Genomic DNA, 144179 nt, shown 5'->3' with positions numbered 1-144179 from the left:
CAAGTCTAGTAACAAGAACAAGAAAGATTCTTCCTCTAGCAGTAACAATGATCATGTTAAATCCAATATTGTTACTTCTAGTAGTTCTCTTGATTCCACTAATGATTCTCTTAGCCAAGTTACACTTGAGCAAGAAAATAGTTTATTGAAGGGAATTATAGAGAAAGGAGTGTACAAAAGCCTTGCCGGGAGTAAGCAATTCGAGGAAATTGTGCGCAAGCAAGGAATGCACCGGAAGAATCAAGGTGTTGGTTTTGAACGAAAGTTCAATGCCAATGGAGTTGAGTGGGAAGAAGATCAATACCCCAAGACAAAGTTTGTTCCTCAACAAGAGAAGTATGATACTTCTTTCAAGGGGACACAAGCTCAAGATGATCTTCCACCACAAGACTACAAGCAAAAAGGCAAGGACAAGCTTCAAGAGGAAATTGATGCATTTGAAGAAGCTCATAAGACCTTAGTCAAGTGGATTCCCAAGACTACTTCAAGTTCCACTTCATCAAGTACGACTACAACTCCAAGGATTCCCATCAAGATGATGTGGATCCAAAAGAAGAAGAACTAGAGAGTTCTTGAGGGTGACTCCGCCAACACACTTCACTCTCATCATTTTGGCAAGAACAAGTGCAATCAACTTCCACATCTTGCACTAGTTCAAGGAGTCACAAACCCTCTTGTTGGTAAGACAAGGGACAAGGTAATCTAAAAGTTTTCATGGACATCATCTTGTGTGTGCATCACTCTATGTCTATGGATATCCTTGTTTGTTCCTTGTGGGACTAACCCATGTAGGTATTGAAAGTGCAATTCACTCAAATGGATAGCTCCAAGAGATCTACATCAACATTGAGCATCCACATCTTCAATATCTACATGAAGTCATCATCGACAAAACCCAAGGTTAGTTCATCCCTCTTAGGGGGGATATCACATCTAGGGGGAGCTTTACTCTAAGACTTGAGCTAAAGCAACTCTAAAGATGTGAACACAACAATGTTTATGTAAAAGTTGTAACCCCACTTGAGCTTAAACGATGAGTATGACCTATGATCAAGTGTTCTCACTTGACTCCTAAGTCAATATACTCATATATAGATGACCTAGTCATCGCAAATTGCTTGATAGATGCTAGAATTGGTTGTGCATGCCTTGTCACATATTTCATTTGCCATCTTATTGTGTGAGCATGCTGGTTGCATATTTTACTCATTCAAGGACATCCACTTGTTGTTTTGATTGTTTGGTTTTACTTTCTTTTGCAAGTGGATGGACAAGAATGCCTAAGTACCTCCTCTAGCTATCTATGCTTTTCTCGTCTCAAACTCTATTCATGCTGCATCACAAAATTTGATCAAGTCAGATTCGAACCACTCTGTGTGAGGAGCGCTCGGAGTCCCCGATTCGTCATAGACTTAAACTTCCAAAACCTCTTTATGATTCTCGGTCTGACCAATACCCCACTTTCGGTCCTACCGAGATCATTAAGTTGATATAGGTTTTCGATCTCGGTGCAACCGATTTGAACATTTCGGTCACACCGAGTTTCAGTAACTGCACACAGTTATGAATCTCGGTGCCACCGAGTTGTTCCACTCGGTCACACCGATAGGGTCGGGCTATATATAGTCACGGGCAAAATTTTGGAAATTTCTCCGAACCCCTTCGCCCGCGCGATAGCCTGCTCTGCCCTCGTGGTCTCCGGATCGTCTTCTCGCCGCCAGCCGCCTCCATTCGCTGGTCTCCGTTGCCGTCAACGGGAATTCTGCCCCGCCGTTGCCGCCGTAGCAAGTCCCCGCCGAACTAGGGTATGGACTTGATCTTTGTGCTATTCCTCAATCTAATTCCTAGCACATTGTGATCATATTGATTCTTGCCACGATTGAGACACTCCTATCCAGTCAATACGATCATAGATTAGGTTTGATTCGAAAATTCTAGGTTTAGGTTTCCGCCGAAACCATCTCGGACCCACCGAGTTGAAAAACTCGGTCCCACCGATTTGGCTTATGCCATTGCACAAGTGAGACTCGGTCTGACCAAGAATTACTTATCGGTGTGACCGATTTTGGAACTCAGTGAAACCCTAGCAGTCTCGGTGCCACCGAACTGTGACTCGGTCCTACCGAGTTCACTAGTTTAGGTTCCAAAACTGCTTCAGTATCACCGAGTTTGAAAATCGGTAGATCCGAGATGATTTCAGTGGGAAACTAAAACTAAGTTTTTTGATCATTCTTTTTGCAAAAATCTCTGCATTTTGTGATGCTCATCCTTTCTACCTCATCTATAATCTGTTCACAGGGTCAGCAGTCAGTTTGCAGCATGTCTGATCAAAGTGATAGCCAAAACATGTCAGAGCAGCAGGTGCACATGAGTGAGGGCACTAGTCCCTCCAGTTCTTCTGATGAAGGCAGCAGGAGCACTCCTAGCAACTTGCCAAAGGCTGCCACGAGACAGAGGAAGAAGAGGACTTCAGATTCCGAAGATGAGGACTATGTGGCAGAGGAAGAGGCCACTTCCAATAGAGTTGATCCAGCTCAAGGCACAAAGCCAGGGCTGAAAATCAAAAGGCCAGCAGGCAGGCAGCCAATGTCAAAGGCCAGAATGTCAACTGAGAAGCCCATAGAGCCAGTTGCAGCTGAGAGCAAGAAAAGAAAGGAAAGGGTGAAGAAGACTGTGGCTAGAGTGCTTGGCAAAGCTTCCATCATGGAAGAGGAGGAAGAAGAAGAGGTAGCTGCACCAGCGCCCAAGGCACCCAAGCTAATGGGAGATGCCATAAAATCAGGGGGAGCTGCCTCCAAGGCCAAGCCAGCTCCAAAGCCAAAGCCAAAGAGGAACACAAGAAGCATTCCTGCAGCTGAGAAGAACAAGGCCCCAGTGCCTGAGACTGTTGCTGAAGAAGAGGAAGAGAATGTCCTGAGAAAGCTCAAGCCCAAGATCCCAGACCACAACGATGCCTATCCTGTGGCTGAGGACATGAAGCTCAGGAGAGATTCAGGGCTAAGGAAATGGAGAGAAGCAGATCCGACTGCCGTGGACTACAGATTTCACACCAAGGAGCAGCAAGATTTCTATGAGACTGTGCTGCTAGATAAGAAGCCCATTGTATGTGATATGAGATGGGTTGACTGGGAATATATCAAGGAAAACGAAGAGCACTATCCTGGAGTGCAAGACAGCTTTATAGCTTGTGGAGTAGCTGACTTTGTTGGGCAGAAGCTCACAAAGTGGAACAGGAGCTTATCATGCAGTTCTACTCCACGGCACACTTTTATCCAGATGGGAGGATCACATGGATGTCTGAGGGTACGAGGTACCAATCCACCGTTGAGGAATGGGCAAAGTTGATTAATGCCCCAGAGGAGCATGATGATGACATGGACATATATGCCAAGAAGAAGATGGACCACAACTCAATGTCAAATATGTACAAGGAGATCCCAAATGAAGCACTTGATACCTTCAAGTTTGGCTCAGTACATTATCTTCTGTCAGGGCTCCCGACTATCAATTGGATCTTGAGGCACACCTTATTGCCTAAGTCTGGAGATCACAAGATGATCAGAGGACATGCTATCAACTTGCTACATGTGTTTGATGTGCCCCAGAAGTTCAAAGTGATGAGCCTCATAGTGGAAACAATCAAGAGGACTGCAACAGACCAGAAGAGGAGCTGCGGATATGCCCCTCAAATTCAGGAGCTCATCAACTCCAAGATGGGCACGGGCATATACTTATTGGACAAGGAACACCTGCCCATCCATCCAGATTTTGAGAACAATGAAGTTGTGATGACAGAGAACGAGCCATCGTCTGCACAAGCTTACGCAAAGAAGGAGAAGGCGAGGAAGGAGAAAGCTGCCAAGATGCCAACTCAAGAGGAGGCATCTGAGTACTTCTTGAAGACCAAACAAGAGCAGCTTGGTTACTTGATTGCATCCATGCTGAGGATTGAGCAAAGTCTAGCCACCCTCACTCAAAATCAGCAGAGCCTAGAGAGAATCATGGAACAGAAGTCCTATGACTTGGATGTCAAAGTAACGGAAGTTCAGTCTGCAGTGGAGCAGCTCCAGGAGGACATGCAGGAGAGGAGAGGCAGGACTACCACTCATGCCTTTGCCAGAGTGCCACGAGGCCCGAGGTCATCCGCCGTGCCAGTTGCTGACACCAGAGCCACCACTTCAGCACCAGCTACAGCCTCAGTTCCACCAGCTCCAGCATCTACTTCAGCTCCAACTCCAGCGTCTACTTCAGCGTCTACCGAAGCCTTCGTCCTTGGAGTGATCCGACTCCACCACCAACTGAAGATCAAGCCTGAGCGTCGATCTAGTGCTATGCATTTTCTAGGAACTTTTTGGTAACTTGTTGCCAAAGGGGGAGAAGATGTATAGATCATAGGCTTCGAGAGAGAGAGTGTTGCTTTTCTCTCTTGCTTTATTTGGTGGTTTTTCGAACTTGTTTGCTTTTGAGTGCTTGAGATACTACGTCATTATTTGTGAGACATTGATGATCATGTGTTTGATCATAAGCTACACTTAATGCTTGCTTAATGCTATTATCTTATCTATCTTATGTGATCATTCATTATTCTTGGTGATGAGTGCATGTATTTCATTCTTATCATTTTAAGCGCTCCACAAGATGTATGTGACATGGAAGAGTAACCCATGACTCTAACTCCTTGTGCATTTGCAGTCTAAAGCAACTTTTAAATATGCACAAATTTAGGGGGAGCTCTTACTTATCACATACTTCTCAAAGCGACGATATATTTCATGCTTATTATCATTTGTCGAAGCTTTGATCTATATGTTGTCATGAATTACCAAAAAGGGGGAGATTGAAAGTGCAACTATCCCTAGGTGGTTTTGGTAATTCATAACAACATATAGCTCATTGAGCTAATGCTATTCCAAGATGATTGTTTCAGGAAAGCTCAATGATTGGCATGGCATGGATGTGAAAGTGGAACCCTCAAAATGCTAAGGACAAAGGATTGGCTCAAGCTCAAAAGCTCAAGACTCTTCATTTTATATTTTAGTGATCCAGGATCACATTGAGTCTTTAGTAAAAGCCAATACTATCAAGGAGGGATGAGGTGTTGCTTAATGAGCCTCTTGCTTCATGTGCTTAGTGATATGCTCCAAAACCCTCAACTACGTTCCCATATCCACATATGACCTAAACCCTAAGCCAAACTCGGTCCTACAGATTCTTCCTATCCGGCGCCACCGAGTTTTCACTTGTCATTAGCCACTGCCAAACCCTAGCAATTCGGTCCTACCGATAGGGATCTCGGTCTCATCGAGATCGGGTTGCAAACTCTCTGTTTCCCTTTCGTAACTTTTAGGTCTCACCGAAAGAGCGAATCGGTCCCACCGAGATTGCAATGTAAACTCAGTGTTTCCCCTTTGTAACTTTTCGGTCTCACCGAGTTCCACTCGGTCTCACCGAAAGAGCAAATCGGTCCCACCGAGTTTGCCTGACCAACTCTCTGGTTAGCTAATTACCAAATTCAGTCTCACCGAGTTTGTGTAATCGGTCTCACCGAGATTACGTTATGCCCAAACCCTAACCATATCGGTCCTACCGAGTTGCATGTCAGTCCCACCGAAAATATCTAACGGTCACTAGGTTTACATTTTCGGTCCGACCAAGTTTATTGATTCGGTCCCACCGAGATTGGAAAACTGTGTGTAATGGTTGGATTTTGTGTGGAGGCTATATATACCCCTCCACCTCCTTCTCATTCGATGAGAGAGCCATCAGAACACATACACCATTCCAACTCATATGTTCTGCGAGAGAACCACCTACTCATGTGTTGAGACCAAGACATTCCATTCCTACCATATGAATCTTGATCTCTAGCCTTCCCAAGTTGCTTTCCACTCAAATCTTCTTTCCACCAAATCCAAATCCTATGAGAGAGAGTTGAGTGTTGGGGAGACTATCATTTGAAGCACAAGAGCAAGGAGTTCATTACCTACACACCATTTGTTACTTCTTGGAGAGTGGTGTCTCCTAGATTGGCTAGGTGTCACTTGGGAGCCTCCGACAAGATTGTGGAGTTGAACCAAGGAGTTTGTAAGGGCAAGGAGATCGCCTACTTCGTGAAGATCTACCGCTAGTGAGGCAAGTCCTGTGTGGGCGATGGCCATGGTGGGATAGACTAGGTTGCTTCTTCGTGGACCCTTTGTGGGTGGTTGCTTCTTCGTGGACCCTTCGTGGGTGGAGCCCTGTGTGGACTCGCGCAACCGTTACCCTTGGGTGGAGCCCTGTGTGGACTCGCGCAACTGTTACCCTTCATGGGTTGAAGTCTCCATCAACGTGGATGTAGGATAGCACCACCTATCCGAACCATGGGAAAAACATCCGTGTCTCCAATAGCGTTTGAATTCTCCAAACCCTTCCCTTTACATTCTTGCAAGTTGCATGCTTTACTTTCCGCTGCCTATATACTCTTTGCATGCTTGCTTGAATTATGTGATGATTGCTTGACTTGTCCTAAAATAGCTAAAATCTGCCAAGAACTAAAATTGGGAAAAGGTTAAGTTTTTATTTGGTCAAGTAGTCTAATCACCCCCCCTCTAGACATACTTTCGATCCTACACCATCGGAAGAGTACTGTACATGGAGAGGCTGATAGCTGGGTCCACAGCCACAGCTGGGTCCACGGCCACAACCCAGTTTTTTGTGATTTCCCAAGTAAGTCGCTTTGTTAGGCATGTTGGGCTACAAATCTTTCAAGACAAGGAGAGCTTCATTCGGCTGGCCGAGAAAATGGCCTATCAGTAATGAGAAATGGGTTGTACATTTTTAAAACACATCAAACCGGCAATTAGTTTCAAATTTCTTTTTTTCCTTTCGAGATTTTAAATTGCATTGATTTTCATGTGTGGACAATTTGTTGGATTTTATATTGATATATACATTTATTTTTAAAATCAGTTTGAATGTGACTCGAAATTTCGGGATTAAAAATAGTTCGGATCGCACCGAAATATGCAAAATTTCGTATAATTTTTTAACCGTGGCCACAATATGGGCTGTAATGCTAACAAAAAGAATATGGGCTCCAAAAAAAACCTTAAGAATTAGCAAATGGGCTGTAAATTATTAGAAATAATGGCAGATGGGTTGTATGATGTTTTCCACAGATTTGAGGCTTTTCTAAAAAAGGTTGATGCACAAGTAGTGATTGTTGGATGTCCACCCGACGGCCGTCGTGCTTCTTCAATCTCTGCTCTTCCTGCTCCAGCTGCTCAAACAAGCGCCGGTGGGACTGCCTGCTCTCTCCTCCCTGCGGCCGGCTGTGCTGCCGGGCAGGCCTCACCGCCCCACCGTACGCCCATCGCTGGCCTAGCCATCCCCTAGTCACCCACACCTGCTGTTATTCTCCGGCGACGGCAAACGAACCAGTAAACCCTCGTAAAGTCGTACTCCCCTCCGCATGGGAAACAACTGACGAGTCTTCCCTGCCTCCGTGTCGTTCCCTTCCTAGGCCTCGCTGTTGTCCACCGCCCTGGTGCTCTCGGCGCGGCCTGGTTAATGTGGTCAACGACCGACATGCATCTAAAGTGGACTGTACGTGGAGAGGCTGACAATTGGGTCCACCGCTACATGCAAGTAAATTCCTCCTTATTACGCGGAAAATAATGATTTCTCCACCTGACATCTGGGACCCACCGAAAGGGCCTCTATATTTCACGAAAAAACGTTACCGCCGCTGACAGCTTGGACCCTCCAGCTATATCTTCGCACGCAAGGAAGTGCCTCATTATTATGCACAAAAAAATGAATACTCCGCCTGCTAGTTGGGACCCAGTATAGTGGCAGGCTGACTTGTGGGCCTACTAAGTTGATGGGGATGGAGGGCTTTGTCAACTTAGTCAATATGCACGATTCTAGCTCCAGTGAACGTACGATGTCCATCCAACGGCCGTAGTGCTTCTTCAACCTCTTGTCTTCTTGCTCCAGCCGCCCAAACCAGCGCCGGTCGTGCCTCATGCTCATGCCTCCCGTGGCCGGCTGTGACGCGGTGGAGGCCTCACCGCCCCCTACTACTCCCACCGCTGGCCAGGCCACCCCTCTACGCACGCACACCCCTGTTTTTCCGCGGCGACGGTAGCCTCACACCGTAGCAAACCAGTGAACCCTCGTACTCCTCTCCGCGTGGGCATCCACTGCTGCGTCTTCCCCGGCTCCGCATTGTCCCCTTCCTAGGCCTCGCCGTCGTCCACCGCCCTGGTGCTATCGGTGCGGCGTGGTCAACGTGGTCAAGGAACGTCTTCTATTAGAAGAGTAACGTATGTGGAGAGGATGACAGTTGGGTCCATGGCAGCCTCAAGGAAGTGCCTCCTTATTACGCGGAAAATAATTATTCCTCCACCTGACAGCAGGGACCCACCGGACGGGCCACCGTATTTGGCAAAAAAAATGTTTCCCCCTGACTATTGGGACCCACTGGACGGGCCAACGTATTTCACGAAAAAACGACCCCCCCGCTGTCAGCTCAGACCCACCGGAGGTGCCTCCTTATTACGCACAAAAAATGAACACTCCCCCTGCTAGTAGGGACCCACCTTGGTGGGAGGCTGACTTCTCGGCCTACTAAGTTGACGGGGATGGAGTGCTTTGTAAACTTAGTCAATATGAACAATTCTATCTCTAGTGACCGTACGATGTCCATCCAACGGCCGTAGTGCTTCATCAACCTCTGGTCTTCTTGCTCCAGCCGCCCAAACCAGTGCCGGTCGTGCCTCGTGCTCCTGCCTCCCGTTGCCGGCTGCGATGCGGCGGAGGCCTCACCGCCCCCTACTACTCCCGCCGCTGGCCAGGCCATCCCTCTACTCACCCACACCCCCTGTTATTCTGTGGTGACGGCAGCCTCACACCACAGTGAACCAGTGAACCCTCATACTCCTCTACGCGTGGGCATCCATTGTCGCGTCTTCCCCGGCTCCGTGTCGTCCCCTTCCTAGGTCTCGCGGTCGTCCACCGCCCTGGTGCTCTCGGCGCTGCGTGGTCAACGTGGTCAAGGAACGGCTTCCATCGGACGTGGATTGTACATGGAGAGGCTGACAGCTGGGTCCACGGCCGCAGCAAGGAAGTGCCTCCTTATTACGCGCAAAATAATTATTCCTCCACCTGACAGTGGGAACCCACCGGACGGGCCACCGTATTTTGTGAAAAAATGTTTCCCCCTGACTGCTGGGACCCACCAGCTACATCTTCGCACGCAAGGAAGTGCCTGACAGTCGGGACCCACCTGGTCGAAGCGTACGTAGCATTGTCATTCTGGTCGCGAACGTGTACGTACATACTGGTCGATGTAGAGGTGCGCACGTGTCGTAGTAGAGGCGCACACGTAGCATATACACGTACGAACAGCGGCCAGTGTGCAAGAAAGAAAATATGGCGACACACGTACATATGGGAAGGGTCTCGAACGCCTACTCGTGCATACGTACGACCAGGGCTTGTGTACATGGCTGGGACGGAACGGAGAAACATCATCGTCGTCGTGTTCATGGGGAGCCAACCGACTGGGTCGGAACGAAATGCGTCGTCATGTTCATCGGGAGGGATTGGATAGAACAGCCGATGGAAACGAGGCCTGGCGTACCGCAGAACATAGGAAACGGCCTTGTGTTCGAACGGCCACGTTCGTAACGGGATCCTGTTCATCGGGAGGGGTCTGGCATACCGCAAAACGGAGGAAACGGACCTCCAATGGTCGAAACGGGGGTCCTGTTGGTCGGGAGGGGTGTGGCGTACCGCAAAACGGAGGAAACAGACTTCTGTTGGAGCGCTACGGTCAAAACGGGGGTCCTGTTCATCGGGAGGGGTGTGGCGTACCAAAAAACAGGACTCCACGGGATACTGTTCATCTCCACCGTCGACCCCCTCTAGCCTCCACGGGCTACTGTTCATCCACCATCGACCTCCTCCATCCTCCACCTGCGATTGTTCATCCACGGGCTCCTGTTCATCCAGCCTCCACCGCGCTCTACTCCACCGGCTACTGTTCAACCAGCCCTCTCCACGGGCTCGTGTTCAACCACCCCTCCATGGGCTACTGTTCATCTAGCCCTCCACCGTCTACTGTTCATCCTGCCCTCCGCGGGGTGGTCCTGTTCATCCTGCCCTCCACGGGGTCCTGTTCATCCAGCCCCAACCGGCTCGATCGATCGGGGTACTGTTCATCCAAAGGCAACACCATGGGGTCCTGTTCATCCACCCCCACCGGGAACTGTTCATCCAACCCCCGGGCAACGCTCACTGTTCATCCAGATGCAGCATCGATCGGCTTCAGTTAGCAGCAGTAGCGAAGGAATCGCTCGATCGGGTTCAGTTAAAAGCCATCGATTGATCGCTCGGGTTCAGTAATGCATAGCCTGCAGTGCAATCACTCGGGTTCAGTTAGAGCCCAACGCCTCGCACCCACGCGCGTGCGTGTATGAGAGAAACGCGCATCGCTCGGCCCCGACCACCCACCGTAACCGGGAACACCCCGATATTTTCCTCGCCCTCGCTTCTACCACGGTTTTATCCGTCATGGACGGCCCAAAGAATGTCATGCAGCTGCGTCTCCGGCCCGCCTAGGATGAAAAGCCCATTTTCTATCATGATTTTTTGTCATAGAAGTAGGACCCCACCACATTTATGATGATACCGGGTTTTGTCACAATTATAGTCATAGAAGTGTCATAAGTATGACATAATTTATTTCGTTCGGCCAAAAAATGTCACGGATGTGTCTTTTTTTTGTAGTGGATGTACATTACCGAGAGGGCCCAGAGATACCTCTCCGACAATCGGAGTGACAAATCCTAATCTTGATTCATGCCAACCCAACAAACACCATCAGAGACACCTGTAGAGCACCTTTATAATCACCCGGTTACGTTGTGATGTTTGGCAGCACACAAAGTGTTCCTCTGGTATTCGGGAGTTGCATGATCTCATAGTCATAGGAACATGTATAGTTATGGAGAAAGCAATAGCAACAAACTAAATGATCATCGTGCTAAGCTAACGGATGGGTCAAGTCAGTCACATCATTCTCTAATGATGTGATCTTGTTAATCAAATGACAACTCATGTCTATGGTTAGGAAACATAACCATCATTGATTCCATGAGCTAGTTAAGTAGAGGCAAACTAGTGACACTCTGTTTGTCTATGTATTCACACATGTAAAAAGTTTCCGGTTAATACAATTCTAGCATGAATAATAAACATTTATCATGATATAAGGAAATATAAATAACAACTTTATTATTGCCTCTAGGGCATATTTCGTTGAGTCTCCCACTTGCACTAGAGTCAATAATCTAGATTACACGGTAATGATTCTAACACCCATGGAGTCTTGGTGCTGATCATGTTTTGCTCGTGAGAGAGGCATAGTCAATGAGTCCGCAACATTCAGATCCGTATGTATCTTGCAAATCTCTATGTCTCCCTCCTTGACTTGATCGCGGATGGAATTGAAGCATCTCTTGATGTGCTTGGTTCTCTGGTGAAATTTGGATTCCTTTGCCAAGGCAATTGCAGCAGTATTATCACAAAAGATTTTCATTGGACCCGATGCAATAGGTATGACACATAGATCGAATATGAACTCCTTCATTCGCTGCTTCCGAAGCAGCTATGTATTCCGCTTCACAGGTAGATCCCGCCATGATGCTTTGCTTGGAACTGCACCAACTTACAGCTCCACCATTTAATAAAAACACGTATCCGGTTTGTGACTTAGAGTCATCCGGATCTGTGTCAAAGCTTGCATCGACGTAACTGTTTACGACGAGCTCTTTGTCACCTCCATATACGAGAAACATATCCTTAGTCCTTTTCAGGTATTTCAGGATGTTCTTGACCGTTTTCCAGTGATCCACTCCTGGATTACTTTGGTACCTCCCTGCTAAACTTATAGCAAGGCACACATCAGGTCTAGTAGACAACATTGCATACATGATAGAGCCTATGGCTGAAGCATAGGGAACACCTTTCATTTTCTCTCTATCTTCTGCAGTGGTCAGGCATTGAGTCTGACTCAACTTCACACCTTGTAACACAGGCAAGAACCCTTTCTTTGCTTGATCCATTTTGAACTTTTTCAAAACTTTATCAAGGTATGTGCTTTGTGAAAGTCCAATTAAGCATCTTGATCTATCTCTATAGATCTTGATGCCCAATATATATGCAGCTTCACCGAGGTCTTTCATTGAAAAACTCTTATTCAAATATCCTTTTATGCTATCCAGAAATTCTATATCATTTCCAATCAACAATATGTCATCCACATATAATATTAGAAATGCTACAGAGCTCCCAGTCACTTTCTTGTAAATACAGGCTTCTCCAAAAGTCTGTACAAAACCATATGCTTTGATCACACTATCAAAATGTTTATTCCAACTCTGAGATGCTTGCACTAGTCCATAGATGGATCGTTGGAGCTTACACACATTTTTAGCATCCTTTGGATCGATAAAACCTTCAGGTTGCATCATATACAACTCCTCTTCCAGAAATCCGTTCAGGAATGCAATATTTACATCCATTTGCCAAATTTCATAATCATAAAATGCAGCAATTGCTAACATGATTCGGACGGACTTAAGCATCGCTGCGGGTGAGAAAGTCTCATCGTAGTCAACTCCTTGAACTTGCCGAAAACCTTTCGCAAAAAGTCCAGCTTTGTAGACAGTAACATTACCGTCAGCGTCAGTCTTCTTCTTGAAGATCCATTTATCCTCGATGGCTTGCCGATCATCGGGCAAGTCAACCAAAGTCCACACTTTGTTCTCATACATGGATCCCATCTCAGATTTCATGGCCTCAAGCCATTTTGCGAAATCTGGGCTCATCATCACTTCCTCATAGTTCGTAGGTTCGTCATGGTCAAATAACATGACCTCCAGAACAGGTTTACCGTTCCACTCTGGTGCGGATCTTACTCTGGTTGACCTACAAGGTTCGGTAGTAACTTGATCTGAAGTTACATGATCTTCATCATTAGCTTCCTCACTAATTGGTGTAGGAGTCACAGGAACAGATTTCTGTGATGAACTACTTTCCAATAAGGGAGCAGGTACAGTTACCTCCTCAAGTTCTACTTTCCTCGCACTCACTTATTTCGAGAGAAACTCCTTCTCTAGAAAGGATCCATTCTTAGCAATGAATGTCTTGCCTTTGGATCTGTGATAGAAGGTGTACCCAACAGTCTCCTTTGGGTATCCTATGAAGAAAAATTTCTCTAATTTGGGTTCGAGCTTATCAAGTTGAAGATTTTTCACATAAGCATCGTAGCCCCAAACTTTAAGAAATGACAACTTTGGTTTCTTGTCAAACCATAGTTCATAAGGCATCGTCCCAACGGATTTAGATGGTGTCCTATTTAACATGAATGCAGCCGTCTCTAAAGCATAACCCAAAAACGATAGCGGTAAATCAGTAAGAGACATCATAGATCGCACCATATCTAGTAAAGTACGATTATGACGTTCGGACACACCACCACGCTGTGGTTTTCCGGGTGGCGTGAGTTGTGAAACTATTCCGCATTGTTTCAAATAAAGAACAAACTAAAATATTCTCCTCCTCGATCAGATCGTAGAAACTTCATTTTCTTGTTACAATGATTTTCCACTTCACTCTGAAATTCTTTGAACTTTTCAAATGTTTCAGACTTATGTTTCATCAAGTAGATATACCCATATCTGCTCAAATCATCTGTGAAGGTGATAAAATAACGATACCCGCCGCGAGCCTCTATATTCATCGGACCACATACATCAGTGTGTATGATTTCCAACAAATCCTTTGCTCACTCCATTGTTCCGTATAACGGCATTTTAGTCATCTTGCCCATGAGGCATGGTTCACAAGTACCAAGTGATTCATAATCAAGTGATTCCAAAAGTCCATCAGAATGAAGTTTCTTCATGCGCTTTACACCAATATGACCTAAACGGTAGTGCCACAAATAAGTTGCACTATCATTATCAACTCTGCATCTTTTGGCTTCAATATTACGAATATGTGTATCACTACTATCGAGATTAATCAAGAATAGGCCACTCTTAAAGGGTGCATGACCATAAAAGATATTACTCATATAAATAGAACAACCATTATTCTCAGTTTTAAATAAATAACTGTCTCGCATCAAACAAGATCCAGATATAATGTTCATGCTCAACGCTGGCACCAAATAACAATTATTTAGGTCTAAAACTAATCCCGAAGGTAGATGTAGAGGTAGCGTGCCGATCGCGATCACAACGACTTTGGAACCATTTCCCACGTGCATCATCACCTCGTCCTTACCCAATCTTCGCTTAATCCGTAGTCCCTGTTTTGATTTGCAAATATTAGCAACAGAACCAGTATCAAATACCCAGGTACTACTGCGAGCATTAGTAAGGTACACATCAATAACATGTATATCATATATACCATTGTTCACCTTGTCATCCTTCTTATCCGCCAAATACTTGGGGCAGTTCCACTTCAAGTGACCAGTCCCTTTGCAGTAGAAGCACTCAGTCTCAGGCTTAGGTCCAGACTTGGGCTTCTTCACTTGAGCAGCAACTTGCTTGCCGTTCTTCTTGAAGTTCCCCTTCTTCCCTTTACCCTTTTTCTTGAAACCGGTGGTGTTGTTAACCATCAACAGTTGATGCTCCTTCTTGATTTCTACCTCCCCAGCCTTTAGCATCGCGAAGAGCTCGGGAGTAGTCTTATCCATCCCTTGCATATTATAGTTCATCATGAAGCTCTTGTAGTTTGGTGGCAGTGATTGAAGAATTCTGTCAATGACACTATTATCCGGAAGATTAACTCCCAGTTGAATCAAGTGATTATTTTACCCAGACATTTCGAGTATACGTTCACTGCCAGAACTATTCCCCTCCATCTTGCAGTTGTAGATCTTATTGGAGACTTCATATCTCTCAATCCGGGCATTTGCTTCAAATATCAACTTCAACTCCTGGAACATCTCATATGCTCCATGACGTTCAAAATGTCGTTGAAGTCCCGGTTCTAAGCCGTAAAGCATGGCACACTGAACTATCGAGTAGCCATTAGCTTTGCTCTACCAGACGTTCATAACATCTGGTGTTGCTCCTGCAGCGGGTTTGGCACCTAGAGGTGCCTCTAGGACGTAATTCTTTTGTGCAGCAATGCTGATAATCATCAAGTTACGGACCCAGTCCGTGTAGTTGCTACCATCATCTTTCAACTTAGCTTTCTCTAGGAACACATTAAAATTCAATGGAATAACATCACGGGCCATCTATCTACAACAACATAGACATGCAAAATACTATCAGGTACTAAGTTCATGATAAATTAAAGCTCAATTAATCAAATTACTTAAGAACTCCCACTAAGATAGACATCCCTATAATCATCTAAGTGATCACATGATCCACATCAACTAGACCATATCCAATCTTTACGTGAGATGGAGTAGTTTTCAATGGTGAACATCACTATGTTGATCATATCTACTATATGATTCACGCTCTACCTTTCGGTCTCAGTGTTCCGAGGCCATATCTGCATATGCTAGGCTCGTCAAGTTTAACCCGAGTATTCTGCGTGTGCAAAACTGGCTTGCACCCATTGTATGTGAACGTAAAGCTTATCACACACGATCATCACGTGTTGTCTCGGCACGACGAACTTTTGCAACGGTGCATACTCAGGGAGAACACTTATACCTTGAAATTTAGTGAGAGATCATCTTATAATGCTACCGTTGATCTAAGCAAAATAAGAAGCATAAAAGATAAACATCACATGCAATCAAAATGTGATATGATATGGCCAATCATCTTGTGCATGTGATCTCCATCTCCAAAGCACCGTCATGATCACCATCGTCACCGGCTTGACACCTTGATCTCCATCGAAGCATCGTTGTCGTCACGCCAACTATTGCCTCCACGACTATCGCTACCGCTTAGTGATAAAGTAAAGCAATTACATGGTGATTGCATTTCATACAATTAAGCGACAACCATATGGCTCCTGCCAGTTGCCGATAACTGTGTTACAAAACATGATCATCTCATACAATAAAATTTAGCATCATGTCTTGACCATATCACATCACAACATACCCTGCAAAAACAAGTAGACATCCTCTACTTTGTTGTTGCAAGTTTTACGTGGCTGCTACGGGCTGAGCAAGAACCGTTCTTACCTACGAATCCAAAACCACAACACGGTATAGTGTGTCGACGTTCTGGGAACGGGGGTCCCCAAACTTGCCTGCCTGCGGCCTGCGACGTGGCTCAAAGGGGGGCCCAGCACGACCCATGTTCACCAACACAAACCCAAGACCCTCGCGAGGGGCCAAGCCTCGTGGGGCGGATGACGCGAAGCTTCCTCAGGCACGACCTCGTCAGGCTGGCTCACGAGGAGGCGGAGAGATCGAGGCGGGGTACCTCACGAGGTGCCCATGACGCAAGCCGTGACAACTCAGGGCGCCAGGCGGGTGCCAGCCCGCGCAGCATCCTCCTTTCCTCTTTGGTGCAAAGGGGGCAATCGCAGCCGCGGAGTACCGAGGCATCATGCAAAGGTTGCCATTTCGGTGCAACGAGACCAAGACCAGGAGGACTACGAGATGGAGGTCACCATGGAGCCCAAGACGGCATCACCACCAGAGCTTTGCGCAGGCGAAGACTACTTTTGTCAGGATAGCTGATACTTGTTGGCCCCCTTCAAATTAGCCCGCCATTGTTGGCTCCCTTCCCGCTCAATATTTGGGAAGAGGACCAGGGCCTCTATAAATAGGACCAGCCACCCACACAGCAAAGGGGTCGGCCAAAGGAGAGCAGAGAGAGAGAGAAAGGTGGCTGAACTCGTCCCAGCAGTTCATCGCCTCAGCCAAGAACAGACCCTCGCGAGGCTGTTCTTCCTTGTATTGTTCATCATCATCAGCCCAAGAGGCAATCCACACACCACACAATGGAGTAGGGTATTACACCACAACGGTGGCCCGAACCAGTATAAACCCTGTATCTCTTGTGTTGATCTTTCCTTAATTTAGATCCTAGCATGGCGGAGGGGTGCAGGTAGGTAGGAGGCGAAATCTCCACGCGCACCCCAGTGTTCGAACCTCAAGGGTCTGCCGGAACCCGAAATCCGACATTTGGCATGCCAGGTAGGGGTGCGCCGGAATTCGTCTTCCACCGCCCCGTTCTCCTCCGACCGTCACACCCATGTCTGACACTCGTCGGGCCCGCTCCGAGCACCGGGCCGCACTCGCTTCCCGCATCACCCAGACGGCCCCTGTCGGCGGGCATCCACGCCGTTCCCCGTCACCTGCCGTCAACGCCGCCACCGGCCCGGCGGGGGACGAGCGGCAAGCATCATCCCAGCATCCGTCCGTGCGGCAAGACGGCCGCACCGCAACTCCCTCGCTCGCCCCAGCTGGATCTTCGTCCCGCGCGCTCCGCGCGCCCATGGAGGCTCGGGCTGCACTCATCACGGCAAACGAGCTCCTGCGCTACCATCCCATCGACGATGTCTACGAAGAATGGCTCGACCGCGTCGCCGAGCTCATCCGCGCTGCAGGGGGCTCTTTCGCGCCGTCCGTTCCGCTGCACCGCACCCCGCCCCGCGCGGGCGAAGAGGCTCCGGCGGCGCCCCGGCCGCCTCCTCCTCAAGAAGACGCCATGGCTCCAAGGCGCATGGCCCCTGGGCAGAACCCGCTCCGTCAGGTGCCAGTGCAGCAAGAACAGAGCTGCCAAGAAGTCCATCGCCCGCCAGAAGCTGCCCGAGCACTCCCTGCTCCAGCACGTCGCGACCATCCCCCTGCTCCAGCGCGTGGGGACATGCAAGACCAGGCTCTCCATCACCTGAGGCCTCCCTTGGCCACAGCAGGCTGCCGCGCCTACACCACCGAACTACGCAGCGTCGCGTGGCCCGGCAAGTTCAAACCAGACCTGCCTCCTCGCTACGACGGCACGGCCGACCCCGTGGAGTTCCTCCAGCTCTACGAGCTGGGTATCGAAGCTGCCAACGGAGACGAGAAGGTCATGGCGAACTAGTTTCCCATGGAGCTCAAGGACGGGGCCCGCACCGGGCTCCTGAACCTGGCTCCAGGCACAATCTCCTCCTGGGAAGAGATGCGCACCCGCTTCATCGCCAACTTCCAAGGTACTCGCGACCGGCCACCAGCCGTGAGCGACATGCGCTGCATCAAGCAACAACCCGGGGAGACCCTGCAGAAGTACATCCAGCGGTTGAACAATGCACGCCTCAAGATCCCCAAGGTGACTGAGGAGGCCATCATCTCAGCTTTCTCCGACGGAGTGCGCGACGTCAAGATGAAGGAGGAGCTGGCGATGCATGAAGACCTGTGCACTTCCTTGGAGCTGTTCAACCTGGCAAACAAGTGCGCCAGGGCTGAGGAGGGGCGTCTCTCCCTCCACGAGCTGCCTGCCGCAGACCCAGAAGAGAAGAAGCTCAAGGCCAAGGATGTGAAGCGCAAGGGGGCTGCAGTGCTCGCGGTAGAACCAGACACCAAGCGGGGCAGAGATCAGCCCGAACCTCCCAAGGGCAGCCGGTACTGCGTGTATCACGACCTCCACACCCACAACACCAACGAATGCCAAGAACTCCGAGCCGTGCGTGAAGGAAGGATCGGCCGTCGCCCCGACCGCGGTGACCGGGGCTACGATCGAGGAGGAGGAAGAAACGCAGGACGCTAGGAAGACCGTGGGCCGCGCCAAGGGTGGCGCGACCAACCTCGCGAGGATCGCTCGCAAGACCTGCCTCGCGAGAGAGGCTGGAGGGATCAGCCTCACGAGGATCGCCCGCTAGGCAACGCAGGCCTCCCACCGCTGCCGCCGCAGCCAAGGAGAAACGAGGACCGCCATCAGGACGAGGAGGCTGGGGGCTTTCAGGAGCCGCGCGCGATCGCCTGCATCTTGGGCGGAGCACAAGCCCCAGCCTCTCAGCGCATCTTCAAGCAGTTCGCCCGCGAAGTGAACGCTGTACTCCCCAGACTCGAAGCCACACGCCCTCTCAGGTGGTCGGCGTGCGCCATCACGTTCAGCTCAGCAGATCAGCTCAAGTTTGCGGCACCCGGAGTCCTCCCGATGCTTTGTTCCCCAATCATCAGCAACGTGGTGGTCACCAAGACCATCATCGATGGCGGGGCAGGGCTCAACGTCCTGTCCGTGGAGACGTTCAACAACCTCCAAGTGCCCTACAGCCAGCTTCAGCCAACCAAGCCCTCCTCCGGTATCACTGACGGCGCCACGGTCCCGATTGGGCAGGTCCGCCTCCCTGTCACCTTCGGGGCACACGACAACTACCGCACCGAGCTCATCGACTTCGACGTCGCTCACATTCGCCTACCGTACAACGCCATCCTTGGGTACCCAGTGCTGGCCAAGTTCATGGCCGTAACTCACCACGGCTACAACGTCCTCAAGATGCCAGGAAGCGGCGGAGTCATCACGGTGCCCTGTGAAGAGAAGGACGCGGTGTGTTCCCTGGAACGAGCCTTTCAGGCCGCGTCACTAGAAGACCCGGGTCATGGAAGTAGGAGGCCTCCCGAGACCACCCCCAAGAAGAAGAAGACATCGTCCGGCTCGACCACTCAGGAGGCAGGCCCCTCTGGGCCCGCGCCTGCCCAGGGGGAGCCTCCCTCCATCGCATAGGAAAGCGCACCCGGCGCCCTCCTCAGGCAGGGCTCGGGGGCTCTCCCCTGGGGGGCCACCGACCTAGCTAGGGTCACGAGGGAGGCTCTTGGGCACCACATGGAGGCGTGTTTTGAAGCACATTTCCCTCAAGAAGGAGCAAGGCAAGGAGATCCAGACCCACAGGAGTTCGTAAGCAAGGCCATTCAGGAGCTACAGGAGTCAAGAGTCATGAGAGGCGCCCGCCGCCTACCAGCAGTGGCCCCCCATCCAGGCGAGGATGGTGTGCTGCGCGTCTGCATCGACATACCAGGGCTCAACCGAGTCGTCTCTCTGGAGCGCCTCTGGCTCTCGCAAGTGGGGCGCTGCGGAGGTCCACCCCACAGCTACGTTCGCATGCCTTACGGCTTGCCGAACGCGGCTAATGCGTAATAGCGCCTCATGAGGGGCATCACGGAGGTACGAGAGGCCAGGCGTTCCGCAGCCCTGGCAGAGATGGAGATGGCCCGCGAGGAGCCGCCAGTGCCTCCGGAGCCTCCCGAGGCCCCTGGGCCTGGGGGCTCGTGAGGATCGGCTCCCGCAGCCCCCCGAGCCTGCTACACCAACACCCCTTCGTGCTCAACATCATCAGGTGACATCTTTCGAGTTTTACTTCCATCTGGGAGCGCCCCCAGGGCTGCATTATTCCCAGGCTGCGTGGGTCCGTCCCTGCGGCATGTATCCCTTTGTTCCATGTTGTTAGCTTACCTTGTTGGGGGCGCCCCTCAGGCTGCATGATCCCCAAGCCGCTCGGGCCAGGCCCAGTGGCATGTATCCCGTTTGCGTTTATTTCTGATCATGCGTTAGGCCCACCATGCTTGATTATTTGACGCCGGTCCACGGCACCTCTTCTCCTCCATGCCGACCGCTTGCACGTTAAAGGGGGGGCACCTGAGCATCGCGACTTAGGGCTCTTACTGGCTCTCCAGCCCTCACCCTCTGGCCTTGTCCATGGCATCGCGACCTGGCATACCAGTGACGACTGAGACCAGCTCGAGGGCCGGGACCCGAGGACGTAGAGTGCCGACATCTAACCAAATTTGCAGGGACACATCACAAGATAAGGCCTAGTGCCAGGCGCAACCCGCCTAGAGGTAGGGCCCCGTGAGTCCCTCGCTGGCTCACGGGTGCCCAGATACACCTTGCCAGGCCCTACCGTGCCAGCCACGTGTCAGGGCGGGGCTGTACAAACCCCCGGGGCTCCTCCCGGAGGGGGCCCCCCTCCCACGTACCAGTGGAAGCACCATGCTCTGTGCTAGCTGACGACACTGCCGAGGAGCGGCTATGCCCGTACACATACAGTAGCACTATGCTCCGCGCTGGTGATAAACAACTGAGGGTGGCCCCCAGGCCGCATCAACCTCAGGGAGCCCAGAGCTCAGTGTCTAGCCTCATCGTAACGCCTCCCCTCGGGAGTGCCGCGCGAGGGGGCTAGGCACGGGGGCTGCGCCTGGGTCACACCCAGACGCACGCCGCCCGGCCAGGTCCCCCCGGGCCTGGTTCGTCGCACGTCTCTCCCCGAGCAGAGCCAAGGTACGAAGGTCGTTTGAGCGTCAAGGGGGACTCCTGAGCATCGCGACTCAGGAGCCTAACTGGTCACGTAGCCCCTCACTCCGTGGCCCCGTCCTGGTTTCTGGTCGGGACCATCGCTGGGTGAGGCACGCGCGCGGCCGGGCCCTGCAGACGTAGAACGGTGGATCCACCCGCATCACACCTCCCTAAATGTTGTTCGTGTGCCAAGGGGGACTCCTGAGCATCGCGACTCAGGAGCCTAACTTGTCACGTAGCCCCTCACTCCTTGGTCCCGTCCTGGTTTCCGGTCGGGACTATTGCTGGGTGAGGTACGTGCGGGGCCGGGCTCTGCTGGCGTAGAGCATAAGCAAGTAGGAAGGAAAAGCGCTAATTTCAAGGAATTCAAAAGCAAATATTACAGTCCCCACTGCTATTTCAATGCCAAACGCAAGTTTAAATGCCTCCCTGAGGCATGATACGTGTGCAGGAATTAAAAGCAGGACAGGAGCCACGACGGAGTCACTTAGCGGCGGGGGAGCAGCGCGGAGCGGGTTCGCCTCACGGAGCAGCGGGGTCGGCAGCGCCTTGCTCTGGCTTGGTGCTGAAGGCCCAGAACTTCCCCAGCAGAACCTCCGCACGACCCTTCACGGCCTCGGCATCGGCAGCGGCACGCTCACCGCTCACTGGCTCCAGCAGGCTGTCGAGGTCGACATCGGGATCGCGAAGGTAGATGTGGGTGAGGACCCGCGTCAGTGCTGCAGAAGACAGGACACGCGCCTCGGCCTCGGCCATGGGGCCAAGGCCAAGGGCGACATCTTCAAGAGCGTGAACCAGGAAGGGAAGCATCTTGGTGGGGCCGTCCTCGGCGCCAGCCAGCGGGCTCTCCAGGCCGCTGTCGTAAAGCATCCTCAGCGAGGAGCGAGCCTTCGCCTCCAACTCCGTGAAGGCCGCGCGGTCCTCGGCAAGAACCAGGGCCTTGTCGTCCAGCTCGGCCTTCCTCGCCCCCAACTCCTTCTCCAGCGCGCCTAGGCGGTCGCGGCACTTCCTGAGCTTGGCCTCCCGGCCCTCGACGGCTGCCTCGCGAGCCTTCACGCCTTCTTCCTGTTCTTGGCGAAGGCGGACCTCTTCCGCGAGCCGATCCCGCAGGCCTTGCAGCTCGTCCTCCAGCGCCTTGCAGCGACCGCAGACGTCGACCACCTCCCCCAAGGCTGCATCATGGGCAGCCTTCACCTCCAGGACGGCCTGCTTCTCCTCGTCGCATGCCGTCGAGGCCTGGACCAGCGCCGCCCGAATCAAGGCGTTGGAGCGAACCCATCTAGAAGCCAGCTCCAAACGCCCGGCCACCAAGCGTGGGTCGGCACCAAGAAGATCCTGCCGCAGTCGGTCCAGCTCAGCAACAGCACGATCCAGAACGGCAGAAGGAGTTGGAGGGACAGCAGCCGGTGGAGTAGGAGGAGAAGGCGACAGCGCAGCCGCAGCATCCTCAGGCGGAGTCTGCCGCGCCCCGACAGCTGTAGTGGTGGCGGCAGGCAAGAGCACCTCGGGAGCCACTTGGGCCGTGGGGGCTGAGCTCGCCCCAGCCAGCTCAGCCAAACCTCACGAGGACGACCGGGCAGGAGAAGCCTGTGCATCGCGGTCACCTTCCTTCGTGGGCAGAAGCACCGCCACGGATGGAACCTCAGGAGCCCCCTTCGGCTTCTTTGCTGCGGGCGCCAACCTATCCAAAGATGCGGACGTCAAGCCTCAGAAGCAGAGCAAGAGATAAAGACAAGAATCGAATGCTTACGAGTCGTCGCCAGTGAGCTCAAGTGGCCTCCGGCCAAATTTGAAGCCTGAAAGTCGGCTGGAAGGGTCGACCTCGGGAAGCTTGGAGGCAGAAGGTGCGTCTGCGGTTCGCCCCGGGGCCGGGGGAGACCCGCGGGAGATCAGCCCGGTCCTGTCCTTCTTCGGGATCGATCGATCCTAGTACCGAACGTCATCCTCGTCGTCATCCTCGTCGTCATCATTCGGAGAGAGGCGGAGAACGCGGGACCTACGCCGAGGGAGGGGAGCCCTCGACTCTCCGTCAGTCGCCTCAGAGTCAGGCCCTTTTCCGCGCTCCCCTCCCTCTTGCTCTTTGCTGGAGTCGCTGGAGGGCACGTCCACCGGTTCCTTGGGAGCTTCCAGGGGCACTGGCCCATCCCCGTTGAAGACGGGCATGGACTTCACCACCCGCTCCCAGTCGTTGCGGAGGAACAAGGGCGTAGGAGCGCCCTCCAGCCTTGCCACCAGAGATTGGAGAACCGCAGCCAGGTCTCCATCGGCCAAGGCCGCGGGGTTCGGACGGGGCCTCCACATTGGAAGCGAGTACTGCCGAAGCGGAGCAGGCCGGTGCTCCAGGAACTCCCTCAGCAGCGACGCGCCGGTCAGCTTCGCCGCCGCCATGTCGGTTGGCCTCAGAGCCGCGTCCATCTTCTCCAACACCATCTTCGCGCGGGGATCCATGAGCTCCACTCGACCCCAGTCGCTGGAGCTCGTGGGCTGCTCTGTGGGCAGGATTGGCCGAGGGTGGATGCGCCCAGCATCCACCAAGATCCACTTGCTCCTGAAGTCCCCAATCCTCTTCCGAGAGTTCGAGATGGCAATGGCGCCGCCAGACGCGACGAAGCTCGCGCACGCGGAAGCGGTCCCACGAGAGGTCCGGAGGTAGAAGTAGTGGCGCAGCAAGGCCACTGAGGGGTGCACCCCAACATGTGCTTCGCAATAATAAGAAAAGATTGCCAGGAGAAGGACGGAGTTGGGATGGAGATGCAGAGCCTGTAGCTTGTAATTGCGGAGGACAGAGAAGAAGAACTCGGAGAAGGGAGGCACCAGGCCAGCAACAATGGCACTTACGAAGAGCGGATAGAAGGCGCTCCTTTGACCCTCAGGAGTGGCGGAGCCGGCCTTGAACACCTTCTCCCCGTCGATGCCCCACGCCGTCGCCATCCGGCGCAACCGGGCAAGGCCCGCCTCCGACACGTTCGGCGAGTCCAGGGCAGACGAGTACCAAGCTGCGGCCGGGGGCTGACGAGGCGCCATGGCTCCCTAGGCCGCGCGGTGAGAGCAGATATGGAAATCTCGAAGGAAGGAAGGAGAGGCGCAAGAAAGGGGATCTGAGCAGCAACCGGAGAAAGCAAGAAGCAGGGCCTAGGCGGATGCCACTCCTTTATCAACTCGCACGGTTGCTGAGGCGCCCACGTCCAGTCAACCGCCACGCGGCGCCCAAGGCCGCAGGCTGTTAGGGTCCGCGGCGCTTCGCTCTTGCCCTTCCGCCTCCCTGCACGGCCAAGTCCGGGCGAGCCTTGGGCCCGGGGGCTACTGTCGGCGTTCTGGGAACAGGGGTCCCCAGACTTGCCTGCCTGCGGCGTGGCTCAAAGGGGGGCCCAGCACGGGCCATCTTCACCAACACAAACCCAAGACCCTCGCGAGGGGCCAAGCCTCGCGGGGCGGACGACGCGAAGCTTCCTCAGGCACGACCTCGTCAGGCTGGCTCACGAGGAGGCGGAGAGATCGAGGCGGGGTACCTCACGAGGTGCCCATGACGCAAGCCGTGACAACTCAGGGCGCCAGGCGGGTGCCAGCCCGCGTGGCGTCCGCCTTTCCTCTTTGGTGCAAAGGGGGCAAGCGCAGCCGCGGAGTACCGAGGCATCAGGCAAAGGTTGCCATTTCGGTGCAACGAGACCAAGACCAGGAGGACTACGAGACGGAGGTCACCATGGAGCCCAAGACGGTGTCACCACCAGAGCTTTGTGCAGGCGAAGACTACTTTTGTCAGGATAGCTGATACTTGCTGTCCCCCTTCAAATTAGCCCGCCATTGTTGGCTCCCTTCCCGCTCAATATTTGGGAAGAGGACCAAGGCCTCTATAAATAGGACCAGCCACCCACACAGCAAAGGGGGTCGGCCAAAGGAGAGCAGAGAGAGAGAGAGAGAGAGAAAGGTGGCTGAACTCCTCCCAGCAGTTCATCGCCTCAGCCAAGAACAGACCCTCGCGAGGCTGTTCTTCCTTGTATTGTTCATCATCATTAGCCCAAGAGGCAATCCACACACCACACACTGGAGTAGGGTATTACACCACAATGGTGGCCCGAACCAGTATAAACCCTGTGTCTCTTGTGTTGATCTTTCCTTAGTTTAGATCCTAGCATGGCGGAGGGTTGCAGGTAGGTAGGAGGCGAAATCTCCGCGCGCACCCCAGTGTTCGAACCTCAAGGGTCCGCCGGATCCCGAAATCCGACATAGTGATTGCTTTTTGATCTTCAGAAAGAACCATGTTCATTGAATCCGATTCAACTAAAGCTGGAGAAATAGACACCCACTAGCCACCTGTGTGCGAAGCACGTCAGTAGAACCAGTCTCACGTAACTGTACGCGTAATCTCGGTCTAGGACGCTTCATCCAACAATGCCGCTGAATCAAGAATCAACTAGTGACGGCAAGCAATATGTATATACCCACGCCCACAACTCCTTTGTGCTCTACTCGTGCATATAACATCTACGCATAAACCTGGCTCGGATGCCACTGTAGGGGAACGCAATAATTTCAAAAAAATTCCTACGCACACGCAAGATCATGGTGATGCATAGCATTGAGAGGGGAGAGTGTCATCCACGTACCCTCGTAGACCGTAAGAGGAAGCGTTATGACAACGCGGTTGATGTAGTCGTACGTCTTCACGATCGATCGATCCTAGTACCGAACGTACGGCACCTCCGCGATCTGCACACGTTCAGCTCGGTGACATCCCACGAACTCACGATCCAATAGAGCTCCGAGGGAGAGTTCGTCAGCATGACGGTGTGATGATGGTGTTGATGAAGCTACCAATGCAGGGTTTCGCCTAATCACTGCTACGATATGACCAAGGTGGATTATGGTGGAGGGGGGCACCGCACATGGCTAAAAGATCAATGATCAACTTGTGTGTCTAGGGGTGCCTCCTAGACACGTATATAAAGGAGTGGAGGAGGGGGGAGGGCCGGCCCACCTATGGCGCGCACTGGAGGAGTCCTACTCCCACCGCGAGTAGGATTTCCCCCCTTCCCTAGTTGGACTAGGAGAGAAGGAAGGGGGAGAGAGGGAGGAAGGAAAGGGGGGCGCCGCCCCCCTCCTAGTCCAATTCAGACTAGAGGGAGAGGGGGCGCGCGGCCTGGCCTGGTCTCCTCTCTCTCTCTCTCCACTATGGCCCAATAAGGCCCATACATTTACCGGGGGGTTCCGGTAACCTCCCGGTACTCCGGTAAAATCCCGATTTCACCCGGAACTATTCCGATGTCCAAATATAGGCTTCCAACATATCGATCTTTATGTCTCGACCATTTCGAGACTCCTCTTCATGTCCATGATCATATCCGGGACTCCGAACTACCTTGGGTAAATCAAAACACATAAACTCATAATACCGATCGTCATCGAACGTTAAGCGTGCGGACCCTACGGGTTCGAGAACTATGTAGACATGACCAAGACATGTCTTCGGTCAATAACTAATAGCGGAACCTGGATGCTTATATTGGCTCCTACATATTCTACGAAGATCTTTATCGGTCAAACCACATAACTGTATACGTTGTTCCCTTTGTCATTGGTATGTTACTTGCCCGAGATTCGATCGTCGGTATCTCAATACCTAGTTCAATCTCATTACCGGCAAGTCTCTTTACTCATTCCGTAATGCTACATCACGTAACTAACTCTTTAGCTACATTTCTTGCAAGGATTATTGTGATGTACATTACCGAGAGGGCCCAGAGATACCTCTCCGGCAATCGGAGTGACAAATCCTAATATTGATTCATGCCAACTCAAAAAACACCATCGGAGACACCTGTAGTGCACCTTTATAATCACCCAGTTACTTGTGATGTTTGGTAGCACACAAAGTGTTCCTCCGGTATTCGAGAGTTGCATGATCTCATAGTCATAGGAACATGTATAGTTATGGAGAAAGCAATAGCAACAAACTAAATGATCATCGTGCTAAGCTAACAGATGGGTCAAGTCAATCACATCATTCTCTAATGATGTGATCCCGTTAATCAAATGACAACTCATGTCTATGGTTAGGAAACATAACCATCATTGATTCAACGAGCTAGTCAAGTAGAGGCAAACTAGTGACACTCTGTTTGTCAATGTATTCACACATGTACTAACTTTCCGATTAATACAGTTCTAGCATGAATAATAAACATTTATCATGATATAAGGAAATATAAATAACAACTTTATTATTGCCTCTAGGGCATATTTCCTTCAAATTGTGCTTGCCATGTTCGACTTGATAGCCATCGTCGAGCATCGGGGCACGCCCCCGTGATTCGTAGATCGATCTGGTCGGACCTGCTTTATTCTTCAGGCCTTGCCAAAGATCATACATGTATGCCCGAGCTGTTTTATCCCTGCCTTTACCGCGAGGTAGTATGGGCTGGTGTTCGGCTTGAGTTGCAGTTTTGTCCCGATTGCGTGGTGGTCGATCAGTCGCATTATGCGCAGATGGTGTGGGCTCAAGTGCCTCGTGATCGAATTGGGGTAGCAGTTTACGCTTTAGAGTACTTTTGGTTGGGCGCTCGAGGGCATATTCTTCTGCTGCCAGGACATCAGTCCATCTATCGTTGAGCAGATCTTGATCAGCTTGAAGCTGCTACTGCTTCTTTTTCAGGCTCCTTGTAGTGGCTGTTAGCTATTGCTTAAAGCGCTCCTTCTCGAGAGGTTCCTCAGACATGATATAGTCTTCGTCGCCGAGGCTCACGTCATCCTCGGAGAGTGGAAATTAATTGCTGTCCTCCGAGTCTTCATGCACGACTTGTTCATCAGGGCCGACTTGCCCATCTTCCTGTTCGTCCTGTCCGGAAGTTGGCTCGACAGGGTCTTCATTTTCTTCGGCATCGTCTAGAGTATTATTTTCTCCTGTGCCGGTATTGCTGTCTTTCTCACGGCGTGACGTAGAACGACGCCGCTGTCATCGGTGCTTTGTCTGTGTCTCAGGAGGTTTATCTTCCACTAGGTCTTCTTTGTCATCGTCGTTAACTTCTTTGGGTGTGTCCACCACGTATACATCATAGCAGGAGGTGGCCGTCCAGCGCCCAGTAAATGGCAGGTCTTGGGCCTGCTCCTCTTCGGCATCGTCGTCCATACCGTCGATGTCTCCGGAGTTGTAGTCGTGCATGTCGGTTAGATCTTCAACAGTGGCTATTAAGTGGGAGGTGGGTGGGAAGCGAAAATCCCTGTCATCAGCCCCCAGTTCAAACCGGATATAATTCGACTATGAGTCCCCTGCTAAAGAGAGGGTTTTTAATGAGTTTAACACATCGCCTAAAGGTGAGCGCCGGAAGATGTCCGCGGAACTGAATTCGACGATTGGTGCTAGGTAAGGCTCGGCGGACGCGGATGCACATAGTTCGGAACCGGTGGCCGGAGATGGATCCCGGGGTCCGGTGACACAGACCCCACTCGAAGTTCAATCTGTGTGCGGCTCCAATGCCACTGAATCTATAGCTTCTGTGGCGGGGTTAAGCTTCCCGTCTTCGGATGGCGCAAGCTGCTCCGGATCTAGGGTCAGAGCACTTACAGGCGCGATCTCCTGGGTATGATCTGATGATAGATTTAGGTCATGCTCATCGCGGTGGCAGGGAGCGGCTGCCATGGGCTCGAATCCATCGAGGATCAAGTCTCTGCGGATATCAGCGATGTAGTTCAAGCTTCCAAACCTGACCCGACGGCCAGGGGCGTAGGTGTCGATCTGCTCTAGATGGCAAAGTGAGTTGGCCCGTAGTGCAAAGCCGCCGAATATGAAGATCTGGCCAGGGAGAAAGACACCCACCCAGGCAGCGTTGTTGTAGATGATGGATGGAGCCATCGAACCTTCTGATGATGGTACAACGGAACTCTCAATGAAATTACCAATGTCGGCGTCAAAACCAGCGGATCTCGGGTAGGGGGTCCCGAACTGTGCGTCTAAGGTTGATGGTAACAGGAGACAGGGGACACAATGTTTACCCAGGTTCGGGCCCTCTCTATGGAGGTAATACCCTACTTCCTGCTTGATTGATCTTGATGAATATGAGCATTACAAGAGTTGATCTACCTCGAGATCGTAAAATCTAAAACCCTAGAAGTCTAGCCTATATGATTATGATTGTCTCCATGGACTAAACCCTCCGAATTATATAGACACCGGAGGGGACTAGAGTTATAGAAAGTCGGTAACAAAGAAAGGAATCTTCATATCCGAATATCAAACTTGCCATCCACGCCAAGGAGAGTCCCATCTGGACATGGGTGTGATTCTTCGGTGTTGTATCTTCATGGCCCAACAGTTCGACCCATGTCCAACAGGCCCGACGCCGAGGACCCCTTAGTCCAGGACTCCCTCAGCCGCCTATGAAGAAGAGAAGACAACAATGCTGAAACATGTAGAAGAGGCTGATGGCAAACTTGAGCCGATGAATCAAGAGTTGAACACGCTGAAGCGTCATACAACCAATATGATAGTGGCCATCTTTGGTAAGTGTTAATATTATTGTAGTCGAAATCCGGGTTAAGTGTTGGCCGGCTTATTCACATGCTTCTCCTCTTGTGCAGGTAGGAGAAATGAGAATGTTGTGCGATACATCTCCAATGTATCTATAATATATGAAGTATTCATGCCATGTTTATAAAAACTTTATATGATGTTTTTATAATCTGATTATAACTAACCTGGACTGACGCTGTTTTCAGCAGAACTACCATGGTGTCTTTTTTGTGCAGAAATAGAAGTTCTCGGAATGGGCTGAAAATTTATGATGATTTTTTATGGACCAAAAGAGACACCCGAAGCACAATAGTTGGGCCAGAAGAGTCCCGAGGAAACGACTAGGGTGGAGGGCACGCCCACCCCCAGGGCGCGCTCCCTGGCTTGCCGCCGCCTCGTGGACCCCCTTGACGTGAGACTGACGCCAAAAATTCTATAAATACCAAAACCCCCAGAAAGAAACCTAGATCGGGAGTTCTGTCGCCGCAAGCCTCTGTAGCCATGAAAAACCAATCGGGAGCCCGTTCCGGCACCCTGCCGGAGGGGGAAACCATCACGGGTGGCCATCTTCATCATCCTAGCGGTCTCCATGACGAGGATGGGGTAGTTCACCCTCGGGGCTGAGGGTATGTACTAGTAGCTATGTGTTTGATCTCCCTCTCTCTCTCTCTCCCTTGTGTTCTTGATTTGGCACGATCTTGATGTACCACGAGCTTTATTATTATAGTTGGATCATATGGTGTTTCTCCGCCTCTACCTTCTTGTGATGAATTGAGTTTTACGTTTGGGGTTTCACTATTATCGGATTGAATACTATTATGGATTTGAGAACACTTGATGTATGTCTTGCGTGGGATACCCATGGTGACAATGGGGTGTTCTATTAATTCGCTTGATGTATGTTTTGGCACTCAAATTGCGGATTTCCGAGGTGACATTGGGTAATCTATGCATAGGGGTTGATGCAAGTTTTCATCCTTGTTTCTCCGGTAGGAATCTTGGGGCACTCTTTGAGGTTCTTTGTGTTGGATTGAATATTATGAATCTGAATTTGTTTGATGCATATCGTATAATCGACCCACAGATACTTGTGGTGACATTGGAGTATCTTGGTGACATTAGGGTTGATTGATGTGTATCATATGGTGCTATTTTACTACAGACTCTAAGGCTGTTTGTGACAGTTATAGGAATAGCTCAATGGATTGATTGGAATGAATAACTTTGAGGTGGTTTTGTACCCTATAAGCAATTTCATCTTATGTTCTTCGCGATAGGAACTTTGGAGTGACTTTTGCCGCACGTTGAGGGATTGTCATATGATCTAAATATGTTATCATTGTTGAGAGAACTTGCACTAGTGAAAGTATGTACCCTAGGCCTTGTTTCCAAGCATTCCAATACCGTTTTCTCTCACTTTTGTTACTTGCTACCTTACTGTTTTTATATTTTCAGATTAAAAAAACATTTATCTACTATCCATATTACACTTGTATCACCATCTCTTCGCCGAACTAGTGCACCTATACAGTTTACCATTGTATTGGGTGTCTTGGTGACACAAGAGACTCTTTGTTATTTGGTTGCTGGGTTGTTTGAGAGAGGCCATCTTCATCCTACGCCTCCCACAGATTGATAGGTCATCCACTTGAGGGAAAATTGCTACTGTCCTACAAAACTCTATGCTTGGAGGCACAACACGAGTCTACAAGAAGAAGGTTGTGTAGTAGACATCAAGCTCTTTTGCTGGCGGCGTTGCCGGGGAGGTGAGTGCTTGAAGGTATATCTTTAGATCTTGCAATTGACTATTTTAGTTTCTAAAATAAAACTCCAAAAAATGGAATTGAGGTTGCCTCATATGCTTCATCTTTTTAATGTCTTTCGTGAAAATGATGGAAAGGAAATTTGTGCTCAAGTGTTAGAAGAAGATATACCTTCAAGAAACATAAGATGTTTGGCACTAAATCTTTTGAATGATCACCATGATTGCAATGTTGTTAGTATGAATTCTTTGAATATCCATGATACTAATGATATGCAAAGCCATAAGCTTGGGGATGCTATGTTTAATGAAGATGATATTTTTGTCCCCCAAGTTTTGATTGAGAAATTTATTATGATGATAGCATGCCTCCTATATATGATGATTATGTTGATGAAAGTGGTTTCGGAGAGGTCATGACTATATTTAGTGATGATTCCACTATTTTGGAAGAGGATTAAATTAATTATGAGAACAAAGTTGCTATCTATGATGATTATTGTGATGACATGTATGCTATAAATAATAATGATAACCATGAAACTTGTCATCATGATTTTAATTTTCAATTGGATTATGCATCACATGATAGTTATTTTGTTGAGTTTGCTCCCACTACTATGAATGAGAAGAATTTTGCTTATGTGGAGAGTAATAAAATTTCTATACCTATGAATCATGAAGAGAATGCTTTATGTGATGGTTATATTGTTGAATTCATTCATGATGCTACTAGAAATTATTATGAGAGAGGAACTTATGTTTCTACGTATCTCAATAATATCAAGTTTCCTCTCTACGTGTTGAAAACCTTGAAGTTTTTCTTGTTTGCCTTCCTATGCTAGTTGATTCTTGCTCCCATAAATTGTTTGCTCAAAAAATCCATATGCATAGGAAGTGGTTTAGGCATAAATATGCTAGTCATATTCTTAATGATACTCCCATTATGTTTCAATTCTTATCCTTTATGTGAGCATCGTTGAAAATCATCATGCCTAGCTAGAAAGGCATTAAAGAAAAACGCTTGTTGGGAGATAACCCAATATTTACCCCTAATGTTTTTGTGTGTTCACATGATTAGGCTATTGTATTAATCATGTTTATTGTTTCAATCAAGTTCCAAGTAAGACCTTTGGGATGGTCAATGATGATAGTTGATTTGAACTTGCTAAAAAACAAAAAGTTTTGCGCTTAGTAAAATAATTTTGGTTTATTACAGAAGCATGATAATATCCTGATTCGTTTTGCACAAGATTGATATACAAATTGCCTAGGTTTTCCTAATTTTTCAGAATTTTTGGAGTTACAAAAGTATATGAAGTTTCCAGAATACTACAGAGTGTTCTGTTTTGACAGATTCTGTTTTCATTGTGTTGTTTGCTTATTTTGATGAATCTATGGGTAGTATCAGAGGGTAAGAACCATGGAAAAGTTGGAATACATTATATATAATACCAATATAAATTTATAATGAGTTAACAACGATACCTAAGTCGTGATTTGCTTTATTATATTAACAGAGCTTACAAGTTTTCTCTTAAGTTTTGTGTTGTGAAGTTTTCAAGTTTTGGGTGAAGTTTCGATGGACTAGGGAATAAGAAGTGGCAAGAGCCTAATCTTGGGGATGCCCAAGGCACCCCAAGGTAATATTAAAGGAATACCCAAGCAACTAAGCTTGGGGATGCCCCAGATGACATCCCCTGTTTCGTCTTTAATCCATCGGTAAAAGTACTTGAAGCTATATTTTTATTCACCACATGATATGAGTTTTGCTTGGAGCATCATTTTATTTTATAAGAATTAACTTGTTGTTATTTATAGTAATGTTTTGCATCTTTTATTTCAATAAAAAGGTCAAGTATAGCCTTTACCATGCTTATTTCACAAGTCTATATGCTGTTGTTTTGAAAACAGAAAGTTTTCTATCATTGTCTGAATTCTTCTGGAAAGTCAGAACTTGATAAAATCTTGAAATTTTTACATAGTGAGTAACAACAAATTTTCTATAGTGTGGTAATTTTTTAGAAGTTTTGGAGTTAAAGAAGTATGATTCCTCTTGCATTCTTTACAGACTATTCTGTTTAGACATATTGCTGTTACATTTGCATTGTTTGCATATGTTTGCTTGTTTAATGATTCTGTTTGAGGATAGGACTCTTAAATATGCAGAGGCATTTAGTATGAAATGTTAAATGATAATTTTAGTGATTTTCTACAGTTGATAACGATAAAGTTTTGCGTTGATTTATACTAACTTATCTCATGAGTTCTTGTTGAGTTTTGTGTGGATGAAGTTTTTAAGATTTAGGGAAAATGTGATATAAAAGGAATTAAAAAGACACAAGAGCTCAAGATTGGGGATGCCCAAGGCACCCCAAAATATTTTTTCAAAAGGTCTCAAGCATCTAAGCTTGGGGATGCCCCGGTTGGCATCCCACCTTTCTTCTTCAACAATGATCGGTCAGTTTTAGTTGAGACTAAGTTTTTGCTTCTTCACATGATATGTGGTATCCTTAGAATGCCATTTTATTTTGTTTTTCTTGATGTTCGAATAAAGTACTTAAGATCAAATTTTTCTTTATGAGAGAGAGTCCTCACATAGCTAAATAATTATTTGACTACTCATTGATCGTCACTTATACCTTTTTGGAGTAGTTTGTCATTTACTCTCGTGCTTCACTTATATCCTATGAGTAAATGGTTGAATTAATTTAATATCATAAATCTGAAATTATATATGTTTCATATGCTTATCTCATGGGGAGTAATAACATCACATATAAGAAGTATAGGTAGTAAATTTATTGAAAGTTAGGAAACATAGTATCGGTCACTTGAACAATTCATGAAAGAATATTGAAGGAAGAGAGATTTCACATATAAATATACTATCTTGGACATATTCTATTATTTTGAGCCCCATTAATTATTCTCAAACTTGATCAAATTAGTTGAAGTTGAACAAGGAAGACAACATAATGAGTTATGTTTGGGTATATTTGTATAGAAGTTATAATGTTATGGATCCTCCAACATGTGGTGCTTGTTTTTTAGAATATTTTGCTAGCCAAAATTTCTGTACTAAGCGGGAATACTGCTTGTGCGTCCAAAATCCTTGAACCAAGTTTGTTCCATGAGTGTCCACCATATCTACCTATATGCGGTATTTACTTGCCGTTCCAAGTAAATTTGCATGTGCCAAACTCTAAACCTTCAAATAATAATCTGTTTTGTATGCCCGGATCGCTCACGTGGCAACTAGGGGCTGTCAGTATCTTCCATGCTAGGTGGGTTTTCTCATGATGAGTGTTTATTCACTTGTCGTTCACGAGAGAATGGCTAGTAACTGGGATGCCCAGTCCTATGATCAAAAGATAAAAAACAAAATTTCAAATAATAAAAAAAACTACCCCAGGAGTGTTGTTGGTATGGACGGTACTCATTGTTTCGGATTAGCCGTGGAGTGAATTGTTGGTGGAGGGGGAGTAAAAACTTTACCATTCTGTTTGGGAACTGCCTATAATGTGTCTAGCATGGAATATAATGAAAACTCTCGGTCGTTACATTGACAATGAAAGCATACTTCTCAAAATTATAGCCATCTCTGTTTTAAAAGCTTCGAGCTCTGGCACCTCTTCAAATCTCTGCTTCCCTTTGCGAAGGGCCTATCTTTTACTTTTATGCAAGAGTCAGTAGTATTCCTTCTTGTTCCAACCTACTCTTTAGTTGGCAAGAATCATGTGATGGGGAAAGATCTAAGCATATATGGCCATTCAAATATATTTGATCATGAATTATTATTGTTGACAATTATCTATATGATTAATAAGTTGGGAGGCGAAACATTAAGCCCCTATCTTTCTCTGTGTTCAATGGACGCTATTTTGTTATAAAAATATGCTTTGAGTGGTAGCAATCATGGAAGGCTATATGATACTTCAGTATGTGGAATTTGCTAAATCAAAGCTCTTAACCCTTCCTGAAAGTAAGATGAATTGCAATTGTTTGGTGACTGAGTACATAGTTTGCTAGTTTCCAAGAAACTTTATGATCTATACTTTAACATGTGAATAGCTTGTTACTTGATCATGAAAAGTTTTATGAGATGAACAACTGTTTACGATATATAATGATGCTAGAAAAGGTGATTGGAATAGTCATTGATCAAACTTGTGCACTTTCTAGCATTCACACTTCATAAATTATTTCTTTTATCATTTACCTACTTGAGGACGAGCAGGAATTAAGCTTGGGGATGCTGATACGTCTCCAACATATCTATAGTTTATGAAGTATTCACGCCATGTTTACAATAATTTTATATGATTTTGGTATGATTTGATTAGAACTAACCCGGACTGACGCTGTTTTCAGCAGAACTACCGTTGTGTTGTTTTTTGTGCAGAAATAAAAGTTCTCCGAATTGGATGAAAATTTATGGTGATTTTTATGGAACAAAAGAGACCCCGAAGTACAAGTGTTGGGCAAGAAGAGTCCCGAGGCAATGACAAGGGTGGACGGTGCGCCCACCTGGCTTGTCGCCGCCTCATGGACCCCCTTGACGTGAGATCGATGCCAAAAATTCCTATAAATACAACCCCCCCTAGAAAGAAACCAAGATTGGGAGTTCCGCCGCCGCAAGCCTCTGTAGCCACGAAAAATCAATCGGGAGCCCATTCCGGCACCCTGCCGGAGGGGGAAACCATCACCGGTGGCTATCTTCATCATCCCGGCGGTCTCCATGACGAGGAGGGAGTAGTTCACCCTCAGGGCTGAGGGTATGTACCAGTAGCTATGTGTTTGATCTCTCTCTCTCTCTCTCGTGTTCTTGGTTTGACATGATCTTGATGTACCGCGAGCTTTGTTATTATAGTTGGATCATATGGTGTTTCTCCCCCTCTACCTTCTTGCGATGAATTGAGTTTTACCTTTGAGGTTTCACTATTGTCGGATTGAATACTATTATGTATTTGAGAAAACTTGATGTATGTCTTGCGTGGGATACCCATGGTGGCAATGGGGTGTTCTATTCATTCACTTGATGTATGTTTTGGCAGTCAACTCACGGATTCCTGAGGTGACATTGGGGTAATCTATGCATATGGTTGATGCAAGTTTTCGTCCTTGTATCTCCGGTAGGAATCTTGGGGCACTCTTTGAGGTTCTTTGTGTTGGATTGAATATTATGAATATGAATTTTTTGTATGCATATCGTATAATTGACCCACAGAGATATTTTAGTAGGTGTGGTTTTATTCAAGTCAATTCTTTTATATAAGGAGAAAGGCATAACACTAACACCTGCTCCTAAATCACACAATTTTTTTGGACATAATTCTTTTTGATAGTGCAAGGTATAGTTGGTATTCCCGGATCTCCAAGTCTTTTAGGCACTCCATCTTTAAAAGTATAATTAGCAAGCATAGTGGAGATTCCAGCTTCCGGTATTTTTCTCTTATTTGTGATGATGTCTTTCATATACTTCGCATAAGGAAGCATTTTCAAGATATTAGTGAAGCGAGTACACAAAAAGATTGGCCTCGGCATTTCAGCAAAGTGTTTAAATTCTTCATCATCATTCTTGTTAGTTGACTTGTGTAGAAGAGGCATGGGTTTTTGAACCCACGGTTCTCTTTCTTTACCATCTTTTCTAGCAACAAAGTCTCTTTTGTCATATCTTTTATTCTTAGTTTGTGGGTTATCAAGATCAACAAGTGGTTCTATCTCAACTTCATTATCTGGTTCTTTATCATTGGTTGGTTGAGAGTCTTCATGAACCCCATCATTAACTTTTTCATTATCAGTAGGTGAGTGTTCATTGCCATATTGAGTTTCAGCATCAGAGATAGAAATTTCATTATCATTATCAGGAGGTTTCTCTATTTCAGGTTCACTAGGAGCATGTGAAGTCCTATCATTTTTCTTTTTCCTTTTCTTTTTAGAAGGACTAGGTGCACTAGTGTTAGCTCTTTGTGAATCTTGTTCAATTATTTTAGGGTTTCCCTCAGGATAAAGTGGTTCCTGAGTCATTTTACCTCATCTAGTTGCAACTCTAACAACAAAGTGATGCATATTATGATTCATTTCATCAAGTAATTCTCTTTGACACATAGCAAATTGTTCTAATTGTGTTTGAACCATAGAAGCATGTTTTCCAACACCTATAATATTATTTGAGATTCTAAATAACAAGTCACTCAAGCAAGCAATCATATCAGAATTATATTTCAATTGTTTCATAATATTTGCATTGAAGTGATGTTGTTTTCTAATATAGTTCTCAAACTCATAAAGGCATTGACTAGGATGCATATTGTGAGGATTCTCATTATCATTAAACTTCATAAGAGAATTTACCTCTACCACCTTAGGCAGTGGTGGTGTATTAAGCCCATGTATTTCTTCAATATGAGGTAAAATTTTAACATCCTTGACTTTAATACCTTTTTCCTTCATAGATTTCTTTGCGTCTTGCATATCTTCAGGACTGAGATATAATATACCCCTCTTCGGAGTAGGTTTAGCTGGTGGTTCGGGAATAGCCCAATCATCATAATTTTTTAGTATGTTATTCAATAATTCTTCAGCTTGTCCAACAGTTCGTTCCCTGAAAACACAACCAGCACAACTATCTAGGAAGTTCCTAGAAGCATCGGTTAGTCCATTGTAGAAGATATCAAGTATTTCATTTTTCTTAAGAGGATGATCAGGCAAAGCATTAAGTAACTAGCAAAGCCTCCCCCAAGCTTGTGGGAGACTCTCTTCTTTAGTTTGCACAAAGTTAAATATTTATTGTCAGGCAACTTGTTTCTTATGAGCAAGAAAATATTTTTCAGAGAAGTAATAAATCATATCCCGGGTACTACGCATGCAACTAGGAGCAAGATTATTGTACCAAGATTTAGAATCACCCTTTAATGAGAAAGGAAATAATTTGAGAACAAAGTAATAGAGGGTTTTCTCATCATGAGTAAAAAGGGTGGCTATGTCATTCAACTTAGTAAGATGTGCCACAAAAGTTTCAGTTTCATAACCATGGAAAGGATCAGATTCAACCAAAGTAATTAACTCTGGGTTGACAGAGAATTCATAATCCTTATCATCAATGAAGATAGGTGAAGTAGGAAACGTAGGATCACATTTCATTCTAGCATTCAAAGATTTTTCTTTATACTTGTGTAATAATTTCTCTAGATCATCTCTATCATTGCAAGCAAGAATATCTCTTGTTTTTTCTTCACTCATAACATAACCTTCCAGTACCTTAGGCAATTCATATCTAGGAAGGCTAGTTTTAACAGGTGTTTCAGGTGATTCAGTTTCAAGCTCATCATTAGATTCAACAACATCATGTTGTATAACTCTTGCAATTTGTTTATCAAGAAATTCACCAAGTGGCACATCATCATTATCAAGCAAGGTACTAGCATCATCATAAGCATCATTCATAGTAGAAGTAGCATCATCAATAACTTGTGACATATCAGAATTAATAGCATGTGGTGGTGTTGCAAGTTTACTCATAACAGAAGGTGAATCTAAAGCAGAACTGGATGGCAGTTCCTTACCTCCCCTCGTTCTTGAGGTAAATACATTAGTCTTAGGATCCTTCAGATTCTTCATAGTGATAATATGATAATAATCCCAAGTGACTCAACAAATATAGTTATGCTCCCCAGCAACGGTGCCAGAAAAAGGTCTTGATAACCCACAAGTATAGGGGATCACAACAGTTTTCGAGGGTATAATATTCAACCCAAATTTATAGATTCGACACAAGGGGAGCCAAAGAATATTTGAAGGTATTAGCAGCTGAGTTGTCAATTCAACCACACCTGGAGATTAATTATGTACAACAAAGTGATCAGTAGCAAACTAGTTTGATAGTTTTGATAGTAGTGACAACAACAATAGTAACAATAGCAGTCATATCAGTAATTTTGTAGCAAGTGTAATAGTGATGATAACAGTAGTAACTTAGCAGAAACAATATAGAAAAGTTCATAGGCATTGGATCGGTGACTTGTTGGATGATATTCATCATGTGACAGTTATAACCTACGGCGACACAACACTAGCTCCAGTTCATCGATATAATGTAGGCATGTATTCCATAAATAGTCATACATGCTTTATTAAAAGAACTTGCATGGCATCTTTTGTCCTACCCTCCCGTGGCAGCGGGGTCCATATTGGAAACTAAGGGATAATAAGGCCTCCTTTTAATAGGGAACCAAAACAAAGCACTAAAACATAGTTAATACATGAACTCCTCAAACTACGGTCATCACCGGGAGTGGCCCGGTTGTTGTCACTCCGGGGTTGCCGGATAATAACACGTAGTAGGTGACTATAACTTGCAAGATCGGATCTAGAACATAGATATAATGATGACAACATAAACAGTTCAGATCTGAAATCATGGCACCCTGGCCCAAAGTGTCAAGCATTAAGCACAGCAAAGTCATAGCAACATCAATCTACGAACATAGTGGATACTAGGGATCAAGCCCTAACAAAACTAACTTGATTACATGATGAATCTCATCCAACTCCTCACCGACCAGCGAGCCTACGAAGGAATTACTCACTCCCGGTGGGGAGCATCATGGAATTGGTGATGGAGAAGGGTTGGTGATGATGAAACACGAAGAACCCCCTCTCCGAAGCCCCAAACGGACTCCAGATCTGCCCTCCCGAGGAAGAACAGGGTTTGGCGGCGGCTCCATCTTGTGGATCACGATAATTCTTTCCCCCTGATATTTTTCTCCAAAAATAGATATTTATAGCGTTGGTTTCAGGGTCTGCGCGTCCACCAGGTGGGGACAACCCACCTGGGCGCACCAGGAGAGGGGGGCGCACCCTGGTGGGTTGTGCCCACCCAGGGGCCCCTCTCCGGTAGCTCTTGGCTCCAGAAATTCTTATATATTATATAAAAATTCCTCGCAAAGCTTCGTTCCATTTGGAGAACTTTTATTTCTGCACAAAAACAACACCATGATAGTTCTGCTGAAAACAGCGTTAGTCCAGGGTTAGTTTCATTCAAATCATGCAAATTAGAGTCCAAAACAAGAGGAAAAGTGTTAGGAAAGGTAGATACGTTGGAGACATATCAACTCCCCCAAGCTTAAACCTTTGCTTGTCCTCAAGCAATTTAGTTGATAAACTGAAAATGAAAAAGAAAAACTTTTATGAACTCTTTTGCTCTTGTTTGCATAAATAAGCTTAAACAATACCCAGGTTTTCAGCCAACATTATAACTAACCATGTGGACCATAACTCGTAAAGATTATAATGACTCATATCAATGACATAATCAGCTAGCGAGCAATAATAAGGTGTCTCAAACAGCAACACGTTGTCAAAACAACCATGATATAATATGACAATAGTGGTATCTCGCGAGCCCTTTCTGAGACCGCAAAACATAAATGCAGAGCACCTCCAAAGTTTAAGCTGCGAATAAACATTGTAATTCATGGTAGAAAAGATCCAGTAATGATGCACCCAACATTAGTTATACACAATGCATAAATCATGACAACTGTGCTCTACTCAGTTTCTGGCACTTGTTTTTTAGAAGGTGGTTACACAACATATAAGTAAATATAAAGTCCCTTCGCAGAGGGAAGCAGTCATTTGCAGAGGTGCTAGAGCTCAATTTTTAAAATAGAGATAAATGATATTTTGAGACATGCACCCTTCTCATTTACTTCACGACCATCAGTTATCAATATTTCCCATGCTAAACAGGCTAGTGGCGGTTCCCAAGCGATAAAAGTAAAGGTTTTTACTCCATTGGGAGTTTTTGTTTGATTATTCGAGCGATTAACTCTTTCTGTATTTTGCAGTTTGGGACTGGGCATCCCTATTACCGCCTTTTCTAGTGCGATGGTGAGTGAATAAACACTCGACCTGAGAATAACCCGCTTAGAATGGAAGATACCGACCACCTCCTGTCATTCCATGAACGATCCAGGCACACAAAACGGATAATTTTTTAGAAGTTTTTAGAGGTGCCACATGCAAATTTACTTGGGGCAGCAGGGTAATACCATATATAGGTAGATATGGTGGACTCGTCTGGAATAACTTTGGGTTTAAGGTTTCTGATGTACAAGCAGAATCCCCACTTAGTACAGGCGAAGGCTAGCAATTAGATTGAGAAGCGGCCAACTAGAGAGCAACAACGATCATGACCATGCATTATGCATAAGTAACATTGGACACTAGCATGAGTAGGATATGATCACCATGAACATAAACATTATAGAGGCTATGTTGGTTTTGATTCAACTACATGCATGACCATGTACCAAGTCAATCCACTTGAACATTCAGAGGAGGATACCATATCATCATACTACATCACAATCATTTTAACGCTATGTTGATATCCAATATAAATCATTATCAACTCCCAGCTACTTATGCATGGCATGAGAAACTATAATCTCTAATTGTCATTGCAAACATGTTTAATCATAATGGGCTGAATCATGGATGCCAGGTCAAACATATTTACACGGACAGAACAAGTCAAGTTCATACCAGTTTCCCTCTGCCACGGCCAGTTCATTGAATGTCATCATTATTGCCTTTCATTTGCACGACTGAATGATATGAAAATAATAATAGTGCAAGAGTGCCATGGACTAAGCTGGAATCTGCAAAACATTTTATTCAACAGGAGAAGACAAGGTAAAATGTGCTCTTTATTAGTTCAACGATTATTCAATTGAGAGGCACTTAACATTTTCATCGTGGTCTTCTCCTTGGTACGAATTGAATAAAAAGAAAAGAAATTCAGAGAAACACACTGAAATATTTTTGGAGTTTTTGGTTTTCTTGAACAAGCAAATAAGGGAAAAAAACAAAAACGAGAAAAACTATTTACACAGGAAAGCTCCCAACAAGCAAAAGAAGAACAAGGAAATCTTTTTGGGTTTTCTATTTAATACTACAGCTAAGAATGCATAGAAAGTAAATTAACTACAACTAATTTTTTGGTTTTTCTAAAGTTTATCAAACACACAAGAAGAAAGCAAGAAAAAATTATAAGCATGGATGATACAACGAAAAGTGTGGACACCGACAAATGGAATAAGTGAACATAAATGTAAGGTCGGTGGAAACACGTACTCCCCCAAGCTTAGGCTTTTGGCCTAACTTGGTAGTCGATCAGTAGCCTGGAGGGTAGTAGGGGTGTTGAGGAGCGGGCATCCACTCATCACACTGTGGAGGCTCCTCCTGTGCCGCTTCCGCAGCAGCCTGAGCATTTCGGTAGGTGATGATGTCCGCGGGCATGGTCCTATATCCGCCCCTGGTAGCAGAATCAAACAAAGTAGGTGCACGCAGTGGAATAATATCACAAGTTTTAACGCTAAAAACCAGGTTATAAGGAATAGGAAAGTCAGGATAATCTCATGCAAGAAAATGATTTTGCTCCATGGCTGCGCTATCTAGGTAGACCTTGGTCAAAGGGTAATCATGAGGGCATATCTCAAGTATAACAAAGTCAGTCAAAATAGTAACATTAGCAACAACAACGGGCACATCCACCGATTGGTTATATCTTTCTTACCCTGCCCTGTTGCCTAAATAGAAACAATTACTACTAGTACAGTGGAGAAACTCTATAGCTAGCAGAAAAACAATTACTTATACTACTAGTATAGTGGATACACTACCGCTTCTGGCACCTCCTAGGTCATTGAGACGTCTCCCTCTACTGAATGTCGTTTTACTTTTGTTCACCGACATGCGGGCCATGCCGCGCGGGCCCAAATGACATCCACCAAATTAGAAGGCAGTATGCAGGCGGAGAGTCACCCCGGTCGTAGAGCGGCAGTAACGAGGCGTCGTATCTATGTAGATTCCACCTCCCACCTCCACACCCACCTCCACACCCACCTACGGCGATCTCCTCCCTCCACCACTAAAACCCTAATCCTCTCCGATCAAACTCTCCGGCATCTCTCCCTCTCCTAGGGGTCATGGTTTTCTCTTCGGGATCAACCTTTGGCTTGGACTTCTCCAAGGGTTTGGAATTTGCGGATAATATCTTCAGATCTACTGGTTTTTTGGTCTACCCTACGAACGACACGGGTCACTTCACGTTGCTGGTGTCCTTTAGCCGTCATGACTTCAGGCTCAATGATCATTCTGTGGCGGCGGCGCTAGAGGCCGCTATTGGTGGATCTGCGATTGAGTTGGGCGTCTCATGAATACATGACAAGGTTTATTATTTCAAGGTTTCCTCCAAGCAAGTTGGTTTCTATAATGTTTATCTTAGATCCTTTGCTTGCCCACAATTCAAATGTTATTTTAATCTTTGGGGCCGTGGAGGACCAAATTGGGAACGTGAGTTTAACCATTGGAAGTTAGAATGTGATGCAGAATGGATCTTAGTCCATCTAAGCGAAGGGCATCACTTGGGATGACTGCTATGCATAAACGACCATCTAAGTCCTATTTTAGATCTTCTGGTTTTGTGCAAAATAAGGTTTCCTTTGCAACCTTTCAGAATTATCATGCATGCAAGGGTTATACATATCCGGCCACGCAAGTTTGTATTGATACAGTTTCTGATGCTGGATATGTGCTCCCTATAAATGAGCGTCTGGTCATTCGACCCTCGCCGTCGGCGAACCTCCAGTGGACGGTGGCTTCTCCACCTACTATTTTTGGCACTATTGGATTGCCGCGGATTCAGCGGCCTACTTCTCCAGCCGAGGTTTCTCATCTTCGTGATCCTCACGTGCCTTGTGACCCGTCTATGTAGGCTAGTTTGGTTAGGTCGGCCCCTACTCCTCTTGCTTCCCATGTTGGGCCAGTTCTGCATGACGAGCCACAGCCCACCACCCAGCCAATGGATATCCCATCTACCCAGGAAGCTGCTGATATGTTTGATGATATGGTTAATGACATGGTGGACCGTGTTCTAACTTTATCTAAATGTCACCAACGGGGCCACCTGTCGGGCTCTTATCCTGTCTGCCTGGCTTGCTCACGCAATGGTCACCTTCGACGTGATTGTATTAATTGGGCAAGAGATAATGGTTGTGCTTGGAGAGTTAAACAACCGAAACAAAATCCAGAAAAATCTACACTATTGATTCCCACACCCGCCACGAGTCAGCCTCCTATTCCCTTGTCTAGGGACTCCTCGGGTATAGAGACGACCCACGCGCTGGTGCAGACGAGTCCCATCACGTCTTCACCTCTTCCCGTGCATCACCAACCTGTTCCACCTCCACCAGAGCAAGATATGGCAAATTTTCCCCTGGATCCTCTCGAGTTCCTTCCGCCAGGGTTTGAGATCATCGATGGAGGACCAACCCGTCTGCCTTGGACCTTCTATTCTCCGGCCATTGCACCTAAACGCTGGCACGAGTAGTTCGCCATTGTCTTTGTCGAGCCTCTACCGCCGCCTGGGCAGATTCATCACTTTCGGCAACTAGTTAGTGATTTTGTGATGACTCAGCTTCACCGTGACTTTCTTAGTGATCAGCAATGGATTGAGGGTGTGGGTTTGTTTGCGTTTTGATCTCCTGCATCTAGACATGCTATTATGAACCATCCTCCGTCTAATCTTGGCATTGGTCACTTTGTTCGGTTTGTTCCTCATGATCAAGGCATCAATCACAGAGCCACTCAGGGTTTTCGTAGGGGTTGGATTATGATGATGGGTGTTCCTTTGTACTACTGCACTACACAACATATCTCTGAGGCAGTTAGCACTTTTGGTCGCTATCATATCTGGCATCAAGATGATCCTCGGATGGTTGGGACTTTGGTTTATGTTTCTTTCCCATGCCCTCAGCAAGTACCTAGAGATATAGTTTATCGTGAGTATGCTGATTTTCGAGCTACACGTATTTCTTGGACTGCACCGATCTATGTTCTCTCTGCAGAATTTGCTGATATTCTGCCAGCTGATGAAGATGCAATGTCGTTCAATGGAAACCCTCATCCGCTGCCTGGAAATATGCCTTTTGATGATGTTAATTTTGTCATGCCTGAGTTTCCAGAACTAGGATGGAACGAGGCCCCTCATGCTCACAATGATGATCAATAGCATGATAACCAACAAGGCAATGCCATTATTGAGGAAGTTCTTGAGGATGAAGCTCAGCCTGCTTCTCAAGAGTCAGTGGTTTTGCAGAACTCTGGTCATATTGATTCTGCTGAGGGGTCAGTTAACAATCAGCAAGGGATTATTGCAGCCTATGTGCCTCCTCTCATCCAGCCTCCTGTTGTTATTGGTCAAGTGTTGACTATTTTCAGACTAGAGCTTCCTCCCGTGATGCAATGGACTAGATCTTTTCAGCGCATGCTGCCCATCTTTGATCTGATGCAAATTCCTCGAGGGCTGCAGTTATCTAGTCCTTTTAAACCGGTTATATTGTCAAAACGCTCTTGGGAAGTCTCTTTTTCTTACTCTGCTATGAGTAACAAGTTGGTTTTTCATCCTTCCCCTGCTCGTCGGACCCTGTCTTTTTCAAGGAAGCCTCCTGTTGCTCATGCTCTTTGTTTTAACGTTGTTGATGAGGACTGTGCCATGGATGATTCAGCCTTGACTGCTGTTGAGATGTCTGCTTTCAACTTATCTGCTGCTCTGATTGGGCGCCCAATTCGAGATCGCAAACCTAAGCCTGTGATAGTTGGGTGTGAGGTCAGACGCAGTGCCAGACTCTCTGCCCTATGGGATGGTTTCATGCATTCCTCTCCGGCCAAGTCTGCCCCTTTGAAGAAACCTGCAACAAAATCTCAGAAGAAGCACAAGGTTTCAACCGATGAACAGCTACTGCAGGCTCCTCCTCAAGATGCAAATCAAGCTGCTGTCCCACCTCATACGCCAATCAATGTGCTGCAACGGGTTGACTTCGCCTCGGCATTGGAACTGAGAAGCTCACTAAGGAGAATCTTGAGGCTTCTTCTTGCAAGCCCTCATCTGCTTCTTCTAGCTCTAATGATAGCTGAATCTTTTATATGGTGGGGTTTATGGTTAACCCTTGTGAAAACCATATATCTACTTTTATAATTTAGGCTTTATCTGAACTTTTATGCTGTTGCTTGGCTGAACTGGTACCGCCATTATGTGGCAGTCTTTTGCTGTTGCTTTATTTGGTTCTGTAATGATTCAGTATGACATTAGAGATTGGAAAGTGCTATGCCGGAATGTTCGTGGTCTGAATTCGGATGATAGACAGCGTGCAGTTCGTCAGAAAATCGATGAAAGTGCCTGTTCCATTGTTTGTCTCCAAGAAACCAAATGTGAGATCATTGATCAGCGTTTCATTCGCAAGTGTTGTCCATGACGTTTTGATCAATTTGTTCATGTGCCATCGTCTGGAGCTTCGGGTGGGCTGTTGGTAGTGTGGAATACTGCTATGTTTGCTAGTAAATTAATTGAGTCCACTAGTTTTGGTATTGTGGTGGAGTTCACTTCTACTCATAATTCTCAAACCTGGACATTGGTCATAGTCTATGGGTCCTGTAAAAACCCGCTAGGGATAATTTTGTTAATTGGTTGCATGATCTAATTATCCCTGATGATGCTAACTGGCTGTTATTGGGTGATTTTAATTTCATGCGCACGATGGACAATAGGAACAAACATGGTGGTGACATTAATGACATGTTTATTTTTAATGAGGTTATTGGGCATCTGGGCTTAATTGAACTTCCTCTCAAGGGCAGAAAGTATACATGGACAAATATGCAAACGGTTCCTTTTCTTGAACAGATTGATTGGTTCTTCACAACTCCCTCATGGACCTGCTATTATCCTAACACTATGGTCTTACCTTTAGCTAGAACCGCTTCTGATCATGTGCCCCGTATGGTGCAAGACAAAACTTCTATTCCTAAGGCCAAAGTTTTTAGATTTGAAAATTACTGGACTAATTTGCCTGGTTTTCTTGATTGTGTTAGTGACTCTTGGAGTAGGTTAGTTCATAAGAAATCTTCTTCTGCTGCTGTTATCTCTGCAAAATTTAAAGCTCTCAGGCAGGCACTCATACATTGGCACATTAGCCTTTCTAAGGTTAAAGTTTTGATCTCCAATTGCAACAAATCATACTTTTTTTGGATGGTCTAGAGGAATTGAGGCCTTTGTCTGGGCCAGAGGAAATTTTCAGGAAGATTGTTAAGCTACATTTGGAGGAAATTCTCAGACTGCAGTACATTTACTGGAAGCAGAGGTGCACTATTAGGAGCATTAAAGTGGGATAGGAAAATACTAAATTTTTCAATGCTGTGGCCACTGAGAGATATAGGAGCAACTCTATTTCTAGTATAACTTCTGATAATGGGCAAGTGATCTCTGATCATGTATCAATTGATGGACTGTTTTTGCAAGAGTTCAAACAGAGGATGGGATGTACTAATAACACCCAAATGGGTTATAATATGCCAAATATTATCCAAAAGGTTGAGGGACTTGATGATTTGACCATGCCTTTTTCTGAGCAGGAAATTAACTGTGTTATTAAAGAGATGCCTCCTGACAGAGCTCCTGGGCCAGATGGTTTCACTGGCCTCTTTCTTAAGAAGTGCTGACACATCATTAACGATGATTTTCATCAATTGGTCAAAGAGTTTTCTGAAGGACACCTTGATCTGGAGTGTATCAACAGCTCTCTCATAACCTTGATCCCAAAAAAGCTATCTCCTGAGGGTTTGAATGACTACAGGCCAATCTCTTTGATAAATACCTGTTTGAAATTTCTCACTAAACTTCTGGCAAACAGACTTCAGAAAGTGATTCTTTCCTGTATTCATAAAAACCAATATGGATTTATTAAATCTAGGTCTATTCAGGATTGTCTAGCCTGGTGTTTTGAGTACATCCACCAATGTAAATCTTCAAAAAGACCAATTGTCTTGCTGAAATTGGATTTTACTAAGGCCTTTGACACTATTGAGCATGATGCCATTCTTAGAATTCTAAGATACAAGGGTTTTAATGATAAATGGATATATTGGATGCAATCCATTCTATCATCTGGTTCATCTTCTGTGCTTCTTAATGGTGTACCTGGCCACCACTTTAAATGTAAGAGGGGAGTTAGACAAGGAGACCCAATGTCACCTCTAGTCTTTGTGCTTGCTGCTGACCTGCTTTAGTCTATAGTGAATGATATGTGTAGTAAATGAATTTTGACTCTCCCAATCCCTTCTCACAGCCAGGATTTTCCCATAGTGCAGTATGCTGATGATACACTTATTGTGTTGCCTGCCATTGACCATCAGCTACTTCCTCTTAAAGACATGCTTGACGTTTTTGCTGCTACAATAGGGTTATCTATGAATTTTGCAAAATCTCTTATGGTGCCTATGAACATATCAGCTGATGAAGCTAATAGGTTGGCTTCAATTCTAGGATGCAATGTGGGACTCATGCCTTTTACTTATTTGGGTCTGCCCATGGGGACTACCAGGCCCTCAATTTAGGATCTCATGCCTCTTGTGCACATGATTGAAAGGAGATTGTCTGCCACTTCTTGCTTTCTGAACCAAGGAAGTAGGTTACAGTTGCTCCAGTCTATTTTAACTTCAATGCCCATATACTTCCTCTGCACACTTGTCATCCCACCTAGAATTCTGAAACAAATTGAAAGGATTCAGAGACAATGCCTCTGGAGAGGGAACTCTGATACTCCAGGACAATCTCTGGATGCTTGGGATTTGGTATGCCTACCAAAAAATAAGGGGGGTCTTGGTGTGCTCAATCTAAGGGTACAGAATGAGGCCTTACTTGTGAAGTTCGTGCACAAGTTTTATAATCATCATGACATCCCCTGGGTTGGTCTCATCTGGAATTCCTATTGTCGGTGTCAAAACCGGCGGATCTCGGGTAGGGGGTCCCGAACTATGCGTCTAAGGCGGATGGTAACAGGAGGCAGGGGACACGATGTTTACCCAGGTTCGGGCCCTCTTGATGGAGGTAATACCCTATGTCCTGCTTGATTGTTCTTGATGATATGAGTATTACAAGAGTTGATCTACCATGAGATCGTAGAGGCTAAACTCTAGAAGCTAGCCTATGGTATGATTGTATGTTGTCCTACGGACTAAACCCTTCGGTTTATATAGACATCGGAGGGGGCTAGGGTTACACAAGGTCGGTTACAAGGGAGGAGATTTACATATCCGTATTGCCTAGCTTGCCTTCCATGCCAAGGAGAGTCCTATCCGGACACGGGACAGAGTCTTCAATCTTGTATCTTCATAGTCCAACAGTCTGGCCAAAGGATATACACTACTAGGGAAAAGCCTAGCAGCAGCGCGGGTTTTGGGCCTATTAGTAGCGCAGGGACCGGCGCTACTAATAATGCGCTACAGCTAACGTATAGCAGTAGCGCCTGTTGTCCCACGCTACTACTATACATGAATAGATGTAGCGCTGTTTAGAAAAGGCGCTGCTGATATTATCTGCAAGGCTGTTTACTTAGAAGCGCTACTCGTAAGGCGGTGCTACTGCTAAATTTTCCCCCCTTGCTACTACTAGTTTTATTAGTTTTTTTCCCTACATATATGTTTTGTATTTATTTTGTATTTGAATAGGCTTTATACAATAATCTTTAGCGTATCATACACATACAAATGTATCATAGCATATACATACAATTAGTCTCATCAAATCATGTCATAATCATCATCCAACACAAAGTGGTCTCTCATCATCATCTCGAAAATAGCGATACAAGTCTCGATTACTTGCAAATACATCATCATCCATCTAAACAATGATATACGCGAGAAGAGCTATCACTTTGAGTACATGAGTTCGTATCCCTCTCTCGCATTAGCGTGAACCTAAACTAACTACTGCCTGTCGCTTGGAAACCGGTACACCTGGGCCTGACACTCCGGCCACTTGTCTTATATATACTCCTGGCGTAGCACTTCTTCACCATCTATGATCTATGCACCTGCATCATCACATGAGTCGATGATACGCAACATATATAGTTGAGCAACATAAAGAGACAGACTTGGCAAAAATAGAAACAACATATCATAAGCATAAATAACAAAGTTCATCGTACCCCAAAATTCCCTAACTACAGTGATTTTCGCTAGTCGAGGAGGAGGACGGTTTAATTACATCACAAATAAAGTTTCACCGTGCATAACTCAAAGTTTTTTCATACAGAAAGTATGGACTAAACGGGCACATTGTCATATATCGACAATCACTCCAACATGTCATTCCATCCATCCAAGTCAGGGAGATAGTCCTTGAGCTTAGTGAAAGGCTTCATGTCGAGACGCTGAGAGGCTATCCATGTTCGGACATCTTCCCGCGACATTTGTCCTTCTCCGTAGAACATCCATGTTTTTCCGACGAACTCCATGATTATTTGGGCAAGTTCGCGCTGGATGTTATAGAACTCAGCTCGAAGTCGATGATCCTCGATATCTCCTATGTCCTTTGCCCATTTCAGAATATGGGCATCGCCAGATCTAGGTGACATGCGAAGGTTCTGGTGATCCCGTCTGTACTCCAGCATGTGGTGTAGGACATAGAATCCATCATTAAGAGAATCGTTCGGTTGCTGGATGCAGCAGAAGTCAGTCTTATGGCCGAAGGCGGCCCTGCCGCCCCTTGTCTTCTTGTCCCTGACCTCTCCACCCCTTGCTTGGTAGTAAAACATAGCACTGTCGAGAACATCCTTGATGTGGGTGTAATCCTTTTTATGAATGTTCTTCGACGAGTCCAAGTAAAGAGCGTGGGATAATCGGGGGTAGAGGATGATGAGGACAGCGCGCCCGCCGCTGCGCAAAATAAGTACACCTCAAATTAATTAGCCTCCACCGTGCAAATGAATGATTGAAATCTAAGGAAGGATAGCAGCGCGGATGACTTACACAGGAGTATAAGACACGAGAATCGCCTCCTTGTCCTTATTGGCAAGCATGAAATTGACGATGTAATCCCTCGCGTATTCACTGTGCTTTGCGTAGACTCCCAAGAAGCCCTCGTGCATGTAGTACAGGTCAGCGACACAGATATTAGATATCTGCTCAACCCCGATGATGTAGTTCATGTGCAAGGCATAAAGGCGGACAAACGTAAAATCTAGCTTCTTCACATGAAACATGTTGAATATGTAATCGAATCGGAGGAAGAACTTATCCGCGAGGAAGCTATCGACGTACGAAATTTGCCGTGGAATGTTAACCACGTAGAGTGGGTATCCTGGATCTTTTGAGGCGATGAGGCCTTTCTCTACCCGCATCACATCGTCATGAAGTCTCCTTAGATCGCCGAATTTGGCTCGTAGCGCTGTTGCAGGTAGGATTGGTTGACCGGGGATATGCCATTTATCCGCATCGGGGATATCTATACGGTCCTAAAGCCGAGGCGGCTGGATCATAGAATCAGCTTTTTTTGCCTTTCCTCGCTCTCTTCCTAGACTTCTTTACTACCGGAAGGTCGTCCATAATACGTTGAGACGGCAATTCAGGCACCGACTCATGACTCTCAAACCCTGAGGAGGCGCCAGTATAGACATACTGTTCAGCGCCATCATCGTCCTCATCCTCATCCATGGCGACGTCATCAGCGACTAATGGAGCCTCCTCCTTACCCCGTCCGCTATCACCCAACCCGACACCCGACGCTAATTGGGTAGGTGGGGTGTTGATGTTCATACCTTGCTGAGGCTGCATGCTCGTGGCTGTGCTCCCGGCCGCCTCCAGACGAAGCAGACTCTTTGGCCACAACAGGACCCACCCATTGCAACAATCACCTAGCCGCCGCGGTGTCTCGTCGGCATCCCCCGCTAGTATTGGAGGAGGCAAATTCTCGTGGCCCGGTTTGACACTGGCCACAGAAACCTTGAAGACGTTCGGGGAATCGGCCGGCTGTGGAATAATGGTTCCTTCGGCTTCATTATCATCGCCTTCCCCACGTCTACCTTCTGGTCGCCGATGGTGTACAATATGGTGCACGGGGTTTCGTCGGCCTACAAAGAAAAGTCTGCGGTGTGAGAAATCCGAAAGGCAACGAAGACGGGAGATTATACATTTATATTGAAGGGGGCGGTGTGACAGATACCATGAGGGCGTCGAGCTCAGCCAAAGACGAAGCACCACCGAGCACGTCCGGTGCGGGAGCCGGTGCGGGAGCAGGTGCTGGTGCAACGCTAGTCGAGCTGCTCTGCAAGAAGTCGGCAAGGGGAAAGTCCTCTGCATTTTTTTCTAGATTTTGCCTTGTCCAAGTGATAACGCCCGTCACCAAGGAAGTAGACAAATCTGCAACCACCTGTTTTGCAGCAGCTACCGCTGTTGCGACTGTCTGAGATGATTTCGTCTCAACCGCAATCTCAACCTTCTTGTTGATGTTTTCTTCAGTTAACCTCCGTCTTTCCTTTCTCTCCTCCGTGGTCTCACGGTAGTACTTCTTCCACGTGGTGCCGTCTCCGACACCGTGCACGCGTCCATACGACGGTCGAGTATCCACTGGTTGTCATTTCAATATGTTCAACGCCTGGTTGAATGGAGTGTCCCACTTGGGCCTCGCCAATGCCTCAGACGGTGAGTCGCTTTCGGCCGCAATCTGGTGCTGCTCTCTCTGCAAAAGGCACAAGGATCGTTTACAAATATGACTAACGTGTGCAGTCGAATTGATCAGAAACTAAAATTACCAGCAGTCTCTCATGAACTCTGTAATGACCGGTGTTGTCTCATAAACCTTCTTCACTGGGTCCCAATGGTGCCGGGCCCTGAGGACGTCACGCTCCTGCGGGATGGTGAAATTCGCCAAGGGGTCTGGGATGCCAAGACTCGCGGCTTCCGCGTCCTCCTTGGCCCATTTGGACCTCTTTCCGCCGTAACCACGGCTTCCGAGGTGGTGGCTCCCAATGTTCCTCTCTTGAAGCCCCTTCATGTACTGAGACTTTTTTTGGCAGCTTCGGCCTCGCAAGCCTCCTTGAATATTTGAAACTGCTCTTCCGTGATTGTTGGATTATCCTTTACAATCTCGGAGTAGGGTTCCTTCTTGTCGATGATATTTGCTTTCACTCGATTTTTCCAAGCGGCCAATGCGTTGCTAAACTTGGTCATGGCGTGTTTGTTTATCTTCTTCATTGACGGGTCCTCATCTGGATCTTCATAATCCTTCTCATTCCGGCTCGGGAACAAGAATATCTAGTGAAACTTCTTGAGGAGGGAGCTCCTCATATTTTCTATCTTCGGTAGTTTCTCATCGTTGATGGTGGCGGTTGTCCGTACGATGCAGCCTGTTTGATTGCCTTAGCATCGACGCGCTTCCTCGGGCACCTTTGGCTCAAAATTGCCGTCGTCCACCTCCGTGACCACCAGTCTAGTAGTCTTGAGTTTGTTAGGAAGCCGTTGCCTCTTTGCTTTCGATTCTACACCGGCTCCGCTCCCCGAGGCAGCGCCGGTCTCAGTCTCAGGACTGGTCTCGATGCCAGTCTGAGTCTCAGCGCCGGTCTCAGTCTCAGCACCGGTCTCAGTCTCAGCGCCGGTCTCGATGCTGGTCTGAGTCTCAGCGCCGGTCTCAGTCTCAGCACCGGTCTGCATGTTGGTCTCAGTCCCCGATGCCACCGGTTGATCGTCGGCAAGGCTAAAAAATTCGTCTGCCGCCCGGTAGACGTCGTCGTAATTACCAGAACCCTGTCCTTCATCGTTGCTAGCCAAGTTTCCTACGATTAAATCTAGTAAATTAATTCTAGACCTAATAAAATGAATAATGACATACAAATGGCCTATGTTTTGCAGGAACGTTGACTCCTTCCTGGTGCGGCAAATCCCGGGCACTCGATATGTCCTAGTTTGTAGCACAAGTCATGCCGAAATTCACGGAAAATTTTGGCCTGACCTTTGCTAAAAAGTGGACAAATCGAGAACTTGAAATTTGCCAGAACGGAAAAGAATCAACATTCCGGCAAATCATAGGCCACTCAGCTTCATTCCCTGGAAACAACAAAAGGCTACTTGGGCACAATCGAAACATGGGCAAACACAATTGAGGAATTTGCATATATCCTGACCACTTCAAATTTTCATGTCCTATAGCGTTTGATACTTCAAGAAAATCTATACAAATCATACATGCTCTCTCAAACTCAATTCAAAAACCAAATATAGATTATATTTAGTTAACTACTGAACTAAACTTTACTCTAAACTAAACCCTACTGCCCTAATTAACATCTAGTTAAACAAACTCAATTCAAAAACTAAACCCTGCTGAACAAATTAACATCTACATTATCTACTACTTAACATCGTCTATTATTACCCTAACTAAAAAACATCAACATTTTCTACTACTTAACATTAACATCTATTAACTAAAAAGGATGGGTTGGGGGGCTTACAGAGAGGGGAGAGGCGGTGGCGGGGAGGTGCTTGGCGGCGGAGGTAGGGGCAGGGTGGGCGGGCTCAGGATCGGGACGCGGCAGTCTTGGCGGGCTCGGGGGCGGTGAGGTCAAGGGCGGCGGCGGTGAGGTCGAGGGAGGCGACGGTGAGGTCGAGGGCGGCCCGAGAGGCGGCGGCGGTGAGGCTGGGCGGCCTCGGGTGGCGGCCGTGAGGATGAGCGCGGCGTCGACGCCAGCAGGAGACGACGGCGAAGTGGGGGAGACGGCAGCGAAGCGAGGGATCGATTTGGGGGAGAAGTGGTGGCCGGGGGGAAACCGTTTTTGCTTAAGTCAAAAGTAACGGTAGTGCGTTATAGAAAACGCGCTATAGCTAAGTTAGCTATAGCGCGTTTCAGAGGGCGCGTTACTGCTACGTCTTCATCATTTTTTCCCTTTTTCATTTTTTTCTTTACATTTTATATTTTTCCTTTCTCCTTTTTCCATTTCTTTCATTTTCATTTACTTCTCTATTCGTTTTTCATTTCATTTTCTTTTCGTTAGCAGTAGCGATTTACACATAAACGCGCTGCTATAAGTTTATTAGTGGTAGCGCGGTTTTTGGAAGATCGCTACTACTATGTGTAGCCCATCGGCTATGTGATTGGAATTTTAGTAGTAGCGAGTTTTCGGTGAGACGCGCTACTGATATATGTCCATCTGCAGCGCGCTTATTTTGCACGTGCTACTGCTATCTATTAGTAGCGTGCTCTTTTAACAAGCACTACTGCTAAAGTTCTGTGTATAACGTTTTCCCTAGTAGTGATAGTCCGGCTGTCTAGAGACCCCCTAATATAGGACTCCCTCAGTGGCCCCTGAACCAGGTTTCAATGATGACGAGTCCAGCGCATAGTATTGTATTCAGCATTGCAAGGCGGGTTCTTCACCAATACTTCATGGAAGATTTTTGAACACCGGGATAGTGTCCGGTTCTGCAAAACAAGTTCCACACCCCACTGTAGGGAGAATAATATTTCCATAAATCTAATCTGCTGACACGTTTTGGCAGCACAGCATTACATCACGCCCCGGTCCTTATCTGAACCGTTTTTCTCAACCAGTGCTGCGCATATTGCGAGGTGGTTTTTCTGTCATGTTTTGTCAAAGCAGAGATCGTGTCCCCCTTATTACGGGATTCTCATCAATACGGACGTGGGTAACCCAAACGTGCCTGTTGGTAAGACTCCTAGCTCTTAGGCAAGTCCAATACGGCCACGAGCAGGACGCTTGATATTCACCCTCTTTATAAAGAGGACGAGGCTTTTCTTTTTTCCCTCTCGTGCTCAATCGAATCCTTCCCGCGCCTCGAGTTCTAACAGCCAAAGCTCAGTCAGGCTCTTCGTACCTTCAACTATGTCCAGATCCAACCTTCAAGGTCGGTGAATGCCTTCCTCTGCCACAGAGGAGGACATCAAGATGCTGAGAGAGGCCACACATCTGACCGCCGAAATTTCGCATAGGCTGCCTGCCCGAGGGCAGGTCATCCCTACTACCGAACCCAGCGAGAGTGTCGTGTTCATCTCCCACTTCGTCCGACGACTAGGCCTCGCTCTGGATGCCTTTGTTAGGGGTCTTATGTTCTATTATGGGCTGGATTTCCATGATCTGGCCCCGGATTCCCTTCTTCACATCTCGTCATTTATTGTCGTATGTGAGGCCTTCCTCCGCATTACCCCTCACTTCGGCCTGTGGCTCAAGACCTTCGATGTGAAGCCGAAGATGATCGAGGGGCGGCACATAGAGTGTGGAGGTGCTTTAATAAGCAAAATCGCTGATGCTCCATGGCCAGAGGGTTCCTTCCCAGAGGTGTCCAGGTTGTGGCAGCGGGAGTGGTTTTACATCACAGCTCCCCGAAGTGCCAAGTGGGTAGCCGCCCCCACCTTTCGCTCGGGCCCCCATCGCAACTGATGTCATGGATCAGCAGGGGGCTGAGATGGTGTCCAGCAAAGGACGTGCCAATATTGGAGAGCCGTATCCGAGATCTCTTTGAGAGAGACTTCAGTCTGGTTATGGTAATGCAAGTTATGCTAGTTCGTTGAGTCCAGCCTTGCAAACGTCGGCCCCTCCATATGTGGGAATTCAACCCGAAAGGACCGCGAGCTATTCAACATTTCCTCGGCATGACGCTCGAAGAGATGTACAAATCGTTCTTCGGACCCCAAATAGAGTGTCCGGACACCATCGAGGATGTGGGTTTGAGCTGCAACCGCCCTGCTACCCGAGTAAGTAATCCCATGGCCGAACACACTGTCCTTTTATTTATCATGACATCATTCTAAAAAGTCGCTCTTTGACCAGGACTGGATAACAAAGGCGAACATGATCAGGTGTCCGGCCCCCCTTCCTGAAGGCTTGGACAATCCGGTACTGAACAAAATGCTCGAGCCGGCGTCTTATCAAGTGCCCTCAAAGGAAGATGAAGGGGGGAATAAAGAGGCCGACAACGGGCCTCACTCGCTACTCGTCCCAACCGAAGGGATGAGCGCCTCCGCGAGGGAGGATAACCAAGGGGAAGAATCTGACATTCTTTCTCCCCGGGGAAGGAAGAGGACTACCTCTGAAGATCCGGAAACTAAGGTTTCCAAACAGGAGAAGAAATCTCCACCAGAGGGTCCTGCCTCGGAGGGTATTCTTGCCGCACAATGTCTGCCCGGGGATCAGTCCTCTACTTTGCTGTAAGTAATCAAAAAGTACTTAATAGTGAAAATATCCTACCTTACTTCTGAAACAATAACCAATACTTATAAATTGTAGTCCGGATCGTAGCCCTTCTCGACAGAGTTCGTCTTCAGGGGATCTTCTTCCGGAGATGATGGAGAGCGAAACGCCTCCCCCTGATACCCCGCCTCATGAGGCGGGCGACCCTGAAGTGTCATCGCGGAGGGTGTCTCCGGATCCGCCAAGGCCAGAGGGTAACCCTTTGGCTACCCGGAATCCCCAGTATCCGGCTCCTAAGGAGAGCGGCAGCAAGAGTCTGGAACCGTACAGTGTGCGGTCGGACGCACTGAAGGATTTTCTGGGGCAAGCGGCCATCTCGGAAGCGCATCGTACACTGATGGGTACGGTAATTGAAAGGAGTTTATCCGCTGAAAACGGATTGCACGAAGCCTTTATGAGTCTGCTGAAAGGCTTTGAGGTACATGGAATAGTGTATGTTTTTGATAGCACCGCACACATTGGGTGTGCCCTATGCAGATAGTAGCCCCTGAGACTCTGGTTGTCGTCGAGAACCGCGGGAACCCGAGGATCATATTCCCAGGTAATAACCCAACTTCCTTTATGTGCAGGCGGTTGAGGCTTCGGTGGCTAGCCGAACTGATGGGTTTGCCGAGCTAAAGCGGCAACTTGATGCGGCCGATGCCGATATCGTGCTTGTCAACCAGCGGCTTGACGAGGCACAGGGTAAGTGATTTCTTTGGTGATCGTCACATAATAAGAGGAGCATGATGCCAGTACCTTTAATATGTTGTGACTGCAGATGGAGCTGCCACAATGGAGACACTTTGGGCGGAGCTTGCCCAAGCCAAGGAACAAGCAAGGAGTAGCAATGCGGCCGCTCTAAAGGCGGCCGAAGAGTTGAGGGCCGAACAGGCCGCGCATTGCGGGAGCAAGGAAAGAATTGCCAAAATGGTTGTAGAGTTAAAAGATGCCACTGACCGTTACCAGCTTCTTGAAGAAGAAAGACGAGCGAGGGCGACGGACCTGGAGAAGGCACTGGTAGCTGCCAAGGAAGCCTGCTCCAAAATTAGAGCGACGAAGGAGGAGCTGCATCAAGCTGCAGATATCGTGTCTGGGAAGCCCTTCTTGTTGCGGACCAAATTCGGAGGTCCGAAGTACGCTCCTCTTGACCGACTATGGAGTTTTGCGGACGCCTACATGGATTTTGCTGCAAGTGCTGCTGATGCGGCCGAGTACTTCAAGGATCAGAAAGATCGCGAAGTGGAAAAGCTGTTCTTGTCATAGTTTCATGTTGTAGTCCGTCCGCTGTTGTTGAATGAGCGAATGGCCGAGTGGGCCGAGCTCCATAGGTTGTCCAGACTTTCCATGAGATCCGTTGTGGATCACCTATGGCCGAGAGCGCCAAGTCCGAATAGCTATTTTAGTTTAGTACAACAATTCCTTGGTGTTGTGCCGCGCATCGATGCTATGAAGAGATCGGCATGCATAAAGGGTGCGCGGATGGCCTTTGCCCATGTCAAGACATACTGGGCGGAGATGGAGGCCACCACTGTTGCGACACAGGGTTCGTCCGTAGGCCGAGTGGCTGCCGAGCACTACTTTGAAGAAGTTCTTGAAGGCGCTCGTTTGATAGAGGCTCAGTGCTCGAAGAATATTATGTTCTAGTGACATGTACTTCCATTGTAAGAACAATGTTTTATTGAGTTATCAAGACTGTACTTATACTTTTGCCTGAAAGTACTATGATGCCTCCTGTGCGGCCGTTTATGTATATATGTATATAACCTGAAAGTTTGCAGTCGTCGGCTTCCGCCCCAAGCATATAATGCGGGGGTGTTCGCAGAAAACGTGAATCCACACTTGATCCAACGTCTTGGTCCATTAAGGAGGTGGTAGCGCAGCGAACGAGGCAATCGGACTATATTGCTTTAACACTTTCACTTAGCCATAGGAGTTTGACCATGGGGCTACTATATAGCCCCTGGTACTTCAGTGCTCGTCCGAATACGGAGCGCGTACGTACATGACTGGGAAACGGCCCTTCGTTAATGCAGAGGAATCCCGAAGATTCCGCTGAGTCATCGAGTTGTTTACCAGTCTCTCGCTATATCATGACAGTCAGTTTTCGGCTTTCTCTACTGAGGTGCTCATCTGGATGATCCAGGGCACAGTCGCAGTAGTTCTTCCAGTGCTACCTTAGCCGATATAACGGAACATAAGGTACCAAAACGTGGGAGCCGGGCAAATCCAACATTTGACCAAAGATATGATTCGGAGCTGATGCATATAGGGCCAAACTTGCGACGCTGAACACTCCTTAAGGTGTTCGGTCTTTATAACATATACCGGGCTAAACAATGCCCTTAATAATAAATCCCATGTGTCCAGGTACGTGCAATATCCTGACGTGGCCACATGCCAATAATGTCAGCATCCTTCTCGGTTGTGTGGAGTATCCGGAGGATGTGAGCAACAAGAGACAGTAAAAAGGTTTACGCAGGGTTTTAATCTAAAAAGAAACCTTTGGGTAGGTCCCTGCTGCACGTCTGCGCCTGTGTCTCCGTTGTGTCGTGTCCTGGACGGGTGTAGCACGGTTGTCATCTATAAAAGGAAAGAACTTAGGTGAAAGTTGCCGTGCCAAAAAAAGGAAGAATTGGTTATTATCAATGAACTATCAAAATTCAAGAGAAGTCAAGTTGGGCCGGGCTGGCCCTGAGTACACGCGGGAAGCCCCTGGTATCGTCTATGAGGTTTTGATCGTCAAACCGGTCTCATGTATATGTGGTGGAGCGCCGGACTCATCGAACCATGTCCGTGGTCTTGACGACCTGTCTTTTTTCTGGTTGGTGAGGCCGTCTAGTTCGCGGCTGTTAAAACCGCCGCATCCTCTTCTGTACGTAAAAAACGTTCGGTATTTCCGCTAACTGTGATGATGCCACGTGGATCTAGCATCTTAAGCTTGAGAAAAGCATAATGCGGTATTGCGTTAAAAAGGGTGAAAGCCGTTCTTGCGAGTAGTGCTTGATGACCACTTCGGAATGGAGCAACGTGGAAAGTTAACCTTTCGCTTCGGAAGTTATCGGGAGAAGCGAATACAACCTCTAGCACTAGAGAGCCCGTACAGCGGGCCTCTTGGCCTGGTATTACTACATTGAAGGTAGTATTACTGTGGCTTATTTGTGTCGGGTCTATTCCCATTTTGCGAACTGTGTCCTGATATATCAGATTTAGATCGCTGCCACCATCCATGAGGACTCGTGTGAAATGGTACCCGTTTATTATTGGGTCTAACACCAAGGCCGCCAGTCCTTCGTGCCGATACTTGTCGCGTGATCCCTACAATCAAAAGTGATCGGGCAAGCCAACCAGGGGTTGAACCTAGGGGTGACGGGCACTATGGCGTGTGTATCTCGGAGTGCATGCTTGCTTCTCCTCTTCGTCACATGGATCGCGTTTACCGTTTTAATCTCTGGTGGGAACTTTTTCTGTCCTCCGGTGCTTTGCTGGCGAGGTTCATCCTCGTCTTCGCTTGGTGTCTCTTCCCCTTTGTGTTTGGCATTTAGCTTACCGGCCTGCTTGAAGACCCAACATTCTTTGTGGGTGTGATTTGCAGGTTTGTCGAGGGTGCCGTGAATCTGACGGAGCTTGTCAAGAATCTTTTTTAGGCCGGATGGTCCTTCTCTGCTGCCTTTGAAAGGCTTTTTCCGCTGAGCAGGTAGAGAGCCCCTGAATCTGGCATTTACCGCCGTATTATCTGGGCTACCTTCTTTATTTCGATGCTTGTTTTTGTTGCGTCATGGTTTTCTATTGCCATCCTTGACTTCGGATGTGCTTGGGTCGCTAGTGCTGCTACGGGCCAACCATCTGTCTTCGCCCACGCAAAAGCGGGTCATGAGGCTTGTTAGGGCTGCCATTGTTCTCAGTTTTCTTGGCCGAGGTGTCTGGCGAGCCATTCGTCTCGGACACTGTGTTTGAAAGCTGCTAAGGCTTCAGCGTCCGGACAGTCAACGATTTGGTTCTTCTTGGTGAGGAACCTATTCCAAAGCTTTCGGGCGGACTCTCCGGACTGTTGGATTATATGACTTAAATCGCCTGCATCCGGAGGTCGGACGTAAGTCCCTTGAAAATTAGCCCGAAAAGCATCCTCGAGCTCCTCCCAACTTCCAATTGAGTTTTCGGGGAGGCTTTTCAGCCAGTGCCGAGCTGGCCCTTTAAGCTTGAGGGGCAAGTATTTAATGGCATGGAGATCGTCTCGGCGAGCCATATGAATATGGAGGATAAAGTCCTCGATCCAGACTCCAGGGTCTATGGTCCCGTCGTATGACTCTATGTTCACTAGTTTGAATCCTTCTGGGAATTTGTGATCCAGCACTTCATCGATGAAACATAGCGGGTGTGCGGCACCCTTGTATTGGGATATGCCATGGTGTTCGGATGGTTGTATTATTCGGTTTTGATTTTGTGCCGGAGCGCGCTTCCTAGATCCATAGATGGATCTGGTCGCGCCGGATTTTTGGCACAAGTTCTTACGTAGATCATGTGTTGACTTATGTGCAACTTTGTTAGCCGCTCTATCGCGGTCACAAGGTGGTGGATCCGGCCGGTTAGCCGTATCATTTTTCATCTGTGTGGGCTCTAAGGCCTCATCGTCGAATTCAGGTAATAGCTTGCGCTTTGGATAGTTATTTCTGTGGTAACTTCCACCATACTTTGTTTCGTTGTCGAGCACTTTGTTCCACCTGCTGTTGAGCGTATCTTGTGCGGCCTTAAGCCTTTGCTTCTGCTTCTTCAGGCTCCTCGCTGTGGCAATAAGCCTTTTGAGGAGGTTCTCTTGCTCCAAGTGTGTTTCTGGGGTGATGTGTGCATATTCGTCCGGACTGTTTTCCTCCCCAGACGGGGTTTGATGAGGCTTATCCTTGGCGTCGTCGTGTTCGGACGCCGGATCCGCACTGTGTTTTCCGTTTGCTTGATCGTGCTCTGCCAGCAGGGCGGCACAGTCGTCGTTTCTTCTAAAGTCGACTAGACTGCTATTTCCTCTTGCGCTGTTATTGTTGTTTTTGCTATGGCGGGACTTAGAGCGGCGCTGCTGACGTCGGCTCTTGGGTTGCTTGGAGGGGGCATCCTCCGCTGTCTCTTCGCCATTGCCTTCTTTGGGTGTGTCCAACATGTATATGTCATGTGATGAAGTGGTTGTCCGGCGCCCTGTGGGCGCTGGTTCCTGTTCGTCTCCTGCATCTTCATTCATGCCGTCGATGTCTTCGGACTGGAAGTTAAGCATGTCGGTTAAGTCATCGACAGTGGCTACCAAGGTGGTGGTGGGTGGGCTACCAAGGTTCTCCTGACAAGGAGGGATACCTTAATGAATTTAGCACATCGCCGAAAGGTGAGTGCTGAAAGTTATCCGCGGAGGTGAACTCCATGATCGGCGCCCAGTCGGGTTCGACGGGCATGGATATAAGCGGCTCAGAGTCCATGGCCGGAGATGAATCCAGTGGTTCGGCGACACGGCTCTCGTAAGGGGTAAAGTCAGTATCTGGCTCTATCGCCACTGAGAGTGCGGTTTCCATGGCAGGGTCTATCCCTCCGCTATCGGATGGCGCGATTTTCTCCGGATTGACGGCCGGAGTAGTTGCAGATGCGATCTCTCGAACACTGTCCGAGGGCAGAGTTACGTCGTGCTCGTCGTGACTGTGCGGCGCACCTAACACGGGCTCGAATCCGTCGAAGATCAAGTCTCCACGGACATCGGCAGTGTAGTTTAAGTTTCCGAATCTGACCTGATGGCCAGGGGTGTAGCTCTCGATCTGCTCCAGATGGCCAAGCGAATTGGCCCGCAGTGTGAAGCCGCCGAATACAAAGATCTGTCCGAGGAGGAAAACCTCACCCTGGACCGAATCGCTATCGATGATCGAAGGAGCCATCAAGCCTTATGGTGACGACATAGTGGAACTCTCAATGAAAGCACCAATGTCGGTATCAAAACCGGCGGATCTCGGGTAGGGGGTCCTGAACTGTGCGTCTAAGGTGGATGGTAACAGGAGGCAGGGGACACGATGTTCACCCAGGTTCGGGCCCTCTTGATGGAGGTAATACCCTATGTCCTGCTTGATTGCTCTTGATGATATGAGTATTACAAGAGTTGATCTAACACGAGATCGTAGAGGCTAAACCCTAGAAGCTAGCCTATGGTATGATTGTTTGTTTTCCTACGGACTAAACCATCCGGTTTATATAGACACCGGAGGGGCTAGGGTTACACAAGGTCGGTTAAAAGGGAGGAGATTTACATATCCGTATTGCCTAGCTTGCCTTCCACGCCAAGGAGAGTCCCATCCGGACACGGGACGAAGTCTTCAATCTTGTATCTTCATAGTACAACAGTCCGGCCAAAGGATATAGTCTGGCTGTCCGGAGACCCCCTAATCCAGGACTCCCTCGCCTACTATGATAGCTCTGTCCCTCATACTACCAGCCTTTGTGGGTCCTTTTGGTGGCGTGATGTGTTTAATCTGGCACATAAATATTGTCAACTGGCTGCTCCAATGTTGGGGGATGGCAGGTCTATTCTCTTTTGGACTGATAGATGGGTGGTTGAGCTTAAGGGTTCTTCCCTCAGTGAAAAATTTCCCAGGCTCTTCTCATTTGTTATTGAGGGACAGCTTTCAGTGTCTGGTGTGGTTTCTCAAGAGTTTTTGTCAAATATGCATCTACCCATGTCTATACAAGCTTTTGTTGAACTTGAATGCCTCCAACAATTGAAAAATTCTTATACTTGCTCTGCATATCATGACACATGGATATGGCCTTTTAATAAGGGCTGCTTCAGACCTAAATCCTTTTTATGTGCATGAGCATCAAGATATTATTGTAGATCTGATTTTCCAATGGATTTGGAAATCTTCATGCACCTTGAAAATTAAAATGTTTGGATGGATTCTACTGAGGGATCATTTAAACACTAGAGACATGCTACAGAGGAGGCATTGGCATGTGGAGGATCATTCTTGTGTTCTATGCCCATATCTCATCCATGAGGACATTGCACATTTGTTCTTCTCTTGTAATTTTAGTGTTAGAGTCTGGAATTACTTGCAGATTCACTGGGATCCTCAGCCTGGGATGACCACCTACAACATGGCTGTAAAGGCTAGGAAGGATTTTGGGCATACTTTCTTCACTGAAGTGGTCTTTACAGTTGCTTGGAATATTTGGATCTTGAGGAATGGCATGGTTTTCAGGAATGAGAGGCCCTATTTCAGAGCCTGGAGGCATAATTTTATCCATGGCATAACTTTACTTTCTCATAGGATAAAATGTAAATACAAGGATAGCCTACTAACTTGGATCTCTAATCTCCCATAGTTAGTTTTTTTACCCAGCTTGGGTTGTAAGTATTTCTGCCTTCTTCTTTTCTTTCCTTGTAATTGACTTGTAACATGACTCTTTTTTTCCTTTGTTGCTTTCAATAAAGAGCTGTGAGGTTGCTGCCTTGCAGTATATATTTTAAAAAATGAGCCATCGTATCACAAAACCCCACCTCCCCGCAGTCTAAGTTTGACGGATGAAGCAACCATCATTTCACTCTTCGCCGAATCTCCTTCTCCCTCACCTTCTTCAAGAAAGCCAACATTCGCATCTGCCACTATTCTTCTCTCCCAACGAAGGGAAGGTAAGCGGATTCGTGATATTGGTATATTTTCGTTCGGAGAAAAAAAGAACTTTTGCAAAGAGGTAACCGATCCTCACTCTCATTTTTGTTTCATTGTCATTGCGATTGTGTTTTCCTTTCAGTTGTCTCCTAGTATTCGTTAGTTTCATGATGGACCAAGGGGAACCAGGCAAAGATCTGTCGATATTGGAGCAGACGTGGGAGGTTGATCCCCATGAGACAGAGAGCTCCAAGAAGGTGGAGGCAGCCACCGAGCCGAACCTAGATACGCTCACAGCCACTACTAAGATGGTCAATGCCCCGTTTGAGGTTACAGCCCCCTTGGCACTGCAGGAGCAGTTTTCCCCCTTCGAGGATGTGCCCCCCCACTGAGCTGCTCAAGGTCATTTTCTTCTTTGCCGATCTCGATTGTGGTATTTTATATAAGTATGTGGTGATGAATAATGCAAAATTTTATTAGCTTCGGTGCCATGCTATACATAGTGGTTTAAATAACTTGTGTTTCTTATATTGGAAAGTAATTCAGAATTTGTTTCTGTTTCAATTAGAGCCTTGATGCAGACAAGGATTGTGTGGTTGTACATGTCACTCGCTATGAGGCGGATGACCTGAATGTACGCACTGGGAGAATAGAGTTCTTAGGTTGTTGGATCATGGAAGCCATTCGCGCTTATACCGATGTTGAGTTGTATTCCAGCCTCACTATTATCAGGCGTGTTGTCCAGGGTGTACTGGAGCACCAGAAGTTCAAAGCTACTCCTTTGTTTGTGAGGCATACTGTTCTTGTCAAGCTTACGCAGGAAGATGACGTGGGATGCCTCCACAAACAAGTTTATGAGTGGCAAGGCCACAAGGTTATCTTCATGAAGGTTCACAAGATTGAGCTGCTGCCGGACGTCCTCGATGATGTTCATGGCAAGGTCCGTCTTCTGTCCAGCCCAAATTAGATCAAGGCATGAAATAGTTTCCCCAACTAGTGTTTAATACTAGTTTGGATTGTGTCTACTTATCCGAACCTTGCCTATTATCAAGCCCTCTGGGCTAGTACTCTGTTTGAATCCGTCTATGGGAACTGCTGCTACTTTCATGTGCCTATGAATCATGTGAGAACCATCATAATTGTTGCCGAAACAGATGCGTCCTCACTAGTTTTTTCATGAATATGGCATTGTAAGACATAATTTGTCATGATTTATCATACGAGCAGTGTGTGGTTGAGAACTGTGCGCCGACGTATACATAAGTACTTGTAAACACTCTTGGTGCTACCCCACTTGTAAGCAGTTGTGCAAAACACGGCACATTGGCTCAACTCGCTTCAACACTAGGCTATCGACCAGCTAACAATTAATAATCTGTTGTCTGACATATAAGCAACTATGTATCTTGTTACAGTGGTTCATGCAGTTAACTAAGGCCACAATGTAAATTCCAAACGTTCACACGCTAGTCCAGCGTTTATGTGGAACACTCACATTAAACTCGGCTTCATAAAAAACTCGAAAACATAAGTTAAGCAACTTTATACATCTGAATGATTCATAGAACATAACAAACATATACTAGTTCACATCAAAAGACAAATTTTTGAGAAGGTTTACAAATCAGGAAAAAACAAGCAAGGCTTCTCTGAGCAAAAGGCCTCCCGGCAGGCTTAAATTTCCTGGAATTCACTCTGGTTTTTTCTTGTTGCCACCATCCAGGGTTAGGTTCTCTCATTTAAGAATAACCAATTATAATTGTGTTCTCAGCTGGAATGCTGAACTGAACCATGTAGTGTACTGACCAGCTGAAATTCTTGTGCATTCCACTAAATTTAAGCACCGCTATTTGCAGAAATAAGCAGACCACAATGCCTCTTGTCCGCGCACCTATCCCAAAAACCTTTGTGCAGCCGTGCCAGCTAGTCCTCGGTCCATGGATCAACTCGTAGAAAGTGCATTCCAGACTAGGATGCAGTTGTTTTCGCTCGTCCCTGCACTGCAATCAGGAAGTAAAACGTACGAATCAACTTCTTTTAGATTGCGCTGGTAATTCTACCTAGTTACTACCAATGTAGGAATACCTGGAACACTGGTGGTTAGAGGACGGCAGCTAGGAATAGCCATATCATTTTGTGCAGTTGTACTAAAACTGAGGTGTGTACTTTTGATTGTGCAGATAGAAATGATATGGAGACAGACATCCCAGTTTGCGCAAATAGGAAATATGATTATTTAAACAGTGACAGATATTTGCAGTGGCGTATGTTAACAACAACATCTATTGTATCATAATTGGCACTAGATTGATAGTATGAAAGTGCTCTTAAGTAAGTAGCATCACATCACATCAACACTGCCACTAGATTAACATGCAGAACAATAGCATTAGTATTACTGTCATGAGAGTAGCACATGGTCAGTAAATGTGCAATCAAATTTGTGCAGTTCCACTGGGATGAAGTAATGTTAGCGGTGTGAGATTTAAGTGTAACTGCAAAAACAGAAGCATTAAGCAATGTTAGCGAGCGTATAAAGCAAGACGGAAGCACTTCATAAAATGGTGGTGGCATTGCTTCAATTTATCGACGGCACTAGACCATTACTTATAGTGACATTAGGTGGCATTGCTTAATGCTTCATGTGATTTTACATTAACGGTAGCGATATGGGCATAGGGCCTGCAGGGGCATAAAGTGGTGAGGCAGTTGTGGTTGCCGAGAGCGGCAAACACTAAGGCAGCATGTCTGCATTTGTCCCATTTTTTATCTCCTCGGCGACATTTTCCTATGTGAGCACAGTAAATCTAGACCTGTTCATTCTCATTTGCGTTGTCCCCCAACACCCCTCACTATTTTCCTTTTTCAACCAAGAGATAGGTCCACTTCCCCCCGACTCTTCTCCATCCACCATGCTTTGTTCGCCTTTTCAACCAATAGACCGGTTGGGTAGCCAGTATCTACTACCTTCCCCCGTTTCCTCATAGAACCAAGTCCTAGATTCATGCTACAACTTTCCCAGTTTCTTCCCTGTTTGAACCAACTCTTAGATTCAACTGTATGAACTAGCTTTACCTCTAATAATAGTAAAAGTCTAGGTGGCTTTGGAACAGCCGACAGAAGTAGAAAAAGATCCACACGCATCCACGTGGGGAGCTGGGGTAGTAGAGCAAGGCAGGTTTTGAAGGAATATATACCTGAGGGTCGTCGGCATGTGGCAAAGACGGTGCCGGGAGGCCGCATGTTGGCACAATACCATAGGGAGCAGGCAGGGCCGTCGATCGGGATGCACGGGAAGCCGTTGGTCTCCTCCCTCGCCGTCGACGATAGCATGAATGATGCACCTACACCCCTGCCCCGGTCGAGGTGGTCCGGCCGGATTTGTGACCAGCCGTGAGCGGAGAGAGAGTGTGGCCACCTATGTTTTGCTTAGATCTGGAGAGCATGAGAGAGTGAAAGAGAGGAACCTAAGGCTCCTGCTTATATATATAGTGGAGTGATTTTGTTGTACCAGCTTCAAAAAAATGCGCTCCTACATGTACCCGCGAGTGGGTGTGAGAGAACTCGTGCGTGCGTGCACCGCTTCTTTACAATATACTATGCGCAAAGAACATTCGCCACAAGAGTAATAGTATAAGTGTGTGACGTGTGAGCTAAAGTAAAAGGTGCACGATGTCTTTTGTTTTTTCGAAGTTCTCAGGGTAGGTGTGAAGAGCACATATGTGTGTGATGTCTACCTGCAGATAGACGGTGGGTACGAGAGGACTCGAGAGAGTCGTGTCTCATGAGGGTGCGTGTGTGCGTGAGAGAGAGGGGGCACGTATCAATGCAATGCATGTGTCCATAAATCATTATCCGACAAACGTTCACCACAAGCCGTTTCCTGACAAACGCCGTAAGAACTGTTAGATCGGCATTCGACAGTGTCAGTTTTGCCATGTCATTTAACAGAGCAGCCACTCCTACTACACAAAAATCTTCCACGTGAGTGTTAGCAAGTGTCATATTCTCCTCCCTCCGTTCCAAAATGCAATCCATATAGCTTTATTGAAAATTTGAACCTCGCAAACTTTTACCGAGTTTTCGTGTACCAAAATGCACATATAGTATACCCAGTATATATCATTTCATTCATCTTCGAGAGGTAACTATAAAGATGGAGGAGGAGTCTACAAAGAAAGATCGCCGTATCACCTGCAGAAATTTCAACCATCCTTTGGTGTGGAGGAATATCATAGGAACTCTATATGATATGATTTTTATAGGATTTTTTTTCCTTTAGAGCCAATTGGTTCATAGGAATTGATTCATATACTCCACATTTCAAAGGAAATGAACGTGATATAATTTTTATAGCTTTAGAGCCACTTGGTTTATATGAATGGATTCCTATACTCCCATAATTTCAAAGGAAAATAAACATTAGCATATACTCAATAGAAAAGTTCCTATGATGTGAACCAAATGAAATCTCTTTTCTAATCCCTCCTCATAGGAATTGAGATACATGTCATCTCTAGATTCAATAGAGAAGATCCTATGATGTGAACCAAATGACATCTCTTTTCCAATCCCTACTCATGGGAATTGAGATACATGTCATCTCTTTCCCTACAACTTCCATGTATACATCTTCTATTCCTAAATAGCTAGTACAACCCACTAGTAGCTTTTTTCCTAGACATGCAAGTCATAAATCACATTGTTTTTTCTACTCTATGCATGCAAGCACTACATCATCAATTTGTGCATGTTACTCATAAGTTATTTCTTGCATTAAATTTTGCATTGACAATGTATGTGCTGGTCACGTGCACATATATGTAGTTCAAATTCACATTTTTGTTATAAATGCCATTCTTTTAACTGCAATTCATTTTTTCTCTTTGTACTCACTCCGTCCAGGTGTGTAAGTCATCTTCCGAAAACCAAATAATCCCAAAACACTTTGGCATGGTACATTAACTCCCTCCTCATTTCTTGTTTCGTGACATATCAACCAATAAGAGATGTGGGTCGTGCATGCTTTCCCAAAACACAAGCACTTCTCCTTTGTTCTAGAATCTTCCGTATCATAATTGCCGAAACTTTTTTTCTAAATGAATTGCCATTTATTTGTTTATTACTTTATGCTTTACAATGCACAATCCCATGAATCTTAAAGTTTTTATAAAACTAATTGATTTTGAATGAGATCAACTTTAAGAACTAAACGAACATCTACATCATGCATTTATGACTTAAAGCTTTACATGCTATAGTGTGTATTTATTCATAATTTGGTTTCCAAATCTCATGCGTTCAATGCATGTACCTTACTAGTTTTGAGTAGACTAGCAAATTTCATGCGGCCGCGGGTACATCAAAATGCAGGGCCCATGCATCATTGCCTTTCAGTCGAACCTACGTCCACAATTTTTTGTACGTATATCTCCACTGGTCCCCGAACCCAAGATGCTTCCACGTTCCCGTAAAACCAAGCGGCCCACACATATATATTAAGGCGTCGACTCGAACTCAATCCCCCTCCCATTTACTACGACGTGGCTCGCACGCCGTAGTACTCCTACAAACCCTACCGCCGCACGCATCATCTGTTTTCTTCAAGAGGACGAGGGAGAAGCGGATTTTTAGTGGAGGCGCTTTCAAAAAAAGGATTTGTAGTGGAGGCCCCTACCCTAGGGTACCCTAGGTAGCTGCCACACGCATCATTGGTTTTCTCTTTTCTTTATGCTCTTGTGCCCTAGAGTGAAATGATGGTTGCTTCGCCCATCCAACTTAATGCGGGAAAGGTGGGGCTTTGTGATTTGACCCCTCATCACTCATTTACTACTACTGCAGCGCTACGACCGGGGTGCCTCCAAGTCCAACTGCTGCTCCAAACTGTAATTTGGTGCATCGCACGTGGAACAAGACGGTGGATGAGCCACATGTCGGCCAAAGGGGTCCTGTTAAGTGTGTCACCATTTCGTGTGCGGACTGACCCTGCTTGAGTTTCTACGCCAACATGACAGGAGCAGCCTACCACTTGGTTTTGCTCCTTGGTGAATCCCGACTATATTGATCTAAAAAGATACGTATTGTACTACCCTCCCCGTCTCGGTTTATAGGGCGTGCACATAGTTCTCGGTCATCCATTTAACTAACTAAATATGAGTTACTATCTGACAAAAAGTATATCATTCGATTATTAAGTGGATGTAGTTTCTAAACATATATTGTTCATCACATATATAGCCAGTTAAATTCTCAACCTAGAACGACGTGCATGCCCTGTAAACCGATACGGAGGAAGTACTAGTAAAAATGAGGTGATTTTACCGAGCGATGGGCGGGGGGGCATGGCCTGTCATGCGGTCCCACATGTCATGAGGTACCAAGGCGATGCGTGTGTCCCTCTTGAGGCAGAAGCAATACTATACATGGTTTTCTTGAAGGATATGATGGCAAAGCGAAGTGTGAAATAATGGTTGCTTCATCCGTCTGGGAAGGTGCGGCATTGTGATTTGATGTCTCATTGCTCATTACTACTACTTGGGCGGTACGACTGGGGTGCGTCCCCCCTGCTGTTCTGCACTGTTACTTGGTGCATGACACGTCGACCCGGTTGTTATATGTCCCACATGTCGGCGAGAGGAAGTACATAATTCATGAAAGCGAGCGTTGACGGAGGAGTACAAGACACAACTTGGTTTTTGCTGCTTCGCGTGATCCATTGATACAAACCCGGACTAAAAAAGGCGAGGGCGGGTCTTTTCCCACGCGGCGGGCAAGGGAGTTTGGCATAGTCTGTTTGAGGCAATGAGGCAGGAAGGGAAACAAGAAAATAAAGGTTGAGCGACTTAGTTTTGGAAAAATCTGATTTTACTCAGTACGTACCCACTATGGAGGTAGTATACTACTTACTACTCCCTCCTTTCCGGTATGTAGGGCTTGTCTAAAAAAATTCGTTTTTCTGTATTATAAGTCTCAATTCTACTACTAGTAGTTGTTGTAGTACCATCACATGTAGCCCCATACAAGCATTATCAAGAGAAAACTCACCAATGCATGTAGAAGTTCATGGAAATTTAGTGTTCATGCATGCATTCGTTCTAATTAATACCTCGGTAGACATAACTTCTTGAGAAAAACGAGCATACATTACTTGTGCAAACTACGAAATTAATTCCACCACTCACCGTCTACCTTGGTTGGAGAGATTTTGAAATTTAGCCATAAACTGGGAAGGAGGGAGTAGTAACATAGCCTAGGGTAGCTTGCTACACCACGGACTCCAAGGAAATTGATGTAGTAATACTACTCCTATATACTACTCCAAGGAAATTGAGCCATAAACTGGAAAGGAGGGAGTACTACTAAAGGACATATATTCCAAACAATATGATAATCTATCTCACCAAGGTAGGGACGAGGAGGAAGTAGTAAAATCTTCTCCTCGTCCTGCGAGCCACCGCGCGTGTGGGCGAGGGAGCGGGCGTATAAGGCGTAGTACTACTACCTCCGTCCTGGTTTATAGGTCACTTTTGTAGTTCGTGCCAAATTTTTACCAAATATTTAGCTAGAAAAACGTTAATGCATGCCAACAAAAAATATATAGTTGGATTCGTATTTCAACATAGTTTTCAATGATATAATTTTTGGTAACATGCACGAACGTTTTGTTAGTTCAATATATAGTCAAAATTTGATACAATATACAATGGGGACCAATAAACCAATATACAATGAGGAGTATTAAGCAAGCTTCACCTCGTCCTGCGAGCCACCGCGCCCGTGGGCGGGGGAGACGGCGTAGTAAGAAAACTTCTCCTTGTTCTACAAGTTGACGGGACACATCAAAAGTAATACGTACAGTGCATCTCGAGTGTATAGAACCTTGCCTCTAAGGTAGGCCCCAGTTTGCCTCTTTTTTAACATAACGCGTGAAGTCACAATTTGTTTGTTCACCCATGGTAGACGATCCTCCATCAAGTGGACAACCAGTACACGTGTCAAATTACCACGTGGGCTGCCTTTTCGTACAGAAATGAGCACCACCATGTACCCGCGCGGGTGTGGTTGGGAAAGAGATGGGAGTACGTGTGCCGTGCGTGCACCTGTTCTCTTCGTGCATGTCCCCCACCTACGTGGGTGTGTGAGAGAGAGATACAAACCTAGACATAATGCGTCGTCCATCCCCATGCCTCCGCCCAGTCCGACCACCAGTCACCACCACGCCCCACTCCTCCTCACCTTATCTCTCATCTTTCTCGAGACTAGCAATGTGCCCGTGCGTTGCAACGGAACCAAAGTAGAATAGTACTTTTTCACAAACTTGAAAGAAAACACTCTTGTTTTGATATACATATACACAACTAAAAATATATTACGTTTCACTCAAAATATATTTCTCAGGTTGTTTTGATGAGGCGAGGGAGGGATGTGGTTGCGTTCAAGATAATAAGGGATTTTCTTCAAATTGGAGCAGAGAAGTGGGCTATTGTTGCAAAATGCCACAACTTACCTCACAACCATGAGATGTAGATCTAATGGTTAGAAATGACGGATGGCGGACACACCATCATCACCAACTAAGTCTTTTATAGGAGTAGAGATATCATTTTTTCGATGAAATTCTTGAGATACCGTTTTTCCGATAAAACTCTCGAGATATCATTAGTTTTTATACATGGGATTACTCCTGCATGGGTCAATCACAACAGGTGTTTGTTAAAAAATGTATCTTGACGTTCCCTGCAATGCACGGGCATCTTGCTAGTCCATGAAAACAACACATGGCAAAATTTCATGGCGAACGAGGGATTTGAATATGCTGGGAGGGGCTGTTTGGATTTTGCCCCGGGTAGCCAAAATATTGGCGACCCTTTTGTCCATCGGTGCCTTTGCCACCGATGAACGAGGAATGGCTCGGGAGCTCATGCATCCTCCAGCGTGCATGTTGGAGACGAGGTCGCACGAGCTGTGCTTTTTTTGTCCCACCATGCCGCCCGAGCCGGTCGCAGACCGTCCGGCGACCCGCATATTACGCCATCCAATCGTAGCCGCACACATTCTGATAGCAACTCAACCAACTGGATGAAATTCGTATAAACACGGCGATATTTCTCATAAACAATGATAGAATTCATATAAAATACTGGATTTTCATACAAACATGACGGATTTCATTACATTCAAATCAACTAAGCGGTGCTAGTTCTAGACAGCAAAGGTATATAATACCTGGCCTAAATGGTCACCCGTCGATCCATTTGTGTTCCTCATGTCCGACAGCATGATCACTAGACTACCGGGAGCCTCAGAGGTATATGCTTCAGCACGAAGGACGGCTCGCTTCACGCTGCCCAACTGATATGGTTGGCTGATGCCCAAGATGATGGTGGAAGGGGGCTTCTCCGCTTCCGTGGAGCCCATGCGGGGTCAACGAAGGTCCTCGCAACAAAAGGATCTGGCAAGACACCTGTTGTGTACGCCGGCGACGCCTCCGCGGTGGCCTTCATGGGACCCAAGAGGCGGCGGCCTCCCGTGTTCTACTTCTCCTCGATGATGGCAACGGACGCGGAGGCGCTGGCCACTGACCCGTCGCTCTCCGCGCACCCGGCTTCTGTCTCTGCTTGCATGGCACGGCCGCCGGCATTGGAGTCTTGTAAGTGCATCTAGTGCCACCCCTAGTTGGTTTTGGAGTATTGACGACAAACCTAGTTGAGGGACTAATGTGTTTGTGAGAATTGCAGGATAACACAGGTAGAAGTCCCACATTGATTCGGTTTTCCTACCAGAGATGACCCCTAAAATTGTATGAAGACATTGAAGTAAAAGGTGGTATGTGAAGACATTCACATTGAAGACTATGACGAGAGAAGACATCGCATGAAGACTATGGAGCGCGAAGACTTAGCAGTTTCGTTGTTCTGTGTTTTTCTTTGTTGAGTCATAGGAACCACCGTACTGTTAAGTGGGGTCCAAGAGAACCAGTCAGAATGACTAAAGTGATGCTTAACCAAAATCCTATGTCTTCGAGTGAAGACTATGACAGCAAATCTTGTCCAGAGTTGGATAAGTCAGCTTTGCTTGTAGCCCAAGTAAAGTTGCCATGTGTGTTTGAAATATGACCGTTGGAACACGTGTCAGTTCCTTAGTGACCCAGGGTCATTTCGGACAAATCAGGTCGGGTTGCCGAGTGACTATAAATAGCCCACCCCCTACAACCATAAATGGTTGGTTGCTCAGAGTTAAAGCACGGCTTTTGTCTTTTGAGAGCAACCCACTTCGAAGCCTTTGAGAGAGAATTCCTTGCGAAGATAAAGCCCTAACCACCCAGAGCCAAAGAGTGTTAGGCATCACTTAAGTTTTCCTGTCTGTGTGATCTGAAGACTTATTACACTTGAGGACTGCGAATCCTCCAGCTGGTTAGGCGTCGCGTTCTGAGCATCCAAGAGTCATTGTGGATCGCCGGTGAACTAAGTCTGTGAAGGTTTGGATGTCTACCTTGAAGACTTACCAGAGTGATTGGGCGAGGACTAGGTGTCCTTAACTCAAGGGGAATAAGGTGAAGACGAGGTCTTCTGAGTTGAATCTCAGCCTCCCCAACCAGACGTACAGTTGTCACAGCAACTGGAACTGGTCGAACAAATCATTGTCTTCAACGAGTCACTGGTTTCATCCTTCCCTTCCCTTTGCTTACTGTTGGTCCTTGTGAAGTCATTGTATGATTGCATTATCTTTTGTCTTCACTGAGTGACTACCTGTTCTGTTCAGCTTCACAATATCTTCCTACCTGATCTTACTGCCTAGCTGATATTAGTCATTATGCTTTCACTTCATTGAATACTTGACTAAGGTTTGCCTAGTGTAGTCTACCTTCCGCTGCATGGTAATAGGTTTATTTCTATCGTTTGTCTTCGAAACTTCCATGTTTTGAAGACTTTCATAAAAATCGCCTATTCACCCCCCTCTAGTCGATCACTAGCACTTTCAATTGGTATCAGAGCAAGGTACTCCCTTGTTCTGTGTGATTCGGTTTAACCACCTGGAGTTTTAGCTATGCCGACTTCAGGGATAATTAAAGTCTCCGCTACGTGCCCCGTCTTCGATGGAACTGAATATCCCTACTAGAATAATAAGATGCGCATGCATCTTGAAGCCATTGATGTTGACCTATGGTATTTCGTCAAGAACGGCGTTCCCAAGGCTGGAGAAGGTGTCACTGCTGCTGATGTCAAGAAGTTTGTTCAACTGGACTCTACTGCCAAGAACATCATCTGTGGTCATCTGACCAAAGGACAGTATGGCCGCGTGAGTGCTTTGGAAACATCTAAGCTAGTATGGGACTGGCTCTCCAAGGTCAACGAAGGCGTCTCAACCCAAAGAGATCAGAGAATCAGTGTCCTTCGCAACCTCTTCAACCGTTTCAAGAGAAATGACAATGAGAATGTCCAGCTCACCTTTGATCGACTCACTGACATCACAAATGAGCTTCAAGCCCTCGGCGCTACTGAGATCACCAAGCATGAAGTCGTCAAGACACTCCTGAGATCACTTGACAGTTTGTTTGACACCCTAGCCTTGATGATTCAAGAACGTCCTGATTTCAAGACACTCGATCCGTCTGACATACTGGAGAGGCTCAACACACACGAGTTTTAGCTTTCTGAGAAAAGAGACATCTACGGTCCCAACTATGGGCGAACTCATGCCTTGAAGGCAAAAGCTGTCTCCTCATCTGAAGAAGAATCTGACAGCAGTTCTGATGATCCTGAAGACATTGGAAAGGAGCTTTCTATGCTTGTGAAGAAGTTCCAAAAATTCACCAAGAAGAAAGGCTTCAGAAAGTCTTCACGATCAAGCTCAAGGAATGATGAAGCTTCTACTCATGACTACAAGAAGAGAACATGTCACAAGTGCAAGAAACCTGGCCACTACATCTCTGAGTGTCCATAGTGGGACAATGATAACAAGAAGAAGAAGAGCAAGTAGTATGACTCTGACAACAAGAAGAAGAAGAAATACTCAAAGTCTTCTTCCAAGTCTTCCTCAAAGTCTTCATCACACAAGAAGAGCTCATCTGGCAAGGCACGTGCGTTTGTTGGCAAGGAAATGGATTCTGAGGAGGAGTCCGCTTCTGAGGAGGCGGAGGTGGAGTCTAAGGAGGAGTCTGATTCTAGCGTTGCGAGTCTGGCTACAGCGTACGTTGCCAAGTCCATCTTCAACACTGAAGACAATGACTTCATCACCGACACCGATGCAAATGACAAGGACTACTCCGCTCCTTCCTACTGCTTCATGGCACGCGGTGCCAAGGTAAACACACGCACTACTCACTATCAAACATCTAGTGACGATGACTCTGATTGTGGTTCCAAAACAAGCTACAAAACCCTTGCTAAAATTGCAACTAAACAACAGAAAGCTATGGAACACATTCAAAAACTGTTAGACAAAAGCGATGATCTGTTAGACGCTGAAATGACTCGATCTCAGTCCTTAATTGAAGACATAAAAAATCTTCACGTTAAGTATGAGGAACTTGAAAGTCGTCATGAAACACTCTCAACAACTCATGAAAGGCTTTCCTATGATTATCTTCAAAGGAAGCAAGATCTTGAGAAATTGAGAGCGGCTCATGAAGATCTTCAAAAGGAAAACGAGTCACTTCGCGCCGAACAGATCAGTTCAGCTCAGGAAGGATTTGAACCACCATGTCTGAAATGCATTGAGCGTGATAACGCTACTTCTGTTGCTGAATGTTCTACTGTTGCTACTGTTCCAATATCTTCAACTATTGATGTGGTAACTAACCCCTCTGCTGAGGATACCACTGCTATTGCTGATGAGAATGCTAGGTTGAAGACATTGCTTGAAACAGGGATGTACAAAAGTCTCAAAGGGCATCAAACACTTTGTGATGTCCTCAAAAGGCAGATCCTAAACCGAAACCCTAGGAAAGAGGGTGTTGGGTTCGAAAGGAAAGTGAATGCTGATGGCTCTTACTAGAAACCTGAGCAGTACCCCAAAACCACATGGGTTGCTACAAAGGAACCTTCAGCGGATCCATCCACCCTATTTGGCTTCACTTGTGCTAATCCCATTGTTATTGATGAATCCTTTGATGCAAACTATAAACTGTTTAAGAATCAGAATGGTGAAGTGTTTGCCAGGTATATTGGTACTAACTGCAGGAATGGACCACCTATGAAGAAGATCTGTGTGCCGAAAAGGTGTTTGGAGAATCTTCCTGTGAATGTCATCATGACACCACAGGTGAAGAAGACAAACCCCAGACCACAGGCTACATACGGTCCAAAGGCTTCATACAGACAGAGGACTCACCCGAGTCGCACTAACACAAATGTTTTGCAGGGAAACCATACTCAGGCCTATGAATATGAGCGTGTTTCATCAAACCGCCATGTTCATAAGACCAAGAACTATTCTGCTTATTCTTATGAGTACTATTGTCCACCTTCAAGACTTTTTGCTAGGGCTCCAAAGCCAAAGTTCTCAGATGCTGCACTTAGACTCATTGCTTCGAAGCCACCCTTGAAGATGTGGGTGGCTAAGAAAGCTTAACTCTCTTTTGCAGGGAAAGGTCTCCAGTCGAAAACCAAAATCGTCTGACGCTATTGCTGGGGACCTTAAACATCTTGTAGGGCGCAAGATCAAATGCCCAAATGGTCTGATTATGTACTTTGTCCTTGAATCGCTTGCTACTCGCCCTATCAGTCCAAATCTCGATCTAAGCTTTCATAATCCACTGGTTCGTCAAATGTTTTTGCTTCAAAATTCTCTTCGTGAAGCCTACCCCCCTAATTGCACTGTAGGGTACGACACCAGCTGCTTCAGAATGGATTATTGATAGTGGGTGTACCAATCACATGACTGGCAAGCAAAGCCTTCTTATGGACTCAACCTTACGTCCATCTGACAAAAGTCACATCACATTTGCTGACACTGGTAAAAGCAAGGTATTGGGTCCAGGTAGAGTTGCAATCTCAAAGGATCAACACATGGATAAAGTCATGCTTGTTGAATCCCTTGGTTTCAACTTAATGTCTGTCTCAATGCTTTGCGATTTAAACATGATTGTGATATTTGGAAAATATCGTTGCCTTGTTCTAATGGAATCTGACAAGTCTCTAGTGTTTGAAGGGTAACGGAAAGATGATTTGTACGTGGTAGACTTCTCAGCAGGACCACAACTTGCCGTATGTCTTCTAGCAAAAGCTTCTGAATGCTGGCTCTGGCATCGGTGGCTAGGGCATGCTGGCATGAGGAACCTCCACACTCTTGCAAGGAAGAAGCATGTCATAGGCATCGAGGGCGTCAAGTTCAAGAAGGATCACTTATGCGGTGCCTGTGAAGTAGGAAAGATGACGAGGGCTAAGCATCCCTCGAAGACAATCATGACAACAACTCAACCCTTCGAACTGCTCCACATGGATCTTTTCGGTCCCACTCATTACTCAACTCTTACTACTACTGCTTGTCTCTATGGCTTTGTCATTGTTGATGATTATTCAAGATATACTTGGGTGCATATAATCCTCTACAAGACTGAAGTGCAGGATGTCTTCAGACGCTTCGCCAATCGAGCAATGAACAACTATGGCGCCAACATAAAGCACATCAGAAGTGACAATGGCACTGAATTCAAGAACACTGGCCTAGATACATATCTTGATACCTTAGGCATCACACATGAATTCTCAGCTCCGTACACGCCACAGCAGAATGGCGTCGTCGAACGCAAGAATAGAACACTTATTGAGATGGCCCAGACGATGCTTGATGAATACAAGACTCCAAGAAAATTCTGGCAGGAAGCCATTGATACTGCATGCCATATCATCAACCGTGTTTATCTTTAAAAGCTTCTGAACAAGACATCCTATGAGCTCCTTACTGGCAAGAAGCCAAATGTCTGTTACTTCAGAGTATTTGGCTCCAGGTGCTGGATCAAGGATCCACATCACACTTCAAAATTTGCACCAAAAGCACATGAGGGTTTTATGCTTGGATATGGAAAGGATTCGCACTCCTACAGAGTCTTCAACCTTTTTCACTATAAAGTGGTAGAAACAGTGGATGTGCGGTTTGATGAGACGAACGGCTCACAAAGAGAGCACTTGCCAAATGTTCTAGATGAAGTTCCATCCAGTGAATCAATCAAACTTATGGGAACTGGAGAAATCATACTGTCTGAAGCTCAGCCTGAAGAGGAACTTATCATCTCCGCACCTGATCAACCTGAAGACAATGCTCATCCTAAAGACAATCCCTCTAACAATGACAATGATCAGCAAGAGCAAAATCTTCATCCTATACATCCTCGCGTTGCAAATGAAGTACAGATTGAGAGAATAAATGATAGCATCAATGCACCAGGTCCACTCACTCATTCAAGGGCAACACAGCTATCAAATTTCTGTGGGCACTTCGCATTTGTCTCAATATCTGAACCCAAGAAAGTTGAAGAAGCCTTCTTGGAACCTGAATGGATTCAAGCTATGCAAGAAGAGCTTCAACAGTTTGAGCTGAATAATGTATGGGAACTGGTTAAGCGTCCTAATCCTCGCAAGCACAATATAATAGGCACCAAATGGATATATCACAACAAGCAAGATGAGCATGGTCAAGTTGTCAGAAACAAAGCTCGTCTCGTTGCTCAAGGGTACACCCAAATTGAAGGGATTGACTTCGATGAAACATTTGCTCCTGTGGCTAGACTTGAAGCCATACGCATACTGTTGGCCGATGCAAATCATCATAACATTCTTCTGTATCAAATGGATGTGAAGAGCGCCTTTCTCAATGGCAAGATTGAAGAAGAAGTGTATGTTGCACAACCGCCTGGCTTTGAAGATCCAAAACATCCTGACATGGTGTACAAGCTCAACAAGGCACTGTACGGCCTCAAACAAGCCCCTCGGGCTTGGTATGACACACTCAAATACTTCCTGAAGAGCAAAGGCTTCAAACCTGGTTCCCTCGACCCCACTCTCTTCATGAAGACATATGATGGTGAACTGTTTGTGTGCCAAATATATGTGGATGACATTATCTTCGGCTGCACCAATCAGAAATACACTAACGAGTTTGGATATATGATGCAAGAGCAATATCAGATGTCCATGATGGGTAGCTAAAGTTCTTCCTTGGTCTTCAAATACGTCAGCAACGCAACGGCATATTCATATCTCAAGAGAAGTATCTCAAAGATTGCCTGAAGAAATTTGGGATGCAAGACTGCAAAGGCTTCACGACTCCAATGCTAGCGAAACATCATCTGGGTCCCGACGACAACGGTAAAGAGTTCGATCAAAAGTTATACCGCTCCATGATTGGTTCTTTACTTTATCTATGTGCATCTAGGCCAGATATTATGCGTAGTGTTTGCATGTGTGCTAGATTCCAAGAGGCACCAAAGGAATCGCATCACTTAGCTGTGAAGCGAATTCTTCGATACTTGGCTCACACCCCAACATTAGGATTATGGTATCCAAAGGGGTCCGATATTTGCCAACAACCCAGTTCAGCACTCGAAGACAAAGCACATTGAAATTCGTCATCACTTTCTCAGAGATCATGTTGTGAAGGAAGACATTGATATCAAACACGTCAACACTGAAGAGCAATTGGCAAATATCTTCACCAAGCCCTTGGATGAGAAGAGGTTTTGCAAGTTACGGTGTGAGCTAAATATCTTGGAATCCTCAAATGTCCTGTGATCAGGCACACATCCTAACACTTATGCATATTGATGACTTAGATGTGCAACACATGAAGTAAAGTATATCTTCAATCAATGAAGACATACATTCTAAGTGTGAATACATTAATGTGGAATTTGACTTCGGAGCGCCACGATAATTGTGCGCCGTGTCTGGGTCTAATACTTCCTATACGGTGGGTAACGCCACCACCAAATTCTTCTGTGTGAAGTGTTTCACCCATGCGTTACATATGCTATGTCTTCACATTTTGTTTGTCTTCATTCTCAACTTGTCTTCATGATTATCTTCACTATGTTGGTTTGATTGTCTTTCTCACACACACATATATATATACTAGTGTTCTGTCCTCTACAACATTCACTTATAGCTATGTCTTCTTGTTGAAACTATTGAACTAAGTGAATGCGATCGGACCCTAACCTCTCTACGCTTTCTATCTCAAACTCTATCTCTCCAAATCATATGCATTCTATTGAAACTGTCGAATATCCTCTCCGCTTCCTTGTCAGCAGAAGATAAAGAGATAAACGTTAAGTCCGTTTTCAATGCTAATTCCTTCACCTGAAACCCGGAGAAGTGGGAACGACCACCCGACAATCCAGGTGTGCGTGGGAACATGGGACAACTCCAAGTATGTTGCATGTTTGCCACGTGTTCCTCATATGTGAACCGCCAGGGGCACCTGCGTAGTTGCGCTGTGCCGCACACTTCCTTATAAATACATGTCCCCTGCGGTCAAGAAAACCTTCTTCCACCTCTCCATGTCGTCAAACCCTAGCACCCCCGCTAGCTCTCGATGACGCCGGCGACGAAGCGCTTAGCTGCCGCCACTTCTCCGATGTCGTCCTCACGCCAGCCGCGGACATCGTCTTCTCCGCTGCCGCTGTAGGTGTTCTCCATCGATAAGATAGGGCACGGTGGATTGAACTGCTCGGTCTCCTACTCTTCCCATCTAGCAGTTCTTTGCATGGTAAATATAACTCTATTTTTACCATCTTTTTGATCCTCAAAAACTCATCCTGTTTGCCAAAATAAGTTTCTGCCTATACAATGTTAGATCTATCTTGTCTGCATCTCATACTGCCTAGAATATTCACTTAAGCTTCATATCTAGTTAGATTCCTCACTTGTACTTATTCGCGGATTAATGCCGGCCCAGTCATGAACGCACGTGTGTCCAGAGTGGGTTTCTCGGCTTCCACACGGGTTTCAATGAGGTGTTTGAATGTGGCAAGGAGGCGTGTTCAGCCAGGCGTGCATCAAGTGGCTCCCTCGACTCTCATGTACAACACCGCGTCATTCTTCCACTGACGTGTGGACTCTTTGGGTACATGGCCGACATGTTAGTGACCCAACGTAGGCAGCGCACGGTAGAGGAACTTTTGGTGGGCCAGGGCGGTCAGAAGCGGGCATTTCATAAACTGGTGATTGTTCATTGAGTGTGACGTCATCTATTTCATTAGATAAGCCTACTATATAATGTAAGAGAATATTAAAATTTTCATATATATATATATACATTGATAGCCCATTCGATATGTTGTGATTCATAAAGACCGCTGCAAACATCAATGTTCTACTTATCACAGACAAGATTGATTAAACCTTGCAAAAAAGATAAGATAGATTAATACCCATAACAATCCATGTCCTTAAGAAAGGGTGCATGCACTTATAGGTTGAGCATGTGTCTTGCGTCATGTGCGGTGTCGCCAGTGTGCATGCAGGCATGCGAGTGTTGCGTGTGTGCATGTGTACGTTTCAGTGTTGCATGCATGTGTGCGTATGTGCATGTGTACGTGTCAGTGTTGCACACCTGCATGCGTGTGTGTGTTCGTTATGTGTACGTGTCAGTGCTGCACGCCTGCATGTGTGCGTGTGTTCGTTATGTGTATGTGTCAGTGTTGCACGCCTGCATGCGTGCGTGTGTTCGTGCGAGTGTTGCATACGTGCATGTGTACGTGCGGGGTGAGGCTACACGTCAGTTGACTGACTTTTTCATCTCTGGTCAGTAGATTTTCGAGCCGCTGGATACGAAATCAAGGGCCTATAGTTTATCTTCAACCTCCACTCCCTGAGCCGCCAGCCATCACCGGCCGCACCGCCGGCCGCTGCCGCCCACCCCAAAACCACTCCTCACCGCCGGTCTGTCGCCGTCCCGGCCATCCCTCTAGGCCCTCTCGCGCCGAGCTTTTTTTCTGGCGATCCCCACGCCACCGCCCAATCACCTTGCCCCCCACCACCGGCGACTACCAACCAGAGGTCTCACGACTTCGAATCCCCACCGACCACTAATTTATTACCATTTCTGTCCTTCATATACGCGCTGACGGGTGGGCCCTATGGTAATGTGGGCTGCTGAATGTGGACCATTTAACTGGCCAATTGATCGTGTCATCAACAAATTACAGAGGTGTATGGTGAGCCAGTGACAGTATGATCACCCTAAAATGTATTTTATTAACATAGTACAGACTCAAACTACCATTTATTTCTTCATATACGCGCTGACAGGTGGGCCCCATGGTTACGTGCCCCGATGGTGCAACACTAGTTACGCCACGTGGAATGTTTGATTGGTCAATTGATTGTGTCATCAACAAAATACGGAGTTGTACGGGTGAGCCAGTGACCGTATAATCACGACATGTATTTTTTCAACACAGTACAGACGCAAGTGCTCATATGTACGCGGAAGCACTCACCGCTATAAGCGCACACATCCAAACCCTTCCCCTATGAGCACCTTCGAGACAGTGAGCCAGCATATGATCTTGGTATTTTACGAAGTCACCATAGGTGCCTCGTAGTCGAGTGGAACGTCTCCTCCCACTGAACACATATCATCGAAAAAATACTAAAATTAACCCAGAATAAATGTGAGCACCGGGACATTAACCCTGGTGGGCTCGAGAAACCACTGTCCTCCTAACCATCCAACCACAGGTTGGATCGCACCACAAAATGTATGTGCTGACCGTGATGGGCTTATTCTGAAGTTCAGTGACCATATCGTGCTTTCGCTTCAAATACAATGACCATAAGTGTCGTCAACAAAATACAGAGCACGCATCAAATACAATGTCTGTCTGTGTCATCAACAAAATACGGAGAGGTATCGTGAGCTAGATACCGTATGATCACCACGAGAATATATACGGTGACCGTAATGAGCATATTCTGAAGTCCACCGACCGTATAGTGCTTTCACTTGAAATACAGTGACCGCCACACGTGAATGTGTCATGGCATGCATATTTTTAAAGGGCTGAGAGATAGTTTGTGTGCGTACGTGAAAGTGGTGTAGAAAGAGGGGGTGTCCGGTGGAGACAAGGAGAGATATGCCCTTCATTTCTCTTTCCCGTGACTAATATTTTAGGAGAAAACATAAACATTCACAATGTAGAACAAATATTTTTGGATGCACCATGAAATTAACTTTCATGTATTAGTGGCCGATTGCGTGTGTGGTGTGGTGGGCACATCATTTTCTAGTTGGGTGGGCACATCATTTCTTGTTGTGGTGGGTCAGCATGAGGACTCATGGGTCGGTTCCATCCTACGCCACATAGGTTGGACCAAGACACATTATACGAAGACCCATGTGGAGGACTCGGCGTACAACATGAAGCTAGCAGAGTCGTGGAGGACTCTATCCCCACTGGTGATAAGCCGACTATATATGATTTGTAACCCTAGGCCCCGAGTATGTTATAGAAGCCTGGGGGCTAGTTTGTCGATAGTATACACACATGCACAATGCTTGGTATTCACGTGTACTTTGTACACACTCCTATCACTAATATATAGTACTAGGAGTAGGCTTTTTCCTCAACTGCAAGGGTTCGAACTTGGGTAAAACCTTGCCTCGTATTGCCATCCAGCCTAACAGTCAGGGATATCCTACCGAATGATCTGATGGAATCATATCTGCCAACTACTAAGAGAGAGGTATGTCTGTGGGGGGGATGTGTGCAAGAGAGGCCTAAAGATAATGTGCATGCGGGAGACACGTAGGCACATATATGTGCGTATAGAGGGCTAGTAGAGACCATGCGTGTGTATATATTCATGTGAGAGAAATAGTGTTTTCCAACTGAGATTAGTGAAAAGAGTGGTACATAGTAGTCAGAAAGAGAGAGAGAGAGATTCAGAGAGTGTGTGTGCGTGAGACACCCCCACACCCCAGGAGAGATTGTGAGCATGTGTGAAAGAGAAATGCCGATGTATATAAAGTGTGTGCACTTATGCGTTAGATAGAGAGATATATAGCACGTTTGTGAGAATGAGCCGAGGCATAGTGCATCTACGTGTAAAAGGCGGTTCTACGCATTAAATTAAAATATAAATGGCATTATTATTTTTGGATGAGATCATGAATTTTGCAATCTGCGTATGAACGAAAATTGGTCTATCAGACACCCATACTCTATTGAATTCTAACATGTGCATGTGTTTATTTCATATTATCGATCCATAGAGTGAGAGCGGTTTGAAATGCAAGCAATGCATTGCTTTTGCAATTCATATATAAACATTAATTCACCCTTAAAATATATATATATATATATAAACATTAATTAGTGCACTCCATGTTGTTAGTGTGAAGCACTTTATATCACTTACATGGATACATTCCAAATTGCTAGCTACGAAATAGAATACATGTTGAATTCAACATAAAGGCGGTTTGTAAGATTCAAATTCATTGGAAGTGCATTCATCTATTTGAACCCGAGATAATGGCATTTGTAAATCAGATCTAAAAGGGGGCATCAATGTTTGTTGTGCGTTTAAACATGCTATATATTCATACGCATATCTAACTATTTTTTTGCAACCAAGGAGATTATATCTGGAACCATGCATGAACTAAGGTAAGTTGCATATTTGTTAATATATACTCGTGTACAATTTATATTCAAATGTACTCCATCCATTCGAAAATAATTGTAGTTTAAGGACTTTCAAGAGTAAAGAATTGTGAAGTTTGACAAATCCTGAAAGTTCAATTCAAGAGAACCAAAAACGTTAATGCTTCTGCTCCCAAATATTAAACGAAGCGCCAAATAAGCCTCTGGTCACCTGAAACCGCACGAGACTAATGTTTGGTGGTAGGAAATTACTGTCCTGACTCTGGAACGTGTAGCCTATCGGCCCGATGTCCAAAGGTCTAAACTGGCATGCTAGTCTCAACCACCTCCTAGAAGCATTCATACGCCGTGGGCGCCTAAACACCCATGCGCTCGGCCAAAATCTATCCCGCCCACCATTTGGCACACCTGAGATTACTGTCCTACCCCCAACCCGCAATATGTCCAAAATTTTAGATGGGGGCAAAGTTTTTAACTTTCCCCAAATTTCAAACAAGCGCGTCCCAAACGGAAACATTGTTCACCCTTAGTCCCCCCTCCCTCTGTTTCCCCATTCATACTCCAGGGGCGCCGAAACGCCCTCTCCCCCAGCCGCGAAACCCCAGCCTCCTCCGTCCTCCACCCCATCGCGCCCAATTCACCGCCACCATCCTCCATCACGCTGGAGCCAGTACCCCGACATCATCGTCCAACGCAACCTCAACCGCAACACCCTCAAGGACTTAGCAGCTGAAGCCGAGGCAGAGCTGCCTCCACGATGCCCATGCTGACGTGCCCCGTACCAGAACCACTTCGACCACGCCGTCCTGCGCCTCACCGCTGCCGCTCCACTGTCACAACCGTCCACCGCACTGGAGCTGTTCCTACTACGCCGGCGTTCGCCGCCTCGGATCTGGTTCCCCGCCGTCGATAGATGGCCACTGCACCACACTTAACAACTTGGCCATGCGTTCGTCCAAGGCTCCACCGTCCTCCACAACTTCTCATTTCCAGCGAACCATAAGAAGATCGTTGGAAAAACAGACGGAGGACACAACACTGCCAGCAGAAAGAGGTACTGCTCTTCCCTTATTCGTGCAAATCTTATGTCTCTGCTGACACCGTATTCATCCCACGAAAGAAATTAGTTGAGCGCTTCATACTGCATCTTCTTCGTGATACTAAATTCACAAGGTTTTCTCCCATTTAGTATTTCACCTTTGGTAGATGTCAGTGTCCTTCCTGGATTTCAATTCAGGGTCAGTCGAATCGCAATGAAAAGAAGCAGCACCCTCTTAGGCGCGTGAAGCACCTAGTCCGCCTGTTCGCCGGGGAAGCTACTTGCGCCCAATCTGGAGGTCAGCGGGGCTTAAAAGTATGGCCGGGGCAGTGCCAAGCACGGCGGTGCGGTGAGGTCGAGGGGAGGGCGGAGGCAGGGGACCAGGCTGGTGGTCACTGGTGTTTCGAGGAAGATCATAACACTAACTGGCTAGATGAAGGCGATCTGCCCGTTCTTTGTACATCATACGGTGTAGAAAAAATGGACTAACCAATTTGTTTTCAGTCGACTCCTATTTTCATAGGACCACACCTTGTGGTGTGCTAGAGGAGCATCTGCATTTCCCAGCCATCCCTGTGCTCATATTTCAAAATCCTAGAATCTAGTAATTTCGTGTGCCATGCATGTTGTAGAGCTATCATATGTCTCCCATCATTTATTCCTCACCGACCTGCTATCTACTACCTTTACACTATACTACTTGTGCACACACTTCACCATACTCACACTATTGTTTTTTATGCATGGGTATTTCAGACTCTGACGTAGTGTTGATGAATACAAAAAAGAAAAGACAGAAGTCGCTCCAGTGTAATTCGAAGATAAGCACTAAGTGTCTCAGCGCTCTAAAGGGTGCAGTGCCAGCAGATGGGACAGTAAATGTAGCTCTGCAGTTGATGATCTCAATTGCCACACACAACCATCCCAGGTGCTTGTTTTAACTTCGCGCTATCAAATGTGGTTGCATGTTTCATATGGTGTCTGTCTTGTATTGCTTCCAATTTGGTTAAATTGCATCAGCTTACTTTACACATTATACCTTTGATAATGACATGCCTTCCTGTTTTTGATACATACTACGTATGTCTATTAACCATGTTCGTACATCAAACTAATGCTCTTTTGTATCCCTCATCAATCACTTATGATGAGACAGTCACCCCAGTGGGTTACTGTGAGATGCGCTACTCGTTTAAAGAGTGCAGTGTCATCCTCCCCACATGATTCTCAAGAAACATCAAGGCTAAATGAAGATAGTCAACGTAGCTCTCTAGTTGATGACTGCAATTCCCCCACACCACAATCGTAGGTGCTTGCTCTTACTTGGCAGTGTGATATGTGGTTGCATGTTGCATATGGTGTCTACCATGTAATGCTTCTAATTAGGGTAAATTGCATCTGCTTAGTTAACACATTATACCTGTGAATATGACATGCATTCATGTTTTTGGTACATATTACATCTTTGTATTAACCATGTTCTTAATCAAACTACTTTTCTTGTGTATCCCTCACCAATCACTTCTGATGAGACACCTTCAAGTTGACAATGTAATATTGGTTGCCTCTTGCATATCATTTCAAACATGTATTGCCTCTAATTTGTTGAAGTGCCACTTATAATGAGACACATCTAACTTGGTAGAGTGATTTTGGTTGGATCTTTAATATGGTGTCTAGATTGCATTGCTTCCAATTTGTTGAAATGCCTTCTGCTTAGCGTTTATCGTACATGTTCCATCCTCCTACAATGTGGTTGCCATACATAAAAGTTGTGTTCGTCAGTATCATGCATCAACGAATTTGGAAGTGCGAATTTCATTCCTTTTTCTTGTGTGTTTACTTGACAAGGCAAAATCTAAAAGGTCGAAGGCACGGAACGATGGTGGTCCTCTGGAGCAACCGAAACAGATGATCTCTGCAGATTCTCCTGCTACTCCTACTGCAGTGCAAGTTCCAAATCTCATCTCCCCTACTCCACAACCCCAGGTGCTTGCTCTAAAATGGCAGTGTGATATCTGGTTGCATGTTGCATATGGTGCCTAGCTTGTATTGCTCCTAATTTGTTAGATTGCATCTCCTTAGCTTACACATTATACATGTGAATATGACACGCCTTTCTATTTTTGTTACATACCACATCTGCCTATCACACCATGTTCTTACATCAAAGTACTGTTCTTATGTATCCTGCATCTATCGCTTATGATGAGACAGTCACGCCTGTGGGTTAGTATGAGGCGTGCTACTCTTATAAGGAGTGCAGTTTCATCCTCTCCACATGATTCTCAAGAAATAGCAAGCCTAGTTGAAGATATTGAACGTAGCTCTGTACTTGAAGACCGCACTTCCCCTACACCACCATCGCAGGTGCTTGCTCTAACTTCGCAGTGTGATATGTGGTTGCATGTTGCATACGGTGTCTAGCTTGTAATGCTTCTAATTAGGGTAAATTGCATCTGCTTAGTTTACACATTATACCTGTGAATATGACATGCCTTCCTATTTTTGGTACACACTACATCTATGTGTTAACCATGTTCTTACATGAAACTACCTCTCTTCTGTATCCTGCATCAATCACTTAAGATGAGACACCTTTATTCGTTGCATATTGCATATTATTTCTAGCCTGTTGCGTTGTATTGCTTCTAATTTGGTCAAATACATTTGTTAGGCCACCCTTTTAATTTGGCAGAGTGATATTTGTTTCATCTTTCATATGGTTTCTAGCTTGCATTGCTTCTAACTACTTCAAACACCTTGTGCTTAGTTTACACTTTATACATCATACATGTCAATATGTCATGACGTCCTGTTTTTCATACATATTCCATCCTCCCATTAAGCGGTTGTTTTACATGAAATTAGTGCTCGTCAGTATCATGCATCAACGAGTTCTGAAGAGCAAAGTTTATTCCTTTTTCTTGTGGCTTTGACTTGATAAGGCAAAATCAAAAAAGAGGAAGGAAAAGAGTAAGAAAGGTGATGATGGTGGTCCTCTGCAGCAACGTAAACGGAGCATCTGTATGGATTCTCCTTGTACTGCTAGTGCATTACAAGTTCCAAGTCTCCGCTCCCCTACTCCACCATCCAAGGTGCTTGCTCTAACTTGGCAGCCAAATCTGGTTGCATGTTGCATATGGTGTCTAGCTTGTATTGCTCCTAATTAGTGTAAAATGGATCTGCTTAGCTTACACATGATATGTGTGAATATGACATGCTTTCTTGTTTTTGGTACATACTATATCTGTCTATCACACCATGTTCTTACATTAAACACTCTACTTGTGTACCCTGCGTCAATTACATATGATGGGACACCTTTACGTTGGCAGTGTGATATTGGTTTGCCTCTTGAATATGATTTCTAGCATGTAGTGCTTTTAGTTTGATGAACGCCACCAATGACGATACAGTTTTAACTTGTCAAAGTGATATTGATTGCACCTTCCATATGGTGTCTAGCTTGCAGTGCTTCTAATTTGTTGAAATGCCTTCTTCTTAGTTACCACATCATAGGTGTGAATATGTCAAGACGTCCACTTTTTTGTACATATTCCATCCTCGTATCATGACTTTGCCTTTCATCAGAGTAGTGTTCGTCAGTATCATGCATGAATGAGTTCTGAAGAGCGAATTTTATTCCTTTTTCATGTTGGTTTGACCTCACAATGCAAAATCAATAAAGTGGAAGGAAATTGGTAAGGCATTGGATGATAGTAGTCCTTCCGAGCAACTCAAATGGAGGGTCTCTACAAGTTCTACTCCGCCATCCTCCGAACAAGATCCGTAAGACAACGCAAGGCTAGACAGTAACATAGCTGTGTAGATGACGAGCACATCTCCCCTACTCCACCATCACGGGTGCTTGCTCTAACTTGGCACTATTATATGTGGTTTGCATGTTGCGTATGATGTCTAACTGGTATTGCTTCTAACTTTGTTGAATTGCATCTACTTACTTTACACATAATGCCTATGAATATGACACGTGTTCCTGTTTCTAGAACATACTATATCTGGTCACACCATGTTCTTACATCAGACTACTGTTCTTGCATATCCCGCATCAGTCACTTATGATAAGGCACCTTTAAGTCGCCAATGTGATATTGGTTGTGTCTTGCATATGATTTCTAGCATGTACTGCTTCTAATTTGTTGAAATGCCAGACAGTTTGAACTTGGCAGAGTGATATGGGTTGCACCTTTCATATGGTGTCTAGCTTGTAGTGCTTCTAATTTGTTGAAATGCCTTATGCTTAGTTACCACATCATAGGTGTGAATATGTCATGCCATCCTGTTTTTCATACATATTCCATCCTCGTATCATGTGTTTTCCTTTCATCCAAGTAGTGTTCGTTAGTATCATGCATGAATGAGTTGTGAAGAGCAAATTTTATTCCTTTTTCTTATCGGTTTGACTTCACAATGCAAAATACATACAACTGAAGGAAATTAGTCCAGCAGTGGATGATGGTGGTCCTTCGGAGCAACTCAAACCGAGGGTCTCTACAGATTCTACTCCGCCATACTACCAACAAGATTCGCAAGACAACACAAGGCTGGACAGTCAATGTAGCTGTGTAGATGAAGAGCACATCACCCCTACTCCACCATCACAGGTGCTTGCTCTAACTTGGCACTATTATATGTGGTTGCATGTTGCGTATGATGTCTAGCTTGTATTGCTTCTAACTTTGTTGAATTGCATCTGCTTACTTTACACATAATGCTTGTGAATATGACACATGTTCCTGTTTCTAGAACATATGTGTAGATGATGAGCACATCTCCCCTACTCGACCATCACAGGCGCTTGCTCTAACTTGGAACTGTTATATGTGGTTGCGTGTTCCATATGATGTCTAGTTTGTATTGCTTCTGATTTTGTTGAATTGCATCTGCATAGCTTACAACTTATACCTGCAACGATCACTTACCCATAAGACACATTTAACTTGGGAGTGTGATGTAGGTTGCATCTTGCATTGTCCTCTAGCTTGTACTGCTTCTAATTTCTTGAAATGGCACTTATGACGAGACACATTTTACCCGATAGAGTGATATTGGTTGCATGTTCATATGGTGCCTAGCTTTTATTTCTTCTAATTTTGTTGAAAGGCCTTCTACTTACTGTTTTTCATACATATTCCCTCCTCCTATCGTACGTCAGAATATGCAATGATGTCTTATTTTTGTATATATTCCATCCTCCTATCCTGCGCTTGCCTTACATCAAAGTAGTGTTCGTCTGTATCATGCATCAACCAGTTATGCAGAGCTAATTTTATTCATCTTCTTTTGGTTTTGACTTCATAAGGCAATATCAGAAAATAGGAAGGAAAAGAGTAAGTTAGGGGATGTTGGTGGTCCTCCGGACCGACACAAACAGAGACTCTCTTGATTTGCCACTGCTACTGCTAATGAAGTTGAAGTCCCAAGTCTACATGATGAGTTCATCTCCCGTACTCCACCATCGCAGGTGCTTGCTCTAAGTTGATAGTGTGATAATTGGTTTCATGTTGCATATGTTGTCTCGCCTGTATTTCTTCTATTTTGATTAAATTACACTTGCTGAGTTTATACGTTATACATGTGCATATGCCATGCCTTTCTGTGTCTAGAATACACTACATCTATCAATCATACCATGTTCTTACATCAAAGTACTACTGTTGTGTATCCCGCGTTAGTCACTCATGATTGGACGCTTTTAACATGGCAGTTTGATAGTGGTTGCATCTTGCATTGACTTCTACGCTGTACTACTTCTAATTTTTCGAAATGCCACATATGACAAGACACTTTTAACTAGGCAGAGTGATATTGGTTGCATCTTTAATATGGTGTCTAGCTTGCATTACTTCTATTTTCTTGAAAATCCTTTTGCTTAGTTTACACATTGTAGCTGCCAATATGTCACGCCGTCCTGTGTTTCTTACATATTCCATCCTCATACGGTTGTCTTACATCAAAGTATTGCTTGTCTGTATCATGCATCAATGAGTTCTGAAGAGCAATTTTATTCTTTTGTGTTGTGGGTATGCCTTGACATGGCAAAGTAAAAAAAGAGCAAGGAAAAGAATATAGTAGGGAATGTTGTTACTCGTTGGGTGAAACGGAAAAGGATCTTCCCTCGAGATTTTGCTGGTACTTATAGTGCAGTAGAAGGTCCAAGTCCACCAGCTAAATCTACAAATACAGTATCACCTGCTCCACCAGCTTCAGCATCCGCTTCAACTGTACTAGCATCTCAATGAGTTACTCGTTCGTTTGCTCCATAACTGGCCAGTTCCCAAGCTGCATTCACACCTAACACTACTTCTGAAGCACTGCTGACACAACAGGACTTGGCAAGATCAGATGAACCTCATGAGCATCAACACCAAGATGGTACCTGACCGAGCCAAGTTGCAGTTGCATGCTCCTTTATATGTACTCTCAAAGTTTGATGTGCAATAACACCTTCCATATTGGTTGTTGAACTAGCACCACGGCGCAAGCGGAAACAGATATCAGGGATAATGCTTGACAGATTAACAAAATCTAGAGGAAGAATGGAGATCCATTTTGAGGCATGTTTAAAAAGGCCACGTGATGCTACAGAGTCAGCCAAGTTAGTATTAGAGGCAGCCATTGCCGTTAGGTGTCATGCACGTAACCTCCCAACGTGGATCCAATACAGGAATGAGAAAGACAATACCCAGTTTAACACCTTCCTTGACCATTTATCCATAAGTAATGTTATTCATCACAATTTGTAATATTGTATTGCTCTGTGCCATACTTTCTAGCTTCCTCCTAATAAGACTCACATTCTTTTTTCAACAGATGAAGTTCAAGTTGGATCCGAAAGATGATGCAACTAAACAATAATGCACTCATGTTTTTCAGTCTGCTCTACGACAGTATCGGTACCACATTAGAAAATCTCACTTTGAAGGCAAGGCTAACAATGAAATCGCCCAAACATCTCCAGTGGAATATATTACAGATGAAGACTGGACAACCCTTGTTAAACACTGGTCTGATCCAAAGTATCAAGTAGGGTATATGTATTTGATCAAACCATATATTGAACCTGTATTTATGTACGTGCCTTACAAGTGTATCTTCTTCTAGGCTAACTGTTTGAAGAACAAGACCAACCGTTCTAAAGTGAAATTCCAACAGACAACAGGATCTCGTAGCTATATTGCACACTGCGAGGCTCTTGTAAATAGCTGCTACTTCCTTCTTTTTTCTGTGCCATATTATCATATCTATACTGTATTGTTGCAAATACAGAGGAAAACCCGTGCGGACCAAAAAGAACCTGAACCGAATGCAGTGCAAATCTTCAAGGATTGCCACACCACCAAGATGAAGGGCATGAGCACACCAGTTCAGGCCGTTGTTGTAAGTCCTTACTCCTCCTGCCTTTGAACTGATTGGTACTGTGATGTGTTCATTTAACTGCTTGGTTTGCAGCCAATGTCAGTTACTCTGTTCACTTTTATACAGAGTTGTCTTAATGTATCATTTCACCATACATGGTTTAAAAGAGATGAAGGACATTCTTTTGGTCTTGATCTGTAATCTAGTTGTGATGTTCACGTGCACACGCAATGATAGAATAGCCTGTTTGTTTTATATTTGTTTTCCCATGATATGAATGATGTCATACTATGTTCATCCTACTTTAAACCATGTCTCTTTATCCTTAGATGTCAATGAATGTGAGGAAATAGACAATACATTAGCCATGCTACATGGACATATGTTCTGAAAGTGATTTTATTATGTAGTTGGCACTACAATACGTGCTAATGTATTACAGTAGTTCACCAAAATAAGTTATGTATAAACGTGAAACCTACTTTGTTTGTTTTTGTATCATTAGTAACTTATCTGGTACACTAATCTACAAGTTCAAACTTTCAGAAAACTATGGAACAAATAATTGAACAACCACCACCACCTGAAGGTGACGAGGCTACCACATGCACAATGTCACCTCTTGCTGCAGTGCGTCAGTATCTCTCCACTAACAGTGCAAAAAGCACCTTCCTGCATAATTCTGGGTTGGTTGTCAAGGTAACCTCGTCCAAATCGCCTACTGAACAAAATCTTCCGGCTAGACAGAGTGATATATATGTGCTCCAGACACAAGTCCAATCCCTAATGGACGTTGTGTCGGAAAAAAATAGTGCTTGACAAATGTTGTGAAGATATGAATGGTTTTGAAACCAGACTATCAGACATTTGCTTCGTTGTTCAAGAGCAATGACGGAAAAAAGGGGGAAGATCGTGCTGCTCCATCAGATTCTACAACCTGAAACATAAGCACGCATGTCAAATGATCTATGCTTCTATACATCTGATGGTGCTTTTATCTGCAAGGACTGTAAACTTTATGCCAACATGCCTTTTGTTGTATGGTTGGAATTTATTTTGTTGTGATACAACATTTATGATGCTACCAAAGGCTGCAGTAATTACGACACTATTTTTGTATAGTGTAGGTTTATCTTAGTAATGTATTCGGCCGAAAGCTTCGTAGGAGCCCAACATGCCAACATTCATCGGGCCCATTTCAATTGGGCTAAAAACAATTCAGGGCCAAAATTTGCATGTAGCCCACTAAAAATATTTGGGCCTAAATCAGCATAAGCTTTCATATTTTTCTGGTAGGCCTGTGCCCATAGTGGGCCTTTAATAGGCCTAAATATAATTTGGGCCCTCCGTAATAATATGTCGTTTACATAAATATCTTGAGCCCATAAAAAACATGGGACTTTAATAGGCCAAAAGTAAGATTGGGCCCTGATTGTGCCAAATAACCCACTAGTCTTAGTAGGCCAAAATGGTGGCCCATTTACAATGCGGATCGTCCACAAGCCGAAATTCAGACGGGTCGTAAATGCACCAACCTACTACACGGGCCTTTAATAGGCCGGAAGTTCGGTCGGGCTTGATTAGTGTCATTTTTATATGGGCCGTTAGTAGGCTCGATGTGGCATTGGGCCACATATGGCCCATGGATTTCGTCCAACGTTAACAGGACGAAAGTCACAATAGGCTGAAAGTGGCCCAAATCTATTGTGGGCCTCTAACAGGCCGAATGTCAGACATGGCCGAATATGACCCGTATCCTTCACGGTCATTTATGGGTCGAAAGTTTCAATGGCCAATAAATGGGACCAAATGAAGCAGAATCTTTAATAGTCCGGAAACACACCGGGCCGTAATTCGGCCCAAATTCTTAGCGGACTGTTAACGGGCCAGAAGTGACCATGGGCCGCGATGATGACAAGTTTAGGACGGGCCGTTGACAGGCTGATTTAACACTACCCATATGGGCCTTAACTGAGAATGTTGAGCCTTTAGTTGGGCCGACCTATTATGGTCTGCAAAATCTTGTGGGCCTTTAGTTGGGCCAGCCCATTATGGCCGGCTAAATCTGGTGGGCCTTTAGTTGGGCCGGCCCATTATGGCCCGCTAAATCTTGTGGGCCTTTAGTTGGGCCGACCCATTTAATCCGGTCCACATGTCAACGTATCGTAGGCGCATATCGCCCATTGGATGAGTGACACCTATGCCAACGCGGAGCCGACATGTGGTTCCGTCAGCCAATGACAATTTTACACGTGGAAAATCAGCATTGGTCGTGGCTATTAGCGGGTTATCGGATCCAAAACCGGAACCGGTATCTTAACGGTGTCCCGTTACGGTGGATGCCACGTGTTGGTCACCCTTAACGAAAGCACTTCTATGACGCATGATTTATCATCATGGAAGTGGACACTTCCATGATGATAATTTTGGTAATGTCATGGTACACTTTACGACAGCACATGTATTACTATCTTGATTCTGTCATAAAATCGACATGGATGTACATGCATGATAGAAAACGTGACCTACTGTGACAAACACGTATCATCACAGAAGTGTCTTTTTTTGTAGTGGATGTTGTCGTGTGGGTAACCAAAGCAAAAAATCAGCTTTTACAGGGACTTGACCGTTGTGGCTGGATCACAATTGTTGACTGGCTCTGCTTCAACCACTTGGTGAATTTATCAACAACGACCGAAAGGTGTTTTTTCTTGTCCTTGGATGGTTTGAATGGACCAACCATACCCCTCGCAAAAGGCCAAGTGATGGGAATCATCCAAAGCTCTTGAGCTGGTACATGAGCCCGATGTGCAACTACCCGCAACCATCACACTTGCACACGATATCCTCAGTGTCGGCGTGAGCCGTCAGCCATAAGAAGCCGTGTAGAAAAGCCTTCGCCACTAGAGACCTTGAGACGGCATGATGTCCACTGTCACCAGAATGAATTTCATTGAGAATTTCACATCCCTCCTCAGGGGATACACAATGCTGGAAAACACCTGTGATGCTTCTCCTGTGCAGCTCACCATTGACAATAGTCATGGACTTGGAGCATCTGACAATCTGACGAGCAATGAGTTCATCTTTAGGAAGCCCGCCTCGAGTTAGATAAGCCAGATAAGGAACCGTCCAATCTGGTATAGCATGAAGAACAACCACCAACCGTGCTTCTGGGTCAAGAATAGCGATATCTTCCTCTGAGGGCAGCTTGATAGAAGGATTATGGAGAACATCAAGGAATACATTGGGAGGGACTGGCTTATGCGGAGAGCCTGGTCATGATAAGGCATCGACAGCCTCATTAAGCCGGTGATCAATGTGACCAACCTGATAACCTTTGAAATATCGTGCAATATTAGTCACTGTCCGCCGATAAGCTGGCATGAGGGGGCCGTTCGAGTCCCAATTTTCATGATACCTGCCGAGCAACCAAATCAGAGACACCCGGACACATGACCCGACTGAGACTCATCTCCTTAGCCATATGGAGACCATGGAGGAGACCTTCATACTCGGCTGCATTATTAGTACAGGGAAACACGATCCTCAGAACATAAAAAAATTTATCGCCTCATGGGGAAGCTATGATGACTCCAGCCCCCGAGCCTTCCAATTGTTTGGAACCATCAAAGTGGATTGTCCAATATATATTGTCTGGTTTTTCCTCGGGGACTTGAAGTTTAGTCCAATCTTTGATGAAATCCACCAATGTCTGAGATTTGATGGCCGTTTGAGGCACATATTTCAGATGATGTGGTCCAAGCTCGATTGCCCACTTAGCAACTTGGCCCGTGGCCTCCCTATTCTGGGTGATGTCTCCTAGAGGGGTTGAGCTAACCAAAGTAATGAGATGCTCCTGGAAGTAATGCTTTAGCTTGCGACTAGCCATGAAGACAACAAACACTTGTTTCTGCCAGTGTGGATGCCTTTTCTTGGACTCGGTTAGAACCCCACCGACATAATAGACTGGCCTCTAGACTGGATATTCTTTCCCTGCCTCCTTTCTCTCCATGATAACTCACTGCTTTGTTATTAACAGTGATGAACAGGAGCATATGCTCTTTGTCAATAGGAACAGCAAGGATATGAGGCTTGGCTAATTTCTTCTTAAGGGCTTCGAAGGCTTTATCTGCAGCATCACTCCAGACAAAATTGTCGGTCTTTTTCAACAACTGGTAGAATCGCCTTCTCCCTAAGGCGGCTTATGAACCGGTTTAAAGCTGCGATCCGACCCGCCATACACTGAACATAGTTGACATTGGACGGCTTAGCAAGTGAGGTCATTGATGACCCACAAGTATAGGGCATCTATCATAGTCCTTCGATAAGTAAGAGTATCGAACCCCATGAGGAGTGGAAGGAAATGATAAGCAGTTTTCAGTAAGGTATCCTCTGCAAGCACTGGAATTATCGGTAACAGATAGTTTTGTGATAAGGTAATTTGTAATAGGTAACAAGTAATAAAAGTAAATAAGGTGCAGCAAGATGTCTCAATCCTTTTTGTAGCAAAGGACAAGCCTGGACAACCTCTTACATAAAGGAAAGCGCTCCCGAGGACACATGGGAATTACCGTCAAGCTAGTTTTCATCACGTTCATATGATTCGCGTTCGGTACTTTGATAATTTGATATGTGGGTGAACCGGTGCTTGGGTGCTGCCCTTCCTTGGACAAGCATCCCACTTATGATTAACCCCTCTTGCAAGCATTCACAACTACAAAAGAAGTATTAAGGTAAACCTAACCATAGCATGAAACATATGGATCCAAATCAGCCCCTTACGAAGCAACTCATAAACTAGGGTTTTAGCTTCTGTCACTCTAGCAACCCATCATCTACTTATTACTCCCCAATGCCTTCCTCTAGGCCCAAACAATGGTGAGGTGTCACGTAGTCGACATTCACATGACACCACTAGAGGAAAGACAACATACATCTCATCAAAATATCGAATGAATACCAAATTCACATGACTACTTATAGCAAGACTTCTCCCATGTCCTCAGGAATAAACGTAACTACTCACAAAGAATATTCATGTTCATAATCAGAGGGGTATTAATATGCATAAAGAATCTGAACATATGATCTTCCACGAAATAAACCAACTAGCATCAACTACAAGGAGTAATCAACACTACTAGCAACCCACAGGTACCAATCTAAGGTTTTGGGACAAAGATTGGATACAAGAGATGAACTAGGGTTTGATATGAGATGGTGCTGGTGAAGATGTTGATGGAGATTGACCCCCTCCCGATGAGAGGATCGATGGTGATGACGATGGTGATGATTTCCCCCTCCTGAAGGGAAGTTTCCTCGATAGAATAGCTCCGCCGGAGCCCTAGATTGGTTCCGCGAAAGTTCCGCCTCGTGGCGGCGAAGTTTTGTCCCGTGAGCTTGCTTATGATTTTTTTCTGGACGGAAGACCTCATATAGCATAAGATGGGCATCAGAGGGCTGCTAGAGGTCCCATGAGGCAGGGACGTGCCTTGGGGGGTAGGGCGCGCCCCCACCCTCGTGGATGGTGGGTGGCCCCCCTCTGGTACTTCTTTTGCCCAATATTTTTTTATATATTTTGAAACGTGCTCCATGAAATTTCAGGACTTTTGGAGATGTGCAGAATAGGTCTCTAATATTTGCTCCTCTTCCAGCCCAGAAATCCAGCTGCCGGCATTCTCCCTCTTCATGTAAACCTTGTAAAATAAGAGACAATAGGCATAAGTATTGTGACATATTGTGTAATAACAGCCCATAATGCAATAAATATCGATATAAAAGCATGATGCAAAATGGACATACCAACTCCCCCAAGCTTAGACCTCGCTTGTCCTCAAGCGGAAGCCGAGATCAAAAAACATGTTACATGTTTAGAGATAGAGGTGTCGATAAAATAAAATACGGACATGAGGGCATCATGATCATTCTTAGGACAGCAACATATTCAATCACAATTTCAAGTATGAATCAAAAACTTATGATTTCTTATGCTAAAGTAACAATTCAATCACAATTTCAAGTATGAATCAAAAACTTCATTGAAAACTAACAAACTATAATCTCAGTCATTGAAGCAATTGCAATTTGTCATAACATAGCAAAGAGTCAATATAAGAGATTTTCAACAAGTCCACATACTCAACTATCATTTAGTCTTTCACAATTGCTAACACTCACACAATATTTATGGTTATGAAGTTTTAGTCGGACACAAAGAAAGATAGGGGCTTATGGTTTTGCCTCCCAACCTTTTACCTCAAGGGAAATGTCAACAATAATAGTTCATGAAAACTTACATCCAATTAGTATATATATATATAGACACACACACACACATTGTGCTTGCCAAAGGATAAAATGTAAAAAGGAAAGGTGAAGATCACCATGAATCTTGTATGAATTATAAGTCAAGAATAAAAGATAGACCCTTCGCAAAGGGAAGCAGAGGTTGTCATGTGCTTTTATGGTTGGACTAGTAAAAATGCCCGTGCGTTGCAATGGGAGAAAATTTAACTTCCCTAGCATAGACTAAGATATAAACCATTACTTAATTTATGATCCACCACAGTTATTCCCAAGATGAAAAAGAATTATGTTGTTAATCATACCATCTTTGCAAAATGATCAGAGTTTAGTTACGGCTTCATAGTTTCATTCTCACCTCATGCCACAATCAAATGAGAAGAAAGAAAAAAATGTTTCGGCATAGGCCCATCTTGGCCGACGTAGGGGAAAAATAGAAACATATTATTTTTCGTTGCTCCATAATTGAATTGAAGAAAGAAAAAGTGTGGAGCAGCCTAGCTTAAAAAGGATTAGAGTAACAAAGTTACAGGAAATTTACATCGGGGCAAAATTACAATGACCTCATCGAGGCGATTACGGAGTTTGCAACATCTCGTTCATGACCATGGATGGCACGGATCATGTTGCGTGCAACCAACAACAACAATCAAACCATCAACAAAATCTAGGAGGTTGACGGCATCTTGATGAATATTGTTGTAAGTAATTGGAAATTTTCTTATAGCGCACGATGATTATTTTTTCAATGGATGAACATTTTTTATAACTTACATTTTTTTAATAGGCACACATTGTTGGAATGGGCGAACATTTTTTGAAATTAATGAACAATTTTGGTTTGATGAACATTATTTTTTTAATGCATGAAGATTTTGAATCAGTGAACTTTTTTTGAATTGATGAATTTTTTTGATATTCATGATCATTTTTTATTTTTGTGAACATTATTTAAAAAATTCATGAACATGTTTTAAATTGCAGAATTTTGTTAAATTCATAAACATTTTACTACTTCTGGAACATTTTTCAAAATTCACATATTTCTTATTTGGAACTTTTCTGAAATTCCAAATTATTTAAAGAAGAAAAAGAAAAGAAAAAACGAAATAAGAAAACAGTGGTGTCCCTCCCGGCTCATGGGCCAGCCTAATAGGGCGCACAGTTTCTACAACATTTTTTAGTATTCACACTTTCTTTTGAAATTTGAAACCGTTTGAAATCCCAAATTATTTTAAATAAGGAAAAATATAAATAATAAAAATAAAAATAGAAATAAGAAAAAGGGGAGCCCCGTCCCGCTAATGGGCCGACCCAATAGGGCGCGCGGGGAGGAGCCTATAAAAGGTAATATTCCTCTTTGCCGTCGAACAACACTGTGGGTAGGTGGATTGGTTGTTCCCTTGCGCCTCAACATAACCTGGCAGGGTTCGAGTCCTAGCTTAAGCAATTTTTTATTTTTTAACATAAAAACGGCGATGGAAGGAAAAACATAAAACGTACAAAAAACATCTGATGGACCAAAAATAGTGGAGAAACAATTCGTCCTTTAATATTAGGTATAGATGCATGAAGTTTTAATGCAAAAGAACGTCACTTTATATTGCCACTTGTGATATGGACCTTTATTATGCAGTTCGTCGCTTTTATTTATTCCACATCACAAGATCATATAAAGCTTATTTTCTCCACACTAATAAATCATACTTATTTAGAGAGAAATTTTTATTGCTTGCGACAATGACAACTTACTTGAAGGATCTTACTCAATCCATAGGTAGATATGGTGGACTCTTATGGAAAAACTGGGTTTAAGGATATCCGGAAGCACAAGTAGTATCTCTACTTGGTGCAAAGAATTTGGCTAGCATAAGAGGGAAAGGGAAGCTCAACATGTTGGATGATGCATGACAATATAATTTATTTCAGATGTAAGAAAACATAACCCATTAAGTTGTCTTCCTTGTCCAACATCAACTCTTTAGCATGTCATATTTTAATGAGTGATCACAATCATAAAAGATGTCCAAGATAGTATGTTTATATGTGAAAACCTCTCTTTCTTTATTACTTCTTACTAATTGCAACGATGACCAAAACTATGTTTTTCAACTTTCAGCAACTTTTATTCATCATACTCTTTATATGTGAAGTCATCACTCTCCATAAGATCCATATGATCTCTTTATTTCTTTTTATTCTTTCTCTTTTATTTTTATTCCCTCAGGATCATAGCAAGATAATCAAGCCCTTGACTCAACACTAATCTTTATTATATATTGCTCTCGGACTCGATTACATAGAAGGATCATAAAGAAAAACTCAAAGCTAGATCATACTCTTGAGAAGACATCTTGCTCTAAGTCTGCAGCAGAAACAACTCGAAACAAAAACATAGGATGTTTGCGTGGTACGGAGGTCAAAACCTTAGGGAGATTATATAATGAATTTTTACCGACCAAAAGAAGTATCGTGCAATAAAACAGAGTCCGGAGAGCACACGAGGTGCCCACGAGGCAGGGGGGCGCCCAGGGGGGTAGGGCGTGCCCTCCACCCTTGTGGATGCCTCGTGTCCTTCCCGGACTGCTTCTTATTTTCCTATTTTCTTAAATATTCCAAAACGGAGAAAAATTTCTATTGGAACTGTTTTGGAGTCGGTTTACTTACCGTACCACATACCTATTCCTTTTCGAGTCTGAAACGTTCTAGAAAGTGTCCCTTATGTATTTCTCCGGGGTTACGGTTTCAATAACATTAGTTTCAACATTTATGGGATTACCTGAGATATAATGTTTTATTCTTTGACCATTCACCACCCTCGGATTTGTGCCTTCGAAGTTGTTGATTTTTATGGCACTGGAATGATAGACCTCCTCGATGAAGTAAGGACCTTCCCATTTAGAGAGGAGTTTTCCTGCAAAAAAATCTTAAACAAGAGTTGTATAACAATACATAATCACCTACATTAAACTCATGTTTCTGTATCCTTTTTTCATGCCATCTTTTAAATTTTTCTTTAAACAGTTTGGCATTCCCATAAGCCTGAGTTCTCCATTCATCAAGTGAGCTAATGTCAAAAAGCCTCTTCTCACCGGCAAGTTTGAAATTATAATTGAGCTCTTTAATGGCCCAATATGCCTTATGTTCCAGTTTGAGAGGTAAGTGACATGCTTTTCCATAAACCATCTTATACGAAGACATACCCATAGGTTTTTTATATGCAGTTCTATAAGACCATAATGCATCATCAAGTTTCTTGGACCAATTCTTTCTAGATCTATTAACAGTCTTTTGCAAAATTAATTTAAGCTCTCTATTGCTTAGTTCTACTTGACCACTAGACCGTGGATGATATGGAGATGCAATTCTATGATTAACATCATACTTAGCAAGCATCTTACGAAAGGCACCATGAATAAAATGTGAAACATCATCAGTCATTAAATATCTTGTAACATCCCAAATTTTCAATTTGGAATGTTATACATTAGATCATCAATGCATATCATATTTTATTTGCTTTTGGTTTGATCCTAGAAATTCTACGCAACCCAAGGACCCTCGGAGAGAGTTGGGGATTTCATTATTTCCATATTTGAGTTTTCTCAAATTTTGAAAATAGGATCAGTTGATTTTATTTATTTTATCTTCAATTATTTCTGTTATAAACATATGAGAGAGGGAATAAAATGACTTTCCCAAAATAAAGGAATATTGAGGATTTAATAAAAAAATCAAATAAGATTTTATTTTGGAGTTATTTGCTATTTTATTTGAATTTAGGAAAAATGTGCGTCTTTTCAAAATTGCATTTAGGCCCCAAATAAATGTTCATCCTGTTTGGCTTGATTTTAGAAGTCGGGGAAAATTTATTTCGGGATTTTTGGAGTCCGTTCAGTATTTCTTTTATTTGTTTTTCTGCGCGTAACTATTTAAAAAAACGCGTAACGGACTTAGAGCCGGTTTCGGTCCGGACTCTTCGGGCCGGCCCTTATATAACGCCGCCCTGACCCCGTTAAGCCCCAGCTGCCCACACCGCCTAACCCTAACCCTAGCCCACCGCCGCCGCCCCGCGCCGCCGCGCCGCCCCACGCCGCCCCGCGCCGCCGCACGTCGGAGCCGCCGCCCCGCCACCGGACCCCGCCGCCGCCGTCGCCGAGGTTGACCCCGCCGCCGCCACTGGTTTTCCCTAGAAAATCGTTCGGTTTTTCGTCAGTTTTTTAGATCCATTTTTATTAGTTCGGTTTATTTCCGGTTTAGTTTATTTAGCGAGGGTTCGCTCGTTTGTTCGTTTTAACAAACGCGTTCACCTTTAGTTCCAGAAAACGAACGTTCGCTCGTTAATCTGTTTGTTTTTTTCTTTATCTCGGATTTTCTGCGATTATTTCTGATCGCGATTTCAGATCCGATTTTCGTTCTAGTATAACTTTTCGCTCGTTTAACGGAATCACGCGATTCAAGCGCCTAGAGATTCGTCTCGAAACCCTCTTTGCGTTTAACCAACTCAAACAAGTTTTTTCTTCTGTAAAATTTGACCTAGATCCAGATTAGGAAATGAAGCTTGTTTCTTTCGCCGTTTGACTTTCATTGCTTCGTTCGTTTTGTTCTTTTTGCAAACCGGAGTTCTTAAGTTGAACTTTCTGGTTAGATCTATTATTTAAGTTTTACCTGTGCATTAGTTGAGTACTTATTGTATGCTTGTTTGTTTGCGATAAAGTACCCGGAGTGCGCCGCTTGCTACTTTGAATCTCTAGGTTTTGCGGATCATCAGCAAGGCAAGTAACACTTTGACCATACCTCCTACTACCCAGTTTTTATTGCATTAGATCAATCCTCAAACATTGCATGAATAGGATCTAATTAAATTGTGGGTTTTGGGAAGTAGATGAGGTAGTACATATTACCTGTTTTATTATCGAACCTTTGGGAGTTACTTCTACGCGTTGCTTATATTGCCATGCTATGCTACTAGACGTGGATTGGGTGAGTGTATCCATGACAAATGTGAGATTGTTAAATTAATGGTTTATCTAAGGTGGCAACAATACACATCTGGGTGGATTAAGGCACCTGGGTATTCCAGCGATTGCCTGTTTTTCTTTATGGACCGCCACCCAGGCTCAAAGGGATCATGAGATTATTCATACTAGAAACTTCTGTGTGCAGCCACAAGCTACTATGGGCTCTAGCATAGTTGACTAGGTCGTGCGAACTCTTACAGTGGTAGACTAGCAGATGTAGGAGATGTAGGTTGGTACGGTCTACCCGTTCGTAAGGTGCTAGCGCTTCTGAAAGACTATGTCTCGGCCATCCGTTTCTCAAACATCATGTAGTGCGAGAATCCCAACGGAGGAGATCGAGTCTTGTGGGGAAAAGTGCGCAAACCTCTGTAGAGTGTATAAACTAATCATGGTTAGCCGTATCCTCGGTTATGGACAACTTGAGTATCTAGTACTTGGATTATCATGTGAATCTCATCATGTTACTTTAATTAATATTGTTGGGTTTTAATGATGATGCTTAATTGGGATTGAGAGGGTGTCTACACTCTCAATGTTTAACAACTACCATGATAGTTAAATAAAATTTATCCCTTTGCAGTAGGGAAAAATTGGCTTTACGCAAAACTGTAACCATAGAGCTTTCCACCAGCCAAATATGCATGTCATATAGCCTTAATCTTTCATTACTCTCTATGTGTTACATTGCCAGCATATTCCATGTGCTGACCCATTTTTGGGCTGCAACGTTCATGTTGCAGACTTTTCAGACGACGAGTAAGGTGCCTTTAGGTCGTGGTTCTATACTCAGTGATACCGTTGGAGTTGATGGACTCACTTATCTTCCAAGCCTTCTGTTGTTATCGTTATTAGATGGCCTTAAGCCATATTTACAGTAATAAGTTCTCTTTTGAGACATTCGATGTAATAAGTGTGTGATTGCTACTCTGTTATAAATCCTTCAAGTACTGTGTGTGTCAGCATTACTGATCTAGGGATGACACTGAAGCACAGAGATTGGACCATTTGAGGTCTGGTCGCTACAAGATGGTATCAGAGCACACGCTGACTGTAGGACACGACCACTAAGCTAAAGCCCTAGATCACTACTCACTCTTCTCATTTCTGACTTCTCATCTTTTCTACTCTTTTAGGATGGCGGATGCAATGAACAAGTTTACACAACCGGATGAAGATACACCCTTTGGACGTCACTTCAAGGAAGTCACTAGATAACTGAACATCGGAGTACCAAGCTTCACCAGAATCTACAACGCCACTTTACCTGAAGAGGAGCACTAGATGATTCAAGTTTAAGTTCAGGAAGGACGTTTATGCCAGTCACTGAGCCCATAGAGTTTTCCTTTGATGCACCAACCTGGAGTCTAGGAAAGAGCATGGCAGCTCACATTGCCATGGGACGTATTGGGGAAGTTTACCGCAATGATCTTAAGGATACAATCTATTAGATTTGTGGGCGCCGAGATGAGCACTGGGAGATGATCAGCACCAAGAAGGATAGATCAATCGCAGCTTTCATCCAGGAGTTAAACCAGCACATTCACCGTCAGGAGAACCAGATGTGCGCAGACATGATAGATCTGAAGAAGGCGAGGACAAGAATCATGGAGCTGGAAGAAGAACTCAAGGCTACACGTGAAGATTATATGGAGGAAATCAAAGTATTAGTGGAGAAGAATGACGACCTAATCAAGAAGATCGGAATATTCATGGGAGACCCTACACCAGTAGAAGAAGACGAAGAACCCAAGGAGATTCGCCCGGAAGACTACATCATCATCAATGACACCGACTCGGACCCAGACGATAGTGTTGATGACTATGTTGATGAAGCTGGAGCAGATATCATGGAGTCTGCAACCGAAGAATATTTCTAGTAGACCACCCCATCAGTAGTAGTATTCCACCATGTAAATAGAGTAGTCTGAGCACTCTTGCGATAGTTAGACCGATTGTATGCCCTTGTTTGATTGAATGGAGTGATTTTGTGTGCATTTGCCTCACGTGCATATGGGTAGTGTTTTCTCTCTATACCCCTCTCTATTCTTAAATATCATCTTTTCTAAACCCATCAGATGCCTCCGAGATGTGACCCCAGATTTACCTTTTCACCGGAGCTCACTCAATTGATCCAGCAGCAGAATACGTTGATGCAGTTGCTAGTCCAAAATCAGAATCAGGGGAACAACAACAACAACAAACCCACCACCACCACCACCTGTTGATCACTTAACCCGTTTTCTTAGACTGAATCCGCCGGTGTTCTCCAGTAGAACCAAGCCTATAGTAGCAGATGATTGGCTCCGCAAGACAGCAAGGGAGTTGACCACGGCAGGATGCACAAATTCGGAAAAGGTGAAGTTTGCCGCACATCAGTTGGATGGACCCGCAGCATCATGGTGGGAGAATTTCACAGCCACTTACCCTATCGACACAGTCACGTGGGACCAGTTTTAGCAGGCTTTCCGTACTGCCCATGTTTCAGCAGGAGCTATGGCCATGAAGAAGCGTGAGTTTCACAACTTGTGCCAAGGAGGACGGACAGTTGGCCAGTATGTGGATGACTTTAGTAAGCTAGCACATTATGCCCCAGATGACGTTTCTACGGATGCAGCTAAACAGGAGAAGTTTCTAGAAGGACTGAATGATGAGTTGAGCATGCAGTTGATGGTAGCAAGCTTCAACAACTACCAGGAGTTGGTAGACCGCGCTCTTATGATTGAAGGGAAGCGGCAGCAGATTGAAACCGTAAGAGGAAGTATGGACAAGGGAAGTACAATTCTGGAGCGCAGCAGAAGCCGCATTTTACCCCTAAACCGGGAGGTCCTTTTTAGCATACCCATGGGGGAGGAAGTTCGCATAATCATAATGGCCCCAAGAATGGTAATGGGAATGGAGGAAGCAACGGCCAGAACCATACCAACCCATCAACACCAGCCAAGAGAGACCTGAGCCAAGTCACTTGCTTTAAGTGTCATAAGACCGGACATTATGCCAATGAATGTCCTAAATCCCAGAATGGAAATGGCAATGGAAGCTCTGGAAAGAAGCCAAACCCTTTCAAGAGGGGACAGGTGAACCACGTTAACGTGGAGGAGGTTGAAGCTCAGCCAGATGCAGTAATAGGTAAGTTTTTGGTTAAGTCATCTACTGCACTGGTTCTTTTGATACTGGTGCATCGCATTCATATATCTCAAGGGGATTTGTGGATAAGTATAAACTGCCAACCCAAGCCCTTAGGTCACCCATGTTAGTAACCTCGCCTAGAGCAGAGTATATGGCTAGTCTATGGTGTGATCGGTTACCATTAAGGATTGGTAACTATGTATTTCCCTCGGACCTAATAGTATTAGAATCTCAAGGATTGGATGTGATATTAGGCATGGATTGGTTATCGAAGTATGAAGGGAACACTGAATGCGCCAGTAAGTCAATTTTGCTTACAAAGCCAGAAGGAAGAAGAATCAAGTATGTATCCCGGCATGTGCCTAAAAGGACTCAAGTAAATTCCTTAACATGAGTTGTGAAGGAGGAAGTACCAGTGGTTAAGGATTTCCCTGACGTATTTCCAGAGGAGTTACCGGGCATGCCACCGGATAGAGATATTGAGTTTTTGATTGAACTTTTGCCAGGCACAGGGCCAATATCTAAGAGACCATACAGGATGCCCGCAAAAGATTTGGAGGAGATTAATAAGTGGATTAAGGAGTTACTGGATAATGGCTATATTCGCCCAAGTTCTTCGCCTTGGGGATCGCCGGTACTTCTAGTGAAAAAGAAGGATGGATCGTTAAGGATGGTTGTTGATTATCGAGGATCGAATGAAGTAACAATCAAGAACAAGTACCCACTACCGATGATCAATGATCTGTTTGATTTATTGCAAGGAGCTAAGGTATTTTCCAAGATCGATCTGTGATCAGGATACCATCAGTTGAAGATTCGAGAACATGATATACCTAAGACGGCTTTTACCACCAGGTATGGGCTGTACGAGTACACCGTTATGTCATTTGGTCTGACTAATGCACCTGCCTATTTTATGAACATGATGAACAAAGTGTTTATGGAGTTTCTGGATAAGTTCATCGTAGTGTTCATTCATGATATTCTGGTTTACTTGAAGAATGAAGAGGAGCATAAGGAACATTTGCGTTTGGTACTTGAGAAGCTCAGAAAACATCAGTTATATGCCAAGTTTAGCAAATGTGAGTTTTGGTTGAAGGAAGTTGGATTCCTCGGACACGTTATATCCAGAGAAGGTATAGCAGTAAATCCCACCAAGGTTGTCACTGTGACAAATTGGGAAGCCCCAACAACAGTTGGCGAAATCCGGAGTTTTCTTGGACTTGCAGGATACTACCGGAGATTCATTGAAAATTTCTCGAAGATTGTGAAGCCTATCATGGAGTTGTTGAAGAAGGATACCAAGTTCAAATGGACTGAGGAATGTGATGCCAGTTTCCAGGAGTTGAAGAAATGTTTGATTACATCACCAGTGTTGATTTTGCCGAATCAGAACAAAGATTATGAGGTGTATTGCGACGCTTCACGTCGAGGACTTGGAGCAGTGCTTATGCAGGAGGGAAGAGTTGTTTCATATGCCTCACGACAGCTTAAGCCTCATGAGTTGAATTATGCCATGCATGATTTGGAGTTAGCAGCCGTAGTGCATGCCTTAAATACTTGGAGACATTTTCTCATTGGAAACCATTGTGAGGTGTACATGGATCATAAGAGTTTGAAGTACATTTTCACACAGAAGGAGCTAAATCTCAGGCAAAGAAGATGGTTAGAGCTCATCAAGGATTATGACATGAGATTCCATTATCATCCCCGAAAAGCTAACGTAGTAGCCGATGCACTGAGCCGTAAAAGCCATTTCAACACCCTAATGACGGGAGATTTACCGAAGGAGTTAGCCGAGGACCTTCGTGAGCTATGTTTGGAGATAGTGCCGAGAGGGTATGTAGCAGCATTGGAGATTCAGTCTACTTTGATGGATAAGATCAGAGAAGCTCAGAAGACTGACAAGGAGGTTGCCTCTATAAAGGAGAAGATGAGCAAAGGAAAAGTTAAAGGATTTCGTGAGGATGAGCACGATACCCTATGGTTTGAAGACCGTGTTTATGTGCCTAACGACCCAGAGATCAGGAAGTTAATTCTGCAGGAGGCCCATGATTCACCATATTCGATTCATCCAGGAAATACAAGATGTATTTGGATTTGAAGGATACTTTTTGGTGGACCGGAATGAAGAAGGATATTGCAGAGTATGTAGCAATTTGTGATGTATGTCAGAGAGTAAAGGCAGAGCATCAGAAGCCAGCAGGATTGTTACAGTCATGCCGATACCCGAATGGAAGTGGGATAAGCTAGGCATGGATTTTATTATGGGATTGCCCAGAACTCGTTCAGGCTATGACTCGATTTGGGTTGTAGTCGACCGTTTGACAAAGGTAGCTCATTTCATCCCAGTGAAGACTACCTACACCAGTGCTAAGTTGGCAAAGATATACATGACCAGGATCGTATGTCTGCATGGAGTTCCAAGGTGTATTGTATCAGATAGAGGAATCCGATTTACCTCAAAGTTCTGTAATCAGTTGCATGAAACTTTGGGTACCAAGCTAGAGTTCAGTACAACTTTTCATCCGCAGACAGATGGACAGACCGAGAGAGTCAATCAGATTTTGGAGGATATGCTGAGAGTTTGCGCGCTAGATTACGGATCTAGTTGGGACGACAATTTACCTTATGCAGAGTTCTCCTACAACAACAGTTATCAATCCATTTTGAAGATGGCCCCTTTCGAAGCCTTGTACGGAAGGAGGTGCAGGACCCCATTGTCATGGGAGGAAGTTGGAGGCCGCCATTTGTTTGGACCAGATTTAATTAAGGAGTCTGAACAGAAGGTGAAATTGATTCGCGATAGGCTCAAGGTAGCCCAGTCCAGGCAGAAGAGCTACGCAGATTCTAAACGCAAGGAGACAATTGACGAAGTCGGAGACCGAGTTTATCTTCGAGTATCTCCACTTCGAGGAGTTAAGCGTTTTGGAGTTAAGGGAAAGTTAGCACCACGTTTTGTAGGACCATACAAGGTTTTGGAGCGTATGGGAGAAGTAGCCTACAAGTTGGAATTGCCCGAAGGATTGTTAGGAGTTCACGACGTATTCCACGTTTCCCAGTTGAAGAAGTGCCACGCAGAGATGGCTGATATACCGCTGAGAGATATAGTGCCGCTGGAAGCGATTCAGTTGGACAGTGAGGATGAAGCCACTCTTGAGTATGCCAGCCGAGTCACCCGCACCAAGGTTATCACGTTTTGCAAAGTTCAGTGGAGCCACCACACCGAGGATGAAGCCACCTAAGAGCGAGAGGAAGAACTGCTGAAGGACCACCCTCACCTATTTTCTAGCCAACCCGAATCTCGAGGGCGAGATTCATCTTAAGGGGGTAGGTTTGTAACATCCCAAATTTTCAATTTGGAATGTTATACATTAGATCATCACTGCATATCATATTTTATTTGCTTTTTGTTTGATCCTAGAAATTCTACGCAACCCAAGGACCCTCGGAGAGGGTTGGGGATTTCGTTATTTTCATATTTGAGTTTGCTCAAATTTTGAAAATAGGATCCGTTGATTTTATTTATTTTATCTTCAATTATTTCTATTATAAAAATATGAGAGAGGGAATAAAATGACTTTCCCAAAATAAAGAAATATCGAGGATTTAATAAAAAAATCAAATAAGATTTTATTTTGGAGTTATTTGCTATTTTATTTGAATTTAGGAAAATGAGCGTTTTTCTAATTTCCAATTAGGCCCCAAATAAATGTCCATCCTGTTCGGCTTGATTTTAGAAGTCGGGGAAAATTTATTTCGGGATTTTTGGTGTCCGTTTAGTATTTCTTTTATTTGTTTTTCTGCGCGTAACTATTAAAAAAACGCGCAACCGACTTAGAGCCGGTTTCGGCCCGGACTCTTTGGGCCGGCCTTTATATAGCACCGCCCCGAGCCAGTTAAGCCCCAGCCGCCCGCGCCGCCTAACCCTAACCCTAGCCCGCCGCCGCCGCCGCCCCGCCCCGCCGCCCGACGCCGCCGCCCCGCGCCGCCGCATGCCGGAGCCGCCGCCCCGCCACCGGACCCCGCCGCCGCCATCGCCGAGGTTGACCCCGCCGCCGCCGCCGGTTTTCCTCGGAAAACCGTTCGGTTTTCCGTTCGGTTTTTCGTCGGTTTTTTTAGATCTGTTTTTTTAATTAGATCGGTTTATTTCTAGTTTAGTTTATTTAGCGAGCGCTCGCTCGTTCGTTCGTTTTAACGAACGCGTTCACCGTTTAGTTCCAGAAAACGAACGTTCACTCGGTAATCTGTTCGTCGTTTTTCTTTTTCTTAGATTTTCAGCGATTATTTCTGATCGCGATTTCAGCTCCGATTTTCGTTCTAGTATAACTTTTCGCTCGTTTATCGGAATCAGGCGATTCAAGCACCTGGAGTTTCGTCTCGAAACCCTCTTTCTGTTTAGCCAACTCAAACAAGTTTTTTCTTCTGTGAAATTTGACCTAGATCCGTATTAGTAAACGAAGCTTGTTTCTTTCGCCGTTTGACTTTCGTTGCTTTGTTTGTTTTGATTCCTTTTGCAAACCGAAGTTCTTAAGTTGAACGTTCTGGTTAGATCTCTTATTTGAGTTTTCCCTGTGCATTAGTTGAGTACTTGTTGTATGCTTGTTTGTTTGCGGTAGAGTACCTGGAGTGCGCCGCTTTCTACTTTGAATCTCTAGGTTTCGCGGATCATCAGCAGGACAAGTAACAGTTTGATCATACCTCCTACTACCCAGTTTTTATTGCATTAGATCAATCCTCAAACATTGCATGAACAGGATCTAATTAAAGTGTGGGTTTTGGGAAGTAGATGAGGTAGTACCTATTACCTGTTTTATTATCAAACCTTTGGGTGTTACTTCTACGCGTTGCTTATATTGCCATGCTATGCTAGTAGACGTGGATTGGGTGAGTGTATCCATGACAGATGTGAGATTGTTAAATTAATGGTTTATCTAAGGTGGCAACTTAAACACACATCTGGGTGGACTGAGGCACCTGGGTATTCCAGCGATTTCCTATTTTTCCTTATGGATCGCCACCCAGGCTCAAAGGGATCATGAGATTATTCATACTAGAAACTTCCGTGTGCAGCCACAAGCTACTATGGGCTCTAGCATAGTTGACTAGGTCGTGCAAACTCTTACGGTGGTAGATTTGCAGATGTAGGGGATGTAGGTTGGTACGGTCTACCCGTTCGTAAGGTGCTAGTGCTTCTGAAAGACTATGTCTCGGTCATTCGTTTCTCAAACATCATGTAGTGTGAGAATCCCAACGGAGGAGATCAAGTCTTTTGGGGAAAAGTGCGCAAACCTCTGCAGAGTGTATAAAATAATCATGGTTAGCCGTGTCCCCAGTTATGGATAACTTGAGTATCTAGTACTTGGATTATCATGTGAATCTCATCATGTTACTTTAATTAATATTGTTGGGTTTTAATGATGATGCTTAATTGGGATTGAGAGGGTGTCTACACTCTCAATGTTTAACAACTACCATGATAGTTAAATAAAATTTATTCCTTTGCAGTAGGGAAAATTGGCTTTACGCAAAATTGTAACCATAGAGCTTTCCACCAGCTAAATATGCATGTAGTATAGCCTTAATCTTTCATTACTCTCTATGTGTTACATTGCCAGCATATTCCACGTGCTGACCCGTTTTCGGGTTGCAACGTTCATGTTGCAGACTTTTCAGATGACGAGTAAGGTGCCTTTAGGTCGTGGTTCTATACTCAGTGATGCCGTTGGAGTTGATGGACTCACTTATATTCCAAGCCTTCCGCTGTTATCGTTATTAGATGGCCTTAAGCCATATTTACTGTAATAAGTTCTCTTTTGAGACATTCGATGTAATAAGTGTGTGATTGCTACTCTGTTATAAATCCTTCAAGTACTGTGCGTGTCAGCATTACTGATCCAGGGATGACACTGAAGCACAGATATTGGACCGTTTGAGGTCTGGTCGCTACATATCTAGGGACTCCAAACCTTGGAAAAATAACTTCTTTAAGCATCTTAATAGAGGTGTTATGATCAGCACTACTAGTTGGAATAGCTTCTACCCACATAGTAACATAATCTACAACAACTAAAATATGAGTATACCCATTAGAGGTAGGAAACGGTCCCATATAATCAAAGCCCCAAACATCAAATGATTCAATAGCAAGTCAATAATTCATAGGCATTTCTTGACGTCTACTAATATTACCAATTCTTTGATATTCATCACAAGACAAAACAAACTTACGGGCATCCTTGAAGAGAGTAGGCCAATAAAATATGGATTGCAATACCTTATGTGAAGTTCTATCTCCAGCATGGTGTCCTCCATAAGCCTCAGAGTGACACTTGCGTAGGATCTATTCATGTTCATGCTCAGGTACACAACTTCTAATAACACCATCTACTCCTACTTTATAAAGGTGTGGGTCATCCCAAAAGTAATGTCTTAAATCATAGAAAAACTTTTTCTTTTGTTGGTATGTGAAACTAGTTGGTATAAATTTAGCAACAATGTGATTATCATAATCAGCATACCATGGAGCAGCACGAGAAGCATTTATGACAGCTAATTGTGCATCAGGAAAGCTATCATCAATAGGTAGTGGGTCATCAAGAACATTCTCTAACCTAGACAAGTTGTCTGCAACGGGGTTCTCAGCTCCCTTTCTATCAATAATATGCAAATCAAATTCTTGTAGCAAGAGAACCCATCTAATGAGTCTAGGTTTAGCATCTTTCTTTTCCATAAGATATTTAATAGCAGCATGATCAGTGTGAATAGTTACTTTAGAATCAACTATATAAGGTCTGAACTTATCACAAGCAAACACAACTGCTAAAAACTCCTTTTCAGTAGTAGCATAATTTCTTTGAACAGTTTCTAGAGTTTTATTAGAATGTTGGATAACATCTAATTTCTTATCAACTCTTTGTCCTAGAACAGCCCCTACGGCATAATCACTAAAATCACACATAATTTCAAATGGTAAATTCCAATCAGGAGGCTGAACAATAGGTGCAGAAATCAAAGCTTTCTTAAGTATTTCAAATGCTTTTACACAATCATCATCAAAGACAAAAGGAACATATTTTTGTAAGAGATTAGTCAGAGGCCTAGAAATTTTAAAGAAGTCCTTAATGAACCTCCTATAAAAACTGGCATGACCAAGGAAACTTCTTATACCTTTAATGTCCTTAGGATACGACATATTTTCAATAGCATCAACTTTAGCTTTATCAACTTCAATACCTTTTTCAAAAAATTTATGCCCCAAGAAAATACCTTCATTAACCATAAAGTTGCACTTCTCCCAATTCAAGACGAGATTAGTTTCTTCACATCTCTGCAAAACTCGATCAAGGTTGCTTAAGCAATCATCAAAAGAAGTTCCATATATAGGAAAATCATCCATGAATACCTCAACAATCTTTTCACAAAAGTCAGAGAATATAGTAGTCATACATCTTTGAAAGGTAGCAGGTGCATTGTATAAAGCAAAAGGCATACGTCTATAAGTAAAGGTACCGAAAGGGCAAGTAAAAGTTTTATTTCCTTGATCCTCTTTTGACACAGGTATTTGAGAGAAACCATAATAACCATCTAGAAAGAAAAATGTGTATGTTTGGATAATCTTTCTAGCATTTGATCAATAAAAGGTAAAGGGTAATGATCCCTTTTAGTAGCTTTATTTAATTTGCGGAAATCAATTACCATTATATAACCTATGATAATTCTTTGTGAGATTAATTCATCTTTATCATTAGGAACAACAGTAATACCTCCCTTCTTAGGGACACAATGGACAGGACTGACCCACTAACTATCAGCAACGGGATAAATTATACCTGCCTCCAGAAGTTTTAGTATTTCTTTTCTTACCACTTCTTTCATCTTAGGATTTAACCGCCGTTGGTGATCAACAACTGGTTTCGCGTCTTTCTCCAATTTTATTTTGTGCTGGCATAGAGTGGGACTAATGCCCTTAAGATCATCAAGAGTATATCCAATAGCAGCACGGTGCTTCTTCAGAGTTTTCTATAGTTTCTTTTCTTCTTGCTCTGAAAGGTTAGCACTAATAATAACAGGATATATCTCTTTCTTATCAAGATAAGCATATTTAAGAGTATCAGGTAAATGTTTAAGTTCAAACACGGGATCACCCTTGGGTGGAGGAGGATCCCCTAGAATTTCAACAGGCAAGTTATGTTTCAAAATAGGTCCCTGTTTAAAGAATACTTCATCTATTTCCCTTCTTTCATTCATAAACATATCATTTTCATGGTCGAGCAAATATTGTTCTAAAGGATCATTAGGAGGCATGACAATAGAAGCAAGGCCAATAATTTCATCTTTACTAGGCAATTCTTTATCATGGGGTTGTCTACGAAATTTAGCAAAATTAAACTCGTGAGACATATCCCCCAAACTAATAGTAACAACATCCTTTTTGCAATCGATCCTACCATTAACAGTATTCAAGAAGGGTCTACCAAATATAATGGGACAAAAGTTATCTTGTGGGGAGCCAAGAAAAAGAAAATTAGCAGGATATTTAACTTTCCCACACAAGACTTCAACATCTCTAACAATCCCAACTAGTGAAATAGTGTCTCTATTATCAAGTTTAATTGTAACATCAATCTCTTCTATCTCGGCAGGTGCAATATCATGCATAATTTCTTTGTATAAGGAATGAGGTACTGCAGTTGCACTAGAACCCATATCACATAAGCCATGATAGTAATGATCTCCTATTTTACCAGAAATAACAGGCATGCCTACAACATGTCTATGTTTATTTTTAGTACCGGGCCTAGCAATTCTAGCAGCTTCATCACAGAAGTAAATAACATGCCCGTCCATATTATCGGCCAAGAGATCTTTAACCATAGCAATACTAGGTTCAACTTTAATTTCCTTAGAGGGTGTAGGCATTCTAGTATTACTCTTACGAACCACAGTTGAAGCTTTAGCATGATCCTTTATTCTAACATGGAAAGGTGGTTTCTCAATATAAGCAATGGGAACAACATAATCATTATAAGTGATAGTCTTTTCTTCAACTTTAATAGGTGCAACTACTTTTACTTCAATGGGAGGATTATATTTAAACCACTTCTCCTTAGGGAGATCAACATGAGTAGCAAAGGATTCACAGAAAGAAGCTACTATCTCAGAGTCAAGTCATCGGTATCCATAAAAGATTTAACACAATCAAACTTAGGTATTATACCTGACTCCTTACCTTCGCCGAGATCCAAATCTTCAGAGTTGCGTTTAATTCTATCCAATAAATCCCATTTGAATTCAATAGTCTTCATCATAAAAGAGTCAGTACAAGAAGTATCGAGCATGGAACGATTATTGAGAGAAAGTCGAGCATAAAAATTTTGAATAATAATTTCTCTTGAAAGCTCATGATTGGGGCATGAATATAACATTGACTTAAGCCTCCCCCAAGCTTGAGCGATGCATTCTCCTTCGCGGGGCCAAAAATTATATATATATAATTACGATCATGATGAACAAGATGCATAGTGTCGGGGATATACCCCACGGTATGACCCGGCTAGAGTTGTAAACCGGCTGGGACTTGGTAAACCAGCGGATGGTAAACCGGCGGAGAGTTAAGACAGAGAGTCAAGACAGACGGTAAACTGGCTGGTGGTAAACCGGTAGACAGTTAAGACAGATGGCTAAGAAAGACGGTAAACCAGCGAGTGTTAAACCGGCAGAGTTAAGACACATGGTAGCACCGGTAGGTGTCAAGTCAATCATAACCCGACAGACAATGTTAAACCGGCAGACAATGTTAAACCGACAGACAATGTTAAACCGGCAAATGTTAAGAAGCCCAGGAAGGGAAGTCAAAATAGTTTAAGTCTTAGTCCGAGATGGACTGTACATGTAACCCGCCCCTTCAACATATATAAGGAGGGGCAGGGCTCCCCAAAGAGGGACAAGCAAGAGGAAACAATCTTAGGGTTAGACACAAAAAGGAGAGCCGGTTTACGGCGACTCCCTCATGATGATAATGAGACCTAGCCTCAAACAGCATGTAGGGTTGTTACCGGATGATGTTTCTCGGGGCCCGAAGCTGTCTAAACCTTTGTCTTGCATTGCGTCTCTCGATTCCGCTCAACCCCTCTCAAGCTACCACATAGATGCGTTGGCCTGACGACTAAGTCCTCATGCTAGGACATCTGCCGTGACAATTCCACGACAGTTGGCGCCCACAGTGGGGCCTGCGCACGGTGGTGTTGAGTTCTTGAAGGGATCTCTTAAGAGATCGAGAAGTTTGTGATTTTTCCGGATGAGCCACTTTGGAAGGATCTGCATCAGCTTGAAGATCATCGATCCAGATTTACAATCAGTAAGGTTTAAAAAATTAGTGTTATGCGACGGATTACAAGTCAAGCCACGATAAGGTTGACCCGTCAGGAAATTAGTACTGCTATTTGTATCCGGCGGATCAGAGTTGCGTCAGCACGAGCCCCAATGGCGAAGCAATCGGTACTGCTACTAGTATTATTAAATCATAAGATTCCACCGCCACTGCTCGGTGAGACTAGCAAAAACAACGAAAGAACAAGTGCCAAGCTGTCGGAGTCCACGACCCGGAAACAGACTATGATAGCAACCCGGACTCCTCTATCGAGGCCGGCTGTCCCGCCTATCTGCTCGTGGCCTCTAGTAATCGCCTGTTTGCCAGCCCACCGTCCACAGCATTGAGTCGCCGACCGCCGATCCCTGCGAGCCGTTGTCCGCTTTAACCGCCGTTGTCGGCAAGCTGCCTCTTTGTCCTCAAACCGGCTCTGTGCCTCTTCTGCCGCCTCAAGCCGCGGCCGGCGGTCGGTGCCGGGCCGCTCTGGACTCGCCTTACCTTCACCTCTGTCGCCTTGCCACGTCGGGTCACTGTCGTTACGCTCGATGTTGTGCCATAAGCCGTTCTGCATCTGAGACTGAGACCACCCTGACGCCGAGTGGCCGCACTTCTCCTGCAAGTCACCGACGCCCGCTGTTGCGTCTGCTATTGAGCCGCCGCTGGGCGGTCGCAGGTCCACCAAGTTGCCGCCGCCGAGCCGTCGTCGAGTGCCGTGACCCGCCTGCTTCTGCCAAAGAGCCATCTTGAGCACCCACCGAGGAAAACCGTGCCCTTGCCTTAAAACCGCCGCGGCCACAGCTCCACCTCCGCCTCGAGGCTGAAGGTCTCTATCCCAAGCCGCATCTGTTGCTGCACATGGGCTGTGTGCGCCGTTTCTGTGTTCGCGCCGAGTCCGACTCCTATACTGCTCGGGCCGACCCACCATGTCCTCGCTCCGGTCCTGATGTATGAAGAAACTGATGAAAGGGGAGGTGAGGAGCCGATGTGCTAAGTGGTCTCCGAGGCTCGGTTGTCCGCCTCGGCGACTATTCTCTATGGGTGTGGCTTCAAACCACCGTCGGAGCGCCTCTGAGTCGCCGCCACGTCGAAACCCCAGGGCCGCATCTGCGAGCCGCCCTCACCTCTCATCTCCTAAGCCACCTGTTGCTGCTGCGAGACGAAGGCCCGCCGTCCGGGTCACGCCTCGAGTCGCCTACCGCGCCGGATTGAGCCGCCGGGGCCGCGTGGAGCCACACCTGTTGTTCGTTAAGATGCCACGATGACTCGCCTCAACTAAGATGCAGGCCTACGACAATACTAAACCGCCCCAGACTCGACTTCGCCGCTACCTCGGCCGGCCCGGCGTCGCCTACCGTGCCGGATTGCGCCGCCATCGCCGCCAGGTCAAGTTGACCCGGCCTCACCGCCGCCACTGCGACCGTCCGAGTCGTAGTCGCCAGCGCTGCCTGCCACACACCTCCGCCTTAAACCGCCCTCACTTCATGTTGCTCTGTGCGGTCACGCTGAACTGGCCATGGCCGCATTACCAGCGCTGCCGACCTGCCACACACCTCCGCCTTAAACCGCCCTCACCTCCTGTTGCTCTGTGCGGTCACGCTGAACCTGCCACGGCCGCACTTCTCCGACCCGCCGATGCAGCGAACGCACCTCATCGACTGAGCCGCTGTGGCCCTCCACTGGTTCAATCACCGTGGCCTCGCCGGTTCGTCTCGCGCTTGCTCTACCTCTGCAGACTGCAGCCGAGACTCGGTCGCCTCCACTCGAGTCGCCGAGCCAACGCCTCCGGGGCTGGCCTCGCCTCCGCTGTCGCTTGCCGCTAAACCGCCCGTCCTCGCGCCTAAACCACCGGCCTTTGCTTCCGTGGCCTCATCCGCCTCACCGCCGGAGTGAGCGCCGAGCCGTTCCACCATGAGCTGCGGCCTCTGCAACCCGCCGGGCCTGTCTGAAACACACTTGTGAAGCTGAAATCGTGAAAAGTCACCGTTTGGGGACACAGCGACGGGTTGTTGGCGTTGTTAAGGAAAAGTTACATGGTATCCCATATTTCAGGCCAAGAGGTATGGCATGTGATCTCTAACAGGAGTATGGATTATCCCTAAAATACTCACAGGCTTGGCATGGAAGATCAATTGCTCAGAGAGAATTTTATAGTGCGTATAATGAGGCATGCATCCAGTTATTAATGGAGAAAAATGGATTACGGAATGATGTACCATGGGTGTTACCTGACAGTCATCATGGATATTGCATGGAAAAGTTAGAGGAGACGTATTTATCCACTATCAGCGTCCGAACAATATTCACAACTCCACGGTGCTCGCCTCGGTTCGCCGCGCGCCGCCGCCTTGAGCCGCTGGTCCAAGTCACCATTGTGAGCCGCCATAAGCCACCCCTGTGAGTACTTCCGATCGTCCCGGATGGCAGGTGCACAATTGGATTGATGTATTAGTGCTTCTACAAGGCGAAGGGCCTTTTCGTTGATACTAGAAAAAGTCAAACATTGGATAAGTACAAGGAGCTCCATCAGAAATTGCTAACGCTACATCAGCGTGCTCTAGAACAAATTACAATGGTTTAGCCTCTGGTGCTGAAGATTGTGAGGAAAGGTGTCAGACCGGTTTAGCTCCTAAAACGCTGTCAGTTATCAAGGTTATGTCTGCACCTAGTGTGACCTGTCCTTGCAAAAGCCACAGTTGGCCATAAGCAAGACTTGCACGGGTTCAGGCTGTACAATCATCAGCCATAGGCGGATCAGTTTTCAAGGCAGGGCCCATGCACTTGTTGAAGGATTCAACCTGAGTGGATAGCAACGTCACGTGGACCAAGTACTAAATCAAGTTTGGAAGATCACGTGATCAAGTGCTAGAATATAAAGGATAGCACAAACTTCAACATCTGATATTTCAGTCTGTATACTCAGACATATACAAGGCAGTGCTACATCAGATCACAAGATACATCTGCGTTGGACTATGTCCAAAACGTTATTAAGTATCTGCATCCGATAAAAAAATCAGGAAAAATTATTGTTATACTCGGGCATAAAGCACGCACTAGCAACGTTCTACAATGGCGTTTTCCTCTGTGTCACATTACCTGATGAACAGACGGCCGGGTCAGGCATCCGCACCGGTTTACAATGCGGAGGACAACTAAGCCCGTCCACACCGACCTATAATATCGCGGTTGACTCATCTGTCTGCTCCTACGGCGAATTCACCCATGATTTATTTCCGCTTCACCATGGTGATCATCAACTTCGTGGTGGACAATTACTGGCCTGTCGTATCAGGTGAAATCCATCCGGTATATTTTTATATTATATATTGCTTTCTTTAAAAGAGCAATTACTCTGGCTTGCAAAGTTATCTAATGCAGGACCCTGAACCACCATATTGGTGCAAATTTAAAGGACGTCAAAAAATTTCCGGCTTAAAAAGAAGGATTCTAGTTTGAAATCCGGTTCAAGGGAAAGCTATCTCCCACAAAGCTTTGAAGATCTTAGTATCCAGTTTAAGAATTTCCGGTTCAAAAAGAATAATATCTCGCAAGTTCGAGTTTTCAAGAAAAATTAAAGGGACCAAAGAGAGTCTGTTGCAAAAGCACAACTCAAACATAGGTACCCCTTGAGCACAGCTCACAATGTCATTTGGGGGCTTCCTGTTCAAACATAGGTGTATTCACCAAAGAGAACATAGTATTACTACCCACTTGATCCGGCTATCAAGCCAATATTATCATAAGAGCACATCTCTAGTTACTTCGGTAATCCGGCTATCAAGCCAATATTAGCATAAGGGGCCAAAGAGAGTCTGTTGCACTGCACAACTCAAACATGGGTATCCCTTGAGCACAGCTCACAATATCACTTGGGGGCTATGTTTGAACCATAGTCACACCTCTTGATAGGCTTAAGGCCACCAAGGAAATCACTTGGGGGCTTGGTCGTATCTGAACCATAGCTACACCTCTTGATACGCATAAGGCCACCAGGGAAATCACTTGGGGGCTATGGGTTCGAACAATAGTTACACCTCTTGATCAACATAAGGGCACCAGGGAAATCACTTGGGGGCTTGGTCGTATTCGAACCATAGCTACACCTCTTGATCGGCGCAATGCCATAATTATGACTACATGGGGGCTTTGGTCGTATCCGAACGATAGCTTAAACCCTCTTGATCATACATATACATCATCATATATTACATCATACATCATCATTAAATCATCATAGCATGTATCATATGTGAATGGATATACCGGCTTATATGGCAGGAATCGGTTTTCAAACCAGGTTATACTTATCCAAATCTTTAATAGCCAACATGGCTAGATTTTTTTATTATGGTTATCAATAACCAATTATATGACTGAGGTTTTCAAAGTCGCTTTAGCGCAATCCTCGTCTTATTTTATCAACAGATGTGATTTATTATACAATGGAAGGAATAGTCCCAAGTCGCTGCAGGCTTACGACCCGGCACTTGGGGGCTAGGTTGTTCAAGTTGGGATTACATAAAATAGACAAGTCTCACGTCGCTACAAGCATGCACCATGACACTTGGGGGCTAATGCAAAGTCATTGTTTGCTCACTTATTGGAAGACCCGACTCATCACATCGTAATGAGCCGGCCCTTGGGGGCTACCAATTGCTCTTGTTAACAATTCAAGGTACATAAATTTTCATCTATTATTAAAGGATCCACTGCTCAGTTGGTAAAGCACAAGGCTCTTAACCTTGTGGACGTGGGTTCAAGCCCCATGAGGGGGGTTACATCATATGATGTTATTCTCATTGAAGAATATATCAAGTCCCAGCTCAATATTATCTTATTGAGCCGGCCCTTGGGGGCTACACATTGCTGTTCAAGTTTACATGATCATATTTACAAAGTCCCTGCTCATTATTGCATAATAACCCGGCCCTTGGGGGCTACACTGATTGAAGTTTTTATGAGCATAAGGCAATTTCAAGTCCCAGGTTGTTGCAATCATGACAACCCGGCACTTTGGGGCTACATATGTGGAATACTCAGTTCTGACTGGTGATTGAGATGAACAACCTGGGTTTCTTCAAGCTTGTGACATTCATATTGAAGCAAGTCCTAAGCTGTTGCAATGCTACCTTCTTAAGACTTGGGGACTACAAGTGATAGGCATATAAGAGGTATATTTTCAAGCTTGATGTTAACTACAATTATGACCCGGTGCCATCAATATTTGTAAACCGGCAAGTTCAAGTCTTAAACCGGCAAGTTCTACATTCTTAAATCGGCTGAAGATCAAATGAGTATTTCAAAGGCTAATATTTTTTGTTAAGCATTGGGAGATGAAGTCAAAGGAGTTATTCTTCACAATATTTCTCTGTGACAAACCAATGTCAGCAAATTGATTATGAAGCTGGTCCTTTGACTCGGATTTTATAGAAGAGGGAAGTGACAAGGACTTAAGGATGATCAGGATCAGTTTAACATGGATAAATCCAAATTAAACTGGGGGCTAATGTCGGGGATATACCCCATGGTATGACCCGGCTGGAGTTGTAAACCGGCTGGGACTTGGTAAACCGGCGGAGAGTTAAGACAGAGAGTCAAGACAGACGGTAAACCGGCTGGTGGTAAACCGGAAGACAGTTAAGACAGATGGCTAAGAAAGACGGTAAACCGGCGAGTGTTAAACCGGCAGAGTAAAGACAGATGGTAGCATCGGCAGGTGTTAAGTCAATCATAACCCGACAGACAATGTTAAACCGGCAGACAATGTTAAACCCGCAAACGTTAAGAAGCCCAGGAAGGGAAGTCAAAATAGTTTAAGTCTTAGTCCGAGATGGACTGTACATGTAACCCGCCCCTTCAACATATATAAGGAGGGGCAGGGATCCCCAAAGAGGGACAAGCAAGAGGAAACAATCTTAGGGCTAGACACAAAGAGGAGAGCCGGTTTACAGCGACTCCCTCGTGATGATAATGAGAGCTAGCCTCAAACAGCATGTAGGGTTGTTACCGGATGATGTTTCTCGGGGCCCGAAGCTGTCTAAACCTTTGTCTTGTGTTGCGTCTCTCGATTCCGCTCAACCCCTCTCAAGCTACCACATAGATGTGTTGGCCTCACGACTAAGTCCTCATGCTAGGACATCTGCCATGAAAATTCCATGACACATAGGATAAAACTTCTGATGAAATTCCAATTTCAATTGGTTGTAGTTCCATGATCCCATATCACCACATAGCCTAAACCATGTCAATGCCTTTCCCTTCAAAGATAAAGGGAAGACATTCTTCTTGATAACATCCTCGGGCATACCTGCAAGCTTAAATAATCCACTAACTTCATCCACATAGATTAGGTGCAAATCGGGATGTAATGTTCCATCACCTGTGAAAGGATTAGCTAGCAGTTTCTATATCATACCTGAAGGAATTTCAAAGTAAACATTTTCAGTAGGTTTAGTAGGTTGAGGAGCAACTCTTTGCTCTAATGGTCGGGGTGAAGATACCCCGAACAAGGCCCTGAAAGGATTATGTTCCATAGTAACAAGTGACAGTAAATTTCAGCACACTATATAAATTTTTCCTTACCGAATTCCACCTACCAAAGGCGCTTCACTCCCCAGCAAGGACGCCAGAAAAGAGTCTTGATGACCCACCAGTATAGGGGATCTATCGTAGTCCTTTCAATAAGTAAGAGTGTCGAACCCAACAAGGAGAAGAATTAAATGATAAGCATTTTTCAGTAAGGTATTCTCTGCAAGCACTAAAATTATCGGTAACAGATAGTTTTGTTGTAAGGTAATTTGTAACAGGTAACAAGTAATAAAAGTAAATAAGGTGCAGAAAGATAGCCCAATCCTTTTTGTAGCAAAGGAAAGCCCTCTCGAGGACACATGGGAATTATCGTCAAGCTAGTTTTCATCACGTTCATATGATTCGCGTTCGGTACTTTGATAATTTGATATGTGCGTGGACCGGTGCTTGGGTGCTATCCTTCCTTGGACAAGCATCCCACTTATGAATATCCCCTCTTGTAAGCATCCGCAACTACAAAAGAAGTATTAAGATAAACCTAACCATAGCATCAAACATATGGATCCAAATCGGCACCTTACGAAGCAACTCATAAAATAGGGTTTAAGCTTCTGTCACTCTAGCAACCCATCATCTACTTATTACTCCCCAATGCCTTCCTCTAGGCCCAAACAATGGTGAAGTGTCATGTAGTCGACGTTCACATGACACCACTAGAGGAAAGACAACATACATCTCATCAAAATATCGAACAAGTACCAGATTCACATGACTACTTATTGCAATACTTCTCCCATCTCCTCAGGAACAAACGTAACTACTCACAAAGCATATTCATGTTCATAATCAGAGGGGTATTAATATGCATAAAGAATCTGAACATATGATCTTCCACCAAATAGACCAACTAGCATCAACTACAAGGAGTAATCAACACTACTAGCAACCCACAGGTACCCATCTAAGGTTTTGGGACAAAGATTGGATACAAGAGATGAACTAGGGTTTGAGATGAGATGGTGCTGGTGAAGATGTTGATGGAGATTGACCCCCTCCCGATGAGAGGATCGATGGAGATAACGATGGTGATGACTTCCCCTTCTTGGAGGGAAGTTTCCCCGGGAGAACAGCTCCGCCGGAGCCCTAGATTGGTTCCGCCAAGGTTCTGCCTCGTGGCGGCGGAGTTTCGTTCCGTGAGCTTGCTTATGATTTTTTTTCTAGATGAAAGACCTCATATAGAAGAAGATGGGCATCAGAGGGCTGCTAGAGGGCCCACGAGGCAGGGGGCACGCCCAGGAGGTAGGTCACGCCCCCACCCTCGTGGATGGCGGGTGGCCCCCTCGGGTACTTCTTTCGCCCAATATTTTTTATATATTCTGAAACGTGCTCCCGTGAAATTTCAGGACTTTTGGAGATGTGCAGAATAAGTCTCTAATATTTGCTCCTCTTCTAGCCCAGAATTCTAGCTGCCGGCATTCTCCCTCTTCATGTAAACCTTGTAAAATAAGAGAGAATAGGCATAAGTATTGTGACATATTGTGTAATAATAGCCCATAATGCAATAAATATCGATATAAAAGCATGATGCAAAATGGATGTATCAGTCATTGTTTTGATCTTATCCGGATTAGCGTTGATGCCTCTTTTGACACTAGAAAACCCATCGATTTGCCGGCAGGAACACCAAAAAGACACTTGGCCAAGTTGAGTTTCATCTTGTAAACTCAAAGATTGTCGAAAGTCTCCTTGAGATCATTCAGTAGAGTTTCCTTCTTCTAGGACTTGACCACAATCATCAACATAAGCATGAACATTACGCCTGATCTATTTATGGAAACAGTTCTGCATGTAGCGGTGATAAGTAGCCCCCACACTCTTAAGCCCAAAAAGGCATAGAAGCATAGCAGAAAGCCCCAAAGTGCGTGATAAAAGCCGTCTTTTCCTGGTCCTCAATGGCCATCTTGATATGATGATAGACGGAGTAAGCATCCAAAAAATATAGGCACTCACAACCAGTAGTAAAATCGATGATCTGGTCGATGAGGGAAAGGGCAAATGGGTACTTGGGACAAGCCTTGGTAAGTTCTATGTAATCGACACACATGCGCCAGGTGCCACTTATCTTCAAAACAAGCACTGGATTTGCCAACCACTCGGGGTGAAAGACTTCAACAATGAACCCAGCAGCCAAGAGCCGGGCCACTTCCTCACCAATAGCCTTGCGTCTCTCCTCGTTAAAATGATGGAGGTATTGTTTGACAATTTTCATCTTAGGATCCACATTAAGGTGGTGCTCAGCGTGTTCTCTCGGTACACCCGACATGTTAGAAGGTTTCCATGCGAAGATGTCCCGATTGTCACGGGTGAAGTCGATGAGCACGCTTTCCTAATTGGAATCCATGCCAGTCCCAGTAGTGAACTACTAGGATGAGTCTCCAAGGGTGAAATCAACATGTTTTGTATCTTCGGCCGACTTGAACTTGAGCAGGGGGTTACACTCTGCGTTGGGCTTTTTCAAGGGAGTCATGTCGGCCGGGTGAACATTGACTGTATAAAACTTGAACTCCTCTACTGCGCAGGATGACTCGGCATAAGCTGCGTCCCCCTTCTCACACTCGGATGCGATTTTTCTGTCACCTTCAGTTATGATAGTGCCCTATGGCCTAGCCATCTTGAGCTTGAGATAGACATAACAAGTCTGAGCCATGAAGCGAGCATAAACCGGCCGTTGAAAGAGGGCATGATATGGACTCTTAATGTACTTAGTGCCAAATGTCAGGAACTCTGATTTGTAGTTGTACTTAGTGCCAAATGTAACTTCCAGCTTGATCCGCCCAATAGGATAAACCGACTTTCCAGGAACAATCCCGTGAAAAATAGTGGAGGAAGGGTGATGTTGCTTTTCTGACAAGTTCATACATATGAAGGTATCACAGTATATAGTGTTGTGGGGTTAACACGGCAGATGCCCTAGTGAAAGGACATAGGTAAGAGGCCATTGCTATGGTGATTAGATTGAAGGGGTTGAACTAGACGAAGGACACGAATTTACCAAGTTCAGCCCCTCATGGTGGAGGTAAAATCCTACTCCTGCACTTGTTGCTATTTCTTGAGTATCGATTACAAGGGAGCGGATTCGCTTAACCTAGCTATCGATCGATTGTAACTTAAGTTTACCCGCCGTACGGAGTCGCCTTTATATACACAGGCCGAGGCCCTGGGTGTATAAGTGTCCAGGCCGGGTTATACTTCATAACCGATCCTGGCTCTAAGTTGCCTTGCGTTCTGATACGTCTCCAACGTATCTATAATTTTTTATCGTTCCATGTTGTTATATTATCATTCTTGGATGTTTTACAATCATTTTATATCATTTTTTGGGACTAACCTATTGACATAGTGCCAAGTGCCAGTTTCTATTTTTTGCTTGTTTTTACATCATAGAAAATCAATATCAAACGGAGTCCAAATGCATCAAAACTTTTTGCGGAAGTTTTATGGACCAGAAGACACCAATGGGCTGAAGAAGCACCTAGGGGTGCCCCGAGGGGGGCACAACCCACCAGGGCACGCATGGGCCCCTAGGTGCGCTTAGGTCGGTTGTGCCCACCTCGATGGCCTCCCGCACCGTCTCTTTGATCTATAAATACTCCAATATTCCAGAAACCCTAGGGGAGTCGACAAAAATCAATTCCAGCCGCCGCAAGTTCCAGAAACCACATATCCAATCTAAACACCATCACAGAGGGGTTCATCATCCTCATCGGTGCCCCTCCGATGATGCGTGAGTAGTCTTTTGTAGACCTACGGGTCCATAGTTTGTAGCTAGATGGCTTCGTGTCTCTCTCTCTCTTGATTCTCAGTACAATCGTCTCTTGGAGATCTATTTGATGTAACTCTTTTTGCGGTGTGTTTGTTGGGATCCGATGAACTTTGAGTTTACGATCAGATCTATGTTTTTATCCATGAAAGTTATTTGAGTCTTTTGATCTCTTATATGCATGATTACTTATAGCCTCATATTTCTTCTTCAAATCTTTGGTTTAGTTAGGCCAACTAGATCAATTTTTCTTGCCATGGGAAGAGGTGCTTTGTGATGGGTTCGATCTTACGATGCTTGATCCCAGTGATACAAGGAGAACCGACACATATGTATCATTGCTATTAAAGATAACAAGATGGGGTCTATTTCTACACACACACACACACACACACACATATATATATATATATCTTGTTTACATCATGTCATCGTTCTTATGGCATTACTTCGTCTCTCCATGAACTTAATACACAAGATGCATGCTGGATAGCGGTCGATTTGTGGAGTAATTGTAGTAGATGCAGGCAGGAGTCGGTCTACTAATCTTGGACGTGATGCCTATATAATGATCATTGCCTAGATATCTTCATGATTATTTGAAGTTCTATCAATTTCCCAACAGTAATTTGTTTACCCATCGTTGCTATTTTTCTCGAGAGAAGCCACTAGTGAAACCTACGGCCCTAGGGTCTCTTCTTTATTATATTTTCCTTCGTGACCTATTTTTATTTGCTTTTATTTTCAGATCTATTAATCCAAAAACCCAAAAATACCTTGCGTTCCCATGAGATCTATTTATCCAATCTACTACAATTTTACCTATCTTTTTACCCGTGAGGATTGACAACCCCTCTGTTACGTCGGGTTGCAAGTATTTGTTCTTTTTGTGCAGGAGTCGTTTACGTGGTGTTGTGTGGTTCTCCTACTGGTTCGATAACCTTGGTCTCATCACTGAGGGAAATACCTACCATAGCTATGCTGCATCATCCCTTCCTCTTTGGGGATATATCGACATAGTTCCAGCCGCATCACCTTCTTTGGCAAGTCGCTGTCGGGTGGCTTACTCCTCCGGGTCACGCACCATCTTCTGGTCTTGGGCCTCCAACTGGCCCTCCTCATAAGCCGCCTCCCTGGCTCTACGTCTTATTTTCTTGGGCCTGTCTAAGGGTTCATTGTTAAGTCGTCAACAGCCTAACCGGCCCTTCTAGGGCGGGTTACATCGTGGTTGATTTGAACTTGTTCATGTCAATCTTCAACGCCTCTGGTTGGCGAGTCTTCTTTGGTTCTTCTAAATGTTTGACTTTGAACAGATCTTCATAACCCGCCATATGAAAGGATGGCATCATCTTTATAAATTTAGAAAAATCCTCATGACATCGCAACGGATCTTTTGCATTAATAATCCATTCCGAACATCGAGGCGCTCTTTTTGTTGTAGAAGTTATCACGCCTCCTCGATACTCGCACACGCTTGTCACTGTACCCTCTTTTTCCTTATAAATAGGCACGGGGGGCCTGCCTTTTTCATTTTCCACACCGTCGCCTCCACTTCTTCTTCTTCCTCGCGATGCCTGCTGCGACCAGAGCTCCATCGTCCCCGTCGAGCTACGCCAGTTAACCCTAGCCGAGGTTGCCGCATCTGCTTGTCACCGTCGTGATCTTGCGAGACGCCCCCGCTCTGCTCTGCCGCAAACAGGTACTGCTTCTCCCCTTTCTCAGCTCCGCACTAGATTACTTCAATAGAGCTCGTCGGAGTTCATCACCGCTTCTGAATAGAGGCTACTTTTGATCAGAAAATACCAAGAAGATGCTCCTGTAGTAGTTTTAGTATCATCTCAATCTTGAACAACCTATATTCCCTTCTAGATTGATTGGCTACTTGCTAGTTCTTCCACCATCACCCTTTAGGTTTAGCAATTGTTTTTCTTTTTTGAACCGCCTCTAGATCCATAAATATAGATGTTGGTTGCGAAACCTATTTATTCCATACTTAGGAGAATTCACCAATATTGTTATTTAGATAGTTGACCCGCCCTTCACCTTTCGAGCGGTTTACCAATGTACTTGTAACAAAATCTGTTTCTCCATACTTAGTAATAACTTCATCAAGTCTCTGCTTAGACAACCCGCCAGGATGATACCGACTTATACTTTCATAATTTAACCCGCCATATTCTCACAACCTAATAGTCACTTCACTCCCATATTTAAGGTGGCTCATAATTTGTCAATGGCTCACCGTAACACGTTTACTGTCTTATAGTCATAACTGGCCCATCACTGTTGAGATGTCATGTAATCACTTAGGCGGCTTATCATTGCAGTTTTAACCTGCCATGCTTTTACTCCTTGTCTATAGTTTTTAACCCAGCCAATCATGTCTAGAACTCCCACTTCTTTTTACTGGGTAGCCTCCAAGTCTTAGAGCTCATGCTCAATGAGTATGTGTACATGGGTGTTTTGTCGGCTAAAGATGTTATCCATTGGCGGGTTCCCGGTCGTGAGACTATTCCTCAACCTAGAGAGGGTGAAGTTGTAGTTTTCACAGATCACCTCCTCCATGGCTTTTCACCAGTCGGGTAAAAAAAATTCCTAGATGCTCTACATTTTTACCAGCTTCATCCTCAGGATATTGGTCCCAACTCCGTCTCCAATCTATGCCAATTTCAAGTATTATGTGAAGTGTATCTGCAAGAGGAGCCAACTCTTGATCTCTTCAAAAGATTTATTTTACATCAACCGCCAGACTGAAATGACAGACGAACCTAGTCTTGAGCTTGGAGGTGTTTCCATTTAGAGGCGGAGAGATGTAACCTTTCCCTCAGCTACACTGCCAAGCCATCCCAAGGGCAAGAACAAAACTTGGTTCTATTGCAGAAACACTACTCCGGCTGAAGAAAACCTCTTGCCTGGTTACCGCCCCTACCGGCTCAGTACGAGCAGCGAGCTTCCTGGTCGATTAACTACCATGGAACGTGCTCAGTATGCGCACATATTTTCAAAGATACGAGCCTTAATAGCCAATGGCTTAACTGGAGTCGACTTGACCCACTGTTGGGTCTCATGGAGGATCTTACCGCTGAGCCGGCGTAGCGGTTTAATGTGCCAATACACTAGTGATGTGAAGGACCTACAACGCTACAACTAGAAACCTCTAACTAACAACGAAATCAATGAAATGGTTAAGTCTTTGCTTCGGGAGTCTCAAGAAGCCTGCAACAAAATGGGGCTGAGGCCTTTCTGTAGTTCTAACCCAACCCCTGTAGTGAGTACCTTGCATAAATCCTTCCTCTTGCTTATTTGTCTTTTATGCCTTATATATATATATATATATATATATATATATATATATAGGCTGACTCTACCTTCTGGAGGAAGAAAATAACAATAGCGCCGCTAGCTAAGAAGACTAGAGCAGCGAAGCCTCAAGGTCCGGGTCGCCGTAAGAAATAGATAGCAGAAGACCTACTTTAGATAGATGAGTCTGAGGTAGAACATGACTCCCTTGGTCTTCTTTTCATGCAAGTTATTGATGCTGATTCCTCTCAGGCTGAAGTGGAGACAAGCCGGGCCAATAAAGCATAGGTAATTCCCGTCTCCTCCGACTTAGAACCCTTGCCAAGAAAGAAAACATGGCGGGTCATCCGGAAAGTAAGATTTTCTCACCCTCATTGAGGGAGTCCTGGGTTAGGGGGTCTCCAGACAGCCGGACTATATCCATTGGTCGGACTGTTGGACTATGAAGATACAAGTTTGAAGACTTCGTCCCATGTCCGGATGGGACTCTACTTGGCGTGGAAGGCAATCTAGGCAATACGGATATGTATATCTCCTCCTTTGTAACCGATCTTGTGTAACCCTATCCCCTTCCGGTGTCTATATAAACCGGAGGGTTTAGTCCGTAGGACAACATACAATCATACCATAGGCTAGCTTCTAGGGTTTAGCCTCTTTGATCTCGTGGTAGATCAACTCTTGTACTATTCATATCATCAAGAACAATCAAGAAGGACGTAGGGTATTACCTCCATCGAGAGGGCCCGAACCTGGGTAAACATCATGTCCCCTGCCTCCTGTTACCATCCGCCTTAGACGCATAGTTCGGGACCCCCTACCCGAGATCTACCGGTTTTGACACCGACATTGGTGCTTTCTTGAGAGTTCCACTGTGCCGTCACCATAAGGCTCGATGGCTCCTTCGATCATCGTTAGCTATGTAACGCCCCGTATGTAACTTGCAATATTTGTATTCCAACTCTTGCCATTTTTGGCACTAAGTTATGCTATTCCCTCGTGGTTGGGTTTTGTCTTTGTTTTGCTTTTGTCCTTGTCATGCATCTCATATCATGTCATCATGTGCATCGCATTTGCATACGTGTTCGTCTCATGCATCCAAGCATTTTCCCTGTTGTCCGTTTTGCATTCCGGCACTCCTATGACCCCCGGCGTCCCCTTTTACCTCTTTTCGTGTGCAGGTGTTAAATGTTCTCGGATTGGACCGAGACTTGTCAAGTGGCCTTGGTATGCTTACCGGTAGACCGCCTGTCAAGTTTTGTGCCATTTGGACTTTGTTTGATACTCCAACGGTTAACCGAGGAACCGTAAAGGCCTCGTGTGTGTTGCAGCCCAACACCCCTCCAAAGTGGCCAAAGCCCAGCTAGACCCCTCCATCCTCTCGGCCGTTCAATCATGATCGCGTGGCCGAAAACCGCACTCCATTTGGAGTCTCCTAGCTCCTTCTATGTATAAATAGGTCTTCCCCGTACAAAATCGTAGGTGAAACCCTACCTCTCCCTCTCCTCACGCCGTCGGATGAAAACCCTGCGGCCGGACGTGTCCGTCGGCCACATCTCCTGCACCAATCGGGCGCCACCACGTCGCCACCGCTGCCGCGCCAGCCAACCATCTGCCGCCACACGTCCCCGAGCCTGCGCCCACTTCACCGCCAACCGCGCTGGCCCACCGGGGCCCGAGGGAGGCCATCTCTGGCCCAAGCCGCCGCGCCTCCCGGCCCACGCCTCTACACTGCCCGGCCTGCGCGCGTGCCTCCCATGCTGCCTCGCCGCCTCCTTCGCCATCGCTCCGGCGAGACGCCGCACAGATCCGCCGCCTGAGCTACTCCGGCGACCCGCGCCACCGTGTCCGGTCGTCCCCGCCGTCCCTCGTCTTCGTCTCCTCTCCGGTGAAGCTCGCTCCAAGCTCCGGCCACCGCCTCCTCTCCGGCCGCCGCACCTCCATCTCCGGCAAACATCGAAATCTGTGCCTCAGATCTGGATCCCGAGAGAGGTTTGACCTTTTTTCCTCACTAAGTAATTTCCTGTGCATATTTTCTAGGCATCTTCATCATGTCATATCTCATCATCCGTAGCTCCGTTTTGGGCGTGTAGCATATCAAATTGTTCGCCTGGATGTGCTCTTCATTTCATTCCATTGCATCCTGCTTGTTTGAGTTCATCTTGATGCCCTAAATGCTATTGCAAGAGTGCTATGTAATGTTAGTTTCTGTTTCTTAACATATTATGGACATTTGTCATTTTTGCCATGTTTAATGTGTGCCTCCTATGAACTTGAGCCCTACATGTGTTTTGGGCTATGCCATACCATCTTTACAGGGGTGTATGCCATGTAGTTTTGTGATCAATGTGGTGACTAGCACAAGCATGCAAAGTAGCTCTCGTGATGTTGCTGATTTCAGGGACTTAGAATTCTTCTAAGTCATTTCCCTGATGTTATTTTTATGCCATGTATTCTTGTTGCTTCAGAGTGATCCATGCCTATTTTGAGCATGTTCAGTAAGGATGATTTTGAGATATTGTTATGTTCAATCCATCCTTGTCTTTGTTTGAAATTATGGAGTACCCTAGCATGACTCAATCTTGCTCTGCTTTTGCTATAAAATGTTCCTGGCAGATTGTTTACGTGTTAATCAATTTTGCCGAGGTTGTTATAGTTGTTCCATGCATGCTATGAGAGTGTTCTTGCCATGGTTAGCTTATTGATCATGTATTCTTGCTGGGTGTATGCTTAGTTTGTCATGCAATGCCTTGTGGTGAGTGCATCGAGCTTGCAAACATGCCTACGTAACTCTGTTTATGCCATGTCCAGATTTCTGCTAAGTCTGAATCTGTTAACGGAACTTTCTATGTGTACATGGGTGTCATTATATTTTCTGATCCCTTTTGGCTTATGGTCAGTAAGGGACTTTTGTTATATGCTTTGAGTAGTTTCATGCCATGCCTTTCTTTTCCATGATACGATCATGTAACATGTTGTTATCTTGCTCTAAACATTGCTTCCTGATGCTAAATCCTGACATGTTATTTTCACCAAGTCTGTGAACCTGATATCTTTTGCACTTTTGCCATGCTTGTTTGAGCCTGCTATTGTGTGATTTAGCCGTAGCTCAGTGTTCATCTTTTGTCAAGCATCTTGAGTGGATCACTGCCATGTGCTTTGTTGCTATGTTAGAGTGCAGTAGCTTAGTTTCTTGTTGCATTCTAGATGGCATCGTGCTGTTAATCGCAGATTTGTGTCATTATTGTTTTGCATGCCATTTGCAAACCGTGCATCCGATTCCGGAGATCTTTATATCGATTTCGACCGAAATCAACTCATCTTTCCAGCGGCACTCTTAGTTTACCAATTTGAGGCATGGTTCAATCTTTTCCTTCTGGAGCACGCATATGCATTGCATATCACATCCCGCATATCATGCCATGTTTTGCATCATGTGGCTTGCGCATTGCACCATGGTTGATCGTGGTTCCCTTTGCTTGTGTTCTTGCTTTGGGTAGAGCCGGGAGACGAGTACGTGATCGAGGAACCCATTAAGTATGCTTACGAGGATCAAGCTTACGTCAACTCGGAGAACTTTGCAGGCAAGATGACCATACCCTCGAAATCACTTATATCTTTGCTTGCTAGTTGCTCGCTCTTTTGCTATGCCTATGTCACGATTCCTACCACATGCTATATCATGCCTCCCATATTGCCATGTCAAACCTCTAACCCACCTTGTCCTAGCAAACCCTTGTTTGGCTATGTTAACGCTTTGCTCAGCCCCTCTTATAGCGTTGCTAGTTGTAGGTGAAGATTGGAGTTTGTTCCTTGTTGGAACATGTTTATTGTTGGGATATCATTATTATATCTTGGTTACTTTAATGCACCTATATACTTGGTAAAGGGTGGAAGGCTCGGCCTTATGCCTGGTGTTTTGTTCCACTCTTGCCGCCCTAGTTTCCGTCATACCGGTGTCATGTTCCTTGAATTTGCGTTCCTTACACGGTTGGGTTATAATGGGAACCCCTTGACATTTCACCTTGAATAAAACTCCTCCAGCAAGGCCCAACCTTGGTTTTACCATTTCCCACCTAGCCTTTTTTCCCTTGGGTTCTGCGGACTCAAGGGTCATCTTTATTTTAAACCCCCGGGCCAGTGCTCCTCTGAGTGTTGATCCAAACTAGAGCCCCTTGCAGCGCCACCTCAGGGAAACTCGAGGGTTGGTTTTAGTTGTACGGATTGCTTATCCGGTGTGCCCTGAGAACGAGATATGTGCAGCTCCTATCGGGATTATCGGCACATTCGGGTGGCTTTGCTAGTCTTGTTTTACCATTGTCGAGATGTCTTGTAACTTGGATTCCGAGTCTGATCGGGGCGTCCTGGGAGAAGGAATATCCTTCGTTGGCCATGAGAGCTTGTGATGGGCTAAGTTGGGACACCCCTGCAGGGATTTGAACTTTCGAAAGCCGTGCCTGCGGTTATGGGCAAATGGCAATTTGTTAATGTCCACTTGTAGAGAACTTGAAACTTAACTTAATTAAAATGGATCAACCGCGTGTGTAGCCGTGATGGTCTCTTTGCGGCGGAGTACGGGAAGAGAACACGGTCTCGGGTTATGCTCGAACCTAAGTAGTTCTAAGATCACTTCTTGATCATAGATTCTCGAACGTGCTTTGCCTTCTCTTCTCACTCTCATTTGCGTAAGTTAGCCACCATATATGCTAGTTCTTGCTGCAGCTCCACCTCATACCTTTTCCCCTACCCATGAGCTTAAATAGTCTTGGTCGCGAGGGTGTGAGATTGCTGAGTCCCCGTGACTCATAGATTACTTCCAAAACCAGATGCAGGTGTCGATGATACCATTCCAGGGGATGCGACTGAACTCAAGTGGGAGTTCGATGAGGACTCAGGATGTTACTATGTTTCCTTTCCAGACGATCAGTAGTGGAGCCCAGTTGGGGCGATCGGGGATCTTATGCATTTGGAGTTGTCTTTATTTTGGTTCCGTAGTCGGACCTTGATTGTATATGGATGATGTAATGCTATATTTATGTATTGTCTGAAGTGGCGATTGTAAGCCAACTCTGTACCTGTTTCTTATTCAGTACATGGGATGTGTAAAGATTAACCCTCTTGCGACATGCCTACAATGCGGTTATGCCTCTAAGTCGTGCTCCGACACGTGGGAGATATAGCCGCATCGTGGGTGTTACAAGCGATGCGGTCCAGGGTGAGGTTTCCTCCCCGGATAGATCTTCGTATTCGGCGGTTTCGCACTGCGGGCCAATTCGCTTGGCCATCTGGAGCAAATCGAAAGCTACGCCCTGGCCATCAGGTCAGATTTGGAAACTTGAACTACACGGCCGACATCCGCGGAGACTTGATCTTCGACGGATTCGAGCCCATGCCGGACGCGCCGCACAGTCGCAACGAGCATGACATAACTCTGCCGTCGGACAGTGTTCGGGAGATCGCATCCGCAACTACTCCGATCGTTAGCCCGGAGCAAATCGCGCCATCCGAGAGCGGAGGGATAGACCCCGCCATGGAGGCCGCACTCTCGGTGGCGATAGAGCCAAATACTGACTTCACCCGTTACGAGAGCCATGTCGCCGAACCACTGGATTCATCTCCGGCCACGAACTCTGAGCCGCTCACATCTGTGCCCATCGAATCCGACTGGGCGCCGATCATGGAGTTCACCTCCGCGGATATCTTTCAGCACTCACCTTTCAGAGATGTGCTAAATTCATTAAGGTCTCTCTCCTGGTCAGGAGAACCTTGGCCGACCTATGTCCGGCTAGAATGGGATGCGGACGACGAAGAAATTCACTGCCCACCCACCACCCACTTAGTAGCCACTGTCGACGACTTAACCGACATGCTCGACTTCGACTCCGAAGACATCGACGGTATGGACGAAGATGCCGGAGACAAAAAGGAGCCACCGCCCACAGGGCGCCGAACCACCACTTCATCACATGACGTATACATGGTGGATACACCCAGAGAGGCGAAGAGACAGCGGGGGATGCACCCTCCAAGCAACCCAAGCACCGATGTCAACTGCACCACTCTAAATCCCGTCATAGCAAAAACAGCGATAACATCGCAAGAGGGAATAATAGTCCACTCGACTCTGGAAGAAACGACAACTGCACCACCCCGATGGCAGAAAACGATCAAGATGCAAACTGCAAACATAGTACGGATCCGACGTCCGAACACGATGACGCCAAGGATAAGCCTAATCAAACCCCGTTTGGGGAAGAAAGCAGTCCGGACGAAGATGCACACATCATCCTGGAAACACACTTGGAGCAAGAGAACCTCCGCAGAAGGCTTATCGCCACAGTGAGGAGCCTGAAGAAACAGAAGCAAAGGCTCAAGGTAGCACGAGATACGCTCAATAGCAAGTGGAACAAAGCAACAAAGTATGGTGGAAGTTACCATAAAAATAGATATCCAAAGCGCAAGCTATTACCAGAATTCGACGACGAGGCCTTAGAGCCTATACAACTGAAGAATGATACGGCCAACCGGCCGGATACACCACCTTGTGAAGGCGATAGAGCGGCTAACAAAGTCACGCATAAGTCAACACACGATCTACGTGATAACTTGCGTCAAAAATCTGGCGTGACCAGACCCATCTATGGATCTAGGAAGTGCGCTACGGTACAAAACCAACACCGAACACCGCAACCATCCGAACACCATGGCACATCCCAATACAGGGGTGTCGCACACCCCCTATGTTTCACCGATGAGGTGCTGGATCATGAATTCCCGGAGGGATTCAAACCGGTGAACATAGAGGCGTACGACGGGACCACAAACCCTGGAGTCTGGATAGAGGACTTCATCCTCCATATTCATATGGCTCGCGGAGACGATCTCCATGCCATTAAATACTTGCCCCTCAAGCTTAAAGGGCCAGCTAGGAACTGGCTGAAAAGCCCCCCCCCCGAAAACTCAATTGGAAGTTGGGAGGAGCTCGAGGATGCTTTTCGGGCGAATTTCAAGGGACTTATGTCCGACCTCCGGATGCAGATGATTAAAGTCATATAGTCCAATAGTCCGGAGAGTCCTCCCGAAAGCTTTGGAATAGGTTCCTCACCAAGAAGAACCAAATCGTCGACTGTGCGGACGCCGAAGCCTTAGCAGCTTTTAAACATAGCGTCTAAGACGAATGGCTCGCCAGACACCTCGGCCAAGAAAAACCGAGAACTATGGCAGCCCTAAAAAGCCTCATGACCCACTTTTGTGCGGGCGAGCACAGCTCGTTGGTCAGTAGCAGCACCAGTGACCCAAGCACATCCGAAGTCAGGGATGGTAATGGTAAACCATGAAACAACAAAAACAAGCGCCGAAATAAAGAAGGTAGCCCAGATAACACGGTGGTAAACGCCGGATTCAGGGGCTCCCGACCAGGTCAGCGGAAAAAGCCTTTCAAAGGCAGCAGAGAAGGACAATCTGGCCTAAACAAAAATCTTGACAAACTCTGTCAGATCCACGGTACCCCAGACAAACCTGCAAATCATACCCACATAGAATGTTGGGTCTTCAAGCAAGCCGGTAAGCTAAACGTCGAACACAAAGGGGAAGAGACACCAAGCGAAGACGAGGATGAACCTCGCCAGCAAAGCGCCGAAGGACAGAAAAAGTTCCCACCAGAGGTTAAAATCGTAAACGTGATCCATGTGACAAAGAGGAAAAGCAATCATGCACTCCGATACACACGAGCCATAGAGCCCGTCACCCCTAGGTTCAACCCCTGGTAGGCCTGTCCGATCACTTTCGATCGTAGGGATCACGATACAAATGTTCGGCGCGAAGGACTGACGGCCTTGGTGTTAGACCCAATCATAAATGGGTACCATTTCACACGAGTCCTCATGGACGGCGGTAGTGATCTAAATCTGATATATCAGAACACAGTCCGCAAAATGGGGATAGACTCGACGCAAATAAGCCATAGTAATACTACCTTCAAGGGAGTAATACCAGGCTAAGAGGCCCGCTGTATGGGCTCTCTACTACTAGAGGTGGTATTCGGTTCACCCGATAACTTCCCAAGCGAAACGTTAACTTTTCACATCGCTCCATTCCGAAGTGATTATCAAGCACTACTCGGAAGGGCGGCTTTCGCTCATTTTAATGCAATACCGCATTATGCTTTTCTCAAGCTCAAGATGCCCGGTCCACGTGGCATCATCACAGTTAGCGGAAATACCAAACGTTTTTTTACATACAGAAGAGGACGCAGCGGCTCTAACAGCCGCGAACTAGACGGCCTCACCAACCAGAAAAAATGGTGGGTCGTCAAGACCACGGACACGGTTAGACGAGTACGGCGTTCCATCACATATACATGATATGGGTTTGATGACCAAACCCTCATAAATGGTACCAGGGCTCCCCGCGTGTAATCAGGGCCAGCCCAGGTCAACTTGACTTCTCCTGAATTTTGACAGTTCATTCATAATAACCAATTCTTCCTTTTTTGGCACGGCAACTTTCACCTAAGTTCTTTCCTTTTACAGATGATAATCGTGCTACACCCGCCCAGGACATGGCACAACGGAGACACAGGCGCAGACGTGCAGCAGGGACCCGCCCAAAGGTTTCCTTTTAGATTAAGACCCTGCGTAAACCTTTTTTACTGTCTCTTGTTGCTCATATCCTCCGGATACTCCGCACAACCGAGAAGGATGCTGGCATTATTGGCATGTGGCCACGCCAGGACTTTGCACGTACCTGGACACATGGGGTTTCTTATTAAGGGCATTGTTTAGCCCGGTATATGTTATAAAGACCGAACACCTTAGGGAGTGTTCGGCGTCGCAAGTTTGGCCCTATATGCATCAGCTTCGAATCATGTCTCTCGTCAAATGTTGGGTTTGCCTGGCTCCCACGTTTTGGTACCTTACGTTCTGTTATATCGGCTAAGGTCGCACTGGGAGAACTACTGTGATTTTGCCCTGGTTCATCCGGATGAGCACCTTAGTAGAGAAAGCCGAAAACTGACTGTCATGATATAGCGAGAGACTAGTTAACCACTGGATGACTCATCGGAATCTTCGGGATTCCTCCGCATTAATGAAGGGCCGTTTCCCGGTCATGTACGTACGCGCCCCGTATTAGGACGAGCGCAGAAGTACTAGGGGCTATATAGTAGCCCCACTGTCAAACTCCTATGGCTAAGTGAAAGTGTTAAAGCAATATAGTCTAATTGCCTCGTTCGCCGCGCTATCACCTCCTTAATGGACCAAGATGTTGGATCAAGTGCGGATATGCATTTTTCGCGAAGACCCCCGCAATATATGCGTGGGGGCAGAAGCCGACGACTGCAAACTTTCAGGTTATATACATATATACATAAATGGCCGCACAGGAGGCATCATAGTAATTTCGGGAAAAAGTATAAATACAGCCTCGATAATTCAATAAAACATTGTTTTTACAGTGGGAATACATGTCACTAGAACAAAATATTCTTCGAGCACTGAGCCTCTATCGAACGAGCGCCTTCAAGAACTTCTTCAAAGTAGTGCTCGGCAGCCACTCGGCCTACGGCCGAACCCTGTGTCGCAACAGTGGTGGCCTCCATCTCCGCCCAATATGTCTTGTCACGAGCAAAGGCCATCCGCGCACCCTCTATGCACGCCGATCTCTTTACAGCATCGATGCATGTCACATCACCAAGGAATTGTTGCACTAAACTAAAGTATCTATTCGGCCTTGGCCCTCCCGGCCACAGGTGATCCACAACGGACCTCATGGCAAGTCCGGACAACCTATGGAGCTCGGCCCACTCAGCCAATCGCTCATTCAACAGCAGCGAACGGACTGGAGTGTGAAACTATGACCAGAATAGCCTTTCCACCTCGGGACCTTTCTGATCCTTGAGGTACTCGGCTGCATCAGCAGCACTTGCAGCCAAATCCATGTAGGCGTCCGCCGAACTCCATAGACGGTCTAGAGGAGCATACTTCGGATCTCCGAACTTAGTTTGCAACAAGAAGGGCTTCCCAGACATGATATCTGTAGCTTGATTCGGCTCCTCCTTCGTCGCTCTAATTTTGGAGCAGGCTTCCTTGGCAGCCACCAGGGCCTTCTCCAGGTCCGTCGCCTTTGCCCGGTTTTCTTCTTCAAGAAGCTGGTAACGATCAGCAGCATCTTTTAACTCTATAGCCACCTTGGCTATTTTTTCCTTGCTCTCACAATGCGCGGCCTGTTTGGCCCTTAACTCTTCGGCCGCCTTTAGAGCGGCCGCATTGCTACTCCTGGCTTGCTCCTTGGCTCGGGCAAGCTCCGCCCGAAGGGTCTCCACGGTGGCAGCTCCATCTGCAGTCACACAACATATTAAAGATACTGGCATCATGCTACTCTTATTATGTGACGCTCACCAGAGAAATCACTCACCCTGTGCCTCGTCAAGCC

The sequence above is a fragment of the Triticum urartu genome, chromosome 7, assembly GCF_003073215.2.
Source record: "Triticum urartu cultivar G1812 chromosome 7, Tu2.1, whole genome shotgun sequence".
In the NCBI taxonomy this organism is placed as follows: Eukaryota; Viridiplantae; Streptophyta; class Magnoliopsida; order Poales; family Poaceae; genus Triticum; species Triticum urartu.
This window is presented reverse-complemented; position numbering follows the sequence as displayed.